The sequence below is a fragment of the Mixophyes fleayi genome, chromosome 4 (genome assembly GCF_038048845.1).
Source record: "Mixophyes fleayi isolate aMixFle1 chromosome 4, aMixFle1.hap1, whole genome shotgun sequence".
NCBI lineage: Eukaryota > Metazoa > Chordata > Amphibia > Anura > Limnodynastidae > Mixophyes > Mixophyes fleayi.
Window position 1 is genome coordinate 1,492,353 of NC_134405.1, and position 129,968 is coordinate 1,622,320.

Genomic DNA, 129,968 nt, shown 5'->3' on the forward strand with positions numbered 1-129,968 from the left:
GCAGACGAGGTCAGAGTGGTCATAGACAGCACCAGTACCGGATGGCTTTACCTCTGAGTACTTTAAGACCTTCAAGGACCTTCTGACCCCACGCCTTGTGGAGGTGTTTAATGAGACCCTGGATAGAGGAATTCTTCCTCCCTCTATGAGGCTGACTGCCCTTATTTTGTTATCCAAAGGAAGGACCTGTTGCATATTGAGGATTGGCGCCCCATCGCCCTTCTCAAAAGAGACAGAAAGATTCTGGCAAAGGTACTGTTCAACAGGCTGATGTTAATTTCCGTACAGATTCTTTGTCCCTCTCAGCACTGTGACATGAAGGGCCGTAGCACATAAGTGCTGTCCTTGGGGTCTGGGGGGCCAAGGAGGGCTGCTGTGCTGAGAAGTGGGGGAAGTACTTACTAGCACTGGATCAGTTGAAGGCGTTTGACCGGGTAAATCATGAGTACCTGTGGGCTTTCCTTCTGAAGTATGGGCTCCTAGTGCAGGTGGATAATTGGGCTTCAGGCGATCTTCAGGCAGGCCAGGAGCTTCAGTCTTGTGAATGATTGGGTGGGGTCCGTCCTTCGCGGTCAATTCGACTGTAAGGCAGGTTGCCCCCCTGAGCCCCCTTCTGTATGTATTTGCCATTGACCCCTTCATCCGGAGGCTAGATAGAGTCACTGCAGAGGGGGTGCAACTGGGCCCAGGTCGTCTGAGAGTCGTGGCCTATGCTGATGACGTCACCTTTGTCTTGTCAAGCACTGCGGAAGCATTGGAGGTGGCAACTCTAACTATGGGTACACCAAGGCCAGTGGCTCGGAGTTAAACCAGGAGAAGAGCAAGGTTTCCTGGATGGGGGAGGAAGGCCAGCAGTTTGACTTTCCAGTTACCCTTCCCCGTGTAACCTTAGGCATTTGATTCGGCCCTGGTGACTATGCCAGACAAAATTGGGAAGCTGTTTTGCCCTGCACCCGCCGTAGATTTTGTTCAATTAATTTGTTTTATATATAGTTTGTGTACGCTTAACAAAGCTCAGGTCAGTTTCTCCTTGGTTATTGTAAAGATTGTTGTGTGCTGTGATGGTGTTGTTTCATTTTTTGATCTTAGTATATATTGAATTGGTGGTGCGGTCATCCTATAAGTTTAAGTATACATTTTTGATGTTTATTGGACTTTATGTTGGACTTTTATTGGGGCATGCCACCCCTAACTTACTAAATTGGTTTAAATCTGGGTACCGCACCTTGTTTATGTTTGTTTGTACATTTGTTGCAAGTGTTGAATAAAAACATATCCATCACATTCCCTGTTTTGCTCACACAATCAACTTGGTGGTACAGAGCTTTTTAAAAAATGAAAGGAATGTGCAGGAGATGGTGTCTGTCCCGAAATATTTCAGAACATTTTCGGCATTCTGCAACAGCATGTAGGAGATTGCAGCAGCTGCAAGAACAGTTTAATTTGCCCTGCCACCAACTGAAGCAAGATGTGGTAACAAAGTGGAAATTATATGCTTCAGAAGAGTGTGGAACAGCGAAAATCCATCCACGCTTACTCAACAAGCCATGACATTGGGAAAGGAGGGGTAATGTACTTTAGTCCAGCGCAGTGGAGAATTCTTTCCGTGTTATTATTATTATTATTTATTTATAGGGCGCCACTAGGTATCCGTAGCGCCGTACAGGGACAGACAGAAATACAGTACAGGGTGAGACATCACGGAACAGTTAACAAAAAGCACAGTAACTCGGAAGCTCAAAGTATAGCTAGATGACGGGCGAGAGCCCCAGCGGGGTAGCTAGAGGGGTAGAAGGGCCTCACGGAAGAGACAAGGAGCTGGAGAGCAGAGTTAAGGTGGTGGAGAACAGGAGGAGAGGAGGCCCTGCTCGAAGGAGCGTACAATCTAAGGGGAGGGTAGGACGGACAGAGACGCATGGGTAGGAGGAGGAAAGGGGGAGAGCGGAGGCAAAGACGGAGGGGAAGGGGGAGAGGAGAGCGACGAGGAGGGAGGTAGGTGGGTGCAAGGTGCTGAAACCATTTGAAGTAGTCACCTGTGAAGTGAGTTCAGACACTGCTAGCTTGAGTCAAGTGATTCCCCTAATTAGACTTCTGGAAAAGCAGCTCGAAAAATTGAAGGAGGAGATGAAACTAAGCAATTCCGCTAAGTATTTCAGACTTGTAGATCAAGTGTTTTATTTGCTTCGCCAGGATCCAAGAGTTATCAACATCTTGAAATCAGATCACTACATTTTTGCGACTGTGCTTTATCTTAGGTTTGAGACCTATGTCTTCTCTTTGTTTCCAAATAACCCAGATGTCAAGAGACGCAATGAGCTCCTGGTGAGCATATTGACAGCTCCAGTGGTACATGATAGTGATGGGAAATCTAGTTCATTTTGAAGATTAGTTCATTCTGATCTAGTTCACACAAAAGATTAGTTAAAAAGATTAGTTCATTTGGCTCATTTGACTCAGTACTTCATTTGGCTCATTTAGTTAATTTGGCTCATTTCACTCATTTGACTCAGTAGTTCATTTGATTCATTTGGTTAATTTAGTTCATTTGACTCATTTAGTTCATTTAGCTCAGTTAGTTCAGTTAGATCACTGGCTCTGGGACACTGCTGAGAGAAGTGATTGGAGACATAGATCTAGTCTATTACACATACTGTAGGCATATATACTACATCTCATTAGATGAGTTATACTCCTGTTAAAATGATCAGATAAGTTTAATATGTCAGATCATTTTTAATATTTTAAAAAGGGCAAAACTAGTAGTGACATGCTGAGCTCTGCAAAGTTAATTACATTTCAATATTATGTTTTACTTCCATAATAGGCAAATGAAAAAGACCCAAAATCACTGTATTATAAAGTGTCACTTTTTTCCTTTTAAAATTGAGATCAGTGCAATCAAGATATAGGGGAGATGTGTCAAACCTTAGGGGGGGATTTTTACAGCTGTAAAAAGACACAAAACCGGCATCACGTCACTGGGGGCAGGGCCAAAATGGTGCAATTCATGAAGCCCCGCCCCCTATGCCCATACCCCGCTCCAGGAACTCCCAGACGTAACCAACATAATGTTGGCAATTATGACTAATCAGCTTCTGTCATTTATCTAGCAGAGTCTATAAAATGGCAGAAACTGATTGGTTGCTATGGGCAACGTTTCCACTTTATCTCTCTTGAAGGTTTAATACATCTCCCCTGTATATATGGTGCAGTAAACAGAACTACAGTATATAGCATGCAGCACTCAGCAGTGCAGTGTGTCTGGAGCTGACAGGGAAGGGAATGTATCCTGTGACTCATGATCTAAATGATCTAAATGATCTAAATTATTCAAAAGAGCAGGAAGAGTGAAAAGAGTCATATGAGTCAGAAGAGTGAAAAGAACTAGATGAACTAATGAACTCCTGATCCAGGAGAATGACTCATGACTCATAGTTCAGTGATCAGCTCCAGAGTCTCACACAATGTCTAAGCACAGCAGCGCCACCTTTGGTAGTTTAGAGGTACTGACTCATGAGTATTATATGAGGGTGCTGAATAGCAGTGCTGCTGTATTAGCACCTACAAACCCGGTAGCATATTTAGCAAAGATAGGAAGTGTAGGGAGAGTGGATTTCAGTACCAAAGCCAGAAAAAACATGAGTAGCATGAACATACAGACACTCACACTCACTCATAGGCTTTAGCTAGTCAGTTTAATTTCAGATTTTTTTCAATTAGATTTGTATTTCATGGACTGTGTTGTGCTTTCTACTTTACTTTTACAGTTAGGAACTAAAGAGCCAGTGAGTGCGGCTGCTGGATCTGCTCTGCTTTATCTCTAACTCCTCCCACTTGTTCCTGGTGAACTAATCTTTGCCAGAGCTGTGAACTAAATCAGTTAGTTCACTTTGAAGAGTAGTTCATTTTGAACTAATCATTCGTGAACTACCCGTCACTAGTACATGACACGAGGACGTCTCCTCCTTCAGTTTCTCAGGCAACTGCTGTTAGGATAAAACGTAGCTTGTCCAAGAGACACAGGGATAATGCAGATGAGTCAGCACAACATTTTTACATCTGGTCTGGTCCAAAAGAATTGCCCAAAAAAAATGACTCCTCTGCCGTAGCTCCACCTGATCCTACTATAAACATCCAAAGAATGGATGAGGATTATTTTAACTACAGCATACAAATAGACACGTCAGACAGTCCTTTTACATACTGGGAAGAAAAAAAATGCTATTTCGAGACCCATGTAATAATTCGCTTTGCAATACCTAAGCTGCCCATCTTCCAGTATGTACTCAGAAAGAGTTTTCAGCACAGCTGGAACCCTGTCAGCGATCGGCGTAGAAGGCTACTTCCTAAAAATGTGGAAAGATGATGTTCATCAAAATGAATGGCCTTTACTTGCAACTACATCAAAGTACAGAGACTTCTGCAATTTTGGATTCAGGTAGGGATGAATTAATATTGTGTGAGGATGATATACACCGATGAGGGTGAGGATGAGGCTGAGGATGATGGCAACAACATCTTGCCACTGTATAGTTCATTGACAGCACTGTTAGCTTAGCTTCCTTAAGCCCACTGTTAGCTTATTTTGAGGGGGCCAAAACATACCAAGCACTTCAGCCACAAAGTGACAGTCCTTGTCGCAGAAGTACTTGATTTGTTAAACAGTCCTTGAAAATATGTTAAAAAGGACAATTCCATTTTGCACTGTTTCACATGTTGGCCTTGGTCTATCAACTTGTGTAACAGTCGACAATACAACAGTATTATTAGGTTATTAATTCACATGGTGGACAGTATGATTAGGTAGACTATTTAAATGTGGACAGTATTATTATAGGGCTAGAGATATGGTTAAGGACAGGACTAGGGATAGGGATAGGGACAGGTCTAGACATAGGGCCAGGATTAGAGTTGGGGATAATGCTGTCCACATTTGAATTGTCAACCTAACGATTACTGTCTACATTTCAATTGTTGTCCTAATAAAACTGTCAATGTCATTATATTGTCGACATTATAACCTTGGATTGTAGCAATCCAACATAAGGGTGGGTGAGAGGTCCAAAAGACAATTCCATCTTGCACCACTTTTCTTTTCTGCCACTGCTGTGTGCAATGTTTCCTAGATGTGATGTAAACTGCTGTGTGTTTGTGCCATTGCTCTGTTGCTTAGTAGCCAACCAGCTCGCTGCAGTCTTAAGGGTAAATGTATCAAGGTCCGATTTCTTCAGCGTTCTAAAATCGCAGCAAATCGCGGGTGATAACCCGCAATTTTAGTCCCCAAGTTGCCAGATGTATTAAACTGGCATTTTTACTCTGATCTTAAAAATCACTGGTCATCTCTGGCGATTTGCTGCGATGTCAAACACTCCCGTGTTTAGCTAACTTACCTGTGTTATCTGCGTGATTAGTAAACACTTCACTGTTACACTGTTCTGTCTATACAGCCGCAGCTCCGGCAGCTGTCAAATGTTTAGCTGAACAGCCTGGGGTTGGTGTCATTATGGCAGGGGGACCCCTGCTGCATGGCCACCTGCTATAGTGCCACCCACCCCAGACTGGTTTGCCTAGTGCTGGTTATGTGAAAACTGAAGGGACCCCACACAAATTGTAACCAGCAGTAGGCTGGCAGCCAGGCCCGGCGCTCCCATTAGGCAAGGTTAGGGCTCTGGAGGGCGTCACAGAATTAAAATTACATTAAAACTGTGCGGCAACCGCTGAGCATACCTTCCACGGCCGCCGCACAGCTTCAGATAAATCCACGGGGAGGGGGAAAGGGGCTATGGATCACCACCGCCGCCCTTCCCTCCAATAGCTGATGGGGCGCTCTGTCTCTTCCCCTCCACTCACTGACTGTCGGGTGTGATATCATCACGGCCCGACAGTGTCAGCGAGCGGAGGAGACGGAGCAAAGAGGAGCAGCTTTATGGAGGCAAGTTAAGGTAAGGAAAGACGTGGGGGGGGGGCATGGATTTTGAAAGTGTGCCTAGGGCGCCAAGGACCCTGGCACCAGCCCTGCTGGCAGCACTAGGGTTAATATTACTCGGACGGGGGACCCCACACTATTTTTTAAAAAACTTTCATCTGTTTTTACAAATGCTTTGCATTTTGCCTCGGAATCCAGAGCAGTCCCAATAAATGTGTATGGGAATTGCTCTGTACCACAATTTATCAGGTTCTGAAAATGCATTTACACATATGGTAATGTACGGCAGCTCAGGTTGGGATATATTACCGTATATGTAAATTCTCAGGTCTGAACTATGGGCAGAGCGTTGCGGCAGAGGGATCTTCGGATCCCTCACTGCATCTTACTGCTCTCTCCTCTGGTCACTATCGCAAGGGTGGTCAAATTGTGAAAGTGACCATAGGGAAGATAGGAAAGGGATCTTCGCAGAAACAGCAGATTTTCATGACTGCTATTCCTGTTGAAGATTTTTAACAATAAACACGATCTTTCAAGCCTTTTCATTGTGATAAGGATTTAAAGGGTTTGTGTTAAAAATACGTTCAATAATAAATAGGGGCCATAGTGTTATAAGCAATGCATAAAGTACTACTGCCATCTACTGTCTAAATTTAGTAATGTAGCACAATTCTAAATTAAAGACTGGAGGTGGTTCATAATATAAGCTATACGATTTAGGAAAGTGTTTAAAAATTGCAGACTTATAACTTTATTAAAATATCTGTGGATGAGAAGTCATCATTCAGAAAACTCAATTTAAAGATTTTCTTGAAGCTGGCGCTCCATGTGGAGACGCTGTGTAGACATTAAATACACTAGATGAGTGACATTATGTCCCTCATTCACTGTTTAGGTGTCCACTAACAACTGACAACCTAGGAAACCATCTGGAATATTCTAAAGGTAACGCCAACCCTGAGTCTCATACTCCACATTATATAATATCCCATTATCCGTTCATACTACACATTATATAATATCCCATTATCTGCTCATACTACACATTATATAATATCCCAATATCTGCTCATACTACACATTATATAATACCTCATTATCTGCTCATACAACATAGTATATAATAACCCATTATCTGCTCATACTACACATTATATAATACCTCATTATCTGCTCATACAACATAGTATATAATAACCCATTATCTGCTCATACTACACATGATATAATATCCCATTATCTGCTCATACTACACATTATATAATATCCCAATATCTGGTCATACAACGCATTATATAATACCCCATAATCTGCTCATATTACACATTATATAATATCCCAATATCTGCTTATACTACACATTATATAATACTCCATTATCTGCTCATACTGCACATTATATAATATCCCATTATCTGCTCATACTGCACATTATGTAATATCCCATTATCTGCTCATACTACACATTATATAATATCCCATTATCTGCTCATACTACACATTATATAATATCCCATTATCTGCTCATACTACATATTATATAATATCTATTATCTGGTTATACTACACATTATATAATATTCCATCTTTTTGGCTCATGCCACATAATAAGAAGCAGCGAAGTAAAACAAGATATTCATATATATATATATTACGCTGCTTGGCTATCAATGACCCACAGAAAAGTATATTAACACTTAATAAAAGTTTTATAAAATATTTTCCTATTTGGGTTATTAAACTGAAACACAACTAGAATCATTTTATAATTATATAAACACGTAAGTTTCACATATGTTATATTTTTATTACTTTAATAGATACAGAAAATAACTCTACAAGGACAGAGCAGGAAAATAGAAAAGCTTTATGCACACGCTGGACAGGTTAGCGCTATATATAAGATATATATAACATACATGTATCATACACAGAGATATATCATATATATCCAAATACTCTGTTAAGTAGACAACACTCCTAATTACTACAGATAGGAGGGAAATGATCAATAACTGGAAAGATGTATTAATGCCCATATATTCCTCACATATTCACCCTCAGAGACCACTAATCACCCACTGTGTGGTCAGTACAGGAATAGTAGAGAGATACAGGACAGGATGGAGGTGTAGTGACAGAGCTGTGTGTGTGTGAGGTCAGTACAGGAATAGTAGAGAGATACAGGACAGGATGGAGGTGTAGTGACAGAGCTGTGTGTGTGTGAGGTCAGTACAGGAATAGTAGAGAGATACAGGACAGGATGGAGGTGTAGTGAAGGAGCTGTGTGTGTGAGGTCAGTACAGGAATAGTAGAGAGATACAGGACAGGATGGAGGTGTAGTGACAGAGTGTGTGGGGTCAGTACAGGAATAGTAGAGAAATGCAGGACAGGATGGAGGTGTAGTGACAGATCTGTGTGTGTGAGGTCAGTACAGGAATAGTAGAGAGATACAGGACAGGATGGAGGTGTAGTGACAAAGTGTGAGGTCAGTACAGGAATAGTAGAGAGATACAGGACAGGATGGAGGTGTAGTGACAAAGTGTGTGAGGTCAGTACAGGAATAGTAGAGAGATACAGGACAGGATGGAGGTGTAGTGACAGAGCTGTGTGTGTGAGGTCAGTACAGGAGTAGTAGAGAGATACAGGACAGGATGGAGGTGTAGTGACAGAGCTGTGTGTGTGTGAGGTCAGTACAGGAATAGTAGAGAGATACAGGACAGGATAAAGGTATAGTGACAGAGCTGTGTGAGGTCAGTACAGGAATAGTAGAGAGATTCCATCCCACTCTATGGTGAAGTTATTTTCTCTGGGGTCGCGACATCTTCTGAGTTGAGACCTTTAAGATAAGTCCATATTGTATTAATCTTCTTTTACAGAACACAGTAATTTTGGCATCTTGTGTAAGGCAGTAATGATGAAGGTCCTGACTGATGGGTCACTAAGACTTTATTAGTTATAACATTATATGTGAAATTCTCTATGTGCCCTCTATGGCTTGAAGGTCGTTCACCTCTTAGGACCTGCAAAATGTCTTATGAGGAGCAGAAGGTGGAGTTTTCCTTTATTACAAGCAGAAAGCAGTAAAGATCATTAGATAATTAGGCTCCCAGCAGATTACAGATCCCGGAGGTCCATGTGCTGGTACATTCTCCACAATGTGTTGTATCATGAAACTTCCAATTCACATATGTACTTAAGCTTCAGAGAGCAGTGAGCATCATTCCACTGGTCACCTAATTTAATGTGAGCGCAGTCCTCACCTCCTCCAAGGCCATGACCCTGCCAGTCATCTGGCTGGTTGTCCACCCAGAACCTGTAATAAATAACAAAGACTTTTTACATATCTAAGACAAATTCTACCAGTTATAGACCTGGTGACTTTAATTACAACATTGCCCTATGTTCACTAGCAGAAAAAGTTCAAGGTGGGAGGGGAGGTTTGGGGAGGGGGGGGGCAAAAGAAATTTGAAGATTTTCAGTAATAGAAATTTGTCAAAATATTTTCATACCTCAATGACTTCACCACCTATCTGCCAAACACTAAACATTACATTTTATTCCATTGTCTACCTGCACATTCTATAATACTCCATTATCCTGCCTAATACTACACATTCTATAATACTCTATTATCCTGCCTCATACTACACATTCTATAATACTCCATTATCCTGCCTCATACTACACATTCTATAATACTCCATTATCCAGCCTCATACTACACATTCTATAATACTCCATTATCCTGCCTCATACTACACATTATATAATACTCCATTATCCTGCCTCATCATACTACACATTCTATAATACTCCATTATCCTGCCTCATACTACACATTCTATAATAATCCATTATCCTGCCTCATACTACACATTCTATAATACTCCATTATCCTGCCTCTTACTACACATTCTATAATAATCCATTATCCTGCCTCATACTACATATTCTATAATACTCCATTATCCTGCCTCATACTACACATTCTATAATACTCCATTATCCTGCCTCATACTACACATTCTATAATAATCCATTATCCTGCCTCATACTACACATTCTATAATACTCCATTATCCTGCCTCATACTACACATTCTATAATACTCCATTATCCTGCCTCATACTACACATTCTATAATAATCCATTATCCTGCCTCATACTACACATTCTATAATACTCCATTATCCTGCCTCTTACTACACATTCTATAATAATCCATTATCCTGCCTCATACCACACATTCTATAATAGTCCATTATCCTGCCTCATACTACACATTCTATAATAATCCATTATCCTGCCTCATACCACACATTCTATAATAGTCCATTATCCTGCCTCATACTACACATTCTATAATACTCCATTATCCTGCCTCATACTACACATTCTATAATACTCCATTATCCTGCCTCACACTACACATTCTATAATACCCCATTATCCTGCCTCATACTACACATTCTATAATAATCCATTATCCTGCCTCATACTACACATTCTATAATACTCCATTATCCTGCCTCATACTACACATACTATAATACTCCATTATCCTGCCTCATACCACACATTCTATAATAGTCCATTATCCTGCCTCATACTACACATTCTATAATACTCCATTATCCTGCCTCATACTACACATTCTATAATACTCCATTATCCTGCCTCATACTACACATTCTATAATACTCCATTATCCTGCCTCATACTACACATTCTATAATAATCCATTATCCTGCCTCATACTACACATTCTATAATACTCCATTATCCTGCCTCTTACTACACATTCTATAATAATCCATTATCCTGCCTCATACCACACATTCTATAATAGTCCATTATCCTGCCTCATACTACACATTCTATAATAATCCATTATCCTGCCTCATACCACACATTCTATAATACTACATTATCCTGCCTCACACTACACATACTATAATACTACATTATCCTGCCTCATACCACACATTCTATAATAGTCCATTATCCTGCCTCATACTACACATTCTATAATACTCCATTATCCTGCCTCATACTACACATTCTATAATACTCCATTATCCTGCCTCATACTACACATTCTATAATAATCCATTATCCTGCCTCATACTACACATTCTATAATACTCCATTATCCTGCCTCTTACTACACATTCTATAATAATCCATTATCCTGCCTCATACCACACATTCTATAATAGTCCATTATCCTGCCTCATACTACACATTCTATAATAATCCATTATCCTGCCTCATACCACACATTCTATAATACTCCATTATCCTGCCTCATACTACACATTCTATAATACTCCATTATCCTGCCTCATACTACACATTCTATAATACTCCATTATCCTGCCTCACACTACACATTCTATAATACCCCATTATCCTGCCTCATACTACACATTCTATAATAATCCATTATCCTGCCTCATACTACACATTCTATAATACTCCATTATCCTGCCTCATACTACACATACTATAATACTCCATTATCCTGCCTCATACCACACATTGTATAATAGTCCATTATCCTGCCTCATACTACACATTCTATAATACTCCATTATCCTGCCTCATACTACACATTCTATAATACTCCATTATCGTGCCTCATACTACACATTCTATAATACTCCATTATCCTGCCTCATACTACACATTCTATAATACTCCATTATCCTGCCTCATACTACACATTCTATAATACGCTATTATCCTGCCTCATACTACACATTCTATAATACTCCATTATCCTGCCTCATACTACACATTCTATAATACTCCATTATCCTGCCTCATACTACACATTATATAATACTCCATTATCCTGCCTCATACTACACATTCTATAATACTCCATTATCCTGCCTCATACTACACATTCTATAATACTCCATTATCCGGCCTCATACTACACATTCTATAATACTCCATTATCCTGCCTCATACTGCACATTCTATAATACTCCATTATCCTGCCTCATACTACACATTCTATAATACTCCATTATCCTGCCTCATACCACACATTCTATAATACTCCATTATCCAGCCTCATACTACACATTCTATAATACTCCATTATCTTGCCTCATACTGCACATTCTATAATACTCCATTATCCTGCCTCATACTACACATTCTATAATACTCCATTATCCTGCCTCATACTACATATTCTATAATACTCCATTATCCTGCCTCATACTACACATTCTATAATACTCCATTATCCTGCCTCATACTACACATTCTATAATACTCCATTATCCTGCCTCATACTACACATTCTATAATACTCCATTATCCTGCCTCTTACTACACATTCTATAATAATCCATTATCCTGCCTCATACCACACATTCTATAATAGTCCATTATCCTGCCTCATACTACACATTCTATAATAATCCATTATCCTGCCTCATACCACACATTCTATAATACTACATTATCCTGCCTCATACTACACATACTATAATACTCCATTATCCTGCCTCATACCACACATTCTATAATAGTCCATTATCCTGCCTCATACTACACATTCTATAATACTCCATTATCCTGCCTCATACTACACATTCTATAATACTCCATTATCCTGCCTCATACTACACATTCTATAATACTCCATTATCCTGCCTCATACTACACATTTTATAATAATCCATTATCCTGCCTCATACTACACATTCTATAATACTCCATTATCCTGCCTCTTACTACACATTCTATAATAATCCATTATCCTGCCTCATACCACACATTCTATAATAGTCCATTATCCTGCCTCATACTACACATTCTATAATACTCCATTATCCTGCCTCATACTACACATTCTATAATACTCCATTATCCTGCCTCACACTACACATTCTATAATACCCCATTATCCTGCCTCATACTACACATTCTATAATAATCCATTATCCTGCCTCATACTACACATTCTATAATACTCCATTATCCTGCCTCATACTACACATACTATAATACTCCATTATCCCGCCTCATACCACACATTGTATAATAGTCCATTATCCTGCCTCATACTACACATTCTATAATACTCCATTATCCTGCCTCATACTACACATTCTATAATACTCCATTATCGTGCCTCATACTACACATTCTATAATACTCCATTATCCTGCCTCATACTACACATTCTATAATACTCCATTATCCTGCCTCATACTACACATTCTATAATACGCTATTATCCTGCCTCATACTACACATTCTATAATACTCCATTATCCTGCCTCATACTACACATTCTATAATACTCCATTATCCTGCCTCATACTACACATTATATAATACTCCATTATCCTGCCTCATACTACACATTCTATAATACTCCATTATCCTGCCTCATACTACACATTCTATAATACTCCATTATCCGGCCTCATACTACACATTCTATAATACTCCATTATCCTGCCTCATACTGCACATTCTATAATACTCCATTAACCTGCCTCATACTACACATTCTATAATACTCCATTATCCTGCCTCATACCACACATTCTATAATACTCCATTATCCAGCCTCATACTACACATTCTATAATACTCCATTATCTTGCCTCATACTGCACATTCTATAATACTCCATTATCCTGCCTCATACTACACATTCTATAATACTCCATTATCCTGCCTCATACTACATATTCTATAATACTCCATTATCCTGCCTCATACTACACATTCTATAATACTCCATTATCCTGCCTCATACTACACATTCTATAATACTCCATTATCCTGCCTCATACTAGACATTCTATAATACACCATTATCCTGCCTCTTACTACACATTCTATAGTACCCCATTATTCTGCCTCTTTCTCATCATTTGCTCTTGTGACTCGCTCAGTGACTGCAGGAGAAGGAGTTCTGTGTTCAGGGCATTATATTGAAGTAGAAGTAATTATTTACCATATTACTGTCAGTCTGAATAAAGATATATCGGATATAGATCCTATACCTGGACACTGATACTAGTTGAATACAAAGTGAGAGTGTACGAGGACAACGTCTGTATAGTAAGATATTATCCCACCAGCCGTCGGTGTAATGAGCGAATTTTATTTTGGGCTGAACTTGTAACCTGGGTTGCTATTAGATCAACATCTTACTTTGGTGTAGTCTCATAGGACGTCCCATCCACCCATTTCCAGCTGCCGTCCATATCCGTGAGGCCGATCCACATGTCATTTTTCTGGGTTATGTTACTTACATAATCCTTCACCAAAGTAGAAATAGAGATTATTTGACAAATCCTCTTGGACATACAAATTAGTAACCTAACCTGTTTACACATTTACTTATACTCCCTTCTCTGGAATATGTGTATTATTATTATTATTATTATTATTATTATTATTATCGTAGATGTGTAAGTTGACAGAGTACTCAGCAGTGCGGTACAATAGGGAAAGTAGTACATACATATAACAGGGACATACAAGGTAGACAAAAAAATTCCTGATAGGAAGAGGTTGCAATTCTGCAGACGGGAGATGCTGAGAGAATGGATAAGAGTTTTGGTAGCATGTTGAGTAAGAAAAGGGCGTATTCTGGCAATGTTTTTAAAGTGGAGTCGACAGGACTGGGAGAGAGTTTGAATGTGAGGAATAAAGCAGAGGGTGGAGTCAAGTTGACTCCAAGGCAGCGGGAGACTGAGGAAATTGTGGTGTTATTGACAGTGAGGGAGATCTGAGGGCAGGTGGTCACTCTGGCAGGAGGGAAGATAATAAGCTCTGTTTTTGAAATGTTGAGCGTTAGGTAGTGTTGGGAAATCCATGTGGATATAGCAGAAAGACAGTTGGTTATACGAGATACTACAGAAGGAGAGAGGTCAGGGGAAAAGATATAGATTTGGGTGTCATCATTGTAAAGGTGGTGTTGGAGGCTGAATGAGCGAATTAGTGCCCCAAAAGAGGAGGTGTGTATTCAAAAAAGTAAGGGGCCAAGAACAAAGCCTTGTGTAGGCGAGGGAGTGGAGAAGTTGGGAGGGAATAGGGTTGAATGGACAGGTTGTAGGGTGAGATGATAAGATGAGTGCAGATACTTCATCTTCAGTTACTGGAGAGAATGCATTAAAGGTGGATTGGCGAGTGTAGGTAAAGGTGGTTAGAGTGAGTGTAATTTGGCCTGAGGAAATATCTTGTTGAATGGTGTCAATTTTGTCTTTGAAAGGGAGCTAGGAGACTGGGTGGATATTAGAGATTTCAAGAATGTTTGGCAATTGAAAGGGTAGTACTGTAAGATGAAAAGATGAATTTATAGTGGAGGAAATCGGGATAGGAACGAGATTTTCTCCAGTGGCGCTCTGCAGTGCAGGAGCACTTTTGCAGGTAGCGGGTCTGTTTGTTGTGCCATGGTTGGGGTTTGGATCGTCGGAGACTATATGTAGTAGCTATAGCTGCATTGTCTAAGGTGAAGTGAGTGTTTTGTTATAGACAGAGGCAGCCTGATTAGGACAGGACAATGCAGTCATTGGTGAAAATTGTTTTTTTTATTGAATATGAGAGGTAGATTGGGTTAAAAGTACTTAGGTGTCATTGTGTACGTGTGTATTTGGGTGCAGGGAGAAGGGCATGAGGTAAGGTGAGGCTGAAGGAAAGGAGGTTGTGGTTGGAGAGTGGGAAGGTTAAATTGGACAAACTAGAGATGGAGCAGTAGCGGGAGAGGACAAGGTCAAGGCAGTGCCCATCACAGTGGGAGGGAGATGACGTCCATTGTCCACGTAAGTGAAAGAAGTTTAGTGGAAGAAGAGACTGTGGGATTATCAATGGGAATGTTGAAATCGTCTAGTAGAGTGTAGGCAGGTCAAATGATAGGAAATAAGTGAGCAAGGCTGCTAAGTTGTCAAGGAATTGGGAAACTGGATCTGGGGGGCGATAAATGACAGCAACAGGAAGGTGGAGAGGAAAAAATAGACGGATTGTGTGGACTTCAAAGGAGGAGAATGAGAGGGAGGGTTCAGAGGGTATGACTTGGAAGGGGCAGCTTGGAGAAAGTAGAATGCTTATTCCACCACCTTATCTGTTTCCCAGGTCTGGGAGTGTGGCTGAGGGAGAGTCCCCCATAGGAGAGAGCTGCACGGAATGTAGTGTCAGAGGAGGTGAGCGATGTTTCTGTAATGGCAAGGAGGTTGAGGGATTTAGAAATGAACAGATCATGGATGGATGTACGTTTGCTACAAACAGATGTTGTTCCATAGTGCACATGAGAAGGGAAGAGAGGGTAGTGGAGATATGTGGATAAGGTTGGCGGGATTGGAAGTATGGGATGGATGGAAAGGTTTAGGGTGGAGCGAGAAGCGTGAGCTGATAATGGGGATTGTACAGGGCCTAGGGTTATGTGAGAGATCACCAGCAGCCATGAGAATGACCAGGGTGAGGAAGAGGACATGTAAGGAGGATTTGTGGGTGTGAGGTTTATTTCTGTTTATGTAGCTGGTGAGTGTGCTGGGTGCAGGAGACAAAACTGTTCATGTACACCCACATTTACTTATACACCCATCTCTGGACTATGTACACCCACATTTACTTATACACCCATCTCTGTACTATGTGTACCCACATTTACTTATACACCCATCTCTGTACTATGTGTACCCACATTAACTTGTACACCCATTTCTGGACTATATGTACCCACATTTACTTATACACCCATTTCTGGACTATATGTACCCACATTTACTTATACACCCATTTCTGGACTATATGTACACACAGTTACTTATACACCCATTTCTGTACTATGTGTACCCACATTTACTTATACACCCATTTCTGGACTATATGTACCCACATTTACTTATACACCCATTTCTGGACTATATGTACACACAGTTACTTATACACCCATCTCTGGACAATGCGTTTTAAATAAATATATATATATACACATACACGCAGTGGGCCGGATTCATTTAGGAGAGTAACGCAGAAAAATTAGTAAGTTTTTTCCTGGACAAAACCATATTACTATGCAAGGGGTGCACATTAGTTTATTATTTTGCACACAAGGAAAATACTGGCTGTTTTTTCATGTAGCTCACAAATACTTGTTACCTTATTTGAACACTGAAACTTAAAGTTGATCTAGAACATGCTCTACCCCAATTATAAAGCTGTCCTCACATTTTAAATCGATCTCTCCTCCAACGCAGCATGGTTTTGCAAACATTCAAGGTACTAATTTTGTTTGCTTTACTTTCCTTAATGAAACAGGCCCAGAATTGTTCACATTATCTCCCAGTATCCAACACTACTCCCACATATCTAGTGATCTTATAATAATCTCCAGGTACCCAACACTACTCCCCATATCTAGTGATGTTATAATAATCTCCAGGTACCCAATACTACTCCCCCATATCTAGGGATCTTATAATAATCTCCAGGTACCCAACACTACTCCCCCATATCTAGTGATCTTATAATATCTCCAGGTACCCAATACTACTCCCCCATATCTAGTGATCTTATAATAATCTCCAGGTACCCAACACTACTCCCCCATATCTAGTGATCCTATAATAATCTCCAGGTACCCAACATTACTCCCCCATATTTAGTGATTTTATAATAATCTCCAGGTACCCAACACTACTCCCCCACATCTAGTGATCTTATAATATCTCCAGGTACCCAACACTACTCCCCCATATCTAGTGATTTTATAATAATCTCCAGGTACCTAACACTACTCCCCATATCTAGTGATCTTATAATAATCTCCAGGTACCCAATACTACTCCCCCATATCTAGTGATCTTATAATAATCTCCAGGTACCCAACACTTCTCCCCCATATCTAGTGACCTTATAATAATCTCCAGGTACCCAACACTACTCCCCCATATCTAGTGATCTTATAATAATCTCCAGGTACCCAACACTACTACCCATATCTAGTGATTTTATAATAATCTCCAGGTACCCAATACTACTCCCCCATATCTAGTGATCTTATAATAATCTCCAGGTACCCAACACTACTCCCCCATATCTAGTGATCTTATAATATCTCCAGGTACCCAACACTACTCCCCCATATCTAGTGATCTTATAATATCTCCAGGTACCCAACACTACTCCCCCATATCTAGTGACCTTATAATAATCTTCAGGTACCCAACACTACTCCCCCATATCTAGTGATCTTATAATAATCTCCAGGTACCCAACACTACTCCCCCATATCTAGTGATCTTATAATAATCTCCAGGTACCCAACACTACTCCCCCATATCTAGTGATCTTACAATATCTCCAGGTACCCAATACTTTCCCCCCATATTTAGTGATGTTCCAGTTACGTTCTGTGATCCAAGGTTATTACCCAATTTCAAGTGATTTTACACCAATTGTAATTCACCCATTGCTACTCCCCATATCTAGTGATCTTATAATAATCTCCAGGTACCCAACACTACTCCCCATATCTAGTGATCTTATAATAATATCCAGGTACCCAATACTACTCGCCCATATCTAGTGATCTTTTAATAATCTCCATGTACCCAACACTACTCCCCCATATCTAGTGATTTTATAATAATCTCCAGGTACCCAACATTACTCCCCCATATTTAGTGATTTTATAATAATCTCCAGGTACCCAACACTACTCCCCCACATCTAGTGATCTTATAATATCTCCAGGTACCCAATACTTTTCCCCATATCTAATGATCTTATAATAATCTCCAGGTACCCAACACTACACCCCCATATCTAATGATCTTATAATAATCTCCAGGTACCCAACACTACACCCCCATATCTAGTGATCTTATAATATCTCCAGGTACCCAACACTACTCCCCCACATCTAGTGATCTTATAATAATCTCCAGGTACCCAATACTACTCCCCCATATCTAGTGATCTTATAATAATCTCCAGGTACCCAACACTTCTCCCCCATATCTAGTGACCTTATAATAATCTCCAGGTACCCAACACTACTCCCCCATATCTAGTGATCTTATAATATCTCCAGGTACCCAACACTACTCCCCCATATCTAGTGACCTTATAATAATCTCCAGGTACCCAACACTACTCCCCCATATCTAGTGATCTTATAATAATCTCCAGGTACCCAACACTACTCCCCCATATCTAGTGATCTTACAATATCTCCAGGTACCCAATACTTTCCCCCCCCATATTTAGTGATGTTCCAGTTACGTTCTGTGATCCAAGGTTATTACCCAATTTCAAGTGATTTTACACCAATTGTAATTCACCCAATGCTACTCCCCATATCTAATGATGTTCCCGTGGTCTCCTTGTGCTTCCCCCCTACTCCCTCTTATCTAGTGATGCTCCCGTGGTCTCCTTGTGCTCCCCCTACTCCATCTTTTCTAGTGACCTCCAGGTCTCCTATGTTGCTCCCTAGTCACTCACCTGCTCCTCAGCACTATTAATTACGACCAGATGAGACTTCTTTTTTTCACAGTATTTCTTGGCATCAGACCATTTTTGGGTTTCTTTGGACACATAATAGCAGCTCAATGCGTAATATCTCCAATCAGAGCTACAGAGAGGGTTCAGAGTCCCTGCAGGAAGTGATAATGGTTTAAGAAGGTCCCAGAAAATGGTTTATCTTTAGAGTGAGAACATTTCTGACATCCTACAGCCATCCAAATGGAGCATTTTGGTGCAATCACAGTAAGTAGCATGGTGACACAGTGGTTAGCATTGCTGCCCTCACAGCACTGGTTATTGGTGGGTGTGACAAGAGCAGAGGTCCTGGTATATTGAAGATAAAGAATAAGGCTGCTTGGTATCCCCTCTCATTTACTACTGTACTACAAGGCATTGAATGTGTGTATTATTGAAGTGTGGTGTTTTTTGCTATTCTTAAATGTCACTAGGTGGGTTCTTTACACTGGAATCTCCTACATGTCCCCTGGAAGAGCTATTTTAATTTGGGCATATATGGGCACCCAGCACTCTGGAAGTACCCAGAGAAGTTGCGCTGAGCGCTGGCTAAAGACCAAGATCATGTTTATCTGAAATTGCTGATATACTGTAGTGCCAAAAAGTCCCTCATGTGTTAAATCAGGGATAAGGCTCTGGCTTAAGCAAGTTATGTTTTGTGGCCAAGCAAATGAGTGCCCATTGTTCTTATCTGGTATTCCCAGAGCCCCTCTGCAATCCGAGGACTTGGGGGAGGATCAGTTACCTCCCTCCATGATGCAAGTATCCTATCCAGTGGGAAATTGTTATGTGAGTCCAGTCCCACTGAGGCCACACCACCATGGGAACCAGACCAGGCTTAACAGCGGGAGGCTAGCCATGCAGTCCTGTGACCTACATTCCACTTAGCACTTGTTCACTAGGGATTACAGCTTCTGTTGGACTGATCTATGAATGTGCTGAGGATCACATCTGCCAATCCTTCATGGACTTTGGTACTTTGTTGACCTGTCAAAAGCAGGAGGACACTTGGCTTAGTCCATGTTTTGCTGGCAGGGGGTGAATGGTGTGCTTCATTGCATAGGGCATCCCTTACCTGTGATATATTCCAATGTTATTTGTAAAAATAAATAAACATTTTTCCAGTTGTTTAGCCTCAGTGATTACGAACTCATGGGGCCTGATTCATTAAGGAAAGTAAAGCAAAACAATGAGTGACTTTGAACTTTGACAAAACCATGTTACAATACAAGGGGTGTATATTAGTTTATTATTTTGCACATAAGATAAATACTGGCTGTATTTCATGTAGGTCAAAAATACTTGATAGCTTTATTACACTGAAATTTAAAGTTGAACTAAGACATGTCCTACCCCAACTATACATCTGTCCCCACATTTTAAATTTACCTCCCCCTCCAATGCAACATGGTTTTGTCAAGGAGCAAAGTTACTCATTTTTTTTCTTTACTTTCTTTCATGAATCAGGGCCATGGAGATCATGGCGGCACATGAGCCTGGTATCCTCACAGCCGCTGACAAGATGGACCTCAGTGTGTGCTCGAGTGGTAGAGGATTTACACTGTAAGCGCCAATGTGGAAGGGATTGAGATGGATAATTAATTATTCTCTGTACAGCGCTGTGTAACATATTGGTGCTATATAAATAAATAAAAATATATAAGTAGAGAAAAGCAAAAAAATGTCGATTTCTTGAAGATAATTTTGTCACTTTACACATCTCAGATAATTTACGGAATGGAGGAGAGTCCTATATCATTCTCCTGCCTTTGTTTCTACATGTGGAAAAGGACACGAGGAGTTGTACTGTGCTGTAATCTTTAAATACAGCATAGGAACAGATACTGAGAATAACACCCAGCATATATAACTATAGAAATAGTACTATGCATCTCATCAATATGAAGAATTAAGCAGTGATATTGTCAGATGTTTAGGACTGTGGGACTGTTGTGGGGAATCAGGGACATTGGTCACATACTGTATTAGGTGATATCATGTGATAGGTGATGAGAAATGTGGAAACTAGAGGTGACTGGAGACAGTGGTCAGATCTATGAGTGTTGTTGGGAAATGACAGGTCTGGGGGGTAAGTGTTCTGGACTAGTATGAACTCACTGTTTTCTTTTCGGATCTCTTCTCTCAATCTTCCAACAGCATTGAAAATTCTCTGAACATCGCTCTGACGTGAGCCTGTGATATGGAGAATACCGGTTACTCACAGTCCCAGCAGATACCCATCTGCCCCCTCATAGGTAACTCCAGATAACCAAACAGCATTTATACCTTCTGCACACTGCAAACTCTCTTTCTGGGTGTTAGACCCCAGTCTCTCACCCGCCTCATCTCCATAGGACACAGCAATCACTAACTCTGGAACTAGCAGTCCCACTATAACATCTCATACTACCCATGTACCAGACACCAGCCTATGGGGCAGAGGCAATTTTCTGGGGCTCATGAAGTTTTAGGCAACTTGGTAACAGTTTTCTGTAAGATTAAAACACCAATAAATATGGATTCATAGGTAATTACTTAAGGTAGACCCAGTTACATTTCTTCTCAGAAATACATCCTAACCAAAGTGCTTACTGCAGCCAGTACAAGGACTAAATATAGCACTATAGGACTATAATGTTTAGGTGTAATACATGGGGCTGCAATGGGTCATTCAGACTAGTGAATATAGATTAGCTTTAATTAGCAGCACCGTACCTGTGATATAACATAGGTAAAACAATGCTGGATTCAGAGATGGTTCTCCCATCTCTGTGACATCTCTAAGTTCTCCAATTCTGTCATCTCCCTTTCTGACCACAATCTCCTTTCCTTTACCCTCTCTTTACCCCTTGCTCCACCTCTCCCACCCAAAGTCGCTCGCACACTGTGTCCCATCAATAGCATTGACCCCATCATCTATGCGTCCTCTCTTGAACCCTTACTTGCTCCCAATTCTTCCCTATCATGTCCTATTTCTCTTGACAACACCACACTCTCTGTTGCCCTTGATACTGCATTCAGCTCCCTTTGTCCCAGCCAATCTAAACCCCAACCGTGTCACTCCCCTCTTACTCGTCTCCTCCAAAAGTGCTCCCGCTCCTCTGAACATCAACGGAGGAAATCTCGCTCCATTGCTGACTTTAAAAATACATAATTTTGGTGTTAGGAACTCCCAAGCCAGTACAGTGAAACTCGGGAACTACTCTGAAGGCCCGGTGTTCGCTGGAGCCCCTAGTGGTGGGGACAGACTGGGCCGCGGGCCGACCGAGGGTCGAGTAACGTATACTGACTTAAAGGAGTACCCAGGAGTGGAGTGATTAGCGGGCTGTAGTTAAGAAGGATCCTAGGTCAAAGGGTCACAAGCACAGATGCAATATCCAGAGACAAGCGAAGGGTCAGACACACAGGCAGAGAAGCAAATTCCGAAATCCAGGCAAAAAGGTCGAGGTCAGAAGAGAAGGGTCACAGGTCAAAGAACAGTACCCCCCCTTGAGGAGGGGTTAAGGAACCCCCGACATCCAGGCTTAGTGGGAAACTTCCTAAAAAATTCTTTAATGAGTCTTCCAGCGTGCAGACGTCTCTGTGGTATCCAAGAACGCTCCTCAGGGCCATAACCCTTCCAATGTACGAGGAATTGAACTTGGCCTTGAACCCTCCTTGAGTCAAGGATTTTTTCAATAGCATATTCGTGGTCTCCGTTCACCATCAGAGGCCTGGGCCTGTTAGAGAGAGACCGATTAAACTTGCTGGGAGCAGCGACTTTCTTCAGAAGCGAACAATGAAAGGTCGCAGGAATTTTTAAGGAGGTTGGTAGTTTTAATCTAAATGCCACTGGATTAATTTTCCTCTCAATTGGAAACGGTCCAATGTATCGGGGCCCCAGCTTCCTTCAAGGTTGCCACAACTTGATGTTCCGTGTGGATAACCAAACGTGATCCCCCACTTTCAATGAACAGGGTCTACGGTGACGGTCAGCGAAGATCTTGGATTTTCGGGAAGCTTGACCTAGTGCAGCGTGCACCTTTTTCCAGACGGACCTCAGCCTGGCCGTAGAAGCAGGCGTTCCGGAATCCCCGCAGGGAACAGTAGTAGAGAATGAGTTGGATTTTGGGTGAAACCCGAAGTTGCAGAAAAACGGGGAAGTATGAATAGTGGAATGGCAAGAATTATTGTACGCAAATTCTGCCCAGGGCAAGAGAGAGGACCAGTTATCGTGAAATTTAGACACATAGATGCGCAGAAACTGTTCCAGAGCCTGGTTCGTCCTCTCTGTCTGTCCATTCGACTGGGGATGATACGCTGAGGACAGACTGATAGAGATCCCGATGGAGTTACAAAAGGCTTTCCAAAACCGGGCAATAAACTGGGATCCTCGATCCGATACGATATCTTCAGGAGTCCCATGAAGACGAAAAATATGCGTCAAAAACAAGGTGGCCAAGGTCCTGGCATCCGGTAACTTGGGCAATGATATAAAATGTGCCATCTTACTGAACCGATCCACAACTACCAGGATGGTGTTATGTCCTGCGGATACTGGTAGGTCGACAATGAAATCCATCGACAAATGGGTCCAAGGCCTGCTCGGCGCCGGCAAGGGTAACAATAGCCCAGAAGGACGGTTCCTATCTGTTTTGTTTTTAGCACACTCAGGACAAGCCCAAACATAATTCTCCACATCGTCTGACAAGGTGGGCCACCACAGCCAACGAGAAAGAACCTCAATAGTCCTACGAATTCCCGGATGGCCAGCAGAGCGGTTGTTGTGGCCTTCAATGAGAACAGATTTCCTTAAATGTACTGGGACAAATAATTTGTTGACCGGTGTCTGAACTGGAGCGATTCTCTGGAAGTGCCGGATAGTTGCTCCTAGATCCTGGGTGAGTCCAAGATGAACAGTAGTCGTAGGAACAATAGGCAACGGATCAGGAGACTGAGGATGATGGGCCAAAAAACTTCGAGACAAGGAATCGGCCTTAGTATTTTTAGAACCTGGACGGAATGTAATAATGAAGTTAAATCTAGTGAAAAATAAGGCCTGCCTAGGATTCAGGGTTTTAGCGGTCTGGATGTATTGGAGGTTTTTATGGTCCGTGAAGATGGTGATGGTATGAGTAGCTCCCTCTAACCAATGTCGCCATTCCTCCAGTGCCAACTTAATGGCCAACAATTTACGATTACCGACATCATAATTACATTCGGCAGATAGAAATTTTTTAGAAAAAGAATGCACAAGGATGTAATTTTTTGCTCCTTGGGTCTTTCTGAGAAAGGATGGCGCCAGCACCGATATCAGAAGCGTCCACCTCTACAATGAACGGAAGTTCTGGATCAGGATGTCTCAGCACTGGAGCAGAAATGAAAGCGGCTTTGAGTGCCAAGAAACTCGCCAACGCCTCCGAAGGCCACTTCGCTGGGTTAGCTCCCTTTCGAGTGAGGGCAGTGATAGGAGCTACTAATGAGGAAAAAGAGTCAATAAACCTACGGTAATAATTTGCGAATCCGAGGAACCCCTGGATCGCCTTCAGATTAGTAGGGAGGACCCAATCCTGGATTGCTCGAACTTTGGCAGGGTCCATTGCGAATCCTGATGAGGAAATGATATATCCCAGGAATGACACTGTGGCCACCTCAAATTCGCATTTCTCCCTTTTTGCATATAGGTGATGTTCCCGTAATTTCAGCAGGACTTGGTGAACATGCTGACGGTGCTGAAGTAAAGACTCAGAGTAGATTAAAATTTCATCCAGATACACAACTACAGTTTTACCCAGGAACTCTCGTAAAACATCGTTGATCAGGTCCTGGAAAACCGCCGGAGCGTTGCATAACCCGAATGGCATCACGAGATATTCATAATGTCCCGACTGGGTATTGAAAGCGGTCTTCCACTCATCCCCTTTCTTGATTCGAATAAGGTTGTAAGCCCCTCTGAGGTCAATCTTCGAAAATATAGTGGCAGATTTTAATTGATCAAACAACACCGAAATCAACGGTAACGGGTACATATTCTTAATAGTGATGTTATTCAGTCCACGGAAATAAATGCATGGTCTAAGACATTTTTTTTTTTACACGAAAAAGCAACCTGCGCCAACGGGAGATTTAGAAGGACGTATGAATCCCTTTTTCAGGTTTTCCTCTACATATAGCTCCATGGCCTGAGTCTCCGGAATGGACAAGGAGTATAACCGCCCTTTGGGCAACTTGGAACCCGGGACTAAATCAATGGCGCAGTCATATTGTCGATGTGGTGGAAGGGAATCAGCTTTCCTTTTGCAGAACACATCAGTGAAGTCCTGGTAGGGTACCTGCAAAAAGTCTGTACTAGGCTGTAGGATTCTAAACTACAGGGTCAAGCAAGACGAGGAACACTCGGGACTCCAACGAGTAATCTCTCCACTTTTCCAGTCAATAAGGGGATTATGATAGTGAAGCCAGGGATACCCCAATATCAAAGGAGCAGAGGGACAAGTAATAAGATAGATGGAGAGCTCCTCCGTATGGAGGACTCCTACAGACAACCGAACCATTGGAGTCCTAGCGAGAATCCTTCCCCTAGGCAAGGGGTTACCATCCAAACCACATGTGGTGATGCTTGATCCTAACTTGATATGCGGAATATCAAGCATCTGAGCCAAATGTATATCCAGGAAATTACCAGCCGCACCACTGTCAAGAAAAGCTTTCAGGTCCATGGATCTCCCATGGAAGGTTAGACGTCCAGGGACTAATAAAGAATTTTCTGAAGAGGTAATCTGAAGACCCAAGCGCACCTCTTCACCTGCACTTAGGCTTTGGAGTTTCCCGGCTTGTTGGGACATGAACAAACTAAGTGACCTGGTTGACCACAATACATACACAGGCCTAGTGAGCGTCTTCTGGAGCATTCCTCCGGAGGCAAGCGGTAAGCGCCCAACTGCATGGGTTCAGAGGAATCGGGCAAAGTGTTATCGAAGCTAGCGAAAGCGTCCATAGGAGCAGAGGACTCCCGTTCAGACTTCCTTTCTCTGATCCGACGATCAATTTTTATAACAAGTTGCATCAAGTTCTCCAGCGTGTCGGATATCGGATACTGGACTAAGGAATCCTTAATCTGCTCGGTAAGTCCTAAGCGAAATTGACTTCGCAATGCTGGGTCGTTCCAGGCGCTATCAGTGGACCATCACCGAAATTCCGCACAATACTCTTCCGCGGAGCGACGTCCTTGCCTTAGCGTTCGGAGATGAGACTCAGCTGAGGCTACCCTGTCTGGGTCATCGTACAACAACCCCAGAGCTTGGAAAAAGGCATCCACTGACTGCAAGGCTGGGCTTGTTGAAGGCAAGGAGAAGGCCCAAGACTGAGGGTCACCCTGGAGCAAATAGATGATGATCCCTACCCTTTGTTGTTCAGAACCAGAGGAACGTGGTTTCAGACGAAAGTACAACTTGCAGCTCTCTTTGAAATTATGGAAGGCTGACCTGCTTCCAGAGAATCGGTCAGGCAAATTCATCTTAGGCTCTGGTGTGTCACCAGCGGGAACTTGCTGGAGCTGCAGGTCTCTGGAAGCCCCTTCTTGGACTACCAGGCGCTGGGATAAATTCTGCACCACCTGGGAAATCGCCTGTATCTCATTGGCCAGAATCTGGGCTGGGGACAGATTCGACTCCTCGCCGTCCATGGCCGTATGATACCAATCTTCCTGGCCGGTTATAATGTTAGGAACTCCCAAGCCAGTACAGTGAAACTCGGGGACTACTCTGAAGGCCCGGTGTTTGCTGGAGCCCCTAGTGGTGGGGACAGACTGGGCTGCGGGCCGACCGAGGGTCGAGTAACGTATACTGACTTAAAGGAGTACCCAGGAGTGGAGTGATTGGCGGGCTGTAGTTAAGAAGGATCCTAGGTCAAAGGGTCACAAGCACAGATGCAATATCCAGAGACAAGCGAAGGGTCAGACACACAGGCAGAGAAGCAAAATCCGAAATCCAGGCAAAAGGGTCAAGGTCAGAAGAGAAGGGTCACAGGTCCAAGAACAAGCATAGGTCAAAACACGGGTAGTCAAATCCAAGGTAGCAAGAACCAAACAGATAGCACAATCAGGCAGCAAGACTGAGGACAGAACGCTATAACCGGCAGTGAGGCTGCAGACCTCACTGCCTTAAATGTACAGATGAGCCAATCAGAGTCTAGCTCTGCAAATACTCCCAGGAGCTGACTGATGAATTAATTACAGTCTAATAGCCAGCAGGCAATTAGATCTCTCTGCCTCAGCAACGGTCGGGAGTTAGAGGGAAGGGACGTCCCGGTCGTCATGGTGACGGCCGGGACGCTGGGGCAGGCAGGAAGCGAGCCGCGACGGCTGTGAGTACCGCCTCGGCTTGTGACGTTTGGCAGCCATATCAGTTGGTCGTACTCCACATCGGCTCCTGCTTCCAGACCACGAAAACAGAGGTTAATTCGGGATATACCCTCTCTGAATTGCCCCAGTAGCCTAGAGTGCCACCCTGGTTACCCCAGGGGCCCAAAAAAGAAAAAATGAAATAAATAAAAATAATAAGCGTGTCCCGCTCCCGGGGTCTCCGCCACGCCAAGTATTAGCCGACACCTGGCTGCACAAACAACTCCCCACACAGCTCATTGGGGCTTATCTAAGAGGGGCTCCGCTGCCCACTGATCCCCACAGAGCTAGCCGTAGACAACATCATCCGGCCAGCGGGGCACGCACCTCGGAATCGATCTACTCACCCACAGGCCGGAGTCGCGGGCGCTGGAGAGGGAGAGGATGCCTCCGGTGGGCGGAGGGTCTGCATCGCAGGGCAGGCTTTGCTCGAAGAAGGAGCTGAACGGGGACTTGGGGGCCTGCTTCCGGTGAAGTCCCGGGTCTGGAGCTGTGACCTGCCCGGCGGACCCCACTACTTCCGGTTTTGCTGCATCACTTCCGGTCGGGACAAATCTCTCTGCGCTGGGCCTGCCATCCACGGGAGTGCCTTCATCTGGGCCCCGTGTGCTAGTCAGGAACCGAGGCCTCCCGCCGCCGGCTGTCAGTTGCCAGGCGCACCTCTCCCACCTATTTGTCAGGCAGCGGTGCAGGAAGACCCCCTCAGCAGCTGGTGAGAGACAAAGTGCTGGGCTATCAGTCCAGAGACCCTGCAGGAGACCCTGCACGGTGACCGCGGCTCCCTGAGGACAGAGGGCTGGTGCAATTGGGAAAGGTCCGGAGAAGCTAGCCATTGCTAGCACCCAAGCTCACAAGAGGCAGGTTAGTGCAAGAAGCTTATTACACGTGGCAGCTACACTACCTCGGCCCACCCTGCCTGCTTTCTTCAAGTACTGTGATATTTTTAAAGTATACAGGCTCCACACTGACATCAATAGCAGGCTCTCAGACCGTCCCTAAACAAAGGCTGTTCTGGGTTGCTGATCCACCCATTTTGTATCCTACCTATTATTGGAACCTACCCCAGACTCTTAGGGGTGAGTAATGACCCTGTAACCCCCTAAATGCTGACAGGGGGGAAGTCTTTTCTACACTGCTTTGCATACCCAGATCCACGTGAGTCCTCCTTCCTATGTGGGCCCGTCCATCGTAATTTACTCTACTAACCTGCTTGGGCATACCGCTCCTCCTGCTTAAAAGTCCAGCCTTTGAGGCTCCTCCACAATGCCTAAGAGAGGTAAGAAATCCCCTCCCTCAATATTTCTCGAAGCAATCAACCTCAACCCCGCATCGGTCGAGGACGGATTCCCCTCATACTTCTGCTGAATCTGACTCAGAGGAAGATGACACGTCCCCGATAACCAGACGGGACTTCCTAACGTTAATCAAAGAAATGAAAGAACTGAAATCTTCCATGCACTCAGAAGTGCAAGCTGCCCTCCACTCATTACGGGCGGAGGTAGCTTCAATTGGAACCCGTACTGACCAAGTTGAACAAAGATTGGAGACGGTGGTGTCCTCCCAGACAGGCATGGAGGAGGACATTGTGCGCCTACGTAGTGACTTGACATCTATCCAGGAACATCAAGAGGATATGGACAATCAGACGAGGAGAAAATCTGCGTCTGAAGGGCATTCCGGAAACGGTCGAATCTGCTCACCTGGACCAATACTTGAAAAAGCTTTTCTCCCAACTGGCCCCTGAGGTTCCGGAGGACCACTTACTATTGGACAGAGTCCATAGGGCCCTAAAGCCCAGATCGACCGACCAGAACCAGCCTAGAGATGTCATTCTACGACTTCATTTCTATACAATCAAGGAGATGGTCTTGCGCGGAGCCAGAAAATTGCACACTCTATCATTCGAGGGTCACAACATACAGATATTTCAGGACTTGTCACCGACCACTCTGGCCAGACGTCGGGAGCTCGCCCCAGTTATGCAAGTTCTACGAGATCCGTTATCGTTGGGGCTTCCCCTTCCGTTTGTTCCTTTGGCATCAGGAGCGTCAGATTTCTGCCCGCACACTCCCGGAGGCTCAGGCTCTTCTACAACGCTTAGGCCTTGCTCCCGAGCCCCCCCCGGGCGCCTCTCAATCATCTACCTCGGGCAATCAGGATACACATCCGCGGCCCCAAAGAGTTCCGGGAGGCGAATGATCCACAGTACAGAAATCTTCCACTCCTCGCAAGACCTCGTAATCTATCTCCCTGACTGTCTTATAGGGATGAGAAATTCCCCATCCAGAGAAGGTCCATCTGGAACAGGGCTATCGAGAGCCTTTCCTGACCGTTTAATGGCCACCCCTACTGGAGGCTATCTGAGGAACTATGCCTACCCAGGGACGAGCCCTCCGAAATGTTCATATGTTGCCTAATTTCTCATTGTATCATTTTACATGCCCTAGGCCTGCTGTCTCTGTCTCTGTTTATCCCTTTTTTTCTTTTTGTTCTTGCTCTCTCCGCTTACAGGTGGATCTCCATACCCATGGCCTTCTTGGAGCCACAGCGTAATGCCGCTATGGACCCCCCTCGGAAAGGCTGTACCTCTCCTACGACCACTGGCAGGCCTGTTTGTCTGACTTTAAGGTCTATTTAGACTTGCTATGTAATTGTTTTTCATTTAACTGTTGGATCTCTTTACACGTTTACATTGGTACATTTTGGCATTTGTAAGCATCCGCTTGCTATCATTGTTCCCCCTAGTTTGACAATGGTACATAGTTAATGTTTTTGTTTGCATTATGTGGTCCAATGTTACTGATATACCCTAGTCTGTCACCTCCCCCTTCCCGCACCCACACACATGGGCCCACTGAGTAGCAGATACCCACCTCCCGCCTCTCCCTCTTCCCCTCCCCTGTCAGCCATTTACCTTTCGCCCTCTCGATTGGTAAGTCCTAGCCACTTCCCCCATAGTGCTTGGTTGCTCTCAGTTGGTCCCCGGGTACCTAGGGTACTGCTCCTTCTGCCCCACCAGCACCCTGGACGGGCGTCCTGCACCACACCCGTCCTCCTACCCCCACTCTCCCGTCACACCTACAATGTTTCCCCAACCATGGTCGTCTTTGGTATCTACCCCTCCAGCAAATCAAAACTACAACTCACTATACATATTTTCTCCTCCTGACTCCTCCCCTTTGACTTTCTCATGACGCTCCGCCTGATATCTTTTAATGTTAAAGGTCTTAACTCTCCCCAAAAAAGGGGCAAACTTTACGCTTCTTTACAGGCCCTTAAGGGCGACCTAGTATTCCTACAGGAGACCCATTTTATTAAGCACTTGCACCCGGAACTTAAATCCAAAAGATTTCCCCTTTCTTATCATGCTTGTGACTCTGTCAAGAAGAGATGCGGGGTGGCAATCCTTCTCTCGCGTAACCTTGTCTTTGATCTCGCAGACACACACAGAGATAAAGAAGGTAGATATCTTATCCTAGTGGGTAAATTGAACAACCTCCCGTGCATGCTATTGAATATCTATGCCCCGAACCAAGATCAGCACAAATTCTTTAAACGCCTGGGAGTTACACTTTCTCAGGTTCGTAAGGAGAATTGATAGTAGGAGGAGACTTTAATGCGGTCCTTACCCCCATTTGGATAGATCTGCCCCCTCAGCTGCTCTTTCTGACGGGAGGGACAGGAGGAACTCCAGGGCGTTGCAAGATTTCATGAAACTGCACAATCTGTACGACACTTGGAGAATCTCTGACCCCTTGGCCTGAGACTATTCTTTCTATTCCTCAGTCCATAACACCTATTCCCGAATCGACATGGTCCTGCTCAGCCACGACCTGACCCTTAAACTCACTAACTCTCTTATCCACTCAATTACATAGTCTGACCATGCCCCAATTTCGGCGGACCTCTCCTCCCTAGTTTCTCGCTCCTCCACCTTCTCCTGGAGGCTCAACGAGTCCCTTCTCCACGACAAAACAGTAGCTCATATTAAATCCCTAATATCTGAATACTTCGAAACAAATGAATCTCCTGATATCTCACCCTCTACTCTCTGGAATGCTCATAAGGCGGTCATTAGAGGCCACCTAATGGCTTCTGCAGCAAACGCCAAAAGGGCTAGAGTGGCCGAGACTATACGTCTCTCCACGGCTCTCCACCAGTTGGAGGAACAACATAAATCTAATCATGACCCTGCTTTATTCGAACAGATGGCTTCTGTGAGGGGTGAACTTAACCTGCTTCTCTCCCACCGAGTGGCCAACAAGCTGAAATGGCTGAACCAACGCTTTTACGAAAAGGGTGATAAGGCGGACAGGCTCTTGGCCACTCGGCTGCGGACCAAAGTCTCGGCCCGTAATCTTATGGCTATTAGGGATTCCTCCGGAGCTCTGGTCTATGACCCAAAATAATCCACTCAGAATTCCAGAACTATTATCTAAAACTGTATAATCTCCCTCAGCCCCCCAACACCTCGGCCCATCGGGAACAGGCAGAGCGTATAGATAAGTTTCTGGAGGGCGCTCGCCTCCCGAGTCTTACTCCCCAGGCTGCAGATCATCTTAGTGAACTCATCTCCTTAGAGGAGGTAGTGCAGGTTATTAAGACTCAGAAAACAGGAAAGGCACCTGGTCCTGATGGGTTTTCGGCAGCCTACTATAAGAAATTTGCTGCTCTTCTAGCCCCTCAACTCTCCACTCTTTTTAACTCTATTCTAAAGGGCAAACCCTGGCCTAAAGAATCTCTGGAGGCTCGGATAACCCTGATCCACAAGGAGGGTAAAGAAGTCCATAATTGTGCTAGTTATCGCCCAATATCCCTCCTTAACAACGACTCGAAACTATATGCTAAGATCCTGGCCAATCGCTTAAACACTGTACTCCCCAAATTAGCTCATTATGATCAGGTGGGGTTTGTCCCTGGTAGACAGGCCAGGGATAACACGAGGAGAACTATTGACCTCATTCACATACTTAACACCAGGAAAACTCCCTCCATTATTTTATCCTTGGATGCCGAAAAGGCCTTTGACAGGATCTCCTGGCAGTTCATGACTCATACCCTCAAGCATTTCGGTCTGTCTGGGGATTTCTTGTCGGGGGTCCAGGCCTTGTATTCTCATCCCTCTGCTAAGGTTATGGTCAATGGTTCTGTTCTGATCCCGTTCCAATAAGCTGGTACCCGCCAAGAATGCCCACTCTCCCCTCTAATTTTCGCCCTGGTCATTGAGCCTTTGGCAGCCACTATCCGAGCCTCCCCAGATATCAGAGGAGTGGAGACAGGGTCTCTGGAGAGTAAGCTCTCACTGTTTGCTGACGATATACTCCTCACGCTCCAGCAGCCAAGAACATCTTTGCCCAACCTGTTTTGCCTCCTCTCGAGGTATGGCGACCTGTCCGGGTATAAAATCAATATAACAAAATCCGAAGCCCTATTTCTTAATGTCCCCTCACAGGACTGTTGTGACCTCACCTCCCATCTTCACTTTAGGTGGCAGACGAAAAAATTAAAATACCTGGGAGTATATATAACCACCTCATATGAATCCCTATATCAGGAGAACTACCCAGCTCTCTTTCACAAACTCAAATCAGACATCTTCTCCTGGCGAACCCTAATCATCTCGTGGCTGGGCAGGATCATTGCTGTAAAAATGACTGTTCTCCCTCAACTTCTCTACCTTTTCCAGACACTGCCTGTGAGAATACCCCTAACTGAAATTTACTCTATGCAGCAACACCTCTCTAAATTTGTCTGGCGGGGCAGGTCTCCCAGGCTTCGATTGGCACTACTCAAAAAACCTAAGGGTTACGGAGGCCGGGGTTTTCCCGACCTCAAGGCCTACTACTGGGCGGCCCAGCTTAGCTCAATAGTCTCCTCATTTGCTCCTCCGGCATCTCATGCATGGGCAGACTTGGAAGCTGCCTATATCTCCATACCCGGCCTATCTGGCCTTTGGGGAGTTCCCTCTGATATTCGGAAGGCCCTAACCAAACATTTTCCAACGCTGGAGTTTGCTGCTCGGACCGGGGAGACCTGCAAGGGCCATCTCTCTATCTTTCCTAACCCTCTGCACATTATACCCCTGTGGCATAACCCCACCTTCCCTCTGGGAATGTCCCGATCTTTCTCTCTGTCACTCACCGGAGTGTGAGTGCCTCCACTCTGGTACGTGGTTCTCCATCTTTCCCGCTCACACCTGTGTGGAACCGCGGCCGTCCGCCATTCTGTCGCACTGGGCATGCGCAGGTCCCTTTAACAACTACACCTGACCACTAATGTGATTGATGGATCAATCACCCCTTCCTACTTAAGGCACCTGCAGCCTTAGGTAGTGGCCTGATCTTGAAGTCTCACTCCCAGTGAACTTCTATAGGTGTGTGCAGTTTCCAAACTGCTTCCAGCTCTACTCCTGTGTGCAGTTTCCAAACTGCTTCCAGCTCTACTCCTGTGTGCAGTTTCCAAACTGCTTCCAACTCTACTCCTGTGTGCAGTTTCAAAACTGCTTCCAGCTCTACTCCTGTGTGCAGTTTCCAAACTGCTTCCAGCTCTACTCGTGCTTCAGCTTCCAAGCTGCTCCCTGCTCAACTCAGCGGCGGTTACCATACCGCTACAACGCTTCACTTCTCAGCTGATTCCGGACCTACACAATTGGGTATGCTCTACTGACTATTGACTATTGCCTATTGCTCGCATACCAGTTGTATCCATTGTTGTTTGCTGCACAGGGTACAATTACCCATATAGACTGTGTTACTGCATTGCTTTATTTAGGACAAGCTTTCACTCAAGCTACGATATCTCATCACACTACTACTTAGCGTTATTGTGCATATCTGCTGTGACCAGCTTCTCCTCACTGCAAGGCATCTACTCCATACAGACTATTCATTGTGCCTTCCATCTCTGCCTCACAAGACATTGCTCTACTAGCGCTGTTTCCATACAGCCACATTTTGCCTTTCAACTTCACTCTCCTGCACCTGGACAAGTCCTCATTCCTTCTCACAGCAGTGGTACAACTTGCTGCACGCAGACCACTGACTTCCCTGCTACCTAACCGCACCTGGACAAGTCCTCCTATCACAGCGGTGGTACAACTTGATATACGCAGACCACTGACTCTCCTATTACCTACCCGCACCTGGACCAGACTCCTCACCATAGCGGTGGTACAACTTGCTGAACGCAGACCACCGACTACCCTGCTACCTACCTGCACCAGCACTATTCTTCCCATCACTACAGTGGTACAACTTGCTGTACGCAGACCACTGACTCCTCCTCTACCTACCATCACCTATCCACGTCCACTCCTCGTGTCTTCATTATCTTCAGCCTCCAGTTTACTGCTCCAAGTTGCTGACTTTCCTCTAACCATAGCTGCAAGTCGCTGACTTCCTCAGACTATCTCTACTCTCCTGCTGTTGTGTCGCTCCAATCATTCACCTGTCTGCTTTGAGGTGCGTGCCATAACCCCGCCTCTCTAGCAGAGTTCCATCTGGTGAAACTCGGGTAAGCAACTCCTAAAGCCCGTGACACTCTCGGCTATAGACCAGGGCGGGATTCCGATTTGCGGGAAGCCTTCTTGAGCGAGGAAGGCCTATATCCTATGACGCCCTCTGTTCCAGAGTCCATAACTTTCACCACCCTTTCTACCAATATCTGCAGGTTCGGCACTTCCTCCTGTCACTCCTGTCGGACAATTCACCTCACTCCCCCTCCAAATTTGAATCTCTCTGCCTTTCTTCCCCTCTGCGAAGGGGTATGATCTCTTCCTTGTATAGTCTTCTACTGGAGAAATTGGTGCCTTCCGGGAACGCACATGAGAGGGAGTGGGAGAGGGATCTGGGCCCTCCCCCGGAGGAGGACTGCTGGGAGACCATCAGGCTGAATGTGGCTTCTAGCTCCATCTCCACATTAATCAAGGAAAATGCGTACAAAGTTTACTACAGGTGGTATCTCACACCTGACAGGCTCGCAAAGATGTACCAGTCAGCTTCTCCCGATTGCTTGAGAAATTGTGGTCATCGAGGCACCTTCGTGCATATTTGGTGGTCATGCCCTGTTATTTCCTCCTTCTGGGACAGGGTTTCGAGACTTCTTTCCTCCCTCCTCCAATGCCCTATTAGGAAGAACCCATGGTCCTTCCTACTCTGTTATCCTATACAAGACCTAGACACCCACTCTGCAAAACTTGCTTCACATGTCCTGGTAGCCGCTAGATGCCTGATTGCTAAATTTTGGAAAGAGGCGGACCCCCCCCGCATATCTTCTCTTAGATCATATATATGGTTCATTGCCAACATGGAAAAAATCACGTCGCTACTGCGAGACAAAGAAGATAAATTTCATCAAATTTGGGCCCCCTGGCTTTATGCCTAGGATCCCCGCAGTTTTCTCTTCCCCCAAATAATCTCCCCCTACACAATTCCAGATTACATCGACCCCCTTATTACTTTAAAATACTCCCATGCAGACCTGATAGCGCTCCCTTCTGAGGGTGAACATGCTTTTCTTAGTATACCCCATGAGACGGCCATTTCCTCCCCCCCCTTGCCTACCCTAAACCCCCTTCTATGCCCACTTCCTTTCCCTCCCGCCCCTTACCCATTACTATCTTGTTATACTGCAATACACTTTACTGTTTTGTGAGTGACATTGTTGGATATCTACTCTGCTCTGTGATTATTTTAATCAAACTGCTTGTTGTTCTATGTTTATGTCATTCATACTTTATTATGCAATAAAATTTTGAGTTTAAAAAAAAATTTACATAATTTTCACATGCAGCCCCTAACCAAATCCTGCCACTTCTGCCTCAGTAACATTACGAAAAATCCATCCCTTCCTCTCTCAGTAAGCAACCAAAATCCTGGTCCATTTACTCATCATTTCCTGTCTCGACTATTGCAACCTCCTTCTCACTGGCCTTCCACGATCTCGCATTGCTGACCTTCAATCCATAGAGAATGCTGCCACTAGGCTCATCTTCCCTTCCCATCGCACATCTTCCACTTCTCCTCTGCATAAATCCCTTCATTTTCTCCCTATCCATTTCAGAATTAAGTTCAAGCTCCTTACTCTCAGTTACAAAGTCCTTACCAACACTTCTCCCCCTTACATCTCTGACCTTGTCTCGAGGCACATACCTACCTGACCCCACCACTCCGCCTCTGACCTCCACCTCAATTAACCTCTCATTACCTCCTCCCATGCTCGCCTCCAAGACTTCTACCATGCTGCCTCTAATCTTTGGAACTTCCTACCCTGTCTCACTCGACTCTCCCCCAACCTTCAGTCCTTCAAATGCTCGCTCAATACTCACCTTTTCAAGCTCACCTATCCTACCACCTCCTAACCATTATATCGATCCCCTCCTCTTCCTCACCTGTCAGCTCCATTTTCTCTTACCTCCTTTTGAATGTAATCCCTCATGGGCAGGGTCCTCTTTACCTATTGTCCCATGTCTATCTACTGTCCCTCATACATCATATCACGTCTTTTGCTGCATTCGGTGTGAGTTCTCATAGCATTACACTCATCTTTGCTACTTACATGTGGGGTCGCATGGTGGAGTCTGTATGTTCTCCCCATGTTTGTGTGGGTTTCCTCTGGGTGCTCCAGTTTCCTCCCACACTCCAAAGACATACTGGTTGGCTGCTATCAAATTGGCCCTAGTCTCTGTCTGAGTGTGTGTGTAAGGAAATTTACTCTGTAAGCTCCAATGGGCAGGGACAGATGTGAATGAGGTCTCTGTACAGCGCTATGGAATTAGTGGCGCTATATAATTAAATGGTGATGATGATGTTGATCTGTGCTACTTACATGTATTACCTCATCTATTTGTTACTTGCTTCTGTACCCGGCGCAATAGAATCTGTGGCACCTTACAAATAACTAAATAAATAAATCAAAATAAAATATAACTATTTTAAGGAGAAGGGATATGAAGATTCTATTCTTGATACAGCCAGAGAAAGGACTAGGAATATAGAGAGGTGAGAGGTGCTAAATAGGCGTAATAAGTTGGAGAAGATCAATATTTGTCCTAATATGGCCTTTATTACTCAATACAGTGGAATGTCTAAACAACTTGAAAAAATAATTGCTAAACATTGGCATGTATTAACTAAAGATCATTATATGCTTAAATTACTTCCTGCCAGACCACATTTACTTTATAGACGTGCAGCGAATCTAAAGAATAAACTGGACCAGTAGTAGGTCCTTCAACTGTAGGAAAGATCCTGACCAAGGGATTTTATAGGTGTGGGACCTGTGTGACCTGCAAAAATATTAGTAATAACAGTAAAATAATGGAGTTTGAGGATCAGAACCAAACGTTTAAGATTAACCAGTTTATCAGATGTAATTCTAGTTATGTGATCTATTTGCTGGAATGTCATTGTGGCATGTTTTATGTTGGGAAGACTTCTTGTCCTCTTAAAAAACGGATATACGAACATCTTCACAACATAAAAATGGGATACGAACTTCACTATGTCTCACAACACTTTAAGCTTAATCATAAGTGTTCAGTTTCTGGTATTAAGATTTTTTTGGGCATAGATATTATCCAAAGGAATTGGAAAAATAGGGATCTAGATAGTCTCCTATCTAGAAAGGAGATGTTCTTGATCTATAAATAAAATTGTTTATTTCCTGATGGTCTTAATAAGGATTTTGAGTTAAAATGTTTTTTTAAAATGACATTTTAATATATTTTTATTTTTGATTAATTATTGACAATTTGTTTTTTTGTTTTTTTCTGAGCAGCAACAAATATTGAAAAGAAGGAACGATTGGACTCACCACACCCATCACTTTATATGGAATTCATTAAATGTATTATATTTATTCAGAAGTAAATGATTTGTGTATGGATATAGTTGAATTTGAAATATGGAGTTAACGATATATGATAACGTAGATGGATTCATTGTATCCTATTCTATTGACGAGTGTCCCTGGATGCGTGATTTCGGGTGATCCAGGATGTAGCTCATCTGACATCGAGGCTTGATGTGGACAAAGGAGCATTCCCCTTTTGATTTCCAGGATGAGGCATAGTTTATTTATGTGGGGGATTTGAAACGCTCGCCTAAACATGATGATTTGTTTTTATTAATTTGAACTCACTCTTTGGTTGAATCTCCATATTTCGAGTTGAAATAGTGCTAACAGTAACCCTTGTTTGGTAGTCAAAGCGCGTCGGTGAATGGACCTTTGGAGCGCAAATTGCTCATTTTGGACATTAACATAATTTACAGAGGACTTGCTTGCAGATTATCCAGACAGATCAGCTAGCATCTACAAGCACGTTAGTATGGTACGAGATCAGCTAGCATCTACAAACGCGTTAGTTAAGTACGAGATCAGCTAGCATCTACAAGCGCGTTAGTATGGTACGAGATCAGCTAGCATCTACAAGCATGTTAGTATGGTACGAGATCAGCTAGCATCTACAAGCGCGTTAGTATGGTACGAGATCAGCTAGCATCTACAAGCGCGTTAGTATGGTACGAGATCAGCTAGCATCTACAAGCACGTTAGTATGGTACGAGATCAGCTAGCATCTACAAGCGCGTTAGTATGGTACGAGATCAGCTAGCATCTACAAACGCGTTACTATGGTACGAGATCAGCTAGCATCTACAAGCGCGTTAGTATAGTACGAGATCAGCTAGCATCTACAAGCGCGTTAGTATAGTAGGAGATCAGCTAGCATCTACAAGCGCGTTAGTATAGTACGAGATCAGCTAGCATCTACAAGCGCGTTAGTATGGTACGAGATCAGCTAGCATCTACAAGCGTGTTAGTATGGTGCGAGATCAGCTAGCATCTACAAGCGCGTTAGTATGGTACGAGATCAGCTAGCATCTACAAGCATGTTAGTATAGTACGAGATCAGCTAGCATCTACAAGCGCGTTAGTATGGTATGAGTTCAGCTAGCATCTACAAGCGCGTTAGTATGGTACGAGATCAGCTAGCATCTACATGCGCGTTAGTATGGTACGAGATCAGCTAGCATCTACAAGCGCGTTAGAATGGTACGAGATCAGCTAGCATCTACAAGCGCGTTAGTATGGTACGAGATCAGCTAGCATCTACAAGCGCGTTAGAATAGTATGAGATCAGCTAGCATCTACAAGCACGTTAGTATAGTATGAGATCAGCTAGCATCTACAAGCGCGTTAGTATGGTACGAGATCAGCTAGCATCTACAAGCGTGTTAGTATGGTACGAGATCAGCTAGCATCTACAAGCGCGTTAGTATGGTACGAGATCAGCTAGCATCTACAAGCGCGTTATTATAGTACGAGATCAGCTAGCATCTACAAGCGCGTTAGTATAGTAGGAGATCAGCTAGCATCTACAAGCGCGTTAGTATAGTAGGAGATCAGCTAGCATCTACAAGCGCGTTAGTATAGTATGAGATCAGCTAGCATCTACAAGCGCGTTAGTATGGTACGAGATCAGCTAGCATCTACAAGCATGTTAGTATAGTACAAGATCAGCTAGCATCTACAAGCGCGTTAGTATGGTACGAGATCAGCTAGCATCTACAAGCGCGTTAGTATGGTACGAGATCAGCTAGCATCTACATGCGCGTTAGTATAGTACGAGATCAGCTAGCATCTACAAGCGCGTTAGTATGGTACGAGATCAGCTAGCATCTACAAGCGCGTTAGTATAGTACGAGATCAGCTAGCATCTACAAGCGCGTTAGTATAGTATGAGATCAGCTAGCATCTACAAGCGCGTTAGTATGGTACGAGATCAGCTAGCATCTACAAGCGTGTTAGTATAGTACGAGATCAGCTAGCATCTACAAGCGCGTTAGTATGGTATGAGATCAGCTAGCATCTACAAGCGCGTTAGTATGGTACGAGATCAGCTAGCATCTACAAGCGCGTTAGTATGGTACGAGATCAGCTAGCATCTACAAGCGCTTTAGTATAGTACGAGATCAGCTAGCATCTACAAGCGCGTTATTATAGTACGAGATCAGCTAGCATCTACAAGCGCGTTATTATAGTATGAGATCAGCTAGCATCTACAAGCGCGTTAGTATAGTAGGAGATCAGCTAGCATCTACAAGCGCGTTAGTATAGTAGATCAGCTAGCATCTACAAGCGCGTTAGTATAGTATGAGATCAGCTAGCATCTACAAGCCCGTTAGTATGGTACGAGATCAGCTAGCATCTACAAGCGCGTTAGTATGGCACGAGACCAGCTAGCATCTACAAACGCGTTAGTATGGTACGAGATCAGCTAGCATCTACAAGCGCGTTAGTATGGTACGAGATCAGCTAGCTACTACAAGCGCGTTAGTATGGTACGAGATCAGCTAGCATCTACAAGCACGTTAGTATGGTAAGAGATCAGCTAGCATCTACAAGCGTGTTAGTATAGTACGAGATCAGCTAGCATCTACAAGCGCGTTAGATGGTATGAGATCAGCTAGCATCTACAAGCGCGTTAGTATGGTACGAGATCAGCTAGCATCTACAAGCGCGTTAGTATAGTATGAGATCAGCTAGCATCTACAAGCGCGTTAGTATGGTACGAGATCAGCTAGCATCTACAAGCATGTTAGTATAGTACGAGATCAGCTAGCATCTACAAGCGCGTTATTATAGTACGAGATCAGCTAGCATCTACAAGCGCGTTAGTATAGTAGGAGATCAGCTAGCATCTACAAGCGCGTTAGTATAGTAGATCAGCTAGCATCTACAAGCGCGTTAGTATAGTATGAGATCAGCTAGCATCTACAAGCGCGTTAGTATGGTACGAGATCAGCTAGCATCTACAAGCGCGTTAGTATGGTACGAGATCAGCTAGCATCTACAAGCGCGTTAGTATGGTACGAGATCAGCTAGCATCTACAAGCGCGTTAGTATGGTACGAGATCAGCTAGCATCTACAAACGCGTTAGTATGGTACGAGATCAGCTAGCATCTACAAACGCGTTAGTATGGTACGAGATCAGCTAGCATCTACAAGCGTGTTAGTATGGTACGAGATCAGCTAGCATCTACAAGTGCGTTAGTATGGTATGAGACCAGCTAGCATCTACAAACGCGTTAGTATGGTACGAGATCAGCTAGCATCTACAAGCGCGTTAGTATGGTACGAGATCAGCTAGCATCTACAAGCGCGTTAGTATGGTACGAGACCAGCTAGCATCTACAAGCGCGTTAGTATGGTACGAGATCAGCTAGCATCTACAAGCGCGTTAGTATGGTACGAGATCAGCCAGCATCTACAAGCGCGTTAGTATGGTACGAGATCAGCTAGCATCTACAAGCGCGTTAGTATGGTACGAGATCAGCTAGCATCTACAAGCGCGTTAGTATGGTACGAGATCAGCTAGCATCTACAAGCGCGTTAGTATGGTACGAGATCAGCTAGCTACTACAAGCGCGTTAGTATGGTACGAGACCAGCTAGCATCTACAAACGCGTTAGTATGGTACGAGATCAGCTAGCATCTACAAGCGCGTTAGTATGGTACGAGATCAGCTAGCATCTACAAGCGCGTTAGTATGGTACGAGACCAGCTAGCATCTACAAGCGCGTTAGTATGGTACGAGATCAGCTAGCATCTACAAGCGCGTTAGTATGGTACGAGATCAGCCAGCATCTACAAGCGCGTTAGTATGGTACGAGATCAGCTAGCATCTACAAGCGCGTTAGTATGGTACGAGATCAGCTAGCATCTACAAGCGCGTTAGTATGGTACGAGATCAGCTAGCATCTACAAGCGCGTTAGTATGGTACGAGATCAGCTAGCTACTACAAGCGCGTTAGTATGGTACGAGATCAGCTAGCATCTACAAGCACGTTAGTATGGTACGAGATCAGCTAGCATCTACAAGCGTGTTAGTATAGTACGAGATCAGCTAGCATCTACAAGCGCGTTAGATGGTACGAGATCAGCTAGCATCTACAAGCGCGTTAGTATGGTACGAGATCAGCTAGCATCTACAAGCGCGTTAGTATGGTACGAGATCAGCTAGCATCTACAAGCGCGTTAGTATAGTACGAGATCAGCTAGCATCTACAAGCGCGTTATTATAGTACGAGATCAGCTAGCATCTACAAGCGCGTTAGTATAGTAGGAGATCAGCTAGCATCTACAAGCGCGTTAGTATAGTAGGAGATCAGCTAGCATCTACAAGCGCGTTAGTATAGTATGAGATCAGCTAGCATCTACAAGCGCGTTAGTATGGTACGAGATCAGCTAGCATCTACAAGCGCGTTAGTATGGTACGAGATCAGCTAGCATCTACAAGCGCGTTAGTATGGTATGAGATCAGCTAGCATCTACAAGCGCGTTAGTATGGTACGAGATCAGCTAGCATCTACAAGCGCGTTAGTATGGTACGAGATCAGCTAGCATCTACAAGCGCGTTAGTATGGTACGAGATCAGCTAGCATCTACAAATGCGTTAGTATGGTACGAGATCAGCTAGCATCTACAAGCGCGTTAGTATGGTACGAGATCAGCTAGCATCTACAAGCGTGTTAGTATGGTACGAGATCAGCTAGCATCTACAAGCCCGTTAGTATGGTACGAGACCAGCTAGCATCTACAAACGCGTTTGTATGGTACGAGATCAGCTAGCATCTACAAGCGCGTTAGTATGGTACGAGATCAGCCAGCATCTACAAGCGTGTTAGTATGGTACGAGATCAGCTAGCATCTACAAGCGCGTTAGTATGGTACGAGATCAGCTAGCATCTACAAGCGCGTTAGTATGGTACGAGATCAGCTAGCATCTACATGCGCGTTAGTATAGTATGAGATCAGCTAGCATCTACAAGCGCGTTAGTATGGTACGAGATCAGATAGCATCTACAAGCGCGTTAGTATAGTACGAGATCAGCTAGCATCTACAAGCGCGTTAGTATGGTACGAGATCAGCTAGCATCTACAAGCGCGTTAGTATAGTACGAGATCAGCTAGCATCTACAAGCGCGTTAGTATAGTATGAGATCAGCTAGCATCTACAAGCGCGTTAGTATGGTACGAGATCAGCTAGCATCTACAAGCGTGTTAGTATGGTACGAGATCAGCTAGCATCTACAAGCGCGTTAGTATGGTATGAGATCAGCTAGCATCTACAAGCGCGTTAGTATGGTACGAGATCAGCTAGCATCTACAAGCGCGTTAGTATGGTACGAGATCAGCTAGCATCTACAAGCGCGTTAGTATAGTACGAGATCAGCTAGCATCTACAAGCGCGTTATTATAGTACGAGATCAGCTAGCATCTACAAGCGCGTTAGTATAGTAGGAGATCAGCTAGCATCTACAAGCGCGTTAGTATAGTAGATCAGCTAGCATCTACAAGCGCGTTAGTATAGTATGAGATCAGCTAGCATCTACAAGCGCGTTAGTATGGTACGAGATCAGCTAGCATCTACAAGCGCGTTAGTATGGTACGAGATCAGCTAGCATCTACAAGCGCGTTAGTATGGTACGAGATCAGCTAGCATCTACAAACGCGTTAGTATGGTACGAGATCAGCTAGCATCTACAAACGCGTTAGTATGGTACGAGATCAGCTAGCATCTACAAACGCGTTAGTATGGTACGAGATCAGCTAGCATCTACAAGCGTGTTAGTATGGTACGAGATCAGCTAGCATCTACAAGCGCGTTAGTATGGTAGGAGATCAGCTAGCATCTACAAGCGCGTTAGTATGGTAGGAGATCAGCTAGCATCTACAAGCGCGTTAGTATGGTAGGAGATCAGCTAGCATCTACAAGCGCGTTAGTATGGTACGAGATCAGCTAGCATCTACAAGCGCGTTAGTATGGTACGAGATCAGCTAGCATCTACAAGCCCGTTAGTATGGTACGAGACCAGCTAGCATCTACAAACGCGTTAGTATGGTACGAGATCAGCTAGCATCTACAAGCGCGTTAGTATGGTACGAGATCAGCTAGCATCTACAAGCGCGTTAGTATAGTACGAGATCAGCTAGCATCTACAAGCGCGTTAGTATAGTACGAGATCAGCTAGCATCTACAAGCGCGTTAGTATGGTACGAGATCAGCTAGCTACTACAAGCGCGTTAGTATGGTACGAGATCAGCTAGCATCTACAAGAGCGTTAGTATGGTACGAGATCAGCTAGCATCTACAAGCGCGTTAGTATGGTACGAGATCAGCTAGCATCTACAAGCGCGTTAGTATAGTACGAGATCAGCTAGCATCTACAAGCGCGTTAGTATGGTACGAGATCAGCTAGCATCTACAAGCGCGTTAGTATGGTACGAGATCAGCTAGCATCTACAAGCGTGTTAGGATAGTACGAGATCAGCTAGCATCTACAAGCGCGTTAGTATAGTACGAGATCAGCTAGCATCTACAAGCGCGTTAATATAGTACGAGATCAGCTAGCATCTACAAGCGCGTTAGCATGGTACGAGATCAGCTAGCATCTACAAGCGCGTTAGGGTAGTACGAGATCAGCTAGCATCTACAAGCGCGTTAGCATGGTACGAGATCAGCTAGCATCTACAAGCGCGTTAGTATGGTACGAGATCAGCTAGCATCTACAAGCGCGTTAGCATGGTACGAGATCAGCTAGCATCTACAAGCGCGTTAGTATGGTACGAGATCAGCTAGCATCTACAAGCACGTTAGTATGGTACGAGATCAGCTAGCATCTACAAGCGCGTTAGGATAGTACGAGATCAGCTAGCATCTACAAGCGCGTTAGTATGGTATGAGATCAGCTAGCATCTACAAACGCGTTAGTATGGTACGAGATAAGCTAGCATCTACAAGCGCGTTAGTATGGTATGAGATCAGCTAGCATCTACAAGCGCGTTAGTATGGTACGAGATCAGCTAGCATCTACAAGCGCGTTAGTATGGTACGAGATCAGCTAGCATCTACAAACGCGTTAGGGTAGTACGAGATCAGCTAGCATCTACAAGCGCGTTAGTATGGTACGAGATCAGCTAGCATCTACAAGCGCGTTAGTATGATACGAGATCAGCTAGCATCTACAAGCGCGTTAGTATAGTACGAGATCAGCTAGCATCTACAAGCGCGTTAGCATGGTACGAGATCAGCTAGCGACTACAAGCGCGTTAGTATGGTACGAGATCAGCTAGCATCTACAAGCGCGTTAGTATGGTACGAGATCAGCTAGCATCTACAAACGCGTTAGTATGGTACGAGATCAGCTAGCATCTACAAGCGCGTTAGTATGGTACGAGATCAGCTAGCATCTACAAGCGCGTTAGTATGGTACGAGATCAGCTAGCATCTACAAGCGCGTTAGTATAGTACGAGATCAGCTAGCATCTACAAGCGCGTTAGTATAGTACGAGATCAGCTAGCATCTACAAGCGCGTTAGCATGGTACGAGATCAGCTAGCGACTACAAGCGCGTTAGTATAGTACGAGATCAGCTAGCATTTACAAGCGCGTTAGTATAGTACGAGATCAGCTAGCATCTACAAGCGCATTAGTATGGTACGAGATCAGCTAGCGACTACAAGCGTGTTAGTATGGTACGAGATCAGCTAGCATCTACAAGCGCATTAGTATGGTACGAGATCAGCTAGCGACTACAAGCGTGTTAGTATGGTACGAGACCAGCTAGCATCTACAAGCGCATTAGTATGGTACGAACAACTGCATTTCCATTTTGATGTGTGATCTGTTTTACCTTTGTAGATAATTATATGTGTATTTTAATTAGAGATGCTCACTGACCCCTGAGTTTTGGTTTTGGCTATGGATCTGGATTACCTTCGTGTTCTGGTTTTGGTTTTGTTTGGTTTTGTTTCGCAATTTTTTAAACAAATTTTAATTTTTTTGGCTAAAATAGCATAATTTTGGTATTATTTTGTACCTACATTATTATAAACCTCACTAACACTAATTTGCAGTCATTTCTTATTACACCTATTAGTGCAAATTCAGAAATATATAGAGCTGGTATATTATAATTTCGGTGCCAGAAAATAGCTTTTCTACAAGAGGGGAATATCTGATACCCCAAACACTTGTAGTGTAAATTAGGAAAAATGCCTCCTACTACTCTCTTCCTGCTCTATTCCTGCGACCTAACCCTTCTCTCTCCCCCTCTCTCAAATGGCACTGGATCGCTATGGAAGCGGTTATTTATTCAGTCTAAAAATCGCGAGATTCGAGGTCCGACGACGTCACGGTGACGTTTTGCCTCATTTTGGAATCCAAATAGACGGGAGAGTACCGAGTCGAGTCGGCTCGGGATTTGGATTCCTGAAGCTCGGGCGAATTCGGTTCTCGGGGAATCAAGACCGCCCATCTCTAGATTTAATTCATTAAAATATAAGTATAAAAACATATTACGCTAGATCCATCATAATTTCTATTTGCATGATATCCCTGAATATTATTGGAGTCGGCTTTCTCATATTCCGGGGAACAAGATTATTGGAATTTCGCTAAAAGTACCCGCTATGTGAACATAAAAAGAATTCATCCTGTAAGTTTATTTGTTTGGGGGGAAAGAATTTGATGTATAAGGAGAGACCAAACTACGCTTGATATCATCCTCCTGTACACAGAGGTGGATCATACGGAATTCTTCACAAGATTTATCAGCACCATATAATATGAACAATAAGTGTCTTTGAGGTGTACGAAGAGACTAATCACGTACCGTTTAATTAGAAGTAGAGTTTTATTCTATAAAATATTGTGGGGATTTATGGTTTAAGTGGAGGTGATTATCCACCATTCTGATTCTGTTTCTTGGGGAAACAATGGTGCTGAATTGAATCTCAAATTTAACTTTATTTGGTATTTCTGACCTCTGGCTGGTCACTGTACTCAGCTAGTCTGTCTGCTTCCCTGGACTGCCTCGTGCCTGTATAAGTGTCATGTTCCTCGCTCCCGGCTCCATCTCTTCTCCTCACTCTCCCCCAGCCATGTATAAGTGTCATATTCCTCACTCCCGGCTCCATCTCTTCTCCACACTCTCCCCCAGTCATGTATAAGTGTCATATTCCTCACTCCTGGCTCCATCTCTTCTCCTCACTCTCCCCCAGCCATGTATAAGTGTCATATTCCTCACTCCCGGCTCCATCTCTTCTCCACACTCTCCCCCAGTCATGTATAAGTGTCATATTCCTCACTCCCGGCTCCATCTCTTCTCCACACTCTCCCCCAGCCATGTATAAGTGTCATATTCCTCACTCCTGGCTCCATCTCTTCTCCTAACTCTCCCCCAGCCATGTATAAGTGTCATATTCCTCACTCCCGGCTCCATCTCTTCTCCACACTTTCCCCCAGCCATGTATAAGTGTCATATTCCTCACTCCCGGCTCCATCTCTTCTCCTCACTCTCCCCCAGCCATGTTCCCTTGTCAGATACCTTATCCCAGTTCCCAGATACCATTCTCCAGGTCAGGTATAAGTGTTACATTCTTTACTCCTAATTCCACCTCTTGCCTCTCACTCCCCCCAGCCATATATAAGCATCAGATTCCTAACCCCCAGTTTTCATCTGTTGCCCCTCATCTCTCACCTCTAGAATTAGGTTTTATTATCATTTCAATCTCCATCATTCTAGCACATGCAGGAAGTACTGACAGGATTAGAAGACAGAGCACAACTGAGGGGACACTCACCATGCTGGAACAGATGTTCCAATTTTTCACTTAGACTCACACTCAGGTTTCCAAGCTTGGAGTTGAGGCTCCGTTCTGTCCTGTTTACTCCATTGTCTGTTGTAGAAAGAAAGTCAATGTTTATTCTCTGCCCCTCTCCTCAGTGAGCATCACCCTGGTGTAGTGGGGGTGGAAATGTAGTGTGAGTGTGAATATAGTGTGAATGTGGATATATTCTAAATGTGTATGCAGTGTGAATTCAAATATATATATATATGTGGCAAGAGCACACTTCTAGTGAAACACACTGGAACAACTTCTGGCTTTTACTTGGTTTTAAGGTCAGGATAGTAAAGGTATTTGACAACACACAGATTTCACACACTTTCTTGTGACCCTAAACACTAACTAGAAAAAGACCAGCTCCCTGAACACCAGCCAACTTCCCCAGTGTTGGTCACCCTGAACAGTGAATTAAACAAGGTTATTTTACCTGACACAGATCCCATAGCTCTAGCTTGATGGACACATGACACACCCACCTTCCCTGTAAGAGGGAACTCCCATCAGCTGTTCTGTTTGCTCTGACTTCAATCACACCCTATCAGTCTGCTGTAAGTTAAATCAAACTTGAAACTTTTATTTGTCACACATATGTCTTCAACCTGTTTATCTTTAATCTAGGTGCATTGCTGTACAGATTTGTTACTCTGCTTGCGTGCTTTCTCTGCATATTGCCATCTGAATGCCTCTTTGTTGCTATATATATATATATATATATATATATATATATATATATATATATATGGTATCATGGAGTTAGACGCAGGTTCAAACACACGTATACATACAGCATTCTCTCCCACTCTCCCGTAGTGTCCGGGAGACTCCTGGATTCTGAGTAGGTCTCCTGGACTTTTTCGCAGCCTGTCCAGTTCCTATAGCACAATAACAAGATTCACACTTCACCTCCCTTCTGGGGTCTCCCGGAGGGAAGAGTAAGCAGTTGGTCAGCAGGAGTCACATTATGTGCTGATGAGGGTATGAAAGGGGCATTGTTATCTTCTGCTGCTGGATTTCTGTGTTTGACCCTGGCTTTGTTCACTGGACCTTGCTGTTGGATCTCTGCCTGCACTTCAACTCCTGGCCTGTTTATTGACTTTGTGTCCTGTTTGTCTTGTTTTGTATGTGTGTTGCTCCATAGTTGTGAGTCTCCTTGACTCTAATTCACTCACTATTAATAACAACTATACACATCAAGTCCAGGGGCATCCGAGTACCAGTGAGCAGTGTGGTGCTGGAAGAGACGGCTGTTAATGGTGGAAAACATCCTGCACCATAGGTTGTGTATAGGGGTTATCAGTTGCTATAGTGGGGTTCTATTGTGGGGACCTCTAGCAGTTACTACTGGTCCCAGCAAGTCCTGGCATGCCTATAGTGTGACTACGACAGCAGCATATCCTGGGTGCCAGGGCCCGCTATGGCTTGTAGTTCCAAAAACACTATAAAATAAAGGGCTGGTTTTCCTAGGGAGGGGGCACATGATTTTGCAGCCCTCATATCCCATAGGGAATATTGCTCCAGGCTGAATGGGTTGGTCCCGGCTGTCAGTATGGGAGGGGGGCCCCAAGCTGTTGCTTCCCCTGCTATAGTATCACTAGCCCAGACTTGTGTTGGTTTGGATGCCATTATGTCAACATTATTTACATAAATTGTATCCAACTGTACTTCAGGCCCATAGTCTCCAACTACAATGTGAGTGTAGATGTAGTGTAAGGATCGGGGTATAGTGTGTAGATGTAGTGTGAGTGTAGATGTACTGTGAGCATTGATGTAGTGTGGGGTTTGGGGTATAGAGTGTAGATGTAGTGAGTGGGGTATAAAGATAAAAGTTGAGTGTTAACGTAACATAATGGATGAGGAGTGTGAGTGTGACGCACTCACTGGTCATGATGACAACGAGGATGAAGATGATGATTAGGAGGAGACCAACACAGAGGGATAGTAGAGCGTAGACCAGATAGGGGGGCTTTGGGATGTTTCTGCTCATGAGACCTGTGGAGAACAGATAGAGAGGAGAAGGATGAGCCCACTGGTCCCAGTATAAAGGGAACAATCCCCTTTACAATATAACATAAACACAGTTAAAAAAATACATTTTAACACAGTATACAAAACAAAAATCTTCCATCAAGTAATCCATTGGGAATGTTTAATCCTGGTAATCTAATGGAAATAAAATATATTAACATATTATGTGATCTGCTAAATTGGGTCTTTAAACAGATTCCCTAATATAAATATTTGGCTTAACACTGATTGGCCGCTGGTGGAAAAAAGAGATCTGGACTAGGAAGATGAAGTCTTAAATTATTACATGTATAATCTAGATTATATCTACTGTAAGTGTGCTAGACTAGTTATTACATGTATAATCTAGATTATATCTACTATAAGTGTGCTAGAGTAGTTATTACATGTATAATCTAGATTATATCTACTGTAAGTGTGCTAGACTAGTTATTACAAGTGTAATCTAGATTATATCTGCTATAAGTGTGCTAGACTAGTTATTACAAGTGTAATCTAGATTATATCTGCTGTAAGTGTGCTAGACTAATTATTACATGTATAATCTAGATTATATCTGCTGTAAGTGTGCTAGACTAGTTAATACAAATGTAATCTAGATTAAATCTGATGTAAGTGTGCTAGACTAGTTATTACATGTGTAATCTAGATTATATCTGCTGTAAGTGTGCTAGACTAGTTATTACTAGGGATGTGCACCGGCGACTTTTGAGGTCTCGTGTTTTGTGTTTTGGATCCGGATTTTCGTTATTTTTGAGGTTCGGATTTGTCTCGCAAAACACTTGACGAAAGGTCTCGGTTCGGATTTAAGGTTTTGGATTCGGATTTTTTTGCAAAAAAACATAAAAAGTTTAAAAATCAAGTTTTTGGGCTTATTTTCACTCCTAGGCTATTATTAACCTCAATAACATTCAATAACAAGCATTTCCACTAATTTACAGTGTATTCTGAACACCTCACAATATAGTTATTAGTCCAAAACGTTGCAACAAGGTATCTTTCTGGACTGCGTAGAGGAGTGGGTCACCACAATATATATTAAAAACCCTGAACTTTTATGATTCGCACCAATAAATGTACCTGGACTGCGTAGAGGAGTGGGTCACCACAATATATATTAAAAACCCTGAACTTTTATGAATCGCACCAATAAATGTACCTGGACTGCGTAGAGGAGTGGGTCACCACAATATATTAAAAACCCTGAACTTTTATGATTCGCACCAATAATTGTACCTGGACTGCGTAGAGGAGTGGGTCACCACAATATATATTAAAAACCCAGAACTTTTATGAATCGCACCAATAAATGTACCTGGACTGCGTAGAGGAGTGGGTCACCACAATATATATTAAAAACCCTGAACTTTTATGATTCGCACCAATAAATGTACCTGGACTGCGTAGAGTAGTGGGTCACCACAATATCTTAAAAACCCAGAACTTTTATGAATCGCACCAATAAATGTACCTGGACTGCGTAGAGGAGTGGGTCACCACAATATCTTAAAAACCCAGAACTTTTATGAATCGCACCAATAAATGTACCTGGACTGCGTAGAGGAGTGGGTCACCACAATATATATTAAAAACCCTGAACTTTTATGATTCGCACCAATAAATGTACCTGGACTGCGTAGAGGAGTGGGTCACCACAATATCTTAAAAACCCAGAACTTTTATGAATCGCACCAATAAATGTACCTGGACTGCGTAGAGGAGTGGGTCACCACAATATATTAAAAACCCTGAACTTTTATGAATCCCACCAATAAATGTACCTGGACTGCGTAGAGGAGTGGGTCACCACAATATATATTAAAAACCCTGAACTTTTATGATTCGCACCAATAAATGTACCTGGACTGCGTAGAGGAGTGGGTCACCACAATATCTTAAAAACCCAGAACTTTTATGAATCGCACCAATAAATGTACCTGGACTGCGTAGAGGAGTGGGTCACCACAATATATATTAAAAACCCTGAACTTTTATGATTCGCACCAATAAATGTACCTGGACTGCGTAGAGGAGTGGGTCACCACAATATCTTAAAAACCCAGAACTTTTATGAATCGCACCAATAAATGTACCTGGACTGCGTAGAGGAGTGGGTCACCACAATATATATTAAAAACCCTGAACTTTTATGATTCGCACCAATAAATGTACCTGGACTGCGTAGAGGAGTGGGTCACCACAATATCTTAAAAACCCAGAACTTTTATGAATCGCACCAATAAATGTACCTGGACTGCGTAGAGGAGTGGGTCACCACAATATATTAAAAACCCTGAACTTTTATGAATCCCACCAATAAATGTACCTGGACTGCGTAGAGGAGTGGGTCACCACAATATATATTAAAAACCCTGAACTTTTATGATTCGCACCAATAAATGTACCTGGACTGCGTAGAGGAGTGGGTCACCACAATATCTTAAAAACCCAGAACTTTTATGAATCGCACCAATAAATGTACCTGGACTGCGTAGAGGAGTGGGTCACCACAATATATATTAAAAACCCTGAACTTTTATGATTCGCACCAATAAATGTACCTGGACTGCGTAGAGGAGTGGGTCACCACAATATATATTAAAAACCCTGAACTTTTATGATTCGCACCAATAAATGTACCTGGACTGCGTAGAGGAGTGGGTCACCACAATATATTAAAAACCCAGAACTTTTATGAATCGCACCAATAAATGTACCTGGACTGCGTAGAGGAGTGGGTCACCACAATATATATTAAAAACCCTGAACTTTTATGAATCGCACCAATAAATGTACCTGGACTGCGTAGAGGAGTGGGTCACCACAATATATTAAAAACCCTGAACTTTTATGAATCGCACCAATAAATGTACCTGGACTGCGTGGAAGAGTGGGTCACCACAATATCTTAAAAACCCAGAACTTTTATGAATCGCACCAATAAATGTACCTGGACTGCGTAGAGGAGTGGGCACTGGGCACCACAATAAAATATATAAAAAACCTTCAACAGATCTGCATTACACTACACATACGGCTGCTCCTCCATCCTCTCCATCATATACATGTTGGAGTTTTAGCGTGTGACAACCTCTTGTTTTTGATAATGTCAGTGCATTTTGAATATTTTTCAATTTGCCCCACACCACTGAATGTACTTTATCTATGATACGCATCTATCTATCTTGACTGCGTAGTGTGGTGGCCCCGGTACACAATTTGGTACAGAGGCCACAATATAATTAAAAAACCCTCCACGTGTCAGAATTCCACCAAACAAGTATCTGGACTGCATAGTGGGGTGGCCCCGGTACCCAATTTGATACCGGGGCCACAATACCTCCTCCAAACATGGTACAGACAATTCGTCATTGAGATCCCAGACAGACAGGGTCAAAGTGTTATTGTTTGACTTTGTAAACCCAAAAAACTGTCCCTGTTGCACATAGTCGTGCAATGAAGACTGACTTTTTCATTTAAAGGCACGATCTTTCAAGTGTAGTGTTTGTAAGTCTAAGTCATATTATACTTTTGGTAAAATTGGTTTATTTTGTTCCTCTTTATGGTAATTAGTAATAGAATTAAAGTATGAAATAGAATTAAAGTATGAAATAGAATTAAAGTATGAAATAGAATTAAAGTATGAAATAGAATTAAAGTATTAAATAGAATTAAAGTATTAAATAGAATTAAAGTATGAAATAGAGTGGTATATAGAGTTGTAGTGTGGTATAGATAGAGTGGTCCACACAATATAATAATAATAAAACCCTCAACTGGTCTGAATTCCACCAAACAAGTATCTGGACTGCGTAGTGTGGTGGCCCCGGTACACAATTTGGTACCGAGGCCACAATATAATTAAAAAATTGGGCATCAACTGTCACCGTTGTTTAATATCTGATACACCTAAATATGGACTGCACAGTGGAGTGGCCCCGGTAGTAAATTTGGTGCCGGGGCCACAATACCTCCTCCAACTTCCAAGTGTAGTGTTTATAAAGACAGACAGCGTCGAAGTGTTATTAGTTGACTTTCTTAACCCTAAAATTGTCCCTGTTGCAAATATTCGTGCAATGGACAGTTACTTTTTTATTGAAAGACTCAAGCTTTCAAGTGTAGTGTTTATAAAATATAAACAACAATACAGTAGTTTTAGAGCACGTCAATACCTCTTGTTTTAAATTATGACACGGCATTTTACTTTTGGTTTAATTTCTTGTATTTTTTTAAATTTGGTTTAACTTTTTGAACATGGCAAACGACTGTTGATTGGTCATATAATGAAAAAAAAAAAGGTCCAAGATGGAATTGTCCTTGGGCCCTCACACCCACCCTTATGTTGTTGAAATAGGACATGCACACTTTAACAAACCAATCATTTCAGCGACAGGGCCTACCAAACAACTTTGGCTGAAATGATTGGTTTGTTTGGGCCCCCACACCAAAAAAGCTATTCATCTCTCCCTGTACAGACTAAACAGGCTCTACTGAGGCAAGATGTCGTCCTCATCCTCAACCTCTGATTCCTCTCCCCCTACAGTGTGTACTTCCTCCTCATCACACATTATCAATTCGTCCCCGCTGGACTCCACAACCACAGGTCCCTCTGTAGTATCTGGAGGGCAGTGCTGTACTTCATTGAGGAATTGATTATTCATTTTTATAAACATCATTTTTTCAACGTTGTGAGGAAGCAACCTCCTTCGCCGCTCACTGACCAGGTTCCCCGCTGCACTAAAAACTCTTTCCGAGTACACACTGGAGGGGGGACAACTCAGGTAAAATAGAGCCAGTTTGTACAGGGGCTTCCAAACTGCCTTTTTTTCCTGCCAGTAACAATATGGACTGTCTGACATGTCTACTTGGATGGTGTCAGCAAAGTAATCATCCACAATTTTTTCTATTGTGACAGCATCCAATGCAGCGAGAGTAGACATGTCTGCAATGGTTGGCAGGTCCTTCAGTCCGGACCAGATGTTATCAGCATCCCCGCCAGTGCCTCTTTTGGGAAAACTGAGCTTTTTCCTCGCAGCCATAGATGTGGAAGAAAATGAGGGTGGAGCTGTTGGCATGTCACGGTCCTCTTCAGAGGACAATCTCCTGACCAGCAGGTCTTTGCACCGCTGTAGACTTGTGTCCGCCGGAAACAGAGACACAACATACGCTTTAAACCGAGGATCGAGCACGGTGGCCAGAATGTATTCCTCTGACTTTAAAAGAGTGACCACCCTCGGATCCTGGCAAAGCGTACGAAGGGCTACATCCACAAGAGCTACATGCTTGGTGTAATCGCAATGGCTTACCAGCTCCTCCCTCACTTTCTCAAGCTGCTTCTGCAACAGCCTGATCAGGGGAATGACCTGACTCAAGCTGGCAGTGTCGGAACTGACTTCTCGTGTGGCAAGTTCAAATGGCTGCAGAACCTTGCACAACACGGAAATCAGTCTCCACTGCGCTTGACTGAGGCGCATCCCCACTCCTTTGCCTATGTCGTAGGTGGCTGTGTAGGCCTGAATGGCCTTTTGCTGCTCCTCCATCCTCTGCAGCATATAGAGGGTGGAGTTCCAGCGCGTCACAACCTCTTGTTTGAGGTGATGGCAGGGCAGGTTCATGCTTTTTTGATGTGCCTCTAGTCTGCGGTAGGCACTGGCTGAATGCCGAAAGTGTCCAGCAATTTTGCGCGCCACCGCAAGCATATCCTGCACACCCCTGTCACTCTTGAGGTAATGCTGCACCACCAAATTAATGGTGTGGGCAAAACATGGGACGTGCTGGAAATTGCCCATATTTAATGCCCGCACAATGTTACTGGCATTGTCTGACACCACAAATCCCCATGAGAGTCTAAGTGGGGTAAGCCACTGGGAGATAATTTCCCTCATTTTCTCTAATATGTTGTCAGCGTTGTGCCTCTTATTAAAGCCTGTAATGCACAATGTTGCCTGCCTTTGCATGAGCAGCCATTTTGTAGATGCTGCTACTGATGCAGCTGTTGCTGTTGCTGCGGAAGGGGATGCATCTACCCAGTGGGCTGTCACAGTCATATAGTCCTTCGTTTGCCCAGAACCACTTGTCCACATGTCCGTGGTTAAGTGGACAGTGGGTACAACCGCATTTTTAAGAGCACTGAGGACACTTGATCGTACTTCTCTGTACATTTTTGGTATCGCCTGCCTAGTGAAGTGGAATCTCGAGGGGATTTGGTACCGGGGACACAATACCTCCATCAACCCTCTAAATCCCACTCCACTGATGGCGGACACCGGGCGCACGTCTAACACCAACATTGCAGTTACAGCCGCAGTTATACGCTTTGCAATAGGGTGACTACTATCGTATTTTGTGGTCATGGCAAACGACTGTTGGACGGTCAATTGTTTTGTGAAAGACTTAGCGGTCTTACGACTTCCCCTCTGGGAAGATGACCGACTAACAGCAGCAACAGCAGCAGTGGCAGTAGTAGGCGTACCGCTGCAGGATTCCTCGGATGAATCCCGTATTGAGGAGGACTCAGTCTGGCTGCTGACTTGGGCTGCAGGACTGAATCTGATGGAGATTGTGGAGGAAGTTGACGAGGAGGGTGTTGCTGGTGTGTATCCAACTGGACCACGGGATTTAGGTGTCCCTGTACCGATGAGGGTCCTAGCCCCAGTTCCTGAACTAACCACTGAACTATGAAGGTTATTCAGGTGACGTATAAGGGAGGATGTTCCTAGGTGGGCAAGATCCTTACCCCTGCTTATTTGAGCTTTACATAAGCTACATATGGCCATACATTGGTTGTCTGGATTTGGATAAAAATAACTCCAGACCGAAGAGGTGCATTTTTTGGTCTTCTGACCAGGCATGACGATGGGCTTTTTCATCCCATGGACATCAGCTGTTTCCCCCCCTGGTGCCTCATTTACAATAACCACATCACCATCCTCATCATCAAGTTCCTCCACAGCGCCAGCTACATCATCAATAGCCTCCTCCCGAGCCACCTCTTCCCGTACAGTGATGGGAAGGTCAGGCTTGACAACCACCAACATCCTTGGACTCGCCTTGTGGATTTGTGATAATTTCTCTTTAGAAGGCAGAGTTGTTTGCTGTTTTGTTGCTGACAGCATAACTCTCTTCAATTTTTTGTAGGGGGGGGAGGAGGAGGAGGGCTAAGATCCGTGGGTGAAGCTGAACCACTAGTCATGAACACGGGCCAGGGCCTAAGCCGTTCCTTGCCACTCCGTGTCGTAAATGGCATATTGGCAACTTTACGTTTCTCCTCAGATGATTTTAAGTTTCTCTTTTTGCTACTTTTTCTTAACTTGGGCTTTTTGGATTTTACATGCCCGGTACTACGAGATTGGGCATCGGGCTTGGAAGACGACGTTGATGGCATTTCATCGTCTATGTCATGACTAGTGGCAGCAGCTTCAGCATTAGGAGGAAGTGGGTCTTGATCTTTCCCTACTTTATCCTCCAAATTTTTGGTCTCCATTATATGTAGCACAAGATACTGCAGAATGTGTGAACTTGGTAATATTGCAGTACCAATGGACTTATACTGCTGGATTGGTTTTGCAAATTTGGTTATAATTATTATATATTTTTTTTTTTTTAAATTTTTTATTTTTTTTTACTTTTTTTTTATTTTTAAAAAACTTGGGAATAGTGGGGAAATAACTATGCCCTTAGAAGCACAGAGCACAGGACACAGCACCACTGGACTGAACAGGACACGGCACAGGACCCAGCAGCACTACGGAACTCAGCAGGACAGAGCACAGGACACAGCACCACTGGACTGATACTGCAGAATGTGTGAACTTGGTAATATTGCAGTACCAATGGACTTATACTGCTGGATTGGTTTTGCAAATTTGGTTATAATTATTATATATTTTTTTTTTTTTTAAATTTTTTTTTTTTTTTACTTTTTTTTTATTTTTTAAAAACTTGGGAATAATGGGGAAATAACTATGCCCTTAGAAGCACAGAGCACAGGACACAGCACCACTGGACTGAACAGGACACGGCACAGGACCCAGCAGCACTACGGAACTCAGCAGGACAGAGCACAGGACACAGCACCACTGGACTGATACTGCAGAATGTGTAAACTTTGTAATATTGCAGTACCACTGGACTTTTACTGCTGAATGTGTGAACTTGGTAATATTGCAGTACCAATGGGCTTATACTGCAGGATTGGTTGTGCAAATTTTGTGGTAATTAAAAAAAATTAAAGTAGTTTTTGGTATTTTTTAAAAAAACTTTTTTTTATTTTTTTAAACACAGGGGAATATTGGGGAAATAACTATGCCCTTAGAAGCACAGAGCACAGGACACAGCACCACTGGACTGAACAGGACACAGCACAGGACCCAGCAGCACCACTGACCTCAGAAGGACAGAGCACAGCACACAGCACCACTGGACTGATACTGCAGAACACAGCACAGCACAGCACAGCACAGCACAGCACAGCACAGAACTAAACAGCACAGAACTAAACAGCACAGAACTAAACAGCACAGAACTAAACAGCACAGAACTAAACAGCACAGAGGACCACCTATCACACCCTCCCTCTACCCTGATCAATGCCCGAGTGAAGATGGCGGCGACTAGCGGGGAATTTATAGGATCCGAGTATTGCGAGATCCGACAACGGGATTATGAGTCAGAGCCTCAGTTTCACTTTTGAATTTGGCGCCAATACCCGGATCTGTCTCGGATCCGACTCGGATCCGCAACGTTCGGGTGGGCTCGGATTTCATAAATCCGAGTGCGCTCATCCCTAGTTATTACATGTATAAACTAGATTATATCTACTGTAAGTGTGCTAGAGTAGTTATTACATGTATAATCTAGATTATATCTGATGTAAGTGTGCTAGACTAGTTATTACATGTATAATCTAGATTATATCTACTGTAAGTGTGCTAGACTAGTTATTACAAGTGTAATCTAGATTATATCTGCTGTAAGTGTGCTAGACTAATTATTACATGTATAATCTAGATTATATCTACTGTAAGTGTGCTAGACTAGTTATTACATGTATAATCTAGATTATATCTACTGTAAATGTGCTAGACTAGTTATTACAAGTGTAATCTAGATTATATCTGCTGTAAGTGTGCTAGACTAGTTATTACATGTATAATCTAGATTATATCTACTGTAAGTGTGCTAGACTAGTTATTACAAGTGTAATCTAGATTATATCTGCTGTAAGTGTGCTAGACTAGTTATTACAAGTGTAATCTAGATTATATCTGCTGTAAGTGTGCTAGACTAATTATTACATGTATAATCGAGATTATATCTACTGTAAGTGTGCTAGACTAGTTATTACAAGTGTAATCTAGATTATATCTGCTGTAAATGTGCTAGACTAGTTATTACATGTGTGTTCTAGATTATGTCTACTATAAATGTGCTAGACTAATTATTGCATTTATAATCTAGATTATATCTGCTGTAAGTGTGCAAGACTAGTTATTACATGTGTAATATAGATTATATCTACTATAAGTGTGCTAGACTAGTTATTACAAGTGTAATCTAGATTAAATCTGATGTAAGTGTGCTAGACTAGTTATTACATGTGTAATCTAGATTATATCTGCTGTAAATGTGCTAGACTAGTTATTACATGTATAATCTAGATTATATCTGCTGTAAGTGTGCTAGACTAGTTATTACATGTATAATCTAGATTATATCTACTGTAAGTGTGCTAGACTAGTTATTACAAGTGTAATCTAGATTATATCTGCTGTAAGTGTGCTAGACTAATTATTACATGTATAATCTAGATTATATCTACTGTAAGTGTGCTAGACTAGTTATTACATGTATAATCTAGATTATATCTACTATAAGTGTGCTAGACTAGTTATTACAAGTGTAATCTAGATTATATCTACTATAAGCGTGCTAGACTAGCTATTACAAGTGTAATCTAGATTACATTTAGATCATATCTACCAAACAATGAGTTAGAATAGTTGCTAAATGAATTTTCTAGAATATAGTTACTATTACTGCGTTAGAATAGCTATTAGATACATGTTCTAGTTTATATTTACTATTATGATTTAAGATAGTTATTACATGCGGGTTCTAGATTATATTATTATCTTTGACTTATAAGGTGCCACAAAGGGTCCGCAGAGCCGTACATTACATATACAGGAAACAGAGACCCAAGACACAACATGATACAAAAATATATACAAACACAGGTGACAGGGTGAAGCAAATCAGATTATTTCTGAGACAGATAGTGAAAGGGATGGTAGAAATCAGCGAGAAGAAGGACGAAGCTTAAGAAAACAGGGAAAACAGGGCTAGCGAAGCAGGCCAAGAGGTACAGAGGGTGAAGGAACAGTAGAAGGAGCACACAAGGAAAGAGGGCCCTGCTCATGACAGCTTATATCCTAAAGGGAAGGGGGAGACACAAATAAGGTGGTACTAACTTTGGGAGAGAGCCAGGACAAGGAAGTTAGGAGGAGGACTGATAGACTTGAATAAAGAAATGAGTCTCAAGGGCACGCTTGAAGCCTTTGAGAGTAGATGCTAACCTGATGGAACGTGGAAGATTGTTCCACAGCTGGGGAGCAGCCCGGGCAAAGTCCTGAAGACGAGAGTGAGAAGAGGTGATCAGTGATGTAGTGAGGCGGCGGTCACAGGCAGAGCGGAGGGGGTGGGTAGGGCGGGTAGGAGTGTAGGTAGAGATTGGAGATGTAGGGAGGGGAAAATTGATTATGAGCTTTAACGGTGAGGGTGAGGAGTTTAAATTTAATTCTGTAGGCCATGGGGAGCCAATGTAGTGACTGTTGGAGGGAGACTGCAGAGACAGAGCGGCAGGAGAGAAAAATGAGGCGGGCAGCAGCATTGAGGATAGACTTAAGAGGGTCAAGGCGAGATCAGGTAGGCCAGAGAGAAGGAGGTTACAGTAGTCAAGGCGAGAGATACCTAGCGAGTGAACAAGGGTTTTTGTAGCTTCTGTGGTGAGACCGGGACTATATATATATACTGCACCCCACCACTGCCTGCCGGATGATAACTATATACATACTGCAACCCACCACTGCCTGCCGGATCATAACTATATATATACTGCACCCCACCACTGCCTGCCGGATGATAACTATATACATACTGCACCCCACCACTGCCTGCCGGATCATAACTATATACATACTGCACCCCACCACTGCCTGCCGGATCATAACTATATACATACTGCACCCACCACTGCCTGCCGGATCATAACTATATATATACTGCACCCCACCACTGCCTGCCAAATCATAACTATATATATACACTGCACCCCACCACTGCCTGCCGGATCATAACTATATATATACTGCACCCCACCACTGACTGCTGGATCATAACTATATATATACTGCACCCCACCACTGCCTGCCGGATCATAACTATATACATACTGCACCCCACCACTGCCTGCCGGATCATAACTATATATATACTGCACCCCACCACTGCCTGCCAAATCATAACTATATATATACTGCACCCCACCACTGCCTGCCAAATCATAACTATATATATACTGCACCCCACCACTGCCTGCCGGATCATAACTATATATATACTGCACCCCACCACTGCCTGCCGGATGATAACTATATACATACCGCACCCCACCACTGCCTGCCGGATCATAACTATATATATATACTGCACCCCACCACTGCCTGCCGGATGATAACTATATACATACCGCACCCCACCACTGCCTGCCAAATCATAACTATATATATACTGCACTCTACCACTGCCTGCCGGATCATAACTATATACATACTGCACTCCACCCCTGCCTGCCGGATCATAACTATATATATACTGCACTCCACCACTGCCTGCCGGATCATAACTATATACATATAGCACTCCACCACTGCCTGCCAAATCATAACTATATATATACTGCGCCCCACCACTGCCTGCCAGATCATACATACATTACCACACCACTGCCTGTGAAATCATACATACATACATACTGTACCCCACCACTGCCTGCCAGATCATACATATATACTGCACCCCACTACTGCTTGTGAGATCTTACATAAATACATACTGCACCCCACCACTGTCTGCCAGAACAGACATATATACTGCAACCCACCATTGCCTGTGAGATCATGTATACATGTTGCACCACCCCACTTTCTGCCAGATCATACATACATACATACATACATACTACATCCCACCACTGCCTGCCAGAACAGACATATATACTGCACCCCACTACTGCCTGCCAGATCATACATACCTGCTGCACCCCACCACTGCCTGCCAGAACAGACATATATACTGCACCCCACTACTGCCTGTGAGATCTTACATAAATACATACTGCACCCCACTACTGCCTGCCAGATCATACATATATACTGCAACCCACCATTGCCTGCCAGATCATATATACCTGCTGCACCCCACCACTGTTTGCCAGAACAGATATATATACTGCAACCCACCATTGCCTGTGAGATCATATATGCATGTTGCACCCCACCACTGTCTGCCAGATCATACATACATACATACTACTCCCCACCACTGTCTGCCAGAACAGACATATATACTGCACCCCACCACTGTCTGCCAGATCATACATACATACATACTACTCCCCACCACTGTCTGCCAGAACAGACATATATACTGCACCCCACCACTGTCTGCCAGATCATACATACATACATACATACCTGCTGCACCCCACCACTGCCTGCCAGAACAGACATATATACTGCACCCCACTACTGCCTGCCAGATCATACATACCTGCTGCACCCCACCACTGCCTGCCAGAACAGACATATTTACTGCACCCCACTACTGCCTGCCAGAACAGACATATATTTTTTAAATCAGATAAAATTTTATTGCATTTTATTCTTGTTTTTACACTTTAACAGCAAAAAAAAAAAGCCCAAAACATTAGGCTAAAACAATAACTACAGCCCACACAGTGTTACAAGCAGTGTCAAATATTCATGCACAGTAGATTCAAAATGCATCAGTATTCAGATTTTCAAATCAGGGAATACACATCATCTAAAATTTCAAGATACAATAAGATAATAACACAGTAGTACTAATATAAAATACAATCGTTGACCTTAATAACAAAGGAGGTGGCCGGATGTCTGCATTAGGAGAGCTCCACCTCCCCCAATCCTTCTGTGACATATGGGGATATCCTCCATCTGTACCATATTCTTTCATATTTATCCACTAGGTTCCTGCTGGTGTACATGAACCTTTCATGGCCGACTGTATCATTAACAAGGTCAATCCAGCTACTCACAGTCGGGCCTTCCGGTGCCATCCACTTCCTAGCTATGACCACTTTTGCCAACATAAGTAACGTATTAATGAGCAGTCTAATAAGCCTACGGAAGTTTTTGTTCAAGCCCAAACCAAATATACATCGTTTTGGCGTCAAGACAGATACTCCCACCTCCAATCGTTTAATACAATCCTCCACCTCTCCCCAAAAGCATGAAACCAATGGACACTCCCAGAGCATATGCCAAAGTTCCCTTTCTCACTCCCACACTTAGGACACAGGACCACCTGACCCCTATTAATTTTAGAAAGCCGAAGAGGGGTAAGATATGCTCTGTGCAGCAGAAAAAACTGAACTTGACGAAATTTAACTGATGCAGTGACCTCTTTCGGACTACACAACACCATATCCCATGCCTTATCACTAATCCACCTGACATCACCCTCCCACCTGCATCGCAGCTCCGGCAAGCCCCCTATACCAGATCCTTCCACCAATAATGAATACAGAAATTAAATTTGCCGCCTCTGGCCCAACCTTGACAGTTGAACCCTCAAAGATTCTGCATTGAAACTCGGGGCAGCTCCCCGAAACTGCGAGGCAAGAACATGTCTTAACTGCAAATACCTATAAAAGTAACCCCTAGGTAACTCATGTAATCCCTGTAGTTGCTCAAATGAATATAGTATCCCATTCTGATACAATTGTCCAATATGTATTATATTATAAATTCGCCAGGCTCCAGCTCCCTCCATCCTAACCAGTTCTCCAAAGTCCAAATTATCCCAAAGTAGAGTGCATGGGTCCAAGTCCAGTCCACCCCCAATCCGGGATGAAAATCGCCATACCTTTTGGCCTGTATCAATAAAGGAGGATCACCCCCAACCTTTCTACCATTCAAAAGAAACTGCACCCGTGTATGTTTAGAACCTGTCCTAGAGACTAGAAAATCATGCAAATCTACACCCATCCGCGCCCTGGAACCATACCTCAATATGTGTCAGCTGAGAGGCAAAATAATAAAGCCGCAGATTCGGCAAAGCCAAACCCCCAACTCTCGAGAACGATATAAAGTGGTAAGCTTAACTCTTGCCCTCCTGCCTGCCCACACCAAAGAAGCCATGAGACGCTTAATATAACGAAATGAGGGATATATATCGACGACTGCTGCAAAACATTCAGAAACTTTGGTTGAATTATCATTTTGACCAGATTAACTCTGCCTGTGACCGTTAATGGCAGCTGCTTCCATACCCCGATCCAGCTCTTAAGATAGTCAATCTGAAGCTGGACATTACGCTGGATATATTGACACACATCATTAGAAATCCAGATACCAAGATATTTAAATACTGGAGTCCATTTAAGAGGAGTCTGCAGGACCTGACCTATAGGGCAAGCACCCTTAATCAGAGTCACACTAGATTTATCCCAGTTGATCAAAAGCCCCGAGTACCTACCAAACACCGAGACCACGCGGAGTAACCTTGGTAATGACTTATTAGGATATGACAGAAAAAGCAGCATATCGTCTACGTAAAGGTCAATCTTGTCCGTCTTGCAGCCCATCTTCAACCCAGTAATGTCTGACTGCATCCTAACAACACATGCCAGTGGCTCTATGGCCAAGGCAAATAGGGTGGGAGACAGAGAGCAACCCTGTCTTGTACTTCTAGCCATACCAAACTGACGGGACACGAAGCCATTTACACAGACTCTAGCTGTGGGACAAGAATACAGTAATCGTACCCATTGAACAAAAACCGTCCCAAACCCAAATTTCAATAGCACCGCCCACAAGTACCTCCACTACACAGAGTCAAACGCCCTAGCAGCATCTAACGACACCACCACTGCCTCCTCCTCCGCAGGGTGGGGCAACTGCAGATGACAAAAGAGCCTACGCAAATTTATGGCTGTAGATTTTCCCGGCATAAAACCAGTTTGGTCAGAGTGCAATCACCCGACTCAAGCATGATGCCAAAATTTTTGCCAATATCTTTATATCCGTTGTCAGTAACGATATAGGTCTGCATAATTCCTGAAACAAGGGATCCTTTCCCGTTTTAGGGATAAGGACTATAAGAGCTTCAGACATAGACGGAGATACAGACCCCATATCTTGCAACCGTGGCACAAAAAACCCCAAATGCTTCTTATACAACTCTATGGGTATCCCATCTATGCCCGGAGCCCTGCCATTTGGAAACGAGGATATCGCAGCTACAATCTCCTCATCAGTGATTGACAGGTCCAAACTTTCTCTAGAACAGACATATATGCTGCACCCCACCCACTTCTTGTGAGATGATACATACATACTGCAACCCACCACTTTCTGCCAGATCATACATACATACATACATACATACTGCACCCCACTACTGCCTGCCAGATCACACAAACATACATACTGCATCCCACCACGGTCTGCCATATCATACATATATACTGCACCCCACCACTGCGTGTGAGATCATACATACATGTTGCACCCCACCATTGCCTGCCAGAACAGACACATATACTACACCCCACCACTGCCTGCCAAATCATACATACATACATACATACATACTGCACCCCACTACTGCCTGCCAGATCACACAAACATACATACTGCATCCCACCACGGTCTGCCATATCCTACATATATACTGCACCCCACCACTTCCTGTGAGATGATACATACTTACATACTGTACCCCATCACTTCCTGTAAGATGATACATACATACATACTGCACCCCACCCCTGCCTGCCAGAACAGACATATATACTTCACCCCACCACTGCCTTTGAGATCAAACATGTTGCACCCCATCACTGTCTGCAAGATCATACATACATACTGCACCACACCACTGCCTGCCAGATCTTACATACATACATACTACACACCACCACTTCCTGCTAGATCATACATACATACATACTGCACCCCACCACTTCCTACCAGATCATACATACATGTTGCACCCCACCACTGCCTGCCAGATCCTACATACATACTGCACCCCACCACTGCGTGTGAGATCATAAATACATGTTGCACCCCACCACTGTCTGCCAGATCATACATACATACTGCACCCCACCACTGCCTGCCAGATCCTACATACATACTGCACCCCACCACTGCGTGTGAGATCATAAATACATGTTGCACCCCACCACTGTCTGCCAGATCATACATACATACATACATACATACATACATACTGCACTCCACCACTGCCTGCCAGATCATACATATATACTGCATCCCACCACTGCCTATGAGATCTACATACATACTGCACCCCACCACTGCCTGACGTACAGTCTAAGGACTAGATTTACTAAGCTGCGGGTTTGAAAAAATGGGGATGTTGCCTATAGCAACCAATCAGATTCTAGCTGTCATTTTGTAGAATGTACTAAATAAATGAAAGCTAGAATCTGATTGGTTGCTATAGGCAACCAACATCCCCACTTTTTTAAACCTGTAGCTTAGTAAATCTAGCCCTACGTGTAAGAGATGTCTGGGGTGTGACGTGTTTGTGCTTTTCTACACTAAGTGGGTTTTCTCACAAAGTGTTTGGAAATGCACAGTTAAACAACACAGTTGGACAAACATTGGACAACATCTGAATACTCCCAGGAATAAGCTGCATCTGCTGCAGCCTAACTCTGCTACTGCTCTATCTATGCAGAACACTGCAAATAGGCATTTATTTAACTCCCTTAACTCTGTGGCTTTTACTCTTAAATCACAATGTTTAACACATTTCTTTTACTACTCTACTTTCATGGCATTATCTTTAGGACTGTATCATCCTTCACCCTTTCTGTCCACATTGCCCCTTCATTACTCCACTCACCCCTAGTTAACACTCATGAACTTTTGTCCAATTGATTTTCTCTAACTGGAACAGCCTCCTTCTCTCACCAGAAGATGCAAGGTCACACACTTTACAATCATCTTTCCTATCTTCCTCTCTGCTTCTATTAGTTGGTGATATATCGTTCTAATCCAGGTCCCCCACACTCCTCCACCACACATACAGCAGAACGCTACTGAAATCCAGCAAACCTCAAATGCATCACCTGTCTCACTTTTCATCCATAGTCCTTTAAATGTGCAATTTGGAATGCACGCTCTGTTTGTAACAAACTTACCGCCATACACCTTTTCCTTTCAAACAACCTCAACCTTAAGGCAATAACAGAAACATGGCTCACACAATCAGACACGGTCTCACCTGCAGCCCTTTCACATGGTGGTCTCTATTTCACTCACACCCCCAGACTGGGAGGTTAGACAAGGAGGGGGGGTTGGACTACTTCTCTCCCCACAGTGCACATTCACAGTTCTACCAAATGTCCCATCACTCACGGTCACATCTTTTGAAGTATATGCTGTCTGGGTTTTTAATCCATTCTCTATGCGTATCGCTGTGATCTATCGCCCCCCTGGACTGACAATTTCTTAAACATTTCTCTGCATGGCTCCCTCACTTCTTATCTTCTGACATCCCCACCATCATCATGGGTGATTTCTACATCCTCATTGCTAATCCACTTTCCAATGCTGCCTCAATACTGTTCCCTCTAACCTCCTCACTTGACCTCTCACAATGGATTGAATCCGCCACTCATCAGGATGGCCACTGTCTGGATCTTGTTTTCTCTAGACTATGTACAGTTTCTGATTTCCATAACACACCTTTCCCCATCATGGATCATCACCTTATCAACTACACGCTCACTCTTAGTATATTAACTTCTCTGCTGTTAAACTCTACAAAGCCTCCTCATATTCCCAGAAATCTTAACTCTATTAATCTTTAACAGTTTTACATCTCTCTCCAACACCTTCATTACCCAATCTCTACATATTCCTCCGCTGATAGGGCAGTTCCATTTCATCAGCCCTAACAACACCCATTGATCGAATGGCTCCAGTGAATAGTTATACTTCTCTGGATGTCAACGTGGCACACTGCAGTACGCGAAACTTTCAAAAATCTTCCCAAAGATTAGAACATCACTGGTGTAAATCTCCAACCTCTAATGATTTCCTCACATATACTGCTATCTATCAGGTTTATGTAAATGCTCTGGACACTGCTAAACAAACATAGTTCCAATCTCTCAGGCTCTTCTCAACTCTGACAAATAGGTGTTTAGAAGCTAGCTGGAGAGTGATGGAGCTGTCCCAGTTACTGCTCTAAGGTCTACGTGATGGCTCTCTGTCCTGATTTGGGATTAACTTATATGTATTACTATACACAGAAAGGCTCTTTTGTTTACTCTTGTTAAGTTATTTAGTCTTTTTTTTATATTTTTTAAAATACAGTATTTTATCATCTTGGATATTTGCATAGGTGCGAGCTCTTACCCACATCACAGTACCGGCCCAGGGGTACAAGGCTGTGAATAGACCTGGTAGGTGTAACCTGCAGTGTATTTCTGAGCTAAACTATATGCATGAAATACTTAATGATCTGTTCATCCTGCCCTCTAGTTCTGCCCTTTACAACAGGTTTTCCTATAAGAAGCAGTGCTTAGCTTTCATGCATCATTCTGACGCAGCGGAGTATTAGTTATAGGCATTCAGACTCAGCACCAAACCTTTACCCTTATCTTCTGTCTCTTTAATCGTCCTCAGTAGATTCTCCAGTCTTTCTAGTACATTGTGATCACTCATATTGACGTACACGTCTTCCTCGTCTTCCTGATTAGCAGTTTCTAAAGAAAATTAGAGACAATAATTACGAACCACAAAATATGACGACACAGGGGCAGAACAGTGCATCACCCAGCACCACAGCAGAATTTGGGTAGGGTCTCTGGGATGTCACACTGACCTCCAGACCCTATTCTGAGAATGCCCAGTGTGACACATGCCACTGGTCAGAAGAGGGTTCTACTCTGTTCATTTGAAAGCAGTTGGAGCCTCCATATTTATATCTCCTGTGTGACCAGACCAATCCTTGCAATTTCTGTTACTTGACACAATAACACCAACACATTTACCTGTCCTCATTTCCATATCATTGGTCTTCCTCATTTCTCTGCGTGTGGATCTGTTGTGTTCTGTGCTGTGCACTTTAGGAACTTACACTGTACTAAAGTTATACAGTAAAACTTTTTATCAACTTCTATTTCCTCAAAATGTGATAAGCGGAGTGAAAAGCAGAACTCAATGTCTTACATTTAGATATTGTGATAAATTGGGTGGTGACAAAATGGTTACGTGCACCCATTATATTAACCATTTCTCCTGTTAGGGCTTTATGTAGATGTTTGCATCACTTTGGGGAATGTAATATTTTTTTTAATAATTGCAGCCCCAGTTAGGATGTAACTGTCTACATATTTATAATTGGAATGTACAAATAAAGGATTAACCTGTGATGATACCGGGCTTAGTGTATTGCTCTGTGCTATCAAAAGTTCAATAATCACCCAGTCCTGGTTAGGTAAGCCAGGTAGAGCTGCAGGGTAATCACACACGAGGTGTTGTCCAGGGCTCTGCTAATACCTGAAGCACCAACCGTGCACACTACAGTCTGTGGCATAGTTGCTTGGATACCAGTAAGTAGTAGTTGAGAGCTGCAAAGGGATTCAAGGGCGACAAGGGTACTGGCATGGGGTCGGTGCGTTTACCCTTCAGGCAGTACAGAATAGTGGTCCATGTTCCACAAGGGAGCTCACAGACAGATGACTCCAGGATTAGGCTAGGATTATGGTCCACCTAGATGTGAGATAAGTGTGAAACAAGAGAAGGCCATTGTACCAGCTGAAATTGGGTCCGTATGCCCTCTCAGAGGTACTAAGGGAGGTGACAGCAGAACAGAACCCTGCCGCAGATACTGATAAGGGCTCGGAAGCCCTTGGAGCAGAATGCGTGTAGTGGGTCCCAGCCCCAGCGTCTATGAAGAGAACCCAAATAAGGAATTGTGACACCTGCAATATGTTGGAGCTAGGGCCCAGCTACAGATCAGCCTGGCAGCGGGTCTGTGCACCCAGCCAGCAGAGTGAGATTTTGGGACAAGGCCCTAAAATATGAGAAAGAGTAGTGGGTCTCAGCCCCGAAGATTACGCAATGGTGGCTTGTAACTCCACAGCATGTAGAGTGGGTCCCAGCCCCAAAGAGTACACTGTAGTGGTTCATAGCCCAACTGCCAGTCAAGTGGGTCCCAGCCCCACATCGTTTAGAGTGGGTATCAGCCCCACCATAACACCCCAGAAAAAGTGACAGAATTGTTATAGGTCCTCCGGAAAGATGGCGGTTCTAGATGAATGCACTCCAGTAAGGCTGCAGTGTGTGGAGTTATCACCTTCACCAATAAGTAATAAGTACCCTTATCCCTGGGAGCACTTCTTCAATGTCTAGGCAGAGAGAAAAGGAGCCTACATCTGGGAGCAGATGAGAGCCCTCATGGATGCATTCTTCCTGTGCCAAAAGGCTGCTATAGACCGAGGTCTGACCGAAGAACTTGGGTGGAAGATGCTCATTAAATCAGTCACATGTAAGTTTTGCCAGCTGACTCAAGAGATCCAAGTTTCTGTTATACAAAATCCAAGCCCGCTGAGTCAGTGATCAAAGGAAAAAACAGCTGAAACAGTGTTGAATCCCAGCCCTCATATCCAGCAGTCCAGCTAGGCTACCAAGTGGTCTGTTGCTTGCACAGAAGCAAATGAACAGCAAGAATACTGGAAATCAACCCCAATAGATCCTTTGGAATGGATGGACTGGATTACACTAGTTAACTGAATGTCAACTGTGTGGTGTTCCTTATTGTTATCAGGATCGTAGGGCAATCATCCAGGACATCAAACGTATCAAGAAAATCCAGTCAAGGCTTTCAGATGAGTCTCCTGGAGCAGCTGTAATGCTTAGAAGAGTGTTTTGAACTGGCACAAGAAGAGGCATCAGATTGTGGACAGCTCAATAGCCCAATCTGGCAAGACCAGTGCCGAAGGTTGGATGCCGAAAGACATGGAGGTCATCCCCAGGGAAAAGATGCCCCATCCAGCTGATGATGTTATGGGGTAAGCTACAGGGAGTCAGCTACTTGCTCCCAAGCCAACCCAGCTGGGGAAGGACCGCATCAAAGTGGATGCTGGTAACAAGGCTTCTAAAGAGAAGAGTGTGCAACCAGCTAAACCGCTAGCTTTGATGCTGACCTTGACCAGGAGGAGGCTAAGAAGCGCCGCCTGCAACCCCTTTCCTCCTTTCTGGTGGAAAATCATAGTGAAACTCTAAGTGACTAGTCTGAGCTGTGTTACAACTGGCTATTTGCAGGATGAGGACTTGTCAAGTGAATACCAACCACTGGCTGCCCTGTATATTACACAGGGGGAAGCAGACATCAAACAGGTGGATGGCAGGAGGCACCACCTGCAGCAGCTTCATCCCTCAGACAGTGAGGAAGCAACTTTTCCGGAAGAGGATATGATGTCCCCCTGCCAACACAGCCACCTGTTCCAGACCAAGGTGATTTACAGATCCACACCACTAACAAAATGGTGGAGTTCACAGAGGCCACAGCCTACCCCTATTATCTTCAACATATTTGAGGGAGCTTCTGGGTCAGCATCCCTAGGCATTTACTACCCAGTGATAGCTGAAGTCAGGCTAGCATTGAGGCCTCGGTCTCAGCCCTGGCAGGAAAGGGAAAATTGGTCCTTGGTTCCTTGAAATACTGCCTTCGTCCTGATCTACTCTCTCTAGGTCTTGGGGATCTGTGTGTCTGTCAAAAGCAGAGGACTGCTGCCTTGCTGTAGCCAGTAGAAGATGGATAGACAGCCCCCCCTTAGAGTGGCTAAGAAACCGGTTAGGTGTTTTCATTATACCCTGTATATTGTCTGTGCCGACTGTAGTGATATTTGTTGCAGGTTATTATTTAAATATGTGTATTGCTGTCTGGTGCCCTAAATCTAATACACCCTTTGGGTGGACATCTACAATATTACATCTACCTTCCTAGATTTAGCATTGTAACCTGCTGGTAAATATGACCACCAGCCCACTGTGTGACTCACCAACAAGAGACCAAAAAGAGGTACCCCCATCTCCACTCTTTTTTGGCTTTTAAGCAGGATGGAAAATTAACCTATCCTAGACTGTTGTAAAGATATTAATCAGCATCAAGTGTACAGAAAATATAATAGGGAATGTAACAAGCAATTTGGACAATATGGAACCACATTAATGTGGCTTGCTACAAGTAAACTTTATCCCCAAAGTCCAATGTCTCTGGCCTAAGCCACTGAACTGACATTCTGGGGTCTCATCTGGGTCCGTGGCTATTTTTGGCCACAGTCTACAGTTTGTTAGTTCCCGAGCGGTGTAGCAGGGAATTAGGTCAAACAAATCCCATGGTGAAAGGGGCTACTTGATTGGACAAGCGGCAAGGGAAACAATGCATGTTAATATGTCTGGTGACACTGCCTGAGTCACAGCCTGTGCAGTCCCTGGGCACCACTGGGGCAAAGTTCAATAGTTCCATTTCTTTCCTCATTGGCATATGTACAGGGAACCTGCAACACCAAGAAAAGTCATAGAGAGAAACAGGGTTATCAATCACCATCCTCCATTGTCCTTTACAATCCACAAACATCCAACAATATTCTGTAGTAACATCACTTTGCTCAGGGTGAACTGTGGGTTGTCTTGGTGTCTCCTGGGCTGTCCTTGACAAATCTTCTTATACTCTGTGATTTGTAACCATTCCTGTCGTATACCTCACTTCCATCACTTCTGTTACATCAGGATAGTGGGTACCTTCCGCCACCCCCACTTGTACAAATAAAATCTGTCCAGGGGTCTCCAGGTTGCCCGGTGATACTGATCCATCCTAACCTGAAGCTCCCTCAGGAGGTGGTAGTCATCATAATGACACTGATCCATCCTCACCTGAAGCTCCCTCAGGCGATGGTAGTCATCATAATGACACTGATCCATCCTCACCTGAAGCTCCCTCAGGCGATGGTAGTCATCATAATGACACTGATCCATCCTCACCTGAAGCTCCCTCAGGCGGTGGTAGTCATCATAATGACACTGATGACGCCAACAATCACTACGCCGACAGAAACATTCCGATTTGAAGAATGTCTATAAAGAGAATATACAGACTTACCATAATAATGACAGTGTACATCAGTAACATGCTTCCGCTATACACCGAAGGCTGTCAATGCCGGCAGTTTGTATTTACATCACTTAGTATAGTGACTTGCAGTTTTCTGTATTTAGAGCTACAATGCTAACAGCCAAAGATTTAGGATTACGATTAGGGTTTTATATTACGCACGGCTGCTGGCATTGCCGCTCTAAATTGGCACAGGGGACGTCTTTCCCTTTAAAAGAACTGTCAGGAGTTCGCCTAGCTATGACTAATTAAAAAGATCATTTTAAAATAAACCTATAGATAATATAAGATAGCGGCATCACCTCCAGAGCACCAACTATTTTGAGGGGAGAACCACACTGTTTATCTTGAGTTAGCTGTTGTCAATACACAACTACTAGATCTAAAAGACATGCAGTTGAACTATAAACAGCTTTATTAGTAAGCCACATTACAGGGAGAAGATTATAATACATGCTATTAGCAACTTGATGGGCAGTATCTGGATTGATTGCCTATTAATAGCCAGCAGTTTTTTGATGGGCAGAATCTGGACAGATCATTAATATGCAAGCCTTATATCAGTGAATACAGTCATATGCATATCTAATCTTATTAGGATATAACAACCAAATTCCGTGCCTCATCATCATCAACATTTATTTATATAGCGCCAGCAAATTCCGTAGCGCTTTACAATTGGGAACAAACATTGATAAGACAATACTGGGTAATACATGCAGACAGAGAGGTAAGAGAACCCTGCTCACAAGCTTACAATCTATGGGACAATGGGAGTTAGAAACACAAGGACATGTGCTACATCATATTGCACAATGGACCAGCTAGAACGCAAAGGTAAAAGTATTGAGTGTGCTGTGTGTGTTGCAATGTTGGTCTGAGGGCTGTTGTCTTCCGTTAGCTGTGTAGAGGATGGTAATAGGGTAATCTTGGGAAATTAAGATGGTGGTTGAGGAATATCATAACCTTGTCTGAAGAGGTGGGTTTTCAGTGAACTCTGGAAGGTTTGAAGACTAGAGGAAAGTCTTATTGTGCATGGGAGGGAATTCCACAAAGTAGGTGCAGCCCGGAAAAAATCCTGTAACCGAGAATGGGAGGATGTGATGAGAGTGGAGGAAAGACGTAGATCTTGTGCAGAACAGAGGTGTCGAGTAGGGAGATATTTCGTGACCAGTGAGAAAATGTATGTCGGTGCAATTTTGTTGATGGCCTTGTATGTTAGTAGAACAATTTTATATTGGATTCGTTGAAATACAGACAGCCAATGTAGAGACTGACAGAGTGGCTGAGCAGAGGAAAAACGGTTAGTAAGGAAAATCAATCTAGCCTTTGAGTGCAAAATAGATTGTAGGGGTTCAAGTCTGACTTTGGGAAGACCAGTAAGGAGGGAATTGCAATAGTCGATGCGGGAGATGATGAATGCATGAATTAATGTTTTTGCGGTGTCTTGTGTCAGATATGTGCGTATTCTGGAGATGTTCTTTAGGTGTATGTAACATGATTTAGATATAAAGTTGATGTGGGGAATAAATGACAGTTGTGAATCAAGGATTACACCTAGGCAACGAGCTTGCGGGGTGGGATTTATGGTCATGTTATCAACAGAAATAGAAATGTCAGGCAGGAAGCTTCTGTTTTTGGGTGGGAATATTATTAATTCAGTTTTTAAAAGATTGAGTTTGAGTTGGTGAGAAGACATCCAAGATGAAATGGCAGAAAGACAGTCAGTAACGCGAGACAACGCAGATGGTGAAAGTTCAGGAGAGGATAGATAAATTTGTGTATCATCCGCATAGAGATAATACTGAAATCCAAAGGAGTTTATTAGTTTTCCAAGAGAAGTGGTGTAGATAGAGAATAGCAGAGGACCTAGGACTGAGCCTTGTGGTACTCCAACTGATAAAGGAAGCAGAGCAGAGGTGGATCCAGAGAAATGAACACTAAAAGAGCGATTAGATAGGTAGGATGAGAACCAGGATAGGACAGTGCCTTCAAGACCTAGGGATTGTAGCGTTTGTATGAGGAGAGAGTGGTCAACAGTGTCAAATGCAGCAGAGAGATCCAGGAGAATTAGAAGAGAGTAATGGTTATTATTTTTTGCTGTGATCAAATCATTGACAACCTTGGTCAGCGCAGTCTCTGTGGAGATGAGAAGAGAGTAGAAAATTCCTCTTCATTTGTGGGATCAAATGAAGAGAGAGTGTCAGAGGGTGCTACAAAGGAATTGAGCCGATTTCTTGTCAAGGGAGATAATACCATTTCAAGCCTGATCTTATCAATTTTGTCCATGAAATAAGAAACAAGATCCTGTGCACTGATGTTAGTTGGAGGATTTGGGGCAGGAGGATTCAGAAGAGAGTTAAATGTGTGAAAGAGGCGTTTGGGGTTAGAAGCCTGAGCATAGATGAGAGAATGGAAGTATGCTTTTTTAGCAGTGTCCAGAGCATTTCTATAGGAGTGGTAGATATCAGTATATGTGATGAAATCATTAGAGGCACAAGATTTACGCCAGTGACGTTCTGCTTTACGAGAAAGTTTTTGTAGAGTTCGTGTTACTGTAGTGTGCCATGGTTGGCAACGAATTCTACGCAAAGTATGTAGTGTCGCTGGAGCCACTTGATCCAGGGCAATTGCTAGGGTTTGATAAAAATGGGATACTGCCCGATGAGGGGAGGAGAATGTAGAAATTGGGGAGTGAAGGTGTTGGAGAGAGGTGGAAAACTGTTGAAAATCAATAGAGTTGAAATTCCTGCGGTTGTGAGGAGGCTTGGAAGAGTTTGACACTAGGGAGAGTATTATTATTATTATTATCGTTTATTTGTAGGGCGCCACAAGGTTTCCGCAGTGCCGCACACAGTAGAAACTATACAGACTATACAGTAGACTATACAGGGTAGAACAGTACAGAAAAACACACAAAGTGCCAGTATTATTATTATTATTATTAATATTTATTTATAAGGCGCTACAAGGCATCCGCAGCGCCGTACAGAAACAAACAAAATCACAATACAATGGGAGACAGCACAGTACAGTAAACACAGCAACTCAGTACGCTCAATGCACAGCTAGAGAGGGCGGGGAAGGGGGAGGCAGGATCCGAAAACGACGGGGCCCAAGAAGGGGGGCGCGGAAGACAGGGAGACCCCCAGGGGGGAGGAGGGAGCGAAAGTGGACGTGGGGTGGAGAACCTTTGAGGAGGAGGGCTAAGTAGCTGGAGAGCAGAGTTAGAAGTGGTGGAAACAGGTGGAGAGATGGCCCTGCTCAGAGGAGCGTACAATCTAAGGGGAGGGGTGGACAGACAGAGAGATGCAGGGGAGAGAGGGAGAGTAGGGGGAGAGAGGCAGAAGATAAGGTAGGAAGTTAAGTGGGAGACAGAAAGGCTTTAAGAAAAAGGTGGGTTTTTAGGGCCCGTTTGAAGCTGGACAGATTAGGGGAAGTTCTGATGGAGGGAGGGAGCTTGTTCCAGTGGAGGGGGGCAGCGCGGGCGAAGTCTTGGATACGCGCGTGGGAGGAGGTTATAAGGGGGGAAGAGAGGCGACGGTCAGAGGCAGAACGGAGAGGGCGGGATGGAGCATGAATAGAGAGGAGGGTGGAGATGTAGGGCGCAGTGGAGTTGGCGAGGGCCTTGTAGGTGAGTGTGAGGAGCTTAAAGAGGATTCTGAAGGGGAATGGGAGCCAGTGAAGGGCTAGGTAGAGGGGGGAGACAAAAGAGGAGCGGCGAGAGAGGAAAATAAGCCTAGCTGCAGCGTTAAGGACGGATCGAAGGGGATCGAGATGAGAGTGGGGGAGGCCAGTGAGTAGGAGGTTGCAGTAGTCCAGGCGGGAGATGATCAGAGAGTGGATAAGGCATTTGGTGGCATCTTGGGAGAGGAAGGGCCGGATGTGAGCGATGTTGCGCAGCTGGAAGCGGCAGGATTTAGCAGTACTTCAGAAACTCCGGGCGGGGAGATACAGTAGAGACGGAGCAGAAGAACAGGTATGGAGACTGGAGGGAAGAGGGCCCTGCTCATTCGAGCTTACATCCTAAGGGAGGGTAAACAAAGTCAGGCACAAAAGGGAGCCAGTGAATCAAAGGAGAGAGAGAAGAGGGGTCAGGGGAGGATGAGCAGAAGAGATGAGAGGTTAAATGGATGGTTGGTAGGCCTTAAGGAACACGTGAGTTTTAAGTGCCCGTTTGAAGGAGCACAGATTGGGAGAGAGACGGATGGAGCGAGGGAGGTCGTTCCAGTGAAGGGGGGCAGCACGGGAGAAGTCTTGGATTCGAGAGTGGGAAGAGGTGATCAGTGTGGAGGAGAGGCGGCGATCATTGTCCGAGCACAGGGAGCCGGCAGGAGTGTGAATGGAGAGGAGGTTAGAGATATAAGGGGCAGTAGACTGGGAGAGAGCCTTGTAAGTGGTGGTAAGGAGTTTAAATAGGATTCTGTAAAGATTCTGTAAAGAACTGGGGGTGAGCGAGTAGCTAATAAGGTGATGATCTGAGAGGGGGAAAGGAGTGTTAAGGAAATGAGAAACTGAGCATATTCTAGAGAAAACAAGATCAAGACAGTGACCATCCTGATGAGTAGCGTATTCAATCCACAGAGAGAGTAGTTTGGAAGCAGCATTGGAACGTGGATTAGAAATAGGGATGTTGAAATCACCCATGATGATGGTGGGGATATCAGTGGATAAGAGCCACTCAGAGAAGTGTTCAAGAAATTGTTGGTGTGGTCCATGGGGGGCGATAGATGACAGCAACACGCATAGAGAATGGGTTAAAAATCCTAACAGCATGTACTTCAACACATGTGAACATGAGTGATGGGACACTTGGTAGAACTGTGAATGTGCACTGTGAGGAGATAAGTAGTCCAACCCCCCTTCCTTGTCTGCCTCCCGGTCTGGGGGTGTGGGTGAAATGGAGACCACCATGTGAAAGGGCTGCAGGTGAGGCCGTGTCTGATTGCGTGAGCCATGTTTCTGTTATTGCTAGAAGGTTGAGTTTGTTTGAGAGGAAGAGATCATGAATGGAAGTAAGTTTGTTACAAACAGAACGTGCTTTCCAAAGGGCACATTTAAAGGACTTTGGAAGAGAGAGGAGACAGGTGATGCGTTTGAGGTTTGCTGGATTTCTGTAGTGTTCAGATATATGTGTGTGGGAGAATTGAGGGGGACCTGGATTAGGGGATATATCACCAGCTAATAGAAGCAGGGAGGAAGAAAGGTAGGAAAGATTATTGTAAGATGTGTGTTTTTTAGTTTCTGGTGGCAGGGTGCGGCTGTTAAAGTTATTGAATTTAAATAGGAAAACAGTTCATGAGTGTTCACTAGAGGTGAGTGAAGTAATGAAGGGGGCAATGTGGACAGAGGTGTGTGTTGGAGGATGGGTGAGGGATGATATAGTCCTAAAGATAATTCCATGAATGAGAGAGAAAAATATTTTGGCAAGCACTGGGATTTATGAGTCAAATAGCAAAAAAGAGGGAATTAAGGAATTACCTAATTACAATGTCCAGTGTAATAAGATAAGTAGTGCAGAGCTATGCTGCAGCAAATGTAGTTTATCCATGGATGTCTGGATAGTATAGAGTAATGATGTGGGAGCCATGTGGGGGAATGGGTGGAAGTGTTGAATGGAGAGTAATAAAGATCAGGTGATTAAATAGCTGAGTTTTTGCGTCATGTGAGAGGAGAGTGGTTCAAATTCAGTATCATTTCTTCCTACTTGTGATGGCAGACAAGGCATTAAGTAGAACTGAGAGCACAGTGATAAGATAGGGGACTGAAATAACTGTAGCACGGGTAGGGAGTGGCTGAGCAAGTAGTACAGCAGTCTGATTAAACAGAGTGGATTTTGCAGTAAAAACAAACTGACAGATAAAACAAACTTTCATGAGATGAGAAGAAAATAAGATCAGAGTCCAAAACAGTCCTCATGCTAAATGGAGCTTGTAGCCAGGGTGAGATGAAAACATCAGAGGTGGAATATGGAGTTTCAAGTGAATACTGACAGTTGTCCTTGTGTAGCTGAGTTAATAGGCAGAATGTTCTTCTCCTGTTTCCTCCTGTTTCCTCCGTTATAACTCCAAATTATGCTGTTTAAATTTTTTGTTTTACACTTGTATCTATACACTTAGAGCTATACACACTAACTAACCAGCCATCACTGGCTTTGCAGCCATTCTACAATGAATATATCTGGTTAACAGACACATGTGATCAGTGTTCTTCAATCAAGCCCACAATAACCCCCCCCCCCAACCAACACTAGCCATAAAAGGTTTAAACAAACAAGTAGTGAAAGGACAACTTGCAATAAGGCTGTAGTAGTAATTACCATTAGAAATAAAATTGCATTGTCTTAATTTCAGAAATTTTCGAGCATACAATACAACCAATGTCTTTTATTTATATTTGGCAGCAAAATGAAGACAATATAGGGGATTATATAATATTTATTGTATGACAGATATTACTAGTTCAAGGATCCAACAATCTTTATTGTTCATATAAATTTAATTTTAACAACTTACTATATGTAAGACATAGCGAGGCTTGGCAGCAAGTACTGCCAATTGTAATCCCGTTTATTCAGCACAGTGTATCACTATCACTTTTTGTTTTTAATTATTTCGCTATTGATAATATACCGGTTATCATGGGAATATATTTTTAAATTTTATTGAATAAAGTGATTTGTTTTATTAATAATTATTAATCATAGAGTGCCCCTAGTTTCCATGTTTCTCTCATTTTTTCTCCAAGGTTTGAGCTTCTCCACTTTAATACCTGTGCAGCATGAAAACAAGAGCTAGAACCAGAACCAGAAGGAAGTTCAGCAGGTAGGGTGACAGCAGTGCTGGACCAGTAAAGCTGTAGCTCCAGCGGCTCACAGATAACAGAAAACTCTGTCATTCATGTAACTCTATCATAATCAGCTACAGCATGTTTATTAAAGGGTTAACAATGACACCTTAAAACTAGAATACAGCATAAAGGGAAACATATATATATCAGTCCCATGAAGGCAATCACTGGGGTTTCCTGCTTGGGTACCACCGGACTATGTCTGAGGATGCTCCAGGGATTGGCTTAAAGATACCTGTATTCCCCTATGTGTTGTCTCATAGTTTTACAGTGTCATTGTTAACCCTTTCATGTACATGCTATCGCCCTGTTATTCTTATATAAATTACATATTTTGGTGAAAAAACATCTTCCACATCTGTGGTATTAGGGCGAGAAGTAGGCTGAAAGGGATCCTGGTGAGCGCTGATTTGGGGCAGGAGCCGTTGCTGGTGAACTCTGGGTACACTCTGGGGGTTTGTGTGGTTAGGTAGCCTATAGGTGCCCCGGTAATGTGACAGGATAAAATAATTTACTTTATAGCAGAGCAGCACTGAGTGTTAGTGTAACAGAACGATGTAATTTACATTTATGATAAATATCTGAAAATGTCAATTTTATAGAACAGAGATTCTTGAAGAGAGAAAACAGGAAGTCACTAGAAGGGGAAATAAAGTTAAAAAGTATATTTAACACTCAGTTTGAAAAGCAAAAAAAGAAAGGATGTTGTGTTTCTATTACCCCTCACCAAGGTTCCCGTTATTGCTCTTGTTGTGGGTGTGGGTGCAGAATACTGAAGAAAATGTTGTAAGATAAGATAAATATGTGCAGAGCAATTGGAAACATCTTGGTTCCAAAGAACGTCCAAGTTCTTATTTCAGATGGCTGCAATTTTTTAGGTGATTTTCAAAGGGAAGAAGAACCAATGGGACTGAATGAAAACCAGTCCCCACACACATATGTGACAGTTCTATAGTATGTGTAATAACAGTGGTATCATAAGTCTGGGCACTAGTGGGTCATGCCCCAAGCTCTGCAGAATGAGGGCAGATCATATTCCTAGAAGCGTCCTAGCAATCTACCTGCAGGGCTCACAGTGGTATTACTAAAGACACCCCCAGCCATAGTACAAGGGGCAGCAGGACGGGACAGCAGCAGCAGCACATACCAGACCAGAGAGGACACATCAGGTTATAATGTGAGGTGATCATGTGATGCTCACATCCTGTCCTGAGACCACCTCTATTCCAGGTTCTGCCACCATCCAGTGCCCGAGCTACACAGCGATACAGCGATGGACGGTGATGATTGGTGGCCTATATACACATTATATCCTCCAGTTCTCACATGGTGTATATACATTGTATACATTGCACATTGTATAGTCATATATAGAGACATATTAGGATTGCTGTAGCCCTATTTGATCGTATCAATGCAAAATGAAGATATACGGGATATTATACAATCTCTATTGTACAACAAATATTACCAATTCAAGGATACAACAATCTTTATTATTCATATACATTTTTATAGCAATTTATCATATGTAAGACATAGCGAGGCTTGGTAGCAAGTACTGCCAATTGTAATCACATATATTCAGCACAATGTATCACTATCACTTTTTGTTTTTAATTATTTTGCTATTGATTTCTTGTGGCTGAAGTGCTTGGTTTGTTTGGGCCCCCACAAAACAAGGTAACAATGGCCTTAAGCCACCTAAGGTAAGAGTGGTGTTAATGAACTCTACTGTGGCAAGATGTTGTTGTCATCATCCTCAGCCTCATCCTCACCCTCATCAGTGTGTACATAATCCTCACACATTATTATTTCATCACCGCTGGAATCCACCATTACAGAACTCTCTGTACTTTGATGTAGTTGGCGGGAAAGGCCTTCCTCGTGGAACTTGAAGTTCATTTTTATGAACATCGTCTTTTCCACATTTTGAGGGAGTAGCCTCCTATGGCGATCGCTGACAAGGTTCCCGGCTGTGCAGAAAACTCTTTCTGAGTACACACTGGAGGGTGGGCAGCTTAGGCAGTGCAAAGCGAGTTGGTACATGGGTCTCCAAATTCCCTTTTTTTCCTCCCAGTATGTAAAGGGAATGTCTGATGTGTCTATTTCTATGCCGTCGTGGAAATAATCCTCCACCATCCTTTGGATGTTGATAGTAGGACCAGGTGGAGTTACGGCAGAGGTTTCACGCTTTCTGGTCAATTCTTTTAGACCAGACCAGATGTCAAAATTTGGTGCAGTGTCATCTGCATCATCCCTGGTTCTCTTGGGAAAGTTAAGTTTTTTCCTAGCAGCAGTTGAGTGAGAAACTGAAGGAGGAGACGCCATCCTGTCACATAACACTTGAGCTGTCATCTTGCTCACCAGGAGCTCCTTGCATCTCTTCAGATCTGGGTCAGTTGGAAACAAAGAGAAGACATAGCTCTTAAACCGAGGATCAAGCAAAGTCGCCAAAATGTAGTGATCCAATTTCAAGATCTACAAGTTTTACATACCTAGCGGAATTGCTTTGTTTAATCTCCTCCTTCAATTTGTCAAGCTGCTTTTCCAAAAGTCTAATTAAGGGAATAAATTGACTTAAGATCGCAGTGTCTGAACTCACTTCACAGGTGACTACTTCAAATGGTTTCAGAACCTTGCACAACACAGAACGTATTCCCCACTACGCTTGTCTAAAATACATCCCCCCCTCCTTTCCCAATGTCATGGCTTGTGGAGTAAGCGTGGATGGCTTTTCGCTGTTCCTCCATATGCAGAAGCATATATACAGGGTGTAATTTCACCTTGTCACCACCTCTTGCTTCAGTTGGTGGCAGGGCAAATTAAATTGTTCTTGCAGCTGCTGCAATCTCCTACATGCTGTTGCCGAATGCTGGAAATGTACAGATATTTTACAGGCCACAGACAGCATCTCCTCCATGTTCCTGTCATCTTTTCAAAAGCTCTGCACCACCAAGTTTATTGTGTGAGTAAAACGGGGAATGTGATGGAATTCACCCAGCTGTAATGCTCTCACAATATTGGTTGCATTATCATAAATGACATATCCTGAGGAGAGTCCAAGCGGGATAAGCCATGTTACAATGACATCCCTTAGCTTTTTATAGCAGATTGTCAGCTGTGTGCCTCTTAGTGAAGCCGGTGATAGACAGAGTAGCCTGCCTCTGACAAATGTGACATACTTGGGTGCATGCTGCTGCTGTTCCTGCTGGTGAAGGTGAATCACCAACCCAATGGGCTGTCACAGTCATATAATCTTTAGTTTGCCCAGTTCCGCTTGTCCACATATCTGTGGTTAAGTGTACAGTGGGTAGAATGGCATTTTGCAGCCCAATAATAACCATTTTACGAACCTTCTGGTAGAGGTGAGGAATAACTTTTCTACTGAAAACATGTCGTGATGGAATTTGGTAACGTGGACACAAGTCCTCAAGTAATTGTCTAAAACCAGCTGCATTAATAGCGGATATTGGAAGTAGATCTAATACGAGCATAGTCGCCATGTTGTCTGTGATCCGCTTTGTGACTGGGTACCAGTCAATTGTTGTAAACTACTAGTAGTCTTCTACTTGGTCTGCTTCTGGGATGACGATTCACCCCCAGCAGCAGCAACAGCAGCAGCAGTGGGACTAACTCTCAAGAATTCATCAGAGGAATCAAGGATAGTGCAGGAGTCATCTAACCTTACCAACTTGGATGCAGGACTAACTCTGATCGCTACTGAGGATATTGATGAGGACAGTGTTGTGGGTGTAGATTGCAGGCGTCGGGATGTAGGTGAGAGAAGGGCCCTAGCTGATGATGGACTGCTTGTTGTTGTTTTTTTACCATAACTTTCTGATTTTCCCAACACCTTGCCATGAACTCGCGTCAAATGGCGTAACATGGATGAAGTTCCTAGATATTTAAGGTCCCTCACAAGTCGACTGACTGTGGCTTTACATACACTACAAATGGCTATACAACTGTTGTCAGGATTTGGGTAGAAATAATTCCACACATAAGAAGTGGCTTTTTAGGTCTTATGTCCAGGCATGACAATGACCTTCTTCTTATCACGTGCCAGAACTGCTTCCACTGGTGCAGGACTTACACAAACAACATCATCCTCATCAACATCCTCATTAGCACCCTCATCAGCTACACAAATATTCCCCTCATCCTGTTCCAATTCCAAAGTGGCATCCTCAATTAGTGTATCACCGGCTACACTCGGGCTGTTCAGGCACACATCTGCAGAAAGGTTCAAAGGGACCTTCTTCATGGGTACACTATCAGAATGGTCACGATTACACATAGTACTCGTGCATGTTCTCTCCTCAGGGATTGGTGTCATTTCTGAATCTAAGCATACATTTTCCTCTAACGCCTTACTGTTTTCTTGCAGCTCGACTTTTACACGTAACAGTATTTTTGCACCACTTTTGGAGTCCGAATTACTTGACCTTACAAGAAGATGCCTCAGTAACAATTTTAGATCTCACACTCATAGAGAAAGCCGAAGGCCTCATTCTTTCTTTGTCACTGCGTGCGGCTTTTGGTGTCTCGTGTTTTGTGTTTTGGAGTCGGATTTTTTTTGAAAAAAGCATAAAAAGTTCAAAAATCAAGTTTTTGGGCTTATTTTCACTCCTACGCTATTATTAACCTCATTAACATTCAATAACAATCATTTCCACTAATTTACAGTGTATTCTGAACACCTCACAATATAGTTATTAGTCCAAAATGTTGCAACGAGGTATCTTTCTGGACTGCGTAGTGGAATGGTCCCCACAATATAATAAGAAAACCATCAACTGGTCTTAATCGCACCAAAAAATGTACCTGGACTGCGTAGTGGAGTGGGTCACCACAATATAATTTAAAAACCCTGAACTTGTATGATTCGCACCAATAAATGTATCTGGACTGCGTAGAGGAGTGGGTCACCACAATATAATTTAAAAACCCTGAACTTGTATGATTTGCACCAATAAATGTATCTGGACTGCGTAGAGGAGTGGTCACCACAATATAATTAATAAAAAACCCTCCACGGGTCTGCATTTCCAAAAAAAATATTCTGGACTGTGTAGTGGGGTGGCCCCGGTAGTAAATTTGATACCTGGGCCACAATACCTCCTCCAAGTTCCAAGTGTAGTGTTTATAACATATTAACACTACACTAATTCTAGCACGTCAAACCCTCTTGTTTTAAATAATGACAGGGCATTTAACTTTTGATTAAATTTTTTGAATTTGTTGACATTTTCTTTTAATTTTTGAACATGGCAAACGACTGTTGAATGGTCACATAATGCCAAAAAAATAGTTGCAAGATGGAATTGTCCTTGGGCCCTCCCACCCACCCTTATGTTGTTGAAATAGGACATGCACACTTTAACAAACCAATCATTTCAGCGACAGGGCCTACCAAACAACTGTGGCTGAAATGATTGGTTTGTTTGGGCCCCCACACCAAAATAACAATTCATCTCTCCCTGTACAAACTAAACAGGCTCTACTGAGGAAAGATGTCGTCCTCATCCTCAACCTCTGATTCCTCTCCCCCTACAGTGTGTACTTCCTCCTCCTCACACATTATCAATTCGTCCCCGCTGGACTCCACAACCACAGGTCCCTCTGTACTATCTGGAGGGCAGTGCTGTACTTCATTGAGGAATTGATTATTCATTTTTATAAACATCATTTTTTCAACGTTGTGAGGAAGCAACCTCCTTCGCCGCTCACTGACCAGGTTCCCCGCTGCACTAAAAACTCTTTCCGAGTACACACTGGAGGGGGGACAACACAGTTAAAAAATAGAGCCAGTTTGTACAGGGGCTTCCAAACTGCCTTTTTTTCCTGCCAGTAACAATATGGACTGTCTGACATGTCTATTTGGATGGTGTCAGCAAAATAATCCTCCATCATTTTTTCAATTGTGACAGCATCCAATGCAGCGACAGTAGACATGTCTGCAATGGTTGGCAGGTCCTTCAGTCCGGACCAGATGTTATTAGCATCCCCGCCAGCGGCTCTTTTAGGAAAACTGAGCTTTTTCCTCGCAGCCATAGATGTGGAAGAAAATGAGGGTGGAGCTGTTGGCATGTCACGGCCCTTTTCAGAGGACAATCTCCTGACCAGAAGGTCTTTGCACCGCTGTAGACTTGTGTCCGCCGGAAACAGAGACACAACATACGCTTTAAACCGAGGATCGAGCACGATGGCCAGAATGTATTCCTCTGACTTTAAAAGAGTGACCACCCTCGGATCCTGGCAAAGCGCACGAAGGGCTTCATCCACAAGAGCTACATGCTTTGTTGGATCGCAATTCTTTACCAGCTCCTCCCTCACTTTCTCCAGCTGCTTCTGCAACAGCCTAATCAGGGGAATGACCTGACTCAAGCTGGCAGTGTCGGAACTGACTTCTCGTGTGGCAAGTTCAAACGGCTGGAGAACCTTGCACAACACGGAAATCAGTCTCCACTGCGCTTGACTCAGGCGCATCCCCACTCCTTTTCCTATGTCGTAGGTGGCGGTGTAGGCCTGAATGGCCTTTTGCTGCTCCTCCATCCTCTGCAGCATATAGAGGGTGGAGTTCCAGCGCGTCACAACATCTTGTTTACTTTTTAAGTAGTTGGGTCAAAATGACGTAAGATGTATTTAGACCCCTTCACCATCACATTGTGCCCCTTTATCATATCACTCTGTGTCCCCCTCTTCGCCATCTCACACCCTGTGTCCCCCTCTTCGCCATCTCACTCTGACCCCCCTTCAGCGCCTCTCTCGGCCCCCCTCCTTCAGCGTCTCTCTCTCTGTCCCCCTCCTTTAATGTCTCTCTGCCCTCCTCCTTCAGCGTCTCTCTCCCTCTCCTTCAGCGTCTCTCTCTGCCCTCCTCCTTCAGCGTCTCTCTGTCCACTTCAGCGTCTATCTGCCCCCTTCAACGTCTATCTGTCCCCTTCAGCGTCTCTCTGTCCCCTTCAGCCTCTATCTGTCCCCTTCAGCGTCTATCTGTCCCCTTCAGCCTCTCTCTGTCCCCTTCAGCGTCTATCTGTCCCCTTCAGCGTCTATCTGTCCCCTTCAGCGTCTCTCTGCCCCCTTCAGCGTCTCTCTGTCCCCTTCAGCCTCTCTCTGTCCCCTTCAGCCTCTCTCTGTCCCCTTCAGCGTCTCTCTGTCCCCTTCAGCCTCTCTCTGTCCCCTTCAGCGTCTATCTGTCCCCTTCAGCCTCTCTCTGTCCCCTTCAGCGTCTATCTGTCCCCTTCAGCGTCTCTCTGCCCCCTTCAGCGTCTCTCTGTCCCCTTCAGCCTCTCTCTGTCCCCTTCAGCCTCTCTCTGTCCCCTTCAGCCTCTATCTGTCCCCTTCAGCGTCTATCTGTCCCCTTCAGCCTCTCTCTGTCCCCTTCAGCCTCTCTCTGTCCCCTTCAGCGTCTATCTGTCCCCTTCAGCGTCTCTCTGTCCCCTTCAGCGTCTCTCTGTCCCCTTCAGCCTCTCTCTGTCCCCTTCAGCCTCTCTCTGTCCCCTTCAGCGTCTCTCTGTCCCCTTCAGCGTCTCTCAGTGCCCCCTTCACTTACGTTCTTCCCTGACGTCTTCTCTGCTGCTGCTCACTGAGACTGCCGGACATGATGAGGTCACGCCCCCGGCAGTCAGTGGGGAGGAGGATCCGGCGCTGGATGATGGGTAAGTTGTTTTTTTTTGTTTGTTTTTTCTATTTTCTTTTTTTTTTCTAGGCGATCGCGGCACCCCTGTGACAGCGCCGCGGCACCCCAGGGAGCCGCGGCGCACAGTTTGGGAACCGCCGCCCTACACTGTTTGGTGCAAATTCATAAGAGAAGCCTGCAAGGACTAGTATATTTGAATTTCAGCAATGACAATTAGCAATAGAGCTTTCCTTAACAATGCTACCACCCTCCTCTTTCAATTCTGTAAGTTTGTCTGCACAACTGCTCTACACCCTATCCTACCCCTTCTGTATCCCTCTCTCAAATGGCGCTAAATTGCCGTGGAGGTCGGTATTTATAGATTCCAAAACTCGCAAGATCCGAGATCCGCCGATGTCACAATGACGTTTTGCCTCGTTTTGGAATACGAAAAAGCGCGAAAGTACCGACGAATCCCCTAAGTTCGGGTGTCTTCGGTTTCCGAGGAACCGAGCCTAAGCATCTCTATTAGGTAGCCTATAGGTGGCCCAGTAACGTGACAGGGGAAAATAATTTACTTTATAGCAGAGCAGCACTGAGTGTTAGTGTAACACTGAACGATGTAATTTACATTTATGATAAATATCTGAAAAAGTCAATTTTGGTGAATAGAGATTCTTGAAGAGAGAAAACAGGAAGCCAATAGAAGGGGAAATAAAGTTGAAAAGTATATTTAGCACTCAGTTTGAAAAGCAAAAAAAGAAAGGATGTTGTGGTTCTATTACCCCTCACCAAGGTTACCGTTATTGCTCTTGTTGTGGGTGTGGATGCAGATTTCTGAAGAAAATGTTGAAAGCTAAGATAAATATGGGCAGAGCTATTGGAATCGCCTCTCCTCCACCCTGGTCACCTCTTCCCACTCCAGAATCCAGGACTTCTCCCGTGCAGCCCCTCTTCACTGGAATGACCTCCCTCGCTCTATCCGTCTCTCTCCCAATCCGAGCTCCTTCAAACGGGCACTTAAAACTCACCTGTTCCTTAAAGCCTACCAACCATCCACTTAACCCATTATCCCCTCTCTCCTCCCGGTCCCATTCTCCCTCCCATATACGTCAACTGACTCCCTTTGTGCCTGAGTCTTGTTCACCCTCCCTTAGGATGTAAGCTCATTTGAGCAGGGCCCTCTTCCCTCCTGTCTCCATACCTGTTCTTCTGCTCCGTCCTTACTACATTAGCCTGCCTGGAGCCTCTGAAGTTTTGGTATTTATTGTTTATTGTACAGTAATAACTTACTCTGTATAGTCTACTGTTTGTGCAGTGTACGGCGCTGCGGAACCCTTGTGGCGCCTAACAAATAAAGGATAATAATAATAACTAATAATTGCAAACATCTTGGTTCCAAAGACCGTCCAAGTTCATATTTCAGATGGCTGCAATTTTTTAGGTGATTTTCACAGGGAAGAAGAACCAATGGGACTGAATGAAAACCAGTCCCCACACACATATGTGACGGTTCTATAGTATGTGTAATAGCAGTGGTATCATAAGTCTGGGCACTATGGGACATGCCCTAATCTCTGCAGAATGGGGACAGATCATATTCCTAGATGCGTCCTAGCAATCTACCTGCAGGGCTCACAGTGGTATTACTAAAGACACCCCCAGCCATAGTACAAGGGGCAGCAGGACCGTACAGCAGCAGCAGCACATACCAGACCAGAGAGGACACCCCAGAGTATGTGAGGTGATAATGTGATGCTCACATCCTGTCCTGATACCACCTCTATTCCAGGTTCTGCCACCATCCAGTGCCCGAGCTACACAGCGATACAGCGATGGCCAGTGATGATTGGTGACCTATATACACATTTTATCCTCCAGTTCTCACATGGTGTATAGACAATGTTACATTGCACATAGTATAGTGATATATAGAGACATATTAGGATTGCTGCAGCCCTATTTGATCCTATATCAATGCAAAGCAAGTGCAAAGGATAAGTAACAGAATGGACGGTTTATTGGATAATGTGGAAACGTGAGCAAAGTAGATAATAAATTGTTGTATGGAGCAAATTAATATTGGGATAGGAAAAATGTGAGGGAGAAGTATTGTTATACAAGGTTCAGGTGATGGAGATAATATGTGTAAAGGTAGAATAATTGTATCCTACATTAATAAGTGACAACATGTTACAAAGGGCTGTGCAATAGGAGAACATGTAACAGATCTATTACACACAGTGGTATAATCCCACATTGGCCATATCCATCTAAGCAGCACTTGGATGACAATGTGGGTGTGTTAGTCGGTAGATGACCATAGGTCAACACAGGTTGGCAGTGGTCATCTGCTACCTCGGTCTTCAGGCATGTCTGAGAGTTATCAGATCAATCAGTTTTAGGTACTGTGTTTATTTTGAGAAAAGGCATATGGTAATATCAGGCTACACGCGTGGTAATATTGGGCAGCAAAAATATTGAGCAGGCTACTCAAATGGAGATATCAGGCTTCACTGACTTCAGAAAGGAGACGTGAATCATTGAAAGGATCCACCAGGAAGGTAGTAGTCATAGCCTGTACACTACCAGACTGATATCCTGTTGATTGGGAACGGATCAATGTATCTAGGCAGCCCACTTGTACACGTACATCTTCAGGGCAATATTTCATGTGGAAATCTCTTCCACAAACCTTTTTTGGCTAAATTACCACCATCTTAAACCACTCCTGCAGCCTCTTCAACAGTCCCTGGAGAACCCACACAATCTTGTCTGCAGAGGAAACCCCAGAAAGAGTGTGAAAAAACAGTATGACCACTGGGTAGAAAATGTGGTTAAAGTTGAAGGGGAATTCCCCCATGAAATCCTGCGCCTGGATGTACCATGAGACCTCTGTCCATGCAAATAAGTGGGACCAGTCATACTGAGCATCTGAGATAATCACCATACTGCTTGGAGGATTGGTTATCACGCAACTTCTGTCTAAATTGACTGAAAATGATACCTGGATGAGAAGTGGAGTGAAATTCCCAGCCCTTCGCAGAAGACCCATCATAAACTGAACTCCACGGTAAGAGATGAATTCAAACAACATTCTGTGCACCCAGAAGACAACTTTGCTGAATTTCAGGGAGGGTTTGAGTGCTGGTGGAATTTGTTTCAAGGCTGTGATGTGGATTTGCTTGGAAAATTATTCCACTACCATCAGGATTTTGGAATCACATTGGAAGCTGAGGAGGTTGGTGATAACATGGTTCCATGGCCTCTGTGGAATGGGTAAGTCCATAAGGAGTCTAGCAGACAGATTCTGTGGCACTTTGATGCATGCACAGACAGTGCAGTATTGGAAAGGACATTAAATTCTTATTTACGGTTGGTCACCAGAATTCCAGCAGTTTCAAACCAAGTATTTCCCATACCCAGTCAAACATGAGTAGTGTTCCCATTGTAGGACCTACAGCTGGCAGTTGGGTGAACAAACCTTTTGACTTCAGGTACTTCGGTCACCTTGGTGAATGTTGCCATTTCAATATGGATCATATACTGCAACTCAGAAGAGATAGACAATCCTACAATCAAGCCTTGAAGTATAATGGCTTAGGTTTACATGATGGATTGTTCAAAGAGAACTGCAGGGACGGTGCATCAGGTTCGAAGTTGCAGGATCCAGACCAGTATGTTATGATGAATTTGAACCTGGTTATGGCTAACCCTAACCCTGGATAGATTATGTTGCAAGTTCTTGTGGTCTGTGGGGATAGAGTGGCAAAATCTGCCCCCCTCCAAAAGATTACTTCATTAGTGAGGGCCATGATGGTCGCCAGCAACTCTGTTTGACAGGTCACAGCTGACCTCGTGGGTTTAACCTGTTTGAAAAGGAGATGTAGGGGTGAAGGACATCTTTACTGACAGTCTGGGAGAGTATTACTCCCCCTCTCCTTGGATGCATGAACTTTGGTTGTATTGATTTTGTTACTTACTAAATGGATAGAAATCACAGTTAAACAGCACAGACGATCTCTCTGCAAGTTTCTCAACATATGAATCAATTTCCCCTCCGCATATCACTCTCAAACTAATGGCCAAGTCGAGAGGTTCAACCAGGATCCATGAGACATTCATCAAAAGCTATACCTTCTCTACTTTAATTTTTGCGACTTTCTACCCTTGGTTGAGTTCACTCATAATGATCTGTTACACAAGTCTACCTCTGAAACATCTTTCTCCATTTTGTATGGTCTCCATCCCCTCTTCCCCAAGTTCTCCACCCTATGCTCCTCTGCTGTTCCTGTTGTTGTTGCTCTGTGTCACTCACCGGACCGTGAGTGCCTCTACTCTGGTGCGAGGCCCTCCATCTTTTCTACCTACACCTGTGTGGAATCGTGGCCGCTCACTATCCTGCCATCTGCGCATGTGCAGGTCTCGCTATTAACTTCACCTGTCCATGGAGGTGATTGACAGATCAATCACCTCACCCTATTTAAGGCACCTGCAACCCTAGGTAGGGGCCTGATCTTGAAGTCTCATTCCCAGTGAACTTCTATAGGTGTGTGCAGATCCCAAACTGCTTCCAGCTTTACTCATTTGTACAGTTTCCAAACTGTGTGCAGATTGTTCTTACTACAGCTTCCACGCTGCTCCCTTGTTCAACTCAGCGGCGGTTCCCATACCGCTACAACGCTATCATCCCGCTGATCGTGTCACAGCTTCCATGCTGCTCCTGGCTCCACTCAGCAGAGGTCCTCTTACCGTTCCAACGCTGACTCCCTGCTGATCGTGTTACAGCTTCCACGCTGCTTCCCTGCTCAACTCAGCGGCGGTTCCCATACCGCTACAACGCTTCACCTCTCAGCTGATTCCAGATCTACACAACTGGGTATGCTCTACTAACTATTGACTATTATCTATTCTGCTCACATACCAGTTGCATCCATTGTTGTTTGTTGTGCAGGGTACAGGTACCCATATAGACTGTGTTTCCGCATTGTTCCAGTTAGGACTAGCTGTCACTCAAGCTCGTTACCTACTCACGCTACTACTTGGCGTCATTGTGCATAAACTGCTGTGTTCAGCTTCTCTCCACTGCAAGGCATCAACTATATATACAGACTATTCATTGTGCCTTCCAAGACATTGCTCTACTCGCGCTGTTTCGATACAGCCACAGTTTGCCTTTCAACTTCACTCTCCTGCACCTGGACAAGTCCTCACTCCTTCACACAGCAGTGGTACAACTTGCTGCACGCAGACCACTGACTTCCCTGCTACATACCTGCACCTGGACAAGTCCTCCTATCACAGTGGTGGTACAACTTGCTCCTCGCAGACCACTGACTTTCCTATTACCTACCTACACCTGGACCCGTTTCCTCACCATAGCGGTGGTACAACTTGCTGCACACAGACCACCGACTACCCTGCTACCTACCTGCACCAATCCTATTCTTCCCATCAGAGCAGTGGTACAACTTGCTGTACGCAGACCACTGACTCCTCCTCTACCTATCATCACCGATCCACGTCCACTCCTCGTGTCTACATTATCTCCAGTTTCCAGTTTACAACTCCAAGTCGTTGATTGCCTCAGACTATCTCTACTCTCCTGCTGTTGTGTCACTCCAATCATTCACCTGCCTGCTTTGAGGTGCGTGCCATATCCCCGCCTCTCCAGCAGAGTGCCATCTGGTGAAACTCGGGTAGCAACTCCTAGTGCCCGTGACACACTGCTGCACAACTTTTCCTCCACTTGGACCCAAGTCCTCAAATGCTTCAAAAAACCTCCAACTGACACAATTTTTTTACGGACAAGAAACGCAGAGCTGCATTTTTGTCACCATTTCTTGCAACACTGAAGGTTGGAGACAGACTATAGCTCTCCACTAAGAACATCTAGCTGAAGGTCCCCATCAGGAAATTCGCTCCTAGGTTCATTGGTTTTTTCAAGATCCTTTGAGTCATTAACCCAATATCCTTCAAATTAAAACTCACAACTTCTCTCCGCATTGTCAACACTTTTCATATCTCCATGTTAAAACCTCTAGCGATCATTCACTTTTCATCCACTTCAACTCCCCCCTTTCATAATCAGTGACAAATTGAGGACTTTGAAGCAAGCCAGAATCTTGATTCTAAGAGGCTTGTGGGGGCATCCAGTGCTTAGTGGACTGGTAAGGATATGGCCCGGATGAACACTCTTGGGTCAACTTTTCTGGTCTTCATACTCCAGCCCTCCTAAAGAAATGTCACACCAAATTTCCTAATAAGCCAAGTTTAAGGTGTTCAGTGCCCACCTTTAAAAGGGTGGTTCTGTCACGTATGGAATCCACAGACCAGCCTGCCAGGGTCCGGTATGCTTACCTGGCAGTCACTGCTGCTTCTGCCGGCACTGAGACGCCATATCCATACAGTGACAGGCACAATCTTGGATTCGGGTCTGCGCATGCACAGACCCATCTTGTATCTTCTCTGGGATCCAGCCATAGACTGATTAGTTGTTCCTCCCACTCGCCTCTCTCTGGCATTTAAGGCAGCTTTGCCTCTCCCAAATTACCAGATCTTCTTACCTTTCAGCCTGCTCAGTTAAGAATTAGTTGGCTCCCTGGATTGGAATGGCAGCCCTTTCACATGGTGGTATCCATTTCACCCACACCCCCAGACCAGAAGGCAGACAAGGAGGTGAGGTTGGACTACTTCTCTCCCCACAGTGCACATTCACAGTTCTACCAAGTATCCCTTCACTCACATTCACATCTTTTGAAGTACATGCTGTTAAGATTTTTAACCCATTCTCTATACGTGTTGCTTTCATCTATCGCCCCCCTGGACCACACCAACAATTTATTTAACACTTCTCTGCATGGCTCCCTCACTTCTCATCCTCTGACATCCCCACCATCATCATGAGTGACTTCAACATTCCTATTGCTAATACATGCTCCAATGCTGCTTCCAAACTACTCTCTCTAACATCCTCACTTGACCTCTCCCAGTGGATTGAATCCGCTACTCATCAGAATGGCCACTGTCTTGATCTTGTTTTCTCTAGAATATGCTCAGTTTTTCATTTTCTTAACACTCCTTTCCCCCTCTCGGGTCATCACCTTATTAGCTACTCGCTAACCCCCAGTTCTTTATCCTCCGCAGTGTTAAAGTCTTCCAAGCCTCCTCAGAACCGCAGGAATATCAACTCTATTGATCTTCAATTCTTTTCTTATCTCTTCAACACCATCTCTCCCCAATTTCTACATTCTCCTCCCCTGATCAGCAAGTCCACCATTTTCACCAAACCCTAGCAACTGACCTTGATCAAGTGGCTCCAGCGACACTACATTCTCCGCGTAGACTTCGTTGCCAACTGTGGCACACTAAAGTAACATAAACTTTACAAAAACTCTCTCATAAAGCAGAACGTTACTGACATAAATCTTGTACCTCTAATGATTTCATCACATATACTGGTATCTACCACTCCTATAGAAATTCTCTGGACACTGCAAAACAAACATACTTCCAATATCTTATCTATGCTCATGGTATCATCTCCCTCGACAAGCAACCAACTTGATTACTTTGTCGCACCCTCTGACACTCTCTCTTCATTTGATCCAACAAATGAAGAGGAAGTTTCTACTCTCTTCTCATCTTCCTACTCTACCTCCTGTCCTCTTGATCCCATTCCCTCACAAATTGGTAGGTCCCTGTCATCTGTGCTTATTCCACCTCTAACTAAAATCTTTAATCTATTTCTGTCTACTGGTATTTTTCTATTACTATTCAAGCATGCAGTGTTTACTCCTATTATAAAAAAACAAAATTCTGACCCAAACTCTCACTCAAATTACCGCCCTATCTCTCAGCTCCCATGCCCATCCAAGCTTCTCAAGAGGATAGCCTACACTCGTCTCACACACTTTCTTACAGCAAACAACCTACTGGATTCCCTTCAGTCAGGCTTTCACTCTCAACACTCCACAGAGACTGCACTGACCATGGTTGTCAATGATTTTATCACAGCAAAAAGTGAAGGCCAATACTTTCTTTTAATTCTCCTGGATCTCTCTGCTGCATTTGACACTGTTGACCACTCTCTCCTCATACAAACGCTACAATCCCTAGGTCTTGAAGGCATTGTCCTATCCTGGTTCTCATCCTACCTATCTAATCACTCATTCACTGTTAATTTCTCTGGATCCACCTCTGCTCTGCTTCCTTTATCAGTTGGAGACCACAAGGCTCAGTCCTAGGTCCTCTTCTATTCTCTATCCACACCACTTCTCTTGGAAAACTAATATGGATTTCAGTATCATCTCTATACGGATGAAACACAAATCTATCTTTCCTCTCCTGATCTTTCACCATCTGTGTTGTCTCGCGTTACTGACTGTCTTTCTGCCATTTCATCTTGAATGTCTTCTAGAAAACTCAAACTCAATCTTTCAAAAACTGAATTAATGATATTCCCACCCAAAAACTGAAGCTTCCTGCCTGACATTTCTATTTTTGTTGATAACATGACCATAAATTCCAACCCGCAAGCTCGTTGCCTAAGTGTAATCCTTGATTCACAACTATCATTTACTCCCCACATCAAAACCCAAATTTCCAGAATACGCACATATCTCACACAAGACACTGCAAAAACCGTAATTCATGCACTCATCATCTCCCGCATCGACTATTGCAATTACCTCCTTACTGGTCTTCCCAAAATCAGACTTGAACCCCTACAATCTATTTTGCACGCAGCGAGTATTATTGATTTTACACTGCTGAGCCACTCTGTCAGTCTCTACATTGGTTGCTTGTATATCAAGAAATCCAATATAAAATTATTCTACTAACATACAAGGCCGTCAACAAAATTGCACCGACATTCATCTCCACACTTGTCTCAAAATATCTCCCATCTCGATGCCTCCGTTCTGCACAAGATCTATGTCTTGCTTCCACTCTCATCACATACTCCCATTCCCAGTTACAGGACTTTTTTCGGGCTGCACCCATTTTATGGAATTCCCTAGCTCGCACATTAAGACTTTCCTCTAGTCTTCAAACATCTAAGCGTTCTCGGAAAACCCACCTCTTCAGAAAAGCTCATTATATTCTTCAACCAGAATCTCCCTCTAACCAACATTCATATGTGCTGATCACACAGCCCACTGAATACTTTTTACTTTTGCATTCTAGCTGGTCCAATGTGCAATATGATAAAGCACATGCCCCTTTGTTTCAAACTCCCATTGTTACATAGATTGTAAGCTTACGAGCAGGGCCCTCTTACCTCTCTGTCTGTATGTATTACCCAGTATTGTCTAATGTTTGTTCCCAATTGTAAAGTCCTACGGAATTTGCTGGTGCTGTATAAATAAATGATGATGATGATGATGATTTATCTGTCACACTTGGAAAACAAAGCATCTCAGCTTAACCCAACAATCCAGGCATCTGTCAAGCTCAGAAATCTAGAGTCCCCAGCTTCACAACTTAACCCGGCAATCCAGACTTCCTACACCTGCAGTCACCCATAATACCTGGGTAACCAGAGTTTCCAGCTTTCCATTTATTCTGGTCTTTCGTATACCTGTTCTATCTCTAATTCTTCACCATCTCCAACCGGTCTTGCTTGTTGCCTGCCTGGAGAACCGCGACCTGCGGGGTTGAAGTAGCCAAGACCAAACCCCTTGCAGAGGTCACTGGTGAATTTCTTCACCCTGGTATGTAAGATTAGATTGTAAGATTCACAAAGAAAGATCTGCCTGAATCATGTCCTCTGATTGTACAACTCTGCAATCTTCCTACTTGATTTCCTATGAAACCAGAGCCTACTCAAAGCATTGCCTTATCGGGCGGCTTTTCGGGGTCGAAGGATACAAGGGCCACCAGTGTGGTGATCAGATCACTATATTGCTTCTAAAATTAATTAAAAATTAAAATACTTAAGCACCTGTGTTGGGTGGCTTTATGTTTTGCACCAATGCCACATTTCTACCATTATTCCTGGGGAGGGAGACACGTATTTCTGGCACTCGTCCCATGGAGGAGTCAGAGATACATTGGAGATACATTGGACTAACCCACGGACTATTGTAATACTCGCAGTCAGTGTTAGTCATGCGCAGCACCTCTTCCACAGGGTGGAGATAGGCCTAGTGCAGAGGCAGAGCAGGCCCTTAGTGTCCAAGCATGGTGTGGAATAGATCAAATGTAGGTGAAAGTTAGTTTAAGGAGATGGAATCAGCGCTGTTTAATTTAATAAAATGCCCCATGGAATGCTGCTACTGCTGCATATAAATCACTGTTATAATGTTACTATATGACCCTCTATTATTCTGTATATCTTCAGGACAGGCTGGACTCAATCTCTGAACATTGGAGTATATTGTTGGATATTGATATTAGCAGCAGAACAGACTGTGTCACAGAGGAGCCAACGTCCGGGTATACAATCTTTAAGATCTGTTTTTGTGTTGCTGTTCAGATAAATGGCATTCTGCAATGCATTTTGCATAATTGTTAGTCTTGTAATAGATCTGAGATAACAACATTGTCAAATCATTTCGCTCTGTGGCGTGGTTGGAGGTAGAATTCTGGATAGAACAAAAATGAAAGTGGAATGTCCGCACGGAAAACCAATATATGTTGGCATAACGTGCTGAATTCTGCACCCAATTGGAGAATTAGATGCTTATTGCATGGAACATTTCCGAATCTTTCTTCCTCTCTAGTGGTAACCATCTGAATTTACTGTATGGGGCTCACAACATATCCAAGTGTCTGTCAGTTTATTCCTCTGTTATATTTCTTTATTTTCTTCCCAGGAAGGAAAGGGACTGTCTAACATTTCCCTATAAACTACCTCTTGAAAGGAATCCTTCACCATCCTTTGCATGTTTATACTCGTATTGGATGGAGTTTTGGGCAAAGTGACACATTTTTTTGAAAAATCCTTCAAACCAGCCCAGATGTTAAATTGTTCTGGTCTGCCCCCTGCGTCTTCCCTGCTTCTTTTTTGGAAATGTAATTTTTTACCTGCAGCAGCAGCTTGAGAAAGTGAAGGAGGACAACTTGTCAAGCCAAGGCCCAGTTCAGCGGACAACTTGCTGAGCAATAGCTCCTTGCAAAAGTTCACATCTCGCTCATTTACAAGTAAAGACTCAATGTAGGTTTTAAACCTTGGATCAAGCACAGTGGCCAAAACGTACTGATCCGAGTTCAAGATCTTAATAACTCGAGGATCATTGTGAAGCGAATTAAGTACTTGATTGACAAGGCCAACATACTTTGCTGAATTGCTTGCTTTCAGCTCCTCCTTCATTTTCTCAAGCTGCTTTTTCAATAGTCTAATTAAAGTAATGACTTGGCTCAAACTAGAAGAGTCTGCACTCACCTCACACGTCACAACTTCAAATGGTTTCAGCACCTTGCACAGGACTGAAAGGATTCCCCACTGTGCAAGAGTGAAATACATCCCCCCTCCTTTCCCAATGTCATGGCTTGTGCAATATGCTTGGATGGCTTTGCGCTGTTCCTCCATCCTCTGAAGCATGTACAGGGTGGAATTCCACCTAGTTACCACCTCTTGCTTAAGTTGGTGGCAGGGCAAGTTAAACTGCTCATGGAGCTGCTGTAACCTCCTACATGCTGTGGCTGAATGCCTGAAATGGCCTGAAATTTTACGGGCCACCGAAAGCATCTCCTGCACCTCACGGTTATTTCGTAGGAAGCTCTGCACCACCAAGTTGATGGTGTGAGCAAAACAGGGAATGTGCTGGAAATCACCCAGCTGTAATGCTCGCACTATATTGTTGGCGTTATCAGAAATGACATATCCTGGGGAGAGTCCAAGTGGTATAAGCCATGTATCAATCACATCTCTTAGTTTGTGTAACAAATTGTCAGCTGTATGCCTGTTAGTGAAGCCGGTGATACAAAGAGTGGCCTGCCTGTGACAAATGTTACGTAGTGGTGTACATGCTGCTGCTGTTCCTGCTGGTGAAGGTGAATGACCAACCCAGTGGGCTGTCACAGTCATATAGTCTTTGGTTTGGCTACTTCCACTTGTCCACATATCTGTGGTTAAGTGGACAGTGGGCAGAATGGCATTTTTCAGCGCAATCTCTACATTTTTACACACTTTTTGGTATAGTTGTGGAATTGCTTTACGGGATGTCGAAGTCAGCAAATTGGATAAAGTCATTTCAATTAAAATCAAGCAAACTTGGTTGTCTTTGTCTGAAAAGATGTGTATGGCACGCTACAGCGTGGAAGGGCGTACGCAGCCACAACACGTGGCATTAACAGTATTTACGCTTTTAGATACATTCGCACCAACACACACATTTGTAAAATAGTACACATTAATGGTAGTTGCAACACATAGTTATTTATGTTGAAATATAGTAGTGTTTATGTGTAATATTATAAGTTATATGCATATCAGTAAAACATATGGTACAGGTTGAAGGAATCATGTCATGTGAGGTATCATATTAATCCCCTTTACTTTTGCGACTGTCCGGTTCACTCTGCGAAGGGATCACAGAGTGCATACGCAAGTTATTAATGTTAGGGAATTATGGACTATTAAGACTATGAATCTTGGCGGGAAGATCGGAGCATATCCCCTGGAGAGATGACCCCCACCTTTGGATTCTTTAGGTGGAACTAGCCAATGATCGACATCCCCCTGGGCCTTCCTGAAACCTGGACCAATAGAAGCAAGCTATACCATCTGCATTGTTTACTGTATCTCTGTGTGCATATAAGCAGCAGCTCCTCATCTAGTGTTCAGTCACCTTGAACACAGACTTCAGACCTGAATGACTGTACACTGGATCCAGAGTGCCTGCGATAAGTAACGGCTGTACTTATTATTATTTCGCTTGAATATATTCTGCTACTTTTTGAGAATAAATCTTTGTGCGTTGGAAACACAAATCGAGATTTGACAATCGTTATTGGATAGCGACAAAACACTCATAACAGGGAGAAATGGTGTCGCGATGGAATTCTGTAACGCAGACACAAAACCTAAATTAACTGTGAAAAACCAGCTGCATTTTTTGTGTATATTGGACGCAGATCTAACACTAACATTGCAGCCATGGCGTCTGTGATTTGCTTGGCGACTGGGTGACTGCTGTCATATTTGCTATCCCTAGCAAATGATTGTTTCACAGTTAATTGCTGAAATGTAGGACTGCTTTTCTTGACCTGCCTCTGGGATGACGATTCACCCCCAGCAGCAGCAACAGCAGCAGCAGCAGTGGGACTAACGCTTTCTTCAGAGGAATCAATAATAGTGCAGGAGTCATCCAGCCTTAATAAGTGGGATGCCGGGCTAACTCCGAGCGCTACTGAGGATATTGATGAGGATGGTGTGGTGGGTGTATTTTGTAGCCGTCGGGATGTCGGTGACCGGAGGGTCTTAGCTGATGATGGAGTGCTTGTATTTTTTTTTGGAAGAACTTTCAGCTTTTCCCAACACTTTGCCATGAACTCTCGTTAAATGGCGTAACATAGACGAGGTTCCAAGATGGTTAAGGTCCCTCCCTCGACTGACTGTGGCTTGACATACACTACAAATGGCTACACAATTGTTGACTGGATTGGGGTAGAAATAATTCCACACATAAGAAGTGGATTTTTTTGTTTTATGCCCAGGCATGACAATGGCCTTTTTCTTGTCACGTGCCAGAACTGCTGCCACTGGTGCAGGACTTACACAAACAACCTCATCCTCATCAACATCCTCATTAGCACCCTCGTCGCCTACACAAATCTTCGCCTCATCCTCTTCTAATTCCAAAGTGGCATCCTCAATTTGGGTATCACCGGCTACACTCGGGCTATTAAGGCACACATCAGCAGAATGCTCACGATTAGACATACCACTGTTGGATGGACTCTCCACAGGGATTGTTGTCATTTGTGAATCAGAACAAACATTCTCCTCTAATGCCTTACTGTTATCTTACAGCTCGGCTTTGACGCGTAAAAATAGTTGTGCACCAATTGTAGGCTGGGTAACTTTTTGGGATCTGCCACTAATAGCCAAAGGTGAAGGCCTCATTCTCTCTTTGCCACTGTGTGTGTAGAATGGCATGTTGGCAATTTTTTTTTTATCGGCACTTAACTTTTGCTCAGTAACATTTCTTTTTCGCTTCAACATAGTAATTTTTTTTAGGGTTTTTGTTTTTTGGACTGATTTAGAAACACTGTGTAGTTTGATATCGCCTTCCCCAGATGACGTACTGGGAACACTAACATCAGGAATGGTGACAGAACCTGGTTGCTCATTCTGATCATATGTGGACTGCTTTGAATCCATTCTGAGCGCAAAGCACTTGTAGTGGTAAAAATTATTTGGTAAGATACTGCTGACAGATAGTAATTTTGACAGCCAGAAATATTTATGCACAATTATGAGGGACACCCCAAAAGCACTGAGGAGTGCTAAAAATTATTTGGTAGATACTGCTGACAGATAGTAATTTTGACAGCCAGAAATATTTATGCACAATTATGGGGGACACCCCAAAAGCACTGGGGAGTGCCAAATATTGAAAAAAAAAACCTCTATCCTCCTATCTTCTCTAGCAATTTTTGTTACAGCAATTGGAATCAGAAAATTGGATTCTCTGTCCCTGCTCTAATCAGTCTGTGACTACACCCTGCTCTCTCCCTCTGTCAAATGGCGATGGATTGCTGTGGAGGCAGGTATTTATAATCTTGAAGTATCGCGAGAACCGAGCCCCGAGATCTGACGACGTCACGATGACATTCGGCCTCGATTTGGATTCGGAACGTGCAGGAGAGTAACGAGCTACTCAGCTCGGTACTCGGATACCCAAAGTTTTGGTGGGTTCGGTTCTCGGGGAACCGGACCCGCCCATCTCTAATTTAAACTCATGTATTGTATATGTGCAGAGTGTACTGCCTCTATTTCTGACATTAAGATCTCATGTTTTGTAATAACTAGTAGAGATGGGCGGATACCGAACCCACCGGAACTTCGGGGTTTCAAGTACCGAGCCGAGTCGGCTCAGTACTCTCGCGCATATTCGGATTCCAAAACGTGGCAAAACGTCATTGTGAAGTCGTCAGATCTTGCATCTTGCGAGTTTTAGAATGAATAAATAGCCGTATCCACGGCAATCTAGCGCCTTTTGAGAGAGGGACCGAGAAGGGTTAGGTTGCAGGAATAGAGCAGTATAGGCATTTTTCCTAATTTACACTACAAAGTGTTTGGAGTCTCATATCCCCCCTTCTAAAAAAGCTGTATTTGCTGAGTGCTGAAATTGTAAGATAGCACTGTATGTTTCTGAATTTGCACTACAAAGTGTTTGGGGTCTCATTAAAATGGATTCACAGTAGTACACATATGAGCGGGAACAGGTAAAGCCTATGTAAAAGTACATAGTCTTTTAAAGTCAGGGAAAAAATCCAACAAAAAAACACCTTTTACCGTGTTGAAGAGAAAAAGAGCTGTAATAGAGGAAAAGTCAACTGCCGACAATTTTTTTTTTGCCAACATGCCATTCTACACATGCAGTGGCAAAGAAAGAATGAGCCCTTCGCCTTTCTCTATTAGTGCAAGATCTAAAAATGTTACTGAGGCATCTTCTTGTAAGGTCACTCGTGACCAAGCAAGACCAAGTAATATGGATTCCAAAAGTGGTGCACAACTACTGTTACGTGTGAAAGCCGAGCTGGAAGAAAACAGTAAGACATTAGAGGAAAATGTATGCTCAGAATGAGAAATGACACCAATCCCTGAGGAGAGTCCATCCACCAGTGGTATGTCTAATTGTAAGCATTCTGTTAGTGTACCCATAAAGAAGGGCCCTTTCAGCATTTCTGCTGATGTGTACCTGAACAGCCCGAGTGTAGCCTGTGATACACCAATTGAGGATGCCACTTTGGATTTGGAAGATGATGAGGGGGATATTTGTGTAGCCGACGAGGGCGCTAATGAGGATGTTGATGAGGATGAGATTGTTTCTGTAAGTCCTGCACCTGTGGAAGCAGTTCCGGCACCTGACAAGAAGAAGGCCATTGTCATGCCTGGGCATAAGACCAAAAAAGCCACCTCATATGTGTGGAATTATTTCTACCCAATTCCTGACAACAGTTGTATAGCCATACATGGGCAAATGCAGGATTTCTAGACCCATGCCGCCAGTGGGCATGACAAGCATGCATGGGGGCTTGGCTATAATTTTAGACAGTGCTTGGCTGCTCTCCAACTCTTCCTATCCCCATAATATACATGGTCAATGCTGCATGCACTGCTGTTAGGTGCACGCAGCTCTCTTTTTTTCAAGCAGAGTCCAGCCACCTCAATTATACAGTGCCCCAGACTTGGAGGGGGGTTTCCAGGCACTAGGACACCCCCCTCCATTTGCCTATGCCATATATAGCGTATGTAAAGCCACGGTCAGTCGAGGGAGGGACCTTAACCATCTTGGAACCTCATCCATGTTACGCTATTTGATGAGAGTTCATGGCAAGGTGTTGGGAAAAGCTGAAAGTTATGGCAAAAAAAAAAACAAGCACTCCATCATTAGCTAGGACCATTCTCTCACCTACATCCCGACGTCTGCAATCTACACCCACAAAACCGTCCTTATCAATATCTTCAGTAGCGATCGGAGTTAGTCCTGCATCAAACTTGGTAAGGTTCAATGACTCCTGCACTATAACTGATTCCTCTGAAGAATCCTTGAGCATTAGTCCCACTGCTACTGCTGCTGCTGCTGTTGTTGCTGCTGCTGGGGGTGAATCTTCCTCTCATAAGAAGCCCAAGAAGAAGAGCACTAGTACTTTACAACAATTAACTGTGAAACAATTTTGCTAGAGGAAGCAAATATGACAGCAGTCACCCAGTCGCAAAGCAGATCACAGACGCCATGGCTACTATGCTAGTGTTAGATCTGCGTCCAATATCCACAATAAACGCAGCTGGTTTTTCACAGTTAATTGATGTTTTGTGTCCTCTTTACAAAATACCATCGCAACACAATTTTTCACGAAAAGCTATTCCGCAACTGTACCAAAACATTGGTAAAAATGTACTAATTGGGCTCAAAAATGCCATTCTGCCCACTGTACACTTAACCACAGATATGTGGACAAGTGGAAGAGGCCAAATCAAAGGCTATATGACTGTGACAGCTCACTGGGTTGGTCATTCACCCTCACAAACAGGAACAGCAGCAGCATGTACACCACTACGTAACATTTGTCACAGGCAGGCTACTCTTTGTATCACCGGCTTCACTAACAGGCATACAGATGACAATTTGTTACCCAAACTAAGATATGTGATTGATACATGGCCTATACCACTTGGACTCTCCCCAGGATATGTTATTTCTGATAACACCAACAATATTGTGCGAGCATTACAGCTGGGTGAATTCCATCACATTCCCTGTTTTGCTCACACAATAAACTTGGTGGTGCAGAGCGTCTTGAAAAATAACCGTGAGGTGCAGGAGATGCTTTCGATGGCCCGTAATATTTCAGGACATTTCCGGCATTCTACCACAGCATGTAGGAGATTGCAGCAGCTCCAAGAACAATTTTATTTGCCCTGCCACCAACTTAAGCAAGAGGTGTTATCAAGGTGGAATTCCACCCTGTACATGCTTCAGAGGATGGAGGAACAGCGCAAAGCCATACAAGCGTATTGCACAAGCCATGACATTGGGAAAGGAGGGGGATGTATTTCACTCTTGCACAGTGGGGAATCTTTCTGTGCTGTGCAAGGTGCTGAAACCATTTGAAGTTGTGACGTGTGACATGAGTGCAGACTCTGCTAGCTTGAGCCAAGTCATTCCCTTATTTCGACTATTGGAAAAACAGCTTGACAAACTGAAGGAGGAGATGAAAGAAAGTAATTCCGCAAATTGTGTTGGCCTTGTAGATCAAGTACTTAATTCGCTTCGCAATGATCCAAGAGTTATTAAAATCTTGAAGTCAGATCACTAAGTTTTGGCCACTGTGCTTGATCCAAGGTTTAAGACCTACATTGAGTCTTTACTTGTAAATGACCGAGATGTGAACATTTGCAAGGAGCTATTGGTCAGCAAGTTGACCACTGAACTGGGCCTTGGCTTGACTACGTGTCCTCCTTCAGTTTCTCAAGTAGCTGCTGCTCGTAAAAAATAAAATTTTCAAAAAAGAAGCAGGGATGACGCAGATGGCAGACCACAACAGTTTCATATCTGGGCTGATTTGAAAGATTTTACCAAAAAAAGTGTGGCCTTGCCCATAACTCCATCCAATCCTACTATTAACATGCAAAGGATGGTGGAGGATTATTTTCAAGGCGTAATTGATAATGAAATATCAGACAGTCCCTTTCCTTACTGGGAAGAAAAACAAGCCATTTGGAAACCCATGTACAAACTTGCTTTGCAATACCTAAGATGCCCACCCGCCAGTGTGTACTCAGAAAGAGTATTCAGCACATCCGGGAACCTTGTCAGTGATCGACATAGAAGGTAACTTCCTAAAAATGTGGGAAAGATGATGTTCATCAAAATGAACTACATCTTCCACGAGGAAGGCCTTTACCGGCAAATACATCCAAGTACTGACACTTCTCTAATGGCGGATTCCAGCGGAGAGGAATTAATAGTCTGTGATGATGATGATGTACACACTGATGAGGGTGAGGATGATGCTGAAGATGATGACGACATCATCTTGACAGTGTAGAATTCACTTCACAGCACTGTAGGTCTAACATGCCTTTAGACCATTGATAGCTGGTTTAGGGAGGGCCTAGCAGGGATTAAACTGTAAACAGAATTTGTACTAATAGGTGTAGGGTGTAATATACACCCAAAGAGAAAAGGTGCTTTGGTCATTTTTATTTATCTACAAGTCATTGCAGCCTTTTTTTTTCGTAATTTTCACTATAAGTGTAGGGTGTAATATACACCCAAATAGAAAAGGTGCTTTGGTCATTTTGATTAATAGCGTCCTTAAAGCAGTTCATTGGGGCTGATTGTAAGCTCATTGATGAACTGGCTTTTTACTTTGAATTTCAATAGCTCTTTTTAGTGCGTTGTTTGGCACCCTGAATTGGTGTGTGTCGGATAAAAGCACGCATCCGGGGGGTCAGCGCTCGTTGCCGTGTATTAGCTGTAGAATTACCTCACTTATCCAGGAAACAGGTGAAGCGTTTGTAGCAATGTTTCCTAGATGTGGTAGGAACTGCCGTGTGTTTGAGTCATTGCTCTGTCGCTTACCATCCAGCCAGATCACTGTAGTATTTGTCTAAAAGTGTATGAAAAGCATATTGTGACCTGTGAGATGGTAAAAATTGAATGGAAATCACTGGAATTTAGTGTTAGTGAGGTTAATAATAATGTAGGTACAAAATAACACCTACATTTTGTTATTTTAGCCCAAAAAATTGAATTTTGTAAAAAATGGCTAAACAAAACCAAAACCAAAAGCAAAACCCAAAGGTCATCCAGATCCAAAACCAAAACCAAAACACAGGGGTCAGTGAGCATCTCTAATAAATAGTGACATAAAAACAGTCATTTAAGATAGGGCAACATTTTTTATTCTTTCCATTTATTTATTTCTGGATTAAATCAGACTTATTCATATTTATAGTAACTAGTGACGAGTTGATGCATTTTCTGTAGTTCAGATACAATGTTTGTACATAGATATCTCTTTATTTAGGAGATTGAAGCCATTGATATAAAATGAAATATGTATTATGCATGTTTCCGATGTAGGTAAAGTGGAGTTATGTTTAACAATTAGTATTTTTCTGTTTATGTTACTAGTTTAATAGATAGAATTGTATTTCACATGTGTTTCTTTACTATGATTGGTTGGCAACGGTTTACATGCAGAACACATCCCCTTAGCCCTGACATAGATTGAATAATTGAAACATGTTGGTGGGGACCAGACGCACGGAGAGTGGGATCTCTTACCCTGGTTCCATAGAGCATTTTTCTGTTATAACAACTGCCGGGGACTTCTGTGTCTCTTTGTGGTAAGAATCCACCTATATCTGTGTAGGATTTGGAATTATTATTCTTGTTATGGCATCTTACGATATATGATGAAAGCCAGTATGTTACCTGGGAATAAAGAAGATTGCTCATTTATTCGTTATTGATTTGTCCCTACAATTGGAGTGCATTTGAAGCAGTGAATATGTGAGATTATTTCTATATAGGATCTCAATTAATAACAGAACAAGTTATTGTATAAGTGTGCAGAGGTGATAACGGCTCCAACTGATTGGTGTCACCAGCTGCACATGATTAAATGACAATCCTGTGTTTATGTATGACGTTTTGTAACTAATGCTTTTCCATTAGATAAATCCCTAAATGTCTGATCGTACCTATTCACCCTATCATGTATAATGTTATTATGAATTGATGGGTTGCACTATGATTTGTTTTTTATATTTCTGCATGCAATACGGGATTGAACACAAAGCATCTCACCATTTTAAAGAAATACAACTTATAATCATGTTTGAACTATTTTCCATGCCTGAATCCTAAGAAACTGATTTTTTGGGGAGGATTTCTTTTATTACGTTGTGTGGATGATTAATCATCATCAACATTTATATAGCACCAGCAGATTGTCACGAGCCGCGGCGGCTCCGGGCACCGCCGCGACTCTCCGCCCTCATGTCCCGGCCGTCGTCATGACGACCGGGACGTCACTTCCGGGTCGTCCCGGCCGTTGCCAAGGCAACGGTCGGGACGCATTCAGACTCCTGCGCTGCGCCCCGACATGCAGGACAGCCGGGCGCATGCGCAAATAAGAAGAAAGCCAGCTGGCTAATTATGCTCCCCGGGGCTGCCTTCCTCTCATTGGCCAGGGTTAGTATTTAAGGCAGGAAAGGGCAATCCTTCCCTGCCGGTTATAGTTCCAGCTTGCTGTGCTTAGCCTGCTCCTGTTATTTGCTCTGGTGACTTTGGATTCATTTACTACTGCCGACCTTTGCCTGTTTCCTGACTCCATTTGATTGCCTGTGACCTTTTGACCCTCTGCCTGGACATTGACTACGATTATTGCTTGTGACCCCTGATCTTCTGCCTGGATACCGACTCTGCTGGCTTGCCCATCTCCTATTGGACTTCTGCTGCACCCTCACTTCACTCGCCTGGGTTCTCCACAGTCAGCACGCAATTCACGACCCTTTGTTGTCTGCAGCCAAGTCTGTCCCCACCACTAGGGGCTCCAGCGAACACCAGACTTCAGAGTAGACTCTGGGTATTGTGGTGCAGATTGTTGGGGTTCCTAACACAGATTCTGTAGCATTTTACAATTGGGAACAAACAGTAATAAAACAATACTGGGTAATACATACATACAGAGAGGTAAGAAGGTCCTGCTCACAAGCTTACAATCTATGGGACAATGGTTTGATACACCAGGGCACGTGCTACATCATATTGAATATTTGTCCAGTTATAATGCAAAGGTTACAAAGTATTTAGTGGGCTGTGTGACACGATGGGTCTGAGAGCCATCATTTTCCCCATCTGTCATTTTAAAAACTTGGGATGAAAAGTTACTTGTGCCTAGTTGAACATTGGGTTGCTTTAATTTATTAACGTCATTTGTTACATAATCTAAATGTGGATGAAAAAACCTGTAAGATGGACTTAAGTTAACCACATTGGGCCTGATTCATTAAGGATCTCAAATGAAGAGGATTCTCATTTCAGTCTCCTGGACAAAACCATGTTACAATACAAGGGGTGCAAATAAGTGTTCTGTTTTACACATAAGTTAACTACTGACTGTTTTTTCATGTAACACACAAATACTTGATAGCTTATTTGTACACTGAAATTTAAAGTTGATATTTGTGTGTTACATGAAAAAACAGTCAGTAGTTAACTTATGTGTAAAACAGAACACTTATTTGCACCCCTTGTATTGTAACATGGTTTTGTCCAGGAGACTGAAATGAGAATTCTCTTCATTTAAGAGCCTTAATGAATCAGGCCCATTATTCTTAAAGAAAGCCAGGTGGGTTACATGTATTCATCTGAACATCATGTCCGATTACAACATGGTGGATGTACTGTTTCCTGACCAAGGCATCACCTCCCTCTTACAGACAGGAAGCTGAGAGTAGCTGGAGCCCCTCTGACATCACAAATGAATAGAAGGGGTTAAAACATGGAGGCTCTCTTACTTAATCAGAATTAAGTCAATCAGCAACTGGATGGAGCAGCTATTGATCTCCCTGGAACCGTGTGAGACTCCTAGACTCCAAAACAGCAGGAGGGAAAGCCATGAGTGGATGACAGCTCTCCACTCCCATCTCCATCCCACTCATACCTCCCAGCATCCATGACCTGTGGATAATCCTGCAGGGAGGGATTCCCAGCATGGAACATATTGTCCTCTTAAGAAGGCCTGGAGGAGAGTATGTGGAGTTTCAGCTGCTGCCAGTGTGCTGAGGATTTTCCCTGGGAGTATTCTGACTACTGGATTACAAGATTTTCCTGGATTTGCAGACTTGTTTGCTCTGCCGGGCTTATTCATTAATCACAGACATCATCATTTCCCTATAACTTGGTCTGGTAGAGAAAACCTATTTTCGTTATAAACAATTTAGTGTTAATGAACACTGGGGTGTTACTGGGTGATGGTTGAAGTTTGGTGAACACTGGGTGTTGTTTAAATTATTGTTTGATACATATAAGCTATTGTTTGCAGTTAGCTGTAATAAAGATACCATTGTATCCATCGGGCAGAACGGTGGCTAAGTGGTTATCATTTCTGCCTTACAGCACTGGGGTCATGCGTTCAATTTCCGACTATGGCCTTATCTGTGAGGAGTTTGTATGTTCTCCCCGTGTTTGCATGGGTTTCCTCCGGGTGCTCCGGTTTCCTCCCACACTCCAAAAAACATACTGGTAGGCTAATTGGCTGCTAACAAAATTGTCCCTAGTCTGTGTTTCTGTCTGTGTGTGTGTGTTAAGAAATTAAGATTGTAAGCCCCAATGGGGCAGTGACTGATGTGAGTGAGTTTTCTGTACAGAGCTGTGGAATTAGAGGCGCTATATAAATAAATTGGGATGATGATGATGATGATGGTGCCAGGATGCTGGATACACAAGAGATCAGTTTATTAAGGAGCTGAGGCTACATTCCAGCCAGCTAAACCTAAATGGATTCCATTATGCCAAATTACGGCCAGAAACATTCTAAGGAATTGTCATCTATTTCAACAGTTGAACATGTTACCTAGTTGCTTGCTATAATCAGATATAGTGTTATACCCAATGCATAAAGTACTACTGCCATCTACTGACTAAATTTAGTAATGTAATATATATATATATATATATATATTATAGACTGGGGGTGGTACATATTAAACTCTAGAACATTTAAGAAAATGTTTAAAAATTGCAGACTTAAACTTTCATTGGAATATCTTTGGGTGAAAAATCTTCATGCCCCAGATTCAGTTTAAATATTGTATTGACAATCATGCATGATTAAACCTAAGGACCGCAGAGATGATTGGTGCCCCATTCTGATTGAGAAGATTGTGTACTAACCTTAACAATTGAAGCTAGACAAGTAAAATGTATATTATTATTATTATTATTATTATTATTATTATTATTATTAATAATACTAATAATAATAATAATAATATTAATAAATAATTTTCTTATATATCTTTTCTGTCAGTTTCTTTTTATTTCTTTGTGCTAGTATTTCATGATTGTAACCTTGATAACCTGTTATATCGTTGTATCCTGCCTCATACTACAGATCCTACTCATCCTATTCTATACAGATAAGGCTTTCTTTTGGTACCATCTTTCCTGTTGAAGTCAGTGCCCATGCCCTTCTCACCCCTCAGAGTCATTACCCCTCCCACCCCTCAGAGTCACTTCACCTCCCACCACTCAGAGTCACTGCCCCTCCCACTCCTTAGAGTCAGTGCACCTCCCACTCCTCAGAGGCAGTACCCCTCCCACCCCTCAGAGTCACTGCACCTCCCACTCCTCAGAGGCAGTACCCTTCTCACCCCTCAAAGTCATTGCCACTCCCACTCCTCAGAGTCATTACCCCTCCCACCCCTCAGAGGCAGTACCCCTCCTACCCCTCAGAGTCACTGCCCCTCCCACTCCTTAGAGTCAGTGCACCTCCCACTCCTCAGAGGCAGTACCCCTCCCACCCCTCAGAGTCACTGCACCTCCCACTCATTAAAATCAGTGCACCTCCCACCTCTCAGAAGCATCGCCCCCACCAAAGCTGCTGCTCACCTTATCAGGCAGGAGATATCGGGCAATTTCTTCTGTTTCCTTCAGTTTGTGAGCATGGCACCACTCTCCCAGCCCATCACTGACATTGAGGAGCATCCGCTGACAGCACACAGAGAAGACGTTGTGATTTCAGCAGCCGGCGCTCCATGTGGGGACGCTCCGGGGACCTTAAAGACACTGGATGAGTGACATTATGTCCCTCATTCACTGTTTAGGCGCCCCCTAACAATTGACGCCACAGGGAACCATATAGGTTCCCCTTATGGTAATGCCAGCCCTGTTATAAAACTGAAACACAACTATGATAATTGAGTCCAAATGCACTTAAAATCAAGTGTATGAGTGTGAATACCCCCCTCCTACCATGTGATTGTCATGACTATATTTCATTGTATTACTAACCATTTTATCTTTCCCTGTTACAGAGGAGTCCCAATAGGCTGGAGAGCATTGCAGTCATCATCTATTGCCATAAAGTCAGGACCATCTTAACAACATTATGGGCCCTCGGGCAAAGCAATGCACCAGTGCCCAAAATATGTTTTGTCTTTGTTACCAGTTTTGTCAAACTATCACGAAAGGTTTTAGTTTTAGTTCTGATTTTAATTAAAAATTGTGATAAATAGGTAAAATAAAGTCAGTTTGAGCAGTTTTTGCTCCTATATTACCATTTATAGCATTAACATTCATTTCCAGTCTTTTTTCTAATGATCCCTTCACAACAGTCTCAATTTTCACCAATGTTGGCCAAACTGTGCAGCGAGCTGCCTTAATGAAGAATTTTGTAACTTTGTCATCATTGCATTTGCTATTAAAAAAAATAATTAACATAGTTGATGAGGTTGAAAAAAGACACCAATCCATCAAGTTCAACCTATTTTGGATCTCCTGCGATCCTGCACTTTTTGCACATATTTGAAATTGGTCCAGAGTAAGCAACCGCCAATCTGTTTCAATTGTGAAAATCCCCCCAGACCCAATATTGCAGTCCTATTTTTACCCTATATCCACTACTATCCTACATTTTAAATTAACGGTCGTATCCCTGGATACACCTTTCTGCAAAAAATTTGTCTAACCTTTTCTTAAACATATCTATTGAATCTGCCATCACAACCTTCCCTGGCAATGAATTCCATATCTTGACTGCCCTTACTGTCAAGAACCCTTCCTTTGCTGGTTGTGAAATTTCCTCTCCTCTAACCTTAGGGGGTGACCGCGTGTCCTGTGTATGGTCCTTGGGGTAAAAAGTTGCCATGAAAGTTCTATGTATTGACCCTTAATTTATTTGTACATATTAATCATATCTCCCCTTAGACGCCTCTTTTCTAAAGTAAACATGCCTAAACTGGCTAACCTTTCCTCATAACTTAATGACTCCATACCCTTTATCAATTTTGTCGCCCTTCTCTGAACCCTTTCTAGTTCCAAATTATCTTTTTTATAGAGTGGTGCCCAGAACTGTACTGCATATTCAAGATGAGGTCTTACCAACGATTTATACAGTGGCAAAATTACACTGTCTTCCCTTGCATCTATGCCCCTTTTTATGCATGCCAATACTTTGTTTGCCCTTGCAGCTGCTGCTTGACATTGAGCACTATTGCTAAGTCTACTGTCTACGAGCACTCCCAAATCCTTTTCCATTATAGATTCTCCCAAATTAATTCCATTTAATATATAGATTGCGTTCTTGTTTTTGATCCCTGATAGCATAACCTTACATTTATCTGTGTTAAACCTCATATTCCACTTGGCCGCCCAATCCTCCAGTTTATTTAAGTCCCTCTGTAGAGAAGCTACATCTTGCTCTGATTTTATTACTTTACAGAGTTTAGTGTCATCTTCAAAAATAGAAACTTTACTCTCTAAACCATCACCAAGGTCATTAATAAATATATTAAAAAGGAGTGGTCCCAGCATGGAACCTTGAGGTACTCCATTTAAGACTTTTGACTAATTAGAAAATGTTCCATTTATCACAACTCTCTGTTCCCTATTCTCTAACCAGTTTTCGATCCAAGTACAAAGGTTGATTCCTAGACCCAGTTCCCTTATTTTGTAAACCAACCTCTTGTGTGGCACTGTATCAAAGGCCTTTGCAAAATCTAAGTAGACCACATCTACTGTGCTGCCCTGGTCTAAGTTCCCATTAACTTCCTCGTAGAAACTAATTAGATTAGTTTGACATGACCTATCCCTCACAAATCCATGCTGATTCCCACTAATAATCTTATTGCTCACCAAGAAATCCTGAATACTGTCCCTTAAAATAGCTTCCAGTAGTTTCCCCACTATTGATGTCAGGCTTACAGGTCTATAATTCCCTGGTTGTGATCTCGTCCCCTTTTTAAACAACGGCACCACATCTGCTATTCGCCAATCCCTTGGTACTGAGCCTGATGAGATTGAATCTCTGAAAATTAAGAATAGCAGTCTAGCTATTTCCGAGTTTAACTCCATAAGGACCCTTGGGTGTATGCCATCTGGACCTGGAGCTTTATTTATCTTAATATTCTTCAGTCGCCTTTGGACTTCTTCCTCTGACAACAAAGTATTAATTAATGGCATGGTTTCATTTCCATTTTTATGTATTACTCCTGCCATTTGTTCCTCTCTGGTAAATACTGAAGAAAAGAATGTGTTTAATACCTCTGATTTTTCCTTAGTATCATTTATCAATTCACTCATCTCACTTCTTAGGGGTCCTATATTATCTTTTTTAATCCTTTTGCCATTTATATACTTAAAAAACTTTTTGGGGTTTGTCTTACTTTCTTTTGCAACGTGCCTTTCATTTTCTAAATTAGCCAATCTAATTTCCTTTTTGCATGTTTTATTACATTCCTTGTACCTACGGAAGGACTCCTCTGACCCTTCAGACTTAAACAATTTAAATGTACGCTTCTTCCTTTGCATTTCTTCCCTTACCTTTTTATTTAGCCACATTGGTTTAGACTTAATTCTTTTACATTTATTTCTCATAGGAACTGCATAGTGTTGATATCTCCCTTTCGTTGCACCCAAACCTCCTTCGCAAGCTCAGGCTTACTATTACTGTAATTAAGTAAATAAATAACCACAGGGACACTAATGTGAATTACAGGTCACAGTTTTTATTTGGACAATAATGGTGGTGGAGAGAGCAATGCGAGTCGGCTCACAACTAATGACAAAACCAAACAGTGGAAGGTCAGATGGCTATTACACTAGTGGTCCCAGGATATAATCCTTTACTATGTTATGGCTTCCTAGTATATGTCATAAGCTTTTAGAACTAGCACCTATATTAGACGCTTTTCCTGTAGAGTTGTACGCACTCACAAGTACTCGGATGTCCCCAGGACTTAACTCAATGTAGTTAAAGCTTATGAGCAGGAATCAATAGCATGGAGACAAGAGAAGAGGAGTGGGGCCAAGAGAACGCCCCCCACGTCCACTCAAAAGACAGAAATAATTTAATTACAGATGGCTTAGTAATATTTATATAATTAAATGATTAATTTATTGGATCTACCGGTATATCCGGATAAACATTAAGGTGATTACTTGATATAATAACAAATACTACAGTATATAAGAGAAATATTACAAAACGAAGAAGAAACACATACAGATCCCTATAAAAGTGTAATAAAATATAAGGTATGTAAGATGAACAGTGTAAATTCCATTTAGTTTATTATCAGCACAGTCATTGACAACAATCATTTGTTGTTAGTATTTAATAATTTAGTGACAGTTTACTAAGTAAACCATAACTATGTATGATAATAAAAAATAAAATCATAATTAATGCCATAAAGTGAAAATCATGAAAATAAGAAAGATGAGTGCTAAAGAAGAAGAAAAAAAGTGTAACTATACATAAAAAGGTGTATAAATGTGTGTGAAACGAGAAATATATGATAATATATAATGCTTAATGAAGTGACTATAAACATAATAAAAAGTGAACAAATTATTATATAATGTTATGAGTGCTAGTATTAGTTAACGTGCTACAGTATGGTATAAAATAATTAAAAAATAGGAGATAATTATTCATAAACAGTTATTTATATTATTAAAATAATTCCAAATGGATACTCGATTGATCAAATTAATTAAACACCATATAATTGGTTTTATCGTTCAAACCGTGTAATACCAAACTGTTCATTAAAAATATCTCTTTGGACTCCTTTTTCAAAAGTTCCTGGTGTAAGTCACCGCCCCTGATTCCTATAGACACCTGTTCTATCACAAAGGCTGTAAGTGTATCTGGATTATAATCATGATGCATTAAGAAGTGCTTAGCCACTGTAGTAAGTGGTGTTAGTTTCTCTTTGTTGTTAGGGGCATTTTTTATGTTGTTGACATGCTCTAATAAACGTCTTTTAAATGGTCTTGTCCTCCTACCTATGTATCTCAGGCCGCAAGAACAAGTCAGACAATAAATGACCCCTGCAGAGTTGCAATTGACAAATTGTTTACTTTTCCAAATGTTAGAATACCTGTCCACATAATAATACGTCTGAATAGCATTTTTTCAGGCTTTAAACCTGTGACATTTATGAAATCCCTTAACAGACTTTAATGATTTCCTTTTGTTAGTAAAAAAGCTGTGGACCAAACGGTCCTTCAAATTGCGAGCTCTCCGCCACGTCATTGCAATTTTGTCATCAAGATTTAGTCTGAAATCATCATCAAGTAATAACACGTGCCAGTGTTTCTGAAAGATATTGGAGATGTCCCTCCATTCAGAACAGAATGTGCCAAACATTCTTACTTTCCCCTTGGAAACACTAGTATAGTGAAACAAGCTATTGGTAGTAGTAGGTCTCCTAAATATGTCCGTTGCCAATTTCCCTTCCATATCAATCAATATCTGAAGATCAAGAAAGTTGATCTTTTTCAGCTGAATGTCAGATGTTAATCGTACTACTACTACTCTTCAGTTGTCCCATGAACTCATGGAAAAGAGTTTCCTTTCCTTCCCAAAGTAAAAATATGTCATCTATATACCTAATTCATAATATAATATGGCCGGTATATATTTCATATTGTTCGCTGAAGACTATATCCTTCTCTCACTGCCCTAGGAATAAATTAGCATAAGTTGGCGCGCAAGGTGTACCCATCGCAGTTCCCTGAATTTGCAAATACTACTTCTCATCAAATGCAAAGTAGTTACTTGTGAGTACAAATTCCAATAAAGATATTAGGACATCATTAAAATAATTTTTGATTTCCATATTAATGAAGTATTGAACTTCTCCAATACCTTGTTGATGGGAAATGTTCGTATAGAGAGACTCCACATCATAAGATGCCAGTCTGACATTTGGTTGACTGTAATATCATTTATCTTAGATAAAACATCTAATGTGTCTCTCGTGTATGATGGTAACCTTGTGACAAATTTCTATAGATGTTGATTGACAAATCTGTTGGCATTCTCAGTTAAAGTGCCCACACCGGAAACTATAGGTCTACCTGGTGGGTCATTTTCAGATTTATGGATTTTTGGTAAAGCATAGAAGGTAGGTATTTTAGGGTTGTCTACCTTTAGGGATCCATAATCCAAGTGAGATATTATGACATCTCTAAAAGCACTATTGTTCAAATTATTGTAGTTTATCAAGAGATTGGCTGTAGGATTGAAAATTAGCCTTTTATAACACAAAGTGTTATTCAATTGTCTATAAATCTCTGTGATATATTTAAATACAGGCCATAGGATGATATTACCACCCTTATCAGAGGGCTTTATCACTATGTCCTCCCAACTCCCGATTTCACTTAGAGCTTTGAATTCCTGTCTGGTAAAATTCTTGACAAACTTCCTCAATCTATCCTTTTTGAAAAATAATTTGTCCAAATCGTTTGACACCAAGTGTCGTTAAACCTTAGTTTGTGTACAGATAGATATGTCCAGAGATCCTACAAACATCCATCCTCACACCTAGTGGAATCTAATTCTTCTAGTATTGATAGGGCCTGTCTCTCATCATCTGTTATAAACGTCATTTCTATAGATTGTATGGCATCCTCATTAGTAAAGCGATGACAGTAAGAGTCTTTCATATTCTTATTGCTATGATAGAATTTTTTGAGTAAAAGTTTCCTAGTGAACAACATCAAGTCCTTTTCACATTCAAAACAATCAAAGGACTGAGTAGAGGAAAATGATAGGCCATGACTCAATACCTCTATATTTATTAGATCTAATTGTGTCTGAGTCAAATTAATGAACTTGAGTGAATCATCTAGTACATTGGGCGCCTGTCGCTCCTCCGATGAGGTTGGGGACCCTCCTGTCCTTGTGTTTCCATTTTCTGTGTTTCTTTGGCCTTACATCCGTAAGGTACTTCGTATCAGTTTGTGTCCAAGAATCCCCCTCTTTCTGGGTTTCTGGGACCCCTCTCTAAAAAAGATCTAGTATAATGAGGACGGTCCTTATTTCTGGGGGAAATATCTGATGTCTTGCTCACCGAAGAGTCCATCCCTGAAGAACTTAGAGAATTATGGGATTTATTTAACTTATGTGTATCCCATTTAAAAATTCTATATTGGGCATAGTCATTCATACCACGTGCAAATCTTTTAATGTTTTTTGTTCACTATAACTTTTTCAGAGTCATCCAAATCTGACTTGAATTTACTATAGTCTTTCTGGAAAGATTACAAGCCTTCAAAATTCTTAAGTTTATCCCCAAGTTTGGCTATTTCCCCCGCATATCGCTCCAAGAGGTGACCATTATGTTTTATTAATACATGAATGAGCTCATTAGAGCATCTAGTCAAGATGGTCTCCTAATCTTTTTTAAGTTCAGCGGATACTTATTAAAAAACAGGATAAATTATAGGTCGCAGACCTCTTGAAAAGCAAAAAGGGATGAAAAAACTCTGATAAGTTCTGATGAATCCCAAATTTCTGATGAGGACAATGAGGATGTGTTTAGGGGAGCAGTAGGGAGTTCTGTTAGAGAAACTAGAAAGCCCCTTATGGGTAAAGATTATGTGCATATATCTGCGTGTAACATTACAAGTGCTCCAAAACAACATGAAAAATCCCCTGATGTTTCCTTGAACCATTTAACAACTATAACTACAGATCAAGGTGCACAGAGGATAGCACATGTCCCATGGACAAGGACAGAATTGACTTCAATTGTTATTGAATGTAAAGATTATAGCACTAAACCTGCAATGTAATGATCAAATTGCAAAAGATTATACAAAACACATAGTCCCACATTTTCAGATATCCTTAAATTGTTTCATGCTCTATTAACTGCAAATGAAATTGTAAGTGGAATGTGGCTACTTTCAAGCCCCTAAAAATTATGTGAGGGCTGAAACTGATACACAATGGAAACTTGCAAGGCGAAGCTTAAAGAAATATTCCAACTTAAGGTCGATTGGTCCAAAGTTTTTCTGATTAAACAGAGTGCGACTGAAGGAGTCAGATAATACAATGCTAGATTCAGGAGAGAAGTTGTGAATTATTCAGGCATTTCTAATGTGTTTGCTATGGATGATTTTAAAAGTTTTCTAACTAGTGCTTTTGTTTAGGGATTAAAGCAAAGTTTAAAAACAAGAATTCAGATCCACGACCCGTTATGGTCTTTAAAGGGCATTGATGCTCTGGCTACAGTAGCTGCACATCATGAAGATAATATGGTAATTAAAAAAGCTCAAGCAGAAACAAAATGAATGACCCTGCAAATGGAAGCTGCAAAAGCAACCATACAGGGTGTTAGACCCAAAACGAAGGGATATGTAAATCCTGACAGGAATAGCGGATCACAAGTGATTTGTTATAACTGCCAGGAGAATGGACATTTTGAAAAAATTGCAAGAAATCTAGGAGACAGAGGGATAGAGCGAGAATAGATCAAATGAGAACTTCTCCTGATAATATTGATTGACTGTCTCCAGCAACTCCTGTACCCATATGTTCAATATTGAAAACAGTTATAAAGGACTCTACTGTAAAAGTGACAATTGAAGGTAATAAGTATGAATTTTTGATTGCTATAGGAGCTGCAAGATCAGTATTAAAAAAATGAATTTTTATTACCAGCTACTAGCAAAATTGTTAATGCAGTAAGAGTAGCTGGACAAATAATTTCTTTAAAAGAAACAGAACCAGTTACAGTCACTTTAGGTCCTATCACAGATAAGCATTCCTTTTTATTAGCGGCAAATGTTCCTTCTAATTTCTTGGGTAGGGATTTGTTGTGTAAAATAGGATGTTCAATATTTTGTAGTCCTGAATATTTCTAGACATTCCCGAGAAAAATAGACACAAAGTGCAGCTAGCTCTTGACATTAATGATCAAACACCTTATCAGGAGACAAATCAAATTGGTGCTACCAACAGAGCTAGACAAAACAGTAGATCACATGTTAGAACGTGTAACTAGTCAATTGTGGACTACTGAAGCAAATGAATCTAGGAAAATGAGGGTTAGCACAATTTCTGTTAAATTAAAACCGAATGTAAGACTTCCCTCACTACTTCAGTATCCATTATGGCCAGAATCAATGCAAGGGATTTTTCCTCTAATACAATCATTAATACAGCAAGAAGTTCTAATTAAAACCCAAAGTCAATATAATATGCCCATCTATCCAATTAAAAAAAAGTGGTGGGCATGGCTTTAGGCAAGTCCAAGATCTAAGGGCTATTAATGCAGTAGTTGAACTCTTACATCCAGTTGTTCCCAATTCTGCTGATCCACTGTGTACCGACCCAGCTCTGTCAGTTAACCCTTCTCCTGCTTATTACCTGGCTCATCCAAACCGGCTGATCCACTGTGTACCGACCCGGCTTGTCAGTTAACCCTTCTCCTGCTGAATCCCTGGCTTATCTGCAACAACTGATCTACTGTGTACCGACCCCGCTTGTCAATTAACCCTTCTCCTGCTGAATCAATGGCTTAACTGCATCAACTGATCTACTGTGTACCGACCCGGCTTGTCAGTTAACCCTTCTCCTGCTGAATCCCTGGCTTAACTGCATCAACTGCATATAAAACATTATTTTATATGCCATTATTTTGTTTTTCCTGATTGTACATTTACAAGTAACTACTTTTTACCTGTTATTATTCTATTTATATGCCTTTATCTTGTTTTTCCTGATTTTATATTTACCAGCAACTACTTTTACCTGTTATTATTCTTGCCTATTTCCATTGTCCTTATTACCTCTCCTTCTGTTATTCCTTGCCTTTCTACCTGTATTTTCGTGTCATTCCCCCTGAACCCTCCCTCTCCTTCTCCTCCTTTGAAGCTCACTCCATCCGCCTCTTCTACCCCATCCACCTCCGCATCACTGTCATCTACCGCCCCCCTGGCGCCACCTCCCTCTTCCTTGACAACTTTGCTAGTTGACTTCATCACCACCTCTCCTCCGATCTCCCCTCGATCATTCTTGTTGACTTTAACATCCCCATCGACAACCCCACCTACCCTGCTTCCAGCAAACTGCTCACCCTCTCTTCCTCCTTTGGTCTCACCCAATGGACCTCCTCCTCTACCCACTGCCTTGGTCACTCCCTTGATCTTGTCTTCTCCTACCTATGTAGTCTCTCCGACTTCTCCATCTCTCCCATTCCTCTATCCGACCACCATCTCCTCTCCTTCTCTCTCTCCTCTTCTCCTGCTCCCCTCCCCCTGCCCAAACCTACTCTGTCCATACGCAACCTCGACGCTCTTGACCTTGCCTCTCTGTCCTCCTCTCTCAATACCCTCCTTTCTCCCCTTTCCTCCCAGGCCTGCCCCAACCAGGCAGTCTCCCTCTACAATCACACCCTCAGCTCCACTCTGGACGCGGTCGCCCCTGCCCACTCCGTCCACCCCCGCTTCTCCAAACCCCAACCCTGGCACTCCAAATTTACCAGCACCCTCCAAAAAGAAAATCCCGCTCCCTGGCTGACTTCCTCTACTTTAAATTCATCCTTTCATCCTACAGCTCTGCCCTCTCACTCGCTAAACAATCTTTCTTTAAATCCCTCATCTCTTCCCAGTCCTCTAACCCCTGCCGCCTCTTTGCCACCTTCAGCACTCTCCTGGCCCCCTCCCCTCCCCCCCTCTCTCCTCCCTGACTGCCTCCGATTTCGCCTCCTTCTTCTCCTCTAAAATCGAGGCCATCCGACTTGAAATCTCCTCCTCCACTCTCTCTTCCACCCCTCCCACTCTTCCGTCCTCCCCCCAACCACCTTCCCCTCCACTCCTTCCGCCCCACCACCAGCGATGAAGTCCACTCTCTCATTTCATCCTCCCCCCACTACCTGTCACCTGGATCCCATCCCCTCCCACCTTCTTCGCTCCCTTTCCTCCACCACCTGCTCCCACCTCGCTCACCTCTTTAATCTCTCCCTCTCCACTGGCATCTTTCCCTCCTCCTTCAAACATGCTCTCGTATCCCCCATTTTTAAGAAACCTAATCTCGACCCCACTTCTCTCTCGAACTATCGCCCTATATCTCTTCTCCCCTTTGCCTCCAAAAATCTCGAGAGGCTCGTCTGCAGCCGTCTCACCTCATACCTTTCTGAACACTCCCTCCTTGATCCTCTCCAGTCTGGTTTCCGCCCCCTCCACTCCACTGAAACTGCCCTGGCTAAAGTCACCAATGACCTCCTCTCTGCTAAAGCCAGGGGCCACTTCTCCCTTCTCATCCTCCTTGACCTCTCTGCAACCTTCAACACCGTTGACCACCCCCTCCTCCTTCACACCCTCCAGTCTTTCGGCCTCTCCGGCCCTGTCCTGTCCTGGTTCACCTCTTACCTAACTTGCCGATCCTTCTCTGTCACCACCTCTGGGTCTCTCTCCCCCCCGTCCACCCTTCCAGTCGGGGTCCCTCAGGGTTCTGTTCTGGGACCCTTACTCTTCTCTCTATACACCTCCTCCCTGGGTGAACTCATCAGCTCCTTCGGCTTCAGCTACCACCTTTACGCTGACGACACTCAACTATACCTCTCCTCTCCTGATCTCTCTCCCTCCCTCCTCTCTAGCTTGTCCGCCTGCATCTCTGCCATCTCCTCCTGGATGTCCTCTCGATTCCTCAAACTTAACCTTGCCAAAACTGAGCTCATAGTTTTCCCTCCCTCTCATACCTCATCCCCTTCTGACCTCTCCATCACTGTCGACAACACTTCTATCTTCCCTGTCCCCCAACTTCGCTGCCTTGGTGTCATCCTCGACTCCTCTCTCTCCTTTCGCCCCCACATCCTATCTTTCGCTAAATCCTGCTGTTTACAACTGCGTAACATCGCTCGCATCCGGCCCTTCCTCTCCCGAGATGCCACCAAATGCCTTATCCACTCTCTGATCATCTCCCGCCTGGACTACTGCAACCTCCTCCTCACTGGCCTCCCCCACTCTCATCTCGCTCCCCTCTGATCTGTTCTTAATGCTGCCGCTAGGCTTATTTTCCCTTCTCGCCGCTCCTCTTCTGTCTCCCCCCTCTACCTAGCCCTTCACTGGCTCCCATTCCCCTTCAGAATCCTCTTTAAGCTCCTCACACTTACCTACAATGCCCTCGTCAACTCCACTACACCCTACATCTCCACACTCCTCTCCATTCATGCTCCATCCCGCCCTCTCCGTTCTGCCTCTGACCGTCGCCTCTCTTCCCCCCTTATAACCTCCTCCCATGCGCGTATCCAAGACTTCGCCCGCGCTGCCCCCCTCCACTGGAACAAGCTCCCTCCCTCCATCAGAACTTCCCCTAATCTGTCCAGTTTCAAACGGGCCCTAAAAACTCACCTTTTTCTTAAAGCCTTTCTGTCTCCCACTTAACTTCCTATCTTATCTTCTGCCTCCGTCCCCCTACTCTCCCTCTCTCCCCTGTGTCTCTCTGTCTGTCCACCCCTCCCCTTAAATTGTACGCTCCTCTGAGCAGGGCCATCTCTCCTCCTCTTTCCACCACTTCTAACTCTGCTCTCCAGCTACTTAGCCCTCCTCCTCGAGGGTCCTTCACATCCACATCCACTCTTGCTCCCTCCTCCCCCTGGGGGTCTCTCTGTCTTCCGAGCCCTCCTTCTTGGGCCCCGTCGTTTGCGGATTCTCCCTCCCCCTTCCCCGCCCTCTCTAGCTGTTCATTGAGTTTATTGAGTTACTGTGCTTACTGTTTACTGTACTGTTCTGTCTCCCATTGTATTGTAATTTGTTTGTCCCTGTACGGCTCTACGGACACCTTGTGGCACCTTATAAATAAAAATAATAATAATAATAATAATTCTGTAATAATTCAAAGGCAAATACCACTAGAAGCCCAGATTTTCTCAGTCATTGATTTATATTTATGTTCTGCTTATTTTTCTATTTCTTTTTTGAAAAGATATTTTATTGAGTTTTACAATACAGACAATGAGGGAAACAGGCAATACAGGAAAAACAAAACTGCAATGAAGTTTCCACGTAATATTAGCAGCGTAATGTTATTGATATGAAAATACAAAAGCAAATTTAGGGAGAGTTGGAGGGAGGGGAAAGAGAGAGGAAAGAATAGGAGTAAGAGGGACAGGGGAAATCACAAGCCAAAGCGAAGGAGAGAAAAGTATGGAGAAGATGGTGAACCATAACAAGGCTAAAGATTGGTAGTTAGAGCTCAAAGGCCTTAAAATGCAAGAGGAGGGGAGGCTCCGTGATACTCAGTCCAAGTCCAAGACCTTATCGAATTGGACAGGAGTGTGGCTGAGAATGCTAGTCATATACTCCATATGATAGACTTGCCAAATGTGGTTGATAACAAATGGCAGAGAGGGAGGACTCAGATTTTTCCAAAAGAGGGCAATTTAGCATCTAGCAGCACTAAGTATATGTGTGATAAGTTTCTGATTTTGATATCGTGGGAATAGAGCGCGGGAGTAAGGAATACGACAGAGATGGAGGAAGAGAAATCTGAGTGATACTGGAAATTAACCGATGGACCGACTTCCAGAAAGGAAGTAGTTTTGGACAGTGCCACAATATATGAGACAGGGTACCCTCTCGACCGCATTGACGCCAGCATAGCAATGAGGAGCCTGGATATATCATGTAAATATTTTTCTATTTCTTTTTTTTTTTTAAACATATTTTATTAGGGTATTTTTCAATCTTTAAACAGTAAATAACATAAATCACATTGAACAAATAACAAATAAAGAGCTATTGCAAAAAAAAATAGATCAATATGAATGGTGACAATGAAAGTAGACATAAGGAAAAGAAAAGCTGGGGATAGGAAAGGAAGTTGGAAGGGAAGTCTCCAAAGAAGGAGAGAGGAAGGGCAGGAGAGAGAGGAAAGGCATGTTAGTATGGAGAGGGGGGGGGAGGAAGTTAGGCATCTGGCCTGGCATTTAGATGTATGTATCATAGATACTCCACATATGGTGCTAACCTGATATTGGAGACATCAGTTTTCGCACTAATCAGGTCCTGGTTGGTCTGCTCCATAAGAGACGAGCCAATTGTTCCAGATTGCTTGAAATTTGTTGGGGCGGTCATTAATGATGCTTGTAATATGTTCACAACGGTAAGTCTGCCATACTTTGTTAATGACTTCAGGTAACGCGGTGGGGTTCTGGTTGTTTCCAGTTTGCCGCTATTGCACATTTGACAGCGTTGAGTATATGGCTTACCAGAGCCATTGTATATTTATTAGTATCTGGTATGGGTCTATGTAGTAAGGAGTAGGAGGGGCAGGGAGGAATTTGTATAGAGGTGACTCTACGGATTAAATTATGCATTCTTCGCCAGAATCCCACAACCTTAGGGCAGGACCACCAAATGTGTTGAAATGAACCTTCTTGCCCACACAATCTCCAGGACAGACTAGAGTGGTTGGGGTATATGGCTTTCAGGGGGTTGGTATATGAGCTTGAGTGCTGGCATGGATTGATATAGGTGTCTTAATTGGAGATATTGGTAGAAACGGGCATGGGGGATACCATATCGTCGTTGTATGTCTGCAAATTCAGGGAATATCCGCATACGCGCTATATCAGTAATAACCCTTAGGCCTTGACAGGACCAGTGCTGGAAAATATTTTTCTATTTCTATACAGGAGGATAGTCAGTATTTGATTGCTTTTACCTATCAGGTTCAGCAATACACCTGGACTAGGGCTCCCCGGGGCTTTGGAGACAGCAGTACACTGTTTAGCCAAGTCCTAGCAGCTGATTTAAAAAAATTGGAGTTTTTCACAAGGAAGGACGCTCATTCATTATGTGGATGATTTGTTGTTGTGCTCTGAGTCTGTTGAGGCATCTGGTTAATTGATAACTCATTAATGCATATTCAGGACATAAAGTGTCAAAGGATTAGTTATGCAGTCCACAGGTCCTATACATTGGACACTGTTTAACTTAAGGAAAAATACATTTATCCCCAGATCGAATACAAGCCATTCATGATTTAACTTTGCCAATGCATAAAAAAAAACGTAAAGGTTTTTTAGGGGGTTGTTGGATTCTGTCGAAATTGGTTGTTATATTATTCAAGTATAACTGCCACGTTGTATGAACTTACGTTGATTCTGTTAACGAACCTTTCATTCACTCTGATATTACCAAAGGTTGTTTTGAACATCTTAAGCATGAACTCTTGGAAACACAAGCATTGGGTATACCAAACTGAGTTATCATTCCCTTTGTTTTGCCATAATCATTCAGCTCATGCTGCTGGTGTTTAACACAGCCTCATGGAAATACTCCCAGGCCTATTAAATATTACAGCAACAACTTGATCCAGTGGCTAGAGCGCTTCCTGAATGCTTAAAAGCTGTGGCAGCCACTGCTTTGTTGGTAGACAGATGTGCTGATGTAGTTTTTGTGAAACCCCCTTACAGTACAGGTCCTACAAGCAGTAGCTGCACTGTTAAAATTACCAGATGACTAGACATGTTACAAATGCCAGACTAACAATGTTTTAACCCTGCAACCTTGTTGCCTATTGCTTCTCATATTGAACCTTGTAAGGTTTAGAGAGAGGGGGAGGTATATTTGGATACAGATAGTAATGATTTGGCATTAAGTGAATCAGATGAGGAGAATACACATATTGTTCACTACAGAAAGAGCAGGGAAGGGGCCACAGTTAAGTTACAAGTATATTCATAAACATGTGGTAGATACGAGTACATTTACAGAGGAGAAGGTCCTAACAGAGCTCTCAGAACTGAAAGTGGATAAATCAATGGGGCCAGATGGGATACATCCAAGGATACTAAAAGAGCTTAAAGGGGGCTGGTAACACCTATAACAGAATTATTCAATCAGTCACTAGATACAGGAGTAACTCCAGAGGACTGGAGCAGAGCAAATGTAGTCCTACTGCACAAAGTGGGAGCAAGGAAGAGGCAACTACAGACCAGTGAGTCTTACATCAGTAGTAGGAAAATTGATGGAAACACTCTTAAAAGAAAGAGTTGTAGAATATCTCAAATCCAGTAACTTACAGGATCCCAAACAGCAGGATCTACTGGGGTGAGATCGTGTCAAACAAATCTTACTGACTTTTTTGACTGGGTGACTAAAATAATAGATCAAGGAGTGGTTAGCACTTCTGCCTCACAGCGCTGGGGTCATGAGTTCAATTATCATCCGTGGCCTTATCTTTGTGGAGTTTGTATGTTCTCCCTGTGTCTGCGTGGGTTTCCTCCGGGTGCTCCGATTTCCTCCCACACTCCAAAAACATACTGGTAGGTTAATTGGTTGCTATTAAATTGCCTGTCTGTGTGTGTGTGTGTGTGTGTATATGAGGGGATTTAGATTGTAAGCTCCAAAGGGGCAGGAACTGATGTGAATGAATTCTCTGTACAGCGCTGCGGAATTAGTGGCGCTATATAAATAAATAGATGATGAAATAGATGATGAGCATCATCTATTTATATAGCGCCACTAATTCCGCAGCGCTGTCAAGAGAACTCACTCACATCAGTCTCTGCCCCTTTGGAGCTTACAATCTAAATTCCTTAACATACACAGACCAAGAGAGACTAAGGGAATTTTAACAGCAGCCAATTAACTTATTAGGTTAGGTTACCTGGTAGGTTAATTGGCTGCACCCGAAGGAAACCCACACAAACACGAGGAGAACATACAAACTCCACACAGATAAGGCCATGGCCGGGAATCGATCTCATGACCCCAGTGCTGTGAGGCAGAAGTGCTAACCACTGAGCCACCGTGCTGCCTTTTTCATATTTTATTCAAATTTTCCTCTCTTCCTCACCCTCTTTCCCCTGCACAGAATTAGCCAATGATTGGGCCAAAGATCACTGCATTTTTTATTTTTTATTTTTTTATTTTTCATTGGTTAGGTTTAATTTAGCGAAGATCTGTCACCCATATTTGTATTATTATCATTTAATTTTATTTTATTTATATGGTTAAGCATTTTACCTTACTTTGGCTGCCTTTGACTTTATTATCCGGACTTTAATAAATTACAGCCTCCAGCGCTGATTGACAGCTTGCTGGTTGGTTCTGGAGGATCACTGACGATCATGTGACTCCAAGTTCGGAGTACGGTTATCTCCGAATAACTAATAATGTTTGACAGCCTGTCGGCTATCTCTGGAGGATCACTGCTGATCATATGACATAAAAAATGTAGAGTTCGGATATCTCCGTAAATAACTACGAATTCAGCAGGATATTTCCGGATAAATGCCAATCATGTGATAAACCTCATGTGACCTCTTGGAGTTATTCAAATTAGCTTGGCCGGATCTTGTCAGTATACTGGCCCCTGATAGATGGATGCTGACCATGTGATTGATTCCATATGATTTTGTTTGAATATTTAAATCAGTTTGGCCGGATCTTGCCATTATACTTACCTCTGATGAAGCGGCGGACCGCCGGGAAACGCGTTAGGATTGCTATATGCTGATTCTCTATCAAGCGCTGGCCAGCTATTCCTAGCAAGCTATTTTTTTATATCTGCTGAGATTCTCTTCCGTTGACTGCTTTTTATTCATTGGAGTGACCACCAACATCGGAAGTTCGGGACTTATGTATCTACATAGGAGAGCTAAGTAAATTTACGTGTTCATTTTTGGTGCCAAGAAATATTCATTAGTACTCTGGCACATTTATACTATCAAGGAATATGCCAATTCAAAATCTGACAAGCCAATGTTGTCAAATATAAAAGCAATAAGAAA

General features: G+C 43.3%; 1 protein-coding gene across 1 annotated transcript; it reads right to left on the reverse strand.

Moving 5' to 3' along the window:
- Positions 1-8,673: 8,673 nt before the first annotated feature.
- On the reverse strand, positions 8,674-69,986 carry LOC142150932 (asialoglycoprotein receptor 1-like). The gene is made up of 8 exons (XM_075206131.1): positions 69,911-69,986; positions 69,512-69,622; positions 50,404-50,514; positions 48,481-48,576; positions 21,572-21,646; positions 19,418-19,569; positions 14,123-14,229; positions 8,674-9,242 (listed from the first exon to the last, which is right to left on the reverse strand). Exons 1-8 carry the CDS (start codon positions 69,942-69,944, stop codon positions 9,095-9,097), a joined length of 834 nt encoding a protein of 277 aa, XP_075062232.1. The 5' UTR covers positions 69,945-69,986; the 3' UTR covers positions 8,674-9,094.
- Between the last annotated feature and the right edge of the window lie 59,982 nt (positions 69,987-129,968).

Coding starts and splice junctions, on each gene's coding strand:
- LOC142150932 (XM_075206131.1), bottom strand. CDS start 69,944: ATGAGGAAGACCAATGATATGGAAATGAGGACAG. Junction 21,647..48,480: donor GGAACATCTGTTCCAGCATG/GTGAGTGTCCCC, acceptor TCCATATCACAG/GCTCACGTCAGAGCGATGTT. Junction 14,230..19,417: donor TTAATAGTGCTGAGGAGCAG/GTGAGTGACTAG, acceptor ACTTTGGTGAAG/GATTATGTAAGTAACATAAC.